The 129056-nt window shown below is 43.8% G+C and overlaps 2 protein-coding genes across 9 annotated transcripts; both read right to left on the bottom strand.

Annotated features, from left to right (window-relative positions):
* Positions 1–15436: 15436 nt before the first annotated feature.
* On the bottom strand, positions 15437–114387 carry vps50 (VPS50 EARP/GARPII complex subunit). 5 transcript variants are annotated; one of them, XM_037092797.1, is made up of 29 exons: positions 114209–114385; positions 113656–113724; positions 105393–105515; positions 104475–104546; positions 96999–97052; positions 91596–91666; positions 91043–91160; positions 89961–89996; positions 89408–89490; positions 83496–83538; positions 81590–81688; positions 77891–78031; positions 69711–69840; positions 59813–59904; positions 59435–59529; positions 59004–59102; positions 57540–57630; positions 55965–56150; positions 54068–54186; positions 52485–52591; positions 51093–51214; positions 47431–47508; positions 46853–46933; positions 30613–30761; positions 24580–24676; positions 23636–23794; positions 20969–21090; positions 17463–17652; positions 15437–17363 (listed from the first exon to the last, which is right to left on the bottom strand). In XM_037092797.1, the coding sequence occupies exons 1-29, from the start codon at positions 114239–114241 to the stop codon at positions 17244–17246; spliced, it is 2979 nt and encodes a 992-aa protein (XP_036948692.1). In that variant the 5' UTR covers positions 114242–114385; the 3' UTR covers positions 15437–17243. The 5 variants fall into 5 exon arrangements, with proteins under 5 accessions (XP_036948692.1, XP_036948688.1, XP_036948691.1 ...); XM_037092793.1 differs by lacking the exon at positions 47431–47508 and having other exon boundaries at positions 114209–114383; XM_037092796.1 differs by lacking the exons at positions 15437–17363; positions 17463–17652; positions 20969–21090; ... (2 more) ...; positions 30613–30761; positions 47431–47508 and adding an exon at positions 36284–36340 and having other exon boundaries at positions 114209–114387.
* A 2548-nt stretch (positions 114388–116935) lies between these two features.
* Positions 116936–127449, bottom strand: hepacam2 (HEPACAM family member 2). Of its 4 annotated transcripts, none has more exons than XM_037094154.1 (9): positions 127060–127449; positions 122955–123311; positions 122580–122867; positions 120499–120798; positions 119324–119449; positions 119011–119032; positions 118872–118906; positions 118638–118711; positions 116936–117978 (listed from the first exon to the last, which is right to left on the bottom strand). In XM_037094154.1, exons 1-9 carry the CDS (start codon positions 127115–127117, stop codon positions 117868–117870), a joined length of 1371 nt encoding a protein of 456 aa, XP_036950049.1. In that variant the 5' UTR covers positions 127118–127449; the 3' UTR covers positions 116936–117867. The 4 variants fall into 4 exon arrangements, with proteins under 4 accessions (XP_036950049.1, XP_036950048.1, XP_036950050.1 ...); XM_037094153.1 differs by having other exon boundaries at positions 122955–123314; positions 127060–127444; XM_037094155.1 differs by lacking the exon at positions 127060–127449 and adding an exon at positions 124049–124984 and having other exon boundaries at positions 122955–123314.
* Positions 127450–129056: the final 1607 nt, after the last annotated feature.

The raw sequence follows: 129056 nt of genomic DNA, 5'->3' as shown, positions 1-129056 counted from the left end.
ATATTTTACAGTCTGGACCAAGATGTCTGACAGAAAACCAGACGGACCGACGTTCAGAAATGTCAGCTGTATCTGTGAGCCCTCCGGTCACATGTGTCCGCAACCCAAAATACTTCACCATAAAATGTGTCTCGAGTTTCTTCCACATGTTATTTGTCTGGTTTCCCACAGAAGGAGGAAAACGTGTCACAAGACTCGGATCAAACTGTGTGAGCATGTGCAGAACAGCCTCATGCTGTGCTGAAATGCCTCTGTTCGCCTGCTCCAGTGTGCCAGCTATAGTATTTTAAGCCAAATCTGAGAGAAAGGAGCCCCTGCTGCGTTCGCTGCGGCTGCCTCAAAGAAAATAAATCATCAGAATCTCTCTTCACTCAGGGACTAATCTGCAGCATCGTCTCCACTCTGCTCGCCACAGATAGGACGTCGAGTCGGGATTTTACAGTTCAGGCATTCAAATTCGCAGCGAGGCTGACAACTGTGTGAAAGAGAGGGCGAGTACAGAGGAGCCATCCTTCATAGTCATTTTGCAGGAGTGAGAATCCGTCTTTACACTCATTAGTTTGTGATTAGAATGACATCCTCAGGAGTATTAACCATCATGTCATCTGTGCCGTTTTCAACATTATCGTTATTATTACGCTCATTATTCTGCATCTCACAGGCCGAGTCAATTTATTCACGAGGCCCAGAACAATCACGATTTTTATTGGATTTTTAAATTGCACATGATGATGTTTGCCTCTAAAGCAAATTATCATCCCCCTGAAGTGTGTGGAGAGGAGCGGAGATTACCAAATAAAATAACTCCTCCTTCAGGATTACAATGCAACGCTCATAAATTATAATCTTAATTGAGCTTTGTATTCTCAAACCCTTTCATGCTTTATTGGAAGACAATGCTCGCCGTATGATAATTATCTGGGCCCTCTTCATTTAAATCCCTTTGATATCAAGAGCTTAAGTGCCAGGAAATGCCCTGAAGCAGACCGCTGATCCGCTCGTGTGACGATGTTCACAGCCACATTCATCTCAGTGTCTCATTTTGTGGTGACGCAGGAGGAAGAGCCCCCGGAGGCATCGTGGAAGTCGTAATTTGTAAAGATGCAGAACTGAGAAAGACTGGACGAATATTTTGAACCTTCCAGCTGTGAGATTTAATACGCAGCTGCTGCACATCACGTCCCAGCTCCTGACGTCACCTAACAGAGTCATGACGTCTCAAATAAATACTTTAAAGGTGATGTTCATCACATTGTTATGTAAACAAGAAGAAGAAGAAGAAGAAGAAGAAGAAGAAGAAGAAGAAGAAGAAGAAGAACAACAACAACAACAACAACAACAACAACAACAACAACAACAACAACAACAACGCTTGAAGACGTGCAGGAGAAAAGTATCTCTTGTAGGAATTCTGATAGCTGGGTCCAGTTTTGAACAATGTGGCATCACCTGGGTTCACTGATCAGAAGTCCTGGTTGTTGCCAGGTTGTGGAAGTTGCCCCAGGCATCCTGCCCTACTGTTAGCAATGCTAACATTTGTTAGCTGAATGTAATCAATAACCTGTGTGTTCCTGCGTAACCCATTGTGACGACCACCTTTGGATCGTGAAATTATCTTTTTTAGTCTTGATTTTGGCCTTACAGCTGCCGCCATCTTGGATTTGAGGACACGTCACAGTAGAAACTAGTCACCAAAGATGCACACAGCGCCTGCTCAGCCCAACCAGGATTACATTCACTGTAAACAAGTACATTGCTTCTGTGTTTACTTCCTTCCTGGTTCTGCCGCCTGGTAGAGTTTCTCCTGCAGACTGTGTTCAGTTCCTGCTCCGTACGCTTCACTTTGTGATGATGTCACAGATTCTTAAATCAGAAAGTTTAACAAACGTGGAAATCATTAAACAGAGAGTCCTTGTTGAGCTAGTTTGCAGCCTGAGGTGTGGACAGTTTAACATACCGTCAGTAGCCACCGGTCCTGATGATACATTTATGATTTGACTCCAGATGAGCCACAACTTACAAAATGAACATCACGCTTCACTGAAGAAGACTTGCAGTCAGTCATGAGACTATAAACTCATTCTGAAACTTTATCAAGGTAATAAATCAAGTGAGAAGTAGATTTATTTTCTCATGAGCTTGTCCATGCAGGTGTTAGGCCCGTCCATGCTGGACTCCCTGTTCGGACCAGAGGGCAGCGTCAGTGTCGAGTGCGATCAGAAAGCTTCACGCCAGCTGATGGAGAGCGTGTGTTTGTCATGAACCACAGCGGTGAGCTCTTCAGTCCGCCCGGGGCCTCCAACACATCTCAGCAGATGAGCGTCCCAGTCATGTCTCACTAATAGCACTTGTTCCCTCATTATACACTAATGGGATTTATGAGGCACATTATTAATTATGGGAGCCCCTTGATAGACTGCATGCTGTGGGGTTGGAAGGCCATCCACCACACAACCACTCATCTCTTTCTGTGTCTGGTGCTTTAACTTACATCTTGTTTTTCTCACCAGAGGACAGATTTCTTTTTTAGCACTTGAAACAGCAAGAATGTGATTATTCAGAGTCAAAATAATCCCTCATACGGTGCCATTTTTAACATCCTAGGGAGGCAGAACACATCAGTACACTTTCTCTCGTTAGTCTGCTCGTGTATCGGCAGCGTTAGACAAATTAACACATTTGCTCCTCGCTGACATTACTCAAGCTCTGATTAATCTGCATATTGTCTCTCTGTCCTTAAATGGTCTTGAGATGCAGAGGCTCTTGCTCAGTGATGTGGAATGCTTCAGTATAAACATTTGTTGTACATTTACACAAACCAGGAGCCGAGCATTCTGACAACTTTTATTAGGAGGAGTCCATTAACAGGGTTTTCTTTAGGTACTGATGTAAAATCAAACTGAGGCACATCACGCCTCCTGCTGAGGGTCTCCACAGAGGTCATCTGGAGCAAATTCTTGCACAACATGGTCAACTGAAGGCCATTTTACAGCAGGGTGTAACATTCAGACTGAATGTCTGTGTGGGAAAACGTTCACTAAGCTGTTGTTTCGGTCTCCTCTAACCTCTAATCCCAAACAGCTAAACTACAAGCATCCATTACCTTTGAGCCACAAGTTTCGACATCGACGGTTGGGAAATACGGATACGAACCAGTGTTGTAAATCTTTGACCCTCAGGGCTTACAGTGACACGGCCGAAAAACCAAAGTGCTTAAAGTTAAAGGACCACGGAGCCTCGTTACACGGCGGGTTAACGGCCAAAGTTTCCCCTCCATCCAAGGCTGTGTGCTCGGATTTTCCACGGTACTCAGAGCATTTTATGAGGAGTCCCGGCACAGCGGGGGAAGCACTAACTTATTTCTTTTCACGATCCCTGCGGAGTGAATTCAGTACAGTTTGAAGAAATACAGCTTTGATAAGTGTCTGGAAATAACCGGCATGTGATTTTCTTTGTAACGTAGTTTTGCTCCGGTGCACATCCATAAGCTGCCCTGAGAGTTGCAGGAGGAATGTAAAGGTGTGCCTCGCAGGTGCAAATAAAAGGTTTTCACAACCTCTGTGTTACATATGAAACGCACTCCTTTGGTCCCACAACAGGATATTGTGATTGTGATTTCAGCAAGAATTCAAATCATTCAGACGATGTTAATATGAGCCTGCAGCCGTCTCAGTCACATGTTGGTTTTATTGCTGGTGTTTCGTCTGGGCACCAAACCTGAACGCAAGTGCCAGAAGTTCCCCCTTAACCGCAACACAACACTTAAACAGTCTTGGTGGGAACACAAAGAGGGAATTTGTTACTTGGCTCGCTCAGACTGCTGAAGCCTCAGTTTAGCTTCCAGCTATAGAGAGGAAGAAACAAATGTGTTTGTGTCTCTCATTTCTTAAACTGCTGGAAAATAAAAAAGGCTCTTAGAGGAATTATTTGATTATGATTATTCACATACGAGTTGAGTGAGAAGAGCCAGACGACCATAATCATGTCTGTGTGCTAAGAGCTAGCACACATTTTGTTAACTTAGCATTAAAACTGAAACAGAGGGAAGCAGCTGGCCTAGCTACGACAAAGCTAACAGAATCCACCAGTTAGTCCTCTAAAACTCAGTAAAGACATATTGATACAATTCAACATGTTAGGTAGCTTAAGAGGTGCTGGTTCAGAAGGGGATAATTATGCTAAACTCATCACCTTCTGGCTTTAGCGTTATATTTCATGCACAGACGTGAGATTGATATTCTTATCAAACTCTTGAGGTGCTGTCAGACGTACTGAGACTTGAGCTGCACATCTCTGTCCAACAACCACATGAACTGACCATGCAGACTGAGAGACAGCAGGGCAACATGGAGCAGAGCAGGTCAGAGGAATGGGTTTCATGGGAGGCAAGATCTGGTATTGTCTTGTTGCTAATGTTCCAAACATGTTTGTTCCATAAACCTAAATATTAAACTATGAAACACTGTAATATGTTCCAGCCAGGACACAAACCCTGAACCCATCCAGCGTCGACAGCTCGCGGTGGAAGTTTCTCGCTCTGTGGAAACACTGTCGATTCTGTTTTCTTATATTTGTGTTTTCTGGGTTTTGTGGTGTTTTGTATGCAGCGCTGCACCTGCACACAATATGTAGAATCACCTCCTCTGCTGGCCGAGCCCGGTGCCCAGAGTTCCTCCTGTAGCCTATCAGCTCCTCTATCAGCTGTGTCCTTACTTCACTCTTTGCCAAGTTGTCTATTGTACTCTCCCATTTGTCAGTGTACCGTTGTGTTTGCCAGCTCCTCGTGTATCTGTGATCCTGAACAAAACACCGTCTCCTGCAGGACACACATACACGAGTGCAGAACTGTGACATGACACTGGCGGGACTGGTCAGCAGCCGCGATGATCCTGGAACATTGTGAAGTCCGAGGAGGCGACACACCGACATCAGATTCACAGTATGAGTGCAGCGGTGCCGTTGTGTTGTGTCTGATCGGGCCTTAATAAACCATTAAAATATACACATACGTCTTCAGCTGCTAGTTAACTATTTACATTATATATCTGCTAACACAGAGACCAACAACTCACTGCAGCACACTGGCGGGGGAGTCTTGTATCAACTCATCCTTTAAATTCCTCTTTAACTTGAACAAGCTCCCCTCCCAACAAATGTATTTAAACCTAGACCACCCCAGCAGCCAGATGTGTGTGTGACAGGCTCTATTAATAAACCTATCTAATAAATAATTGTGCATTTATGCGAGCCCCAATACATCTCATAGCTGCTTCACCATAAACAGCCCACACACTCAGATACTTCAAGGCACTTCATGTGCTCAGGCTGTAAGTCACACACTTAAAAGGAAGTGTGTGTTTCCCCCTCAGGGATGTAAACTGCAGCAGGTTACGAGGGGACAGCGACACACTTTCCATCCCACAGATAAGATGTTGTTTAGCGTCAAAGCTGCCTGTGGCACCCTGAGCACAACACCTATCGGGTTTAAATCAAGCCAAGAGGGCACCGATCCGTCTCACTCCAAAGATCGTCTAATGTGTGCTGGAGTGGAAGATGAACATCAGCGAGCGCCACACAAACAAACAGCTAATGCAACCGTGACAAATGAAGCAGAGGCGAGACGGACGCTGGAGACAGGACTGTGCTCACAGGAAGCGTCTGACACAGACGGAGCTCAGCAGGATTTTCCTCGTATTCATGAAGTCCTTCTCTTGTGTTTTTGTCTAAATAGTGTGATTGGCGGTGTGTGTGCAAGCAATTTACTCACAGCGGCCCCGACAGAATAATAAATTATAATTCTGATGATGAATGACTGGAGGAAGATGCTGAGACAGAGAGAGAGAGAGCAGCAGGCTGAGGAGCAGCACTGAAGGTAAACACTGCTGCTTTGTTCTGGCCCTGTTTCTGCCACCAGCGCTGATATTTTATTAATTGAGGTAAAATTCGAGCACATGCAGAAGATAACTGCATAATGTACCCGCTTCAGAGAGTTCACACCAACCTCAAGTTAATCCTGCAGCTGATATGAATATGTAAATAATGCTGGCTGAGGCCTGAGTGGGATTGGATGGGATGATGAATCAGCTCTGTCTGCACCTCCTATCATCCTCAGGAGGGTAGGGTTTCCAGAGAGGAGAGCCACAAAAAACCTGTCAGAACTCATTTAGCCAGCGCCGAGCTCAGTCCACAGGCACCTCTGCATATAAGCCTCATTCCCTGAGCACGCACCTACACCCTCAGGATTATCAACAGCAAGATCAAAAACGGAAAATCCTGAACGCCACATTAAAGAGGCAATGAAGAGGGCTGATGGTCACCGTGTTCAAAGTGCTCCGAGGCTGCTGTGAAGTCAGAACAGGGCACAAAAGAGTCAGAAAGTAAGATCATCAAGAGCGCTGCTGCGTGGGCGTTTCCTATCATCTGCTCTTCTTCTTGTCTATTATTAAAAGATGATTCTGCTGTGTTCCAGCCGGGATCCTCGACCTCTGAAACAGCATCTAGACCTCAGAGTCAACACAGACAAGAATTTCTAGTGGTGTTCAGATTTAATGGAGACTTTCACCATCTGCACTTAAGAGATCATTTAGATAACTGAAGACTGTTGATGTCGATATGCTTCACCATTTATAGCAAACGTTTGCTGAGAGAAATGTCTGAAAAGGCCTGATTCGTTCTACTGATCCCTTAATCGTAATAAACACACATGAACATTACAGCTTAGTTCAAACAGCCACAGCAGAAACAACACGTGAGGAGGTTTCACGCTCGTATCAGTAACGAGGATCCAGCCGCTGCAGCTCCGGTGCTTCACGTGAACTAATTCTCTGCTAACATCTGTTGATGACGACTGTGTGATTGGTCCAGAGCTCCGGGCCGCTGCTGAACGGAGAAGCAGTAATAACCTCTTACTACCAGTAATAAACACTGGTGGTAAGAGGATCAAACAGGTGAGCCAAGAGAAGGACGAATGGAAGACAATAATATTCTCATTTCATCATCACGCTGCTGCACCACCGCCACTTATTAGAGGTTGTATTATAAGAGTTCAGTGGGATTTACTCGACAACTTTGTGACTCCTCTGGCTGCCTCAGCTGAATTTTAAGCAGAGCCCAGACCTTCGATCTGCATACAAATATCACAACTTCAGAATCGGCCGCAGCACAAACGCCAAAGGCCAATTTTGTACGCAGGTGTTAGCCGATCCTTCCCAATAAAGCATTCTGACAACAGTTGCATCCAAACAAGTTTCAAAAACATGTAGGTGACGTATAGAGAGGGAGAGACAGAGAACCCGTGTGAAACCAGACGACAGCACTGTTGTGTTTTCCACACGTTAACACACGTAACGTAACGGAAGGGTTCTGATCATATCGAATTCACTGCACACAGAACAAGTGTGGACGCCGGCTGCACACAGGTTTATGAGACCAGGTGGGTTTTGAGACGCCCGCTGACCTGTTGGCTGGTTTACAAACTGCTCATTCCTCCAGCAGACTATGAATATGAGGTTGTAGCTCACTGGAACTTCCTTTAACGTCCAGCAACAATAAGACAGGGCAGCTGGAACAGAGCCGACCTCATTAGCATTCATTGTGTGGTGTGTGTGCGCACCACACAGCCTCTATCATCTACGTTACGTAGCTGCACTATAGAATACATTACAGGTCTATAGAGTGTATTTCTGTCTATCCTCTCTAACACACACACTTACATGCTGTCAGTCGGGGGGCAGAGCGAAGACAGTGCGTAATTGCCATTTAGAGAAAAGCTGTCACGGTGTGAGGTTAGCTCAGGTCCTGTTAAACTTTCAGTCGGACTTATTTAACTCTCTGATCCACAGCCCGCAGCTTCCCTCTGGGTAATGAGAAACAGGGACAGGCAGGAGGAGTTGCTGGGCCCTATGATAACCACATGATTGAAATGGAGCGTTCAGTATACAGATGCATTACTAACAGCAGCGCGGAGGAGCCGCCGACAGATTGCTGTGTGAAATATTGGTCTATATGGTGATGGTGGTTGCGAAATGCATTTTCTGCAGAAGACAGAATGTTTCTCCCCGTGTGGTGAGTCGCTCTCATTATTTCACCATCTTTGTCAGGAGAGGGGGCTGGGACGCAGGCGTGGACCCTGGGGTGTCTCAAAGTTACCCCCGAGGGATAACCACAAAATCGCTACAGCGAGAGATGGGAAAGGGGGGAAAAAACAACAAAACTGTTTAGAGCCACTACAGGCTTCCCTAATGAGACAAAGCGCTAAAATGCTTAACTAAACCACTGCTGCCAAGCAGCTGCCCCAAAACCAAAATTGTCCAGGAGACCCAGAAAACACAAGGCTGTTGACACACAACACACAAAGCACTGAGTTTGTATAACCCCAGAGAGAAGCTCTCACTACCTCTGAAGGTGAGATGATGAGTCAGCACAGAGCACTGCACACTCAGGGTCTATGAAGACTCCCCACACCTGAGCCTAATCAAAGTCAATCAGAGACACACACCTGGCTGCAGCGAGTGATACTCTCACCACTCTCACAATCCGGCAACAGTGACGGTTCTGTAATCCCATCCGGGTCACTGTTCGGACCTTCTCCTGTCAGCAGCAACATCACTGCTATTTCATTATGTTTGATTTCCTTTTTAATGAGATCAAAGTTGTGGACGTCCTTTACCAAACAGCTTCTGATGTGGATGACTCATTAATGCAGCGATAAAAAGAAAACAATGTGCTCTAATGACGTTCTGTTCTGTTATTCAAAGAGAGAAAATGATCAAAATCCTTATGATCTGAGGTCAGCGGTCAGTGTCTGCATGAAGTCGGCGGTACAGTTTACACACATCCTCCTCGAGCACGATGAGATGTGTGAGAAACTGTAACTGATGAGAAACAGACTCTCTCATGTGTTATCAGTATCACGACTCAGAAGTCCTCGATCTGCTCTGCAGCGCTGACAAACACAAGACGCAAGAGCCGAAGAAATGAGGAGGAATAATCTCTTCTCAGCCTTTTGGTTTGGTCACCAGAATAAATACGAGCCCGTTGTGTGAGTCTCTCCTCTGCTGTGTGTTTGTAGACATCGTTCACGGCCAAATTATCAGATCTTGTGGATGTAAGTTGTTTGTCAGGAGTGTCAAATTATGCTCATGCGAGAATATTAAATTCCAATAACGACTGTGTTTTGCAAATTGGCCTGGGGTCTCTCTCTGTGGCCATCAGACAGAAAGAAGGATTAACAAGGACACAGACTATCATGATGCAGAGACACAGAAGCATCAGTCGGTGCTGAGTTAGGTGGGAAGGCTGCCAAGCCAGTGACCACTGTCTGAGACTGAGTTTCAACATGTGTAGGTGTCAAACCACTGGGTGTTTCTAAGGAGACCTCAGGAACCTGGAAGAAGATATTTGAGCCAAAAGATGATCTTTTCCAAACTCTAACCAAGTGCCTGTTGAGCCTGAGCGTAACCAGACCACGAGCACAGCACCGCCACAGCATGGAAGAGATGTAAAGCTTTTGTTTTGTCTTGTACAACATTTATTCTGCGAGTGTTTTCCAGACGCAGTTCAGGTCTGCAGCGTCGGACATGCTGATTTCACTGACCATCATGAAAGTAAGACCAACAACTACCAGCCAACACTGAGGTTCAAATGTGCGACTGTACTGCTCAGCGAGGTCGCTGTCGGCCTGTTGGTCGATCAGCTGGTTGGTCCAACACTTTGGCCCTGAAGGAAATTGTTTCAGAAACTACTGGACGAATCGTGAGGATTTTCTGGACGGATAAACTTCCCACAGAAACAAAAGTTCAGGAAACAAATGAACGCTTTTAACACAACACCTGCTTAACACCAGCATCCAGAAGCCCATTGTATTATATTCCCACTACATACAGGGAGCAGTACAGTGTTTACCTGCAGCACCAGCATGTGTCCTGCCCTCTGCCACTGCTCCTGTGGGAGGACAACACATCTGATTCATCCACAGCAAGATGGAAAACATTAAGGTGGTGTTGCTCGTTATGAAGGCTGACCGCTTTATTTCCAAAAAATACAAATAAGTCCTCAGCGAGGTGAAGTCATCTCTCTGAGGGCCTCCACACCGAGGCAGTGTCATTCTTCAGTCTGCCCTCTGAATGAAAATGTCCCGGCAGCCATCACTGCATTAACAGGCCAGCGGCTCAGGACTGAGATTATGAAACACTGATAAGCACTGAATGTTTTTTCTGCCGCCAGCAAACTGGAATGAAACAGTATTTTCATCAAAGTCAAGCTCGAACACTTCTGTGGACAAAAGAAAGCCTTCACCTCTTTGAAACGAGCGTTCAGACACACGAGAAACTGTGAAAACCAGGAGCCGACTCCAGAACACAAGTCCAGAGCAGAAAATCAATATCCACTCCTCAGAGATGGAACAGAGAGTTCTTATTATTACATGAGGTGAACTGGGTGAAAGGTGCAATATGGAAGAACTGAGTACCTGTTAAGTACATACTCAACATATCACCTCAGCAACTGCTAACTGCTGCTAACTGTAGTCTATTTCAGCCAGTTAGCTCAGTTAGCCGTGCAGCTAGAGGTCCAGACTGTGACTGTGGGCACCAGAGGAGTGATGGTGCTCACACTGCTGGCATGGGAGCTGTGGACCGTCATCAAAACTGGCACTTCTACAAGTTCTGTTGATCATTTTCTGGTTCATCTTCGAACACTTTCTTACAAATTGCACTTTTATGACACTTGATTCATCACGTGTCCATGGAAGTCTGTGTTTGACAGAAACGTCTGCTTCAGTGGAAAAAGCAGATTTTAATGTGATAATGTTTGTATTTTGTACAGGTCAGCGAGTTAACTTCTTTATTTACTGCTTCTTCACCCGAAACCAATTTAACTTGCACTTTGCATCGGGGCCGTTGTGCAGAGTACCAGCCTCTAATCCCTCCACTGTGCTGTGCAGCCCTGCTGTTTCTTGAGAGGTTTCCCTGCCCCGCTCATGTTTACGACCACACACAACATTTGTTTTCGGCTCAAGCGCAGCTAGTCAAGCAACAAATTGGCAGCGACGGGTGGAACAAGATTCTCAGACGGCCGTCGTGAAAGTTTATGCGGCGGAGTCTGACATCCAATTAGCCGCTTCAATCTGTAATGCCAGTCAATAAAACAAGGAGAGAATTCTGGCATTATGTTTATTAAATACTGGAAAATAACTGTGCTTATTGAATTACTGCGCGCTTTGAATGAAATGTAAATGATCCTTTTAATGCTTTCTGCAAGACGTCAAACTATTTCCCAACACTAAAGAGCTCATATTTGCAGTTGGCTGATGTCATTTTGTTTCGGTGGCTTCAGTTACGACCTGGCTGAACACTTTTGTTAGCGTTACCAATTTGAGCCGCACACCACGAGCATTAATGAACTCCTTCCTCTGCACGGACACATCTGCTGTCTGCTAATGGAAGCAGACCTCTCCCGCTCCCTCGCAGGTTTGTTTGGTGATAGCACTAAATCAATAAACCCGCTTTAATGAAAAGCTCAGTGAATACCCTCTGCTGTCATTATGAGGGAGGGAATAGGTTTGTCTAAACGGTGCAGTTCCCTGGTTACAGTTTTTGATTTTCTGCTCTTACAGAGTGAGACACGAGGGATTAAAAGGTCTTCGTGTGTGTGTGTGTGTGTGTGTGTGTGTGTGTGTGTGTGTGTGTGTGTGTGTGTGTGTGTGGAAACAATGTGTTTTCTACCCCTGACATCTCTCCAGAGATGAACCCTCCATCTTTTCCTCTCTTCTCTGTCAGAGAGGTGACAGCTGACCTGAGAGGGAGGAGAAGTTAATCAGCCTCTTCCAGCCCGCGGGGTCTTCATCGTCTTTGTACTCTTTGTTGTTGATAGCTGAAACAACTGAGAGGTCCAGTGTGGAGGCCTGAGGATCTGTTAAATACTGACTCAATCATTTGTTAATTGATTGCACGTATGATCACCTGAAGAATAAGAATTGTGCTTTTGCTACTTCAGAATGAGCCTTTAATGTCTCTGTTCAGATCCTATCTGAGAGGGAGGCGTTCATCTCCTTGAGGTGAAGTTCAGTGTGTCCAGCAGTGAGACAGCAGAGTTTCACAATGTCATCGCTCAGAGTTAGACGCGCAAATAGCTCTGCTGTTGGTTGTAAAACTCAACATCATGCCTATATTCTGTCCCAGCTACAGAACAACAGAAGAGACAGTGGTTGCATTTCACATTTTAAGACAACGTGCCGGCTGCGGTTCATGTTAGCTTGTATGTGTGCGCTAATTGCTTCACATCAGACTGCTTCAGTAACGAGGGTCAGTACAAAGCTTTGCCTCGACACTGACCCTCGTAAAAGGATCAGTACCAACCATACCGGACCCAGCAAACTGCACCCGAGCCACTGAAAAGTGTCGCCCCAGTTTTTATAGTATTAACTGTTGCCAACAAGTCTGGTGAAGTCAGCTGGAAACTGGCTAACTAGTTAGCTCCGCTTCGGTCCACTATGTAATGGCGTCTGAAGCGAGTTTGATGATAATAATATTACGATGGAGCTTGGTTGTCACAGGAAAAAGTCTGGAAACGTGCAGACTGGCGACAGAGACGATGCGAACAGTGTCCAAGAGTTTGGAGACTGAGTTGGAGACAAACACAGCTTTCACTAGCTGTTAGCCATTAGCTTCATGGCAGTAACTGTAACAACACATACGAACAAACTAACATTATTCAGACACACTAACCATTCTGAAACGTCCTGCTGCAGCCACAGGGTCTGGACTTCTTCAGGAGCCTCTCCTTCTGGATCCGGTTCTGGGTCAAACTGGTTCAGTTGAACGACAGCGATACATATATACATCCACCATAACATTAGCGCATGCTACTGCTAGCATCTTCTCCCTGAGAGGGGCGTGTAGGAGGTAAGTGGGCATTGACAGACGGAGCTCATTAGCATTTAAAGGTGCAGGCACAGAAACAGCTGCTCTCAGTAGCTGAAGTCCAGGACCACAGATGGGTTTGTGGCGATGCATATTGAATTACAGTGTTGTTGGACCTCTGACAGCTGTGTGAAATTGATGAAAAACAGTATAATATGGGACCTTAAGAATTTGAATGGTGGTTAAAACTTACATTAGCATCAAACTAGCATTATCAGCTTGCAATGATCCTTTTTGCACAGGTAACAAAAGCCAGAACTATGATTCCAAAAGGTCTGTGGCTGCAGCCTGTGGGCATTCAAAAGAAGAGTTGGCAAAACAATGCACCAAATGTTTGAGGTGAATATTGATATTATTTTTTTGATGCTGTTCAATAGAAGAAACAGAAGAAACTGTCTGAGGCCATGAGCCTTATTTCAGCATGTCGCAGTTAAACTCTATAAAAAAGAACAAATGTTTGAGATTCGTGTCCACAGCTGAGACAGCGTGGACGCTTCTGAGCCTCCTGCAGTACGTTGGTCTCAGTGAAGCTTCAGGTAGCTGCAGCTTTAATTCATACAATCTAACATACAAGTCCAAATCAACTTTAGATAAGTTTTACAACATTTGAGGAGAGTTTAATTAGTATCTCAAAGCTCAGGACTTCAGAGAGAAGTGGTTATCAAATCAAACTTTTTCTTGGATGACGCTGATAAAAAGCAGCTTCAACTGATCTACAGACAGTTTTTACTAAATAAATACTGACTGCACTTCGTGTGGGCAGAATCTCTCTGCTAATGTTTGTGTCCACTGTCACAGTTTGCCTTGTCAATCACCCACTGAAGTAAACACTGCTAACAGGCTCTGCCAGCTATTGTTCTCACTTTCAGGTTTATGAATAGACGTGAATTAAGTGTGTGTCAGTGCTTGTCAGCAGACAGGGAGAGAATGGAGGCCATGTAGGTCAGTGATAGTGATTTTAATGGGCTTGGCTCGTAAAGATCTGGCAGAGGGGCAGACATGCGGGAGCAAAGAGCGCCTGGTCTTTTATCTAAAGGGTAACTGGGCCACGGCCTCACAGGAGGGGTCCGATCCAACTGGGCAACCAAATGTGTCATGCGAGGACATGGAGGACAGTGGTGCTGGATCGGGAGTGTCTGAGGAACAGCTCTGCAGGGGAAGGTGACCCCCAGAGACGCCGACCGTTTGAATGCTGCCACGTGAGCCCCTTCAGTGCTGAACCAGGAGGGAGTGGAGCCCACAGCTGGACGCCCTGATGGACCGTCGGATGGTGACACAGCACACGGCAACAGCAGAGACAGAAAAGCATCCGTTTATGTAAAGCAACGAGCAAACGCAGCCGAACTATCATCCAGGACATGACGCCACTCGACCTCTGATCTTCTGGCTGGATGAGCTCATTGTCCTCGCTCCATTTACAAAACACTTGATGTGTTTATCTTCTGCAGCTCAGTCGCAGTGTGTCGAGCAACTGAAGGACTCTAGTAATAAAATGTGTAAAGATAGGAGCAGTTGAATAATAACAAAGAGTGAGACTTTAAAATACGTCAGGACGAGCTGTCTGGCCAAGTGACTCTTTGGAAGCTCTGAGGGCTCTAAGTGTCATGAAACTGTTCCCTCGGCTGGTCACGACCTGAGAACTGCTGAAAAATGGTTTTGAAAGGGTAATATTTATGAATACTGAGGTCCAGAGTGGATCCAGTCTTATATTTAAGCTGTCTTCCATCGATGAAACACACACAAACTAGATGTTGAGGTCGAGGCTGTTCTGTTAAATGGTTCACTTACCCAGACCCAGAAGCAGAACATCGTCGCTCAGGGTCTCTACGGAAGCCCTGAGGGCCCAGAGACAGAATGTATTTCTCCTCTGATCCAACTATTTATTCATTTTTCTCCTGTCAAAACTTTTTTTTTTTCCTAAAAGAAAAGAATTAATAGGTTTCACACATAATTGTTTTTCCCCACTTGGTTTCACACCAGAAAACCATGTTGAATGTGAGACAGAAGCTGAAGAGAAAACACTTTGGACCAGACGAATAAAATGGATCACAAGAGAAGAGAGTTTTGTCTCTGGGCCCTCAGGGCTTCCGTAGGGACCCTGAGTGATAATGTTCTGCTTCTGGGTCTTTCACACATTTGCAATAAAATGCAAGTGAACCATTTAACAGAAAAGCCGCAAACTCAACATCCAGTTCTGGATGACTGGATCCACACTCGACCTCTGAGTTGAACACTGGTGGAGATGTTTGGTGACTCAGTCCAAAAAAAGTTCTAGAAAACAGCGAGTCATCAAAGTTCTGAGTCCGACAGAGCTCTCTCAGCTCGTACTCAGGAGTGCTGAGGCAGAGGCCATGTTAATTACTGACAGCATCCTGCTCCTGCATCGTTAGGATGGACGACATCGCTGCTCAAAGCCAACACTCGTGAACTCTGACGACCTCGGCTGAAAGATTTTAAAGGTTGGATATGATTTCTAGATTATTGTGGCACTGTTAGAAGAACAGAGACAGTGAGAGTCCATTATTAGTGTGTTTATTATGTTAGAATCATTTTGGTTCAATCTACAGTTCCAACACTGATTACTGATTTTCCACTATAGTGCACTTGACCCTTAACATAACTGGACGATGTTTAAATATTTGCATTAGCTTCAGTAGATAAGTTACAAGATACTGAGAGGTGATGAATGACGGCACACATCCTGCAGTTATCATAGAAAAACCCCAAAACGAGACACGAAGCGAGAAATAAATACAGACATTGTTCAAAACATTCACATTTACAGTATTCTTCTTGGAATAGATGCACACAAAATATGAAACTGTATGAAAACTTTTTTCTTCATTGTTTTTTTCCCCTTTAACAGTAAATCAGTCTGCTCTCCTCAGGTCAGGTTACAGTGATGGAGCTGAAGGAGCAGAGTGTTAGAGCTGTGGGGATGAACTCCAGCTGACACAGTTCAACTACCAACTCATGAGACGTCACACCATCAGCGCCCGACCGCACTGAACAGGAAAAATACATTTCCCTCCTCAAGAGAATCACAATGTCGTTCAAAACCTCAGCGCAGTGCAATAAAATCATTTCCTGCTCAGATGTGACAAATGACAACAATCAAATGCAGCTGGTGCAGATATTCTACATTTTAACGCTAACTACAACAATTTATATTATTTTCAGATGATCATTATATTAGATTTATGTCAGTAATGGACAAAACAAACCAAACAAAGGAGCAAAACATCCAGTCAGGCACTGCAAATACCCTGAAGTCAAACAATACACAGAAAGCACACACACGGCTGGAATGATTCATAAAGCTGCGACTCTCTGCATCTCATCAGGGGGCACATTCAATCATGACGCAAAGTTAAACCACCACAGACTGGTCTCGGATCAGTTACCACAAAACTTAACATGACTATCAAACTCAGCAGCTCGTAAATGTTCACGCTTTGTTTTCTTTTTACAATTTCAAGGTGGAAGTCGTATCAGAATCTGAACACGCGTCCACGGCTACACGTTACACTGAGTTCCTGTATTTGAAGTCGGAAAATTATACTCAACATCCTCATGGTGCTGAAGCTGCTGAAACTGCTGAAGCTGCTGAAGCTACTGAGCCTACTGAAGCTGCAGAAGCTGCTAAAGCTACAGAAGCTGCTGAAGCTGCTGAAGCTGCTGAAGCTACAGAAGCTGCTGAAGCTGCTGAAGCTACAGAAGCTACAGAAGCTGCTGAAGCTAATGAAGCTGCTGAAGCTGCTGAAGCTACAGAAGCTGCTGAAGCTACTGAAGCTACAGAAGCTGCTGAAGCTGCTGAAGCTACAGAAGCTGCAGAAGCTGCTGAAGCTACAGAAGCTACAGAAGCTGCTGAAGCTAATGAAGCTGCTGAAGCTGCTGAAGCTACAGAAGCTGCTGAAGCTACTGAAGCTACAGAAGCTGCTGAAGCTGCCGAAGCTGCAGGAAAACGTCATACGCGTCACGTTTGTCCAATGAAAATGTGACACGCGTTACATTTACTGTACGAGTGGAGTAACTGCAGCATGCTCGCGTGAATGTTTTAGTATTTCTGTCCATCAGCACGACACGAGTGCACTTAGAGTTTCTGAGCACATAAGGATCGTAGAATAACAGATAATTAGCATCTGGCTAACATATTAACTGACGTATACAGTTGCTCTACTTCTGTTTGTACTGTACAGCTCTGTGAACACACCACCACATGAATGCTGCAAACTGGAGATGAAGACATTCTAACGCTGAGCTCCTCTGTGGGAGTGTCTCTGTGGCTGGCTGATGCGTTCAGGGTCTGCTCCGGTCATCAGTCTATCTCTTGGGTCTGTCAATGTCGTCGATGGCTGCCAGAAGTTTCTGACGAGCCTTCTTGTTTATATGGGAGCCCAGACAAACGTTCACCAAGTTGGCGAGCTGCTTCATGGAGTACTCCTGCACACAGACATAGCAAGCCGGTCGGTCAAAGAAGATATGCAGACAGAAAAACAAAACGACCGATTAAATAAAAGGTTATTTTCGTCCTCGTCTCACCCTGTGATTCTTGATAAACTGCTCCATGTCGTTCTCCGTCAGGTAGTACGCCTTGATGTACGTCTCAACGAACTCTTTATCAGGGATGGGTCGCAGGTCGGTCAGCTTCTCCAGCTTCATGAGGAACTGCTGGAAGTCCAGCTGCATCAGAGCCCGGCCCTCGTTGCTGCATTTCTTCACGTTAGCGTAGCTGCAGCAGAGGACAGAGGAGGTTAGTGCAAACTGCTGCCACGCCAGAGACTGAAAAGATGGTGAGTTTATATAACATGAAAATATCTTGTAAAAATAATGTAAAAACATGTTGTAGTCTGGAGCTTCAGATCTTCGTGTGTCAATTATTAATCAACATGTGAGTGAAAACAGGAAAAGTGTCAAAACTCCAGCAGAGAAAGTGATCGAGGAAATGAGTGAGAACAAACCAGATGAAGAGAAGCTGTGGATCAATTTGCCTCTAAACACAAGTGATGAATGTTTTTATTGATAAAAATCAAGTGACTCATATTTCAATAAATGTACTATTTGTATTCATGAAACCTGTAACAGTTAAATGTCACAAATATAACATATACTAAAACTGAAAGAAGAAAGTGTAGAAAGTGTGTGTGTGTGTGTGTGTGTGTGTCCTCTATTAAACATGGTGTCACATCGGTCCACACAGCTGTCAGTAAACGTGTGTGTGGGCCAGAGTACACACATATTTCAGTGTGTGTTTGTGTTTGTTATGATTGTGTTTGGCAGGGTCAGTGTCTGTGTGTGTGTGTGTCCCGTACATTAACACACCACACAGGTCTGCTCCTTGTAAACGGTCTCACACTTCAGCTTTTCTCTCCTCTGTTTCCATTTTCTGCCTCTCACTCCCTCTCTCTTTCATCACCTCTGTCATCCTCTCTCCCTCCCTCTCTCGTCGGGCCAGCCCGGTTCTGTTCTGTGTGTGCTTTGCCTCAGAATGCTAACAGAGCCATTTCTGTGACTCTCTAAGGGGAGTCGAGCGCTGGACAGAGAAAGTGAATAAGATGCCGAGCGAGTCGGAGCACAAACAAACAAATATGACCACTCGTCTTGGCTCGGCCGGAGGCGGGAGGAGGAGATCTGTGTGTTTGGAGGGAGAGCAAAGAAGAATTCTGCAACAGCAGCTTGAATTTGCACGGCGCTGCGGTCATAAAGGACCATTTGTGAGCTGGAGAGGGTTCAAAAGTTCTCTTACACAACGGGAAGAAAAGTGCTCTCTCTCTCTCTCCCTCCTCTGCTAAAGGTTCTTAAAACGCAAGAAACAACCACTTAACCAGCTTTTGTTTCTGACATTAATCGTTTCCTGCATCTCAACAACCCCACCAACTCTGACATGGCTTCAACATGGAGACGAGCGTCCAGCCTCTCTGACTGGAGGCCGTCCCCATGGAAACACTTCATGTTTGGCCGATCGTCCACGTGGACACACGTTTATGAAACCTGGTCTCGGGGTGGAAAAATCTGAAAACGCCGCCCTTGCATTCTGGTGTGGACAGTGAGGACGCCATTGCCCAGCCGCTCCACCTCTAGCCTTCAACCTTTTAACCCCACAACGTCTCATGACGACAACAGCAACAATGGCAGACTGCGTGCTGGAGCTGCAGAAGATATTGAGCCTATCAGGGTTACAAGGACAAAATATTCTGCTCATCTGCCACTACGCTGAGCGAAAGGATTATCGTCTTCGTCTTCTTGTGTTCGGTTTCTCTTCTACTGTCTGTTTGTATACAATGCACAAGCTCCGGCTCTTCCGTTTTTGGTGAATTTCAAGCGCCACCTATAGGCTGGAATATGAACTACAGCATGTTGAGTCGTTTACGATGGATCCATTTGGGCGCAAATATTCTTGAAGCGCTGCCGAGGAAGACGGAGGGGAAAAAAGATTGTCTTGGTAGGAGTGGACATGGCCTGAGAGTCGCTGTGCATCCCGTCCATCTGATTGGAGGTTTTTTTTTTATATCACACCTTCCTTCTAAAAACCCATTTCACACATTCACTCAACATACTGAGTGAGGAGACGGCAGGGAGGCACTCTGTGGTTCTGTCACTTATCACGACCCATATCTCCCGCTTTCAAGGGAGAAAGTGGAAAAATGCATTACAGCTGATGTGTCAAGAGCGTTTCACGCTTTGTGCGAGGATTGTGTCATGTGATTCCCTGATGGGCGTTTGGTGAAGCTGGGGAGATGCGACGCCGACCGTTTGCCAGCGTGAGGAGGGATGGAGCTGGCAGGAATTTAGAGTGGTTTTCTCCGGGGATTACTCCAGAACCTGGAAACACAGTGTTCAGATCTCTCATGTACTGCAGGATCGTCGTGCTCAGGAAAGAATCTTTCTTTTGTGAATTTATGATGTGCAGATGTTCACACAGAGGGATAAAGAGGGAAAGAGACCCAAAAGAGGTGAGAAGATTCCACCTGGCCTTGATCAGTGTGTTCTGAGAGGATGCGATGGATGAGATGGCGGCGGGGGGCTCAGATCCCTGTGATGTCATAAGTCAGGCGTGCTTTGGGGACGGCCTTTACAACTCTGAGAGACATTTGTAGCCACAATAACACCGTCCCAGCGGTCGGCACCGTGTTTAGCTCAGTGTTGTTACTGCTGGAAATAATTCATGACTCTGAACTGATTCATTTCAGCAGTCTTTGTGCTCTGTGGACATTTCCTTCCTCCTTGCAGCACAATATCACGCAGCATCATCGTGAGTCGTGTCAAACTGCTTCCTGAGTGGCTGCTGAAAGATATTCTAAATAAATATTTAATACACAAAGCTTCCTGCTGACAGAGGCTCTCACTACACTGGAGACCATCAATAATTTAGAGCTCTATTCGATGGTTTTGGGTCTATATTCAAGAAAAAAAATATGTAATCAGGTAGAAGCTGCCATCCACCACGACTCAGATATATCACAACACAGTACGAATGCATTGAAACAAAGATGGTGACAACACGTTTGACCTTCAGACCTTCTTACTGCTCAACATGAATATGAACATGTATCTGTAGATCTGAAGAGATGGATGTTGTTTGCTTGAGACAGCCTGACGTGACAAAATCAACTGAGGGCAAACTGGACGAGCCAGTCTGACACTTCAACAGCTTTTAGCCCGAACAAGAAGAAATGTACAAAGTCACCTAAACAAGACTGACACAGTGTGCAGTCCGCCTCGCTCAGGTCAAGCTACAGGAACTGACATCAGACATGTTCCGACTCCTTCTGCTTCTAAATCTCACTGAAATCGAAGATCTGAAATCTTTTCATCAAATCTTATAGGTCAGATGTGCTCGACCGTTTGTTTAGTTCACAGATGATGTGGGGCTGAATCAGGACAGACAATGTGTCTGTGCTGAGACTGCTTAGAAATGGCTGCATTAGTAAAGTGATAACGTTTTCTGTGCGTGTGTGTGTGTGTATTCAACATCACATTAAGGCCCTATCACCTGGCCCCAGGCTGCACACGTCCCCTGACGCTGAGGGGTTCATATGACTGCTTACCCCTCTACGAGAGTCCTGTTGGCCAGGCGGATGCAGTGCTCCCACAGGACGTTGGACACGGGCAGAGGGATGCGCACGTGTCTGGAAACGTCTCCCAGCCGCTTGTTAAATTGCTCAAACTCCTGGGAAGGTGGCAGACAAAGCACAGGAGAACCTGTTCATGAGTTATCAGGAGGATAATAAAAAAGTGGCAGAAATAAATGATGTTCAAGAGATGGATTACTTCAAAATGAAAAACTGTGAAGCTGCTGTGAAACTTGTTTTATTAAGACAAATCTGTAATATCTGAAGGTAAACACATTGATCAGGAAACACTGGGACCAGTTCTCAAGCCTTCATGAAACACAACATTCATGTGTTTCCTCTGATGTGCTCTCAGCTGCTCTGTGTTGCTGGATGACGCCCAACATCTTCACACCTACATGGAGAAGCTGAGTTAGGAGATAAAATGCCTCCGACTGTGAGCTGCACAGCCCAGTTCCTGACAGTCTGATCAGGTCTCTGACTGGTCTGTACAGGACACACTCTAACGGTGGTCGAAGTAAATCTGAAGGCTAAATGATTTTTCCTCTGCAGTGAGACATGCTGTTATTGTACTGAAACTCTAAAAGTGAAATGATTTTACAGTCTGGAGTGATGGACACAACATCCTGATGGACTCAACAGACAGAGGAGGGAAATATGAATCCACCAAACCACAAATCACAAGTTACAACAAATCAACTGAACGCTGCTGAATACTTTACTGAGAACATCCAGAACACATTCATTCATTCATTCATTCATTTCTTCAGCTCTCACAGTCGCTCACACAGCCACCACTTCCTTATGACGCCTTCTGTAGGATTAATACACTCACTGTCAACCTTTAAATTAATCAACCACTATTGTAATAACTGATAACTGATCCGTCTAAAAGAAAACAAAATGAGCTGATTCTAGCCTCTCAAATGTCGTAGTAGGAGGAAAGGAGGAGGAGAAGAAGAAGAAGAAGAAGAAGAAGAAGAAGAAGAAGAAGAAGAAGAAGAAGAAGAAGAAGAAGAAGAAGAAGAAGAAGAAGTCGTCAGTCTTTCATGTCATGTTTTGATGCAGGAATGGTTTGAGTTGTGCAGAACATCTGACATGTCCTCGCTGCTCTCTGTTCAATTATGGATGATTTTATACAATTATGGTATCATGTTGCTGTATATAGTGAACAAACTGAAATACATGAGGACTGTACAGAAACATGATGGATGTATCTCAGGAGGTGCACTGGCTGCCATTAACTCTGCAGCCAAGAATGAAATGGCGTTCGTTCACAAACACGTCCCACAATAGTTTCTGATGCCAGCATTTTGTCAATGAAGTCATTCTGAGGCTGCCACATTTCCTTGCCACTTTATATGCAAATCAATGCCATTGTTGAATGCCAGTGATCAACCTGAATTCATGAATAAAATATTCTCCAGACTGCAGCGCAACAATATGTAGCACAGCCTTTTCAATCAATGCACATAACAGGATCCATGTACATTATGAGCATCTGACAGGTTGGCAGGCGACGCCATTAGGGCCTGATGGAGGAAGAACATGCTAGCTGTGATGCATCATGTCCGTCCATCATTCTGACATGGCTCAGCATTTAAACCAGCTGAGATGGACGCTTACAACTCACGGAGCTTAGCTCATAGGCTAAATTAGTTAGAAACAAAGATGGAGTTTCCAGAAGTTCAGAAGGTGAGATGGTTTAACTCTGTTAACTGTGACTGGATGTGTAGAAATGTATCCATGTAATCCAGCAACATCTGTGATTTAAAGTGTGATGTAATTAACAGCTTCCTAAGACATGCTGATGCATACATCATACATGATTTGTTTTGCTTTGCTGCTCGTCTGTTGAGGATTTCACAGCACGTCAGCCCTCTCTGCCTCCGTCCAGTATCAGTGGATCAGTGGCCGCGTGCATGAAGAGGCACATTTACAGGACAACTTCCAAAAATACGTCTGCTCGCAGCGAGCTCACGTCTTTAACTAAGCTGAAACTTCAGGAGAGATCTGCATTCAGCTCTAACAGCTCAACTACTAAATTATTCAGCTCATCCCGAATAATTGATATCGAATCATGAATTTAAACTCAAGACAGGCAACAAAGAACTCTAAGTGGGCTGAAGGGTAATGTTTTATGTAGATGGCACCGATGTTAAAACAGTGTACAACAAAAAGATTAAAGATTAAATGAAATCTATTTCAGCTGCCTTCTGTGTTTACTCCTTCTTAATATTGTGGATGTTACATGACACGGAGAGGCTGCAGGTGACAGGATGGTTCATATTTGACTGGGACAGTTCTGAACTTATCCTCCATGTATAATACACTGAATTATACCAGTCGTCTTGGGATCATCATTTATATTCAACTAAGAAGAGTTTTAGTGCCATAAATGAAGCAACAGTCTAAATGAGGAGATGTTTTCATATTATCTCTACGAAATGTGAGAAGTGAAGCTTCCCTCTGTGTCTTAATGCAGCACTGCACACTAATTACAACCCTTGTTAACACATTAGTGCTTAACAGATGAGAACTAGACAATATTTCACTGCTATGTTTACAGTTTTCCCCAGAGATGGAAAAAATGCAATTAATGTTAAGTCTAATTATTACCAGTGTGTTTCTACGCAGCGTTACCTTCAACAGGACGTCCACATAAACGTTGTGCTGTGACATTATCTCCCTAATGTCCCACTTGACTCCAGCCATCAGGAGCAACATCTGTTCGTAGTCGATGGCCTTGGCTGCAACAATCCAATATATTGGTTTTCGCAGTTCACTGGCTGTGGACACCGTCTGAGAGAAGAAAGTGAGAATAAGAGTTTGTATGTTCTGGAACGTTACATGAGCAGAAAACAGAAGTCGGGTAAATAAACATGCTGTGCAGGTGACATGACATCATCGCTTGCACGATGTTTCCTGGAGTGAAATTATAGGACGTGACATTCATCTGATGTTTTGAGAAAACAGAGCTGTCTGTGTCGCTAACATTTCAAATGTCAAGTTGACCAACGCAGAAGAAAAACAAAATAAATAAGAATGAAAGAAAAGAAAACACTGTGAGAGAGCCTGAGCAGTTATGTTGTTAAGTTTCTGAGCAGGGCTGAATACTGTGCGGATAAATGGTCATTATGTCTTAGAGAGATTTTAATAGGAAAGTAAACTGCAGAGTGAGATCACCGAGTCACCGAGTCACCAAGTCCAGAGTCAGCAGAGTGTTTTTTCAGAGCACATCAGATAAAAGATACTGTGATCGTCTCTCTGGATGTTTTATTTAATGCACGGTGACGTTATGAGTGTTAGAATCGTAGGATTAAGTCTTAATCTTGATATTCAATTAAAATCAAGATTCAGAATCACATAACAAGTAATCGACTCGTACGCTGGTGATTAAACTCAACTGGGCAACAACAGTAGAAGTTCCACAGAGATTATTAACAGAGATCCGTCCAAACATTTTGACCGTACGACACGCTGACCATCGTCAGGTGTTTGGTACAATCCTGCCTCCAGCTGACAGTGATGACATGATTATCAGATCCTGTAATTACAAAGACTTCAGGGAGAAGGTGTGAGTATACCTGGGAGTAAAACTGCTGCAGGAAAGGCTTCTTGGCTGCCGGCATCATGGTGTCCAGGTGAGACTGGAGGGATTCAAACTGCTCAGCCAGAAACACGCTGAAAAAAACAGCAGAAACAGCCTTTAAACAGAGAACGGAGGGAGCATGAGTCTGCTGCTGCACATGACGATTAACATAACATCAGCTGTAGGTAATAAATCACTACAGAAACATGACGTGGTCATTCTGTCTCCGAGTTCGTGTGTGAGGTTGGTTAGAGAAGAACACCTCACATCTTCATGCCAGACAGAACGTTTGATCCGTTCAGCTTCTATTATTCCAGTTTACAGATTACAGCAACATACGTGACAGGACAGAGAAACTACAAGCTGCAGTCTCTGATTCCTTCAGATGTTGCCTGTGTTAACGTGATCCTGTGACTGGGGACACGTCTGTACACACATCACCCTCTGGGCATTTTCTGTTGTACTTGTCAGCTCTCCTCAGTCTAATTTCTCCCTCGTGTCCATTTCAGTTTAATGAAATAAATAATTAATATAAACCGACTGCAGTGCTGTGACAGCATAAATGATCCCTCGACTCTCTGGACACGCTGCACTTTGTCCAAACTAGTACGACATCTTCAATTATCACATCTCAAGGCAAATTATCATTCATGTCCAACGGCTCAGGGAGCAGTTTTCAAAATAAATGGATTTCAATCATGTTTGAATAACAGAGAGGCCGAGTCCAAACTGCAGAAACATAAATACAACACAAAAAAAGGAAAAAAATCAAAGCTGACCGAAGTAAAACCCTGATTCCTCTGAGCATCCAGCTCTGACTAAATACTGACCTTCTGACGGGAGCTGATGGCTCTCACGTGTTGCACTAAATAACTAAATAAAGGGAGCGAGTCTGGTCGGACTGAAGTTCAGAATTGTGTCCGGAGTTTAACAAGCATGACCGCTGCAGCACAGCACGGCTCACACACCGACGTCTCCACTGGTCCAGGTCCAAAACAGCACCCGATGACACCTGATAGGACCAAACCTGGAGCTCCGTGAGTTCCCACCACATTCTGCACAGCCCCTTCAAACATGATTACATCTGAGGTCAACAATAATAATGTCAGCGGGAGTGAAAACGACCCCGTCACTCTGAGCATCAGTCCTCCTGGTCCTGGATCAGCACCAACACCCTGACAGTCATGATGGTTTGATCACACTCATGATGTGTTTGTCTACTTTAACATGTAGAAAGAAACCGTGAACTGTACATTTTTACAGAAGTGATTGACCTTTTCTACAGATCAATATTCAGCAGAATCAGATGTGATCAGCTTTTCTTTCACATGTAGAAAACAGAACATGAGATCAGACCATATTTGCTCCTCCACATGTGATTCTACATTTTCACATCAAAACAGTATTTTTACCTGTGAACTGAAACTGTAACCTGTGAAAATAAAGACGTTTATGTATCTAAATGAAAACACACAGTTTCACATGTGAATAACGTGTTCATGAGCAACATCGTATAATAACCAGCATTAATAAATGTTAACTTTTAGTTAAACTCTAGTTAATAGTTCATAATGTTTTATGGATAATTTATTAAGCAACGTTTATAATAAATGTTTATAATAAATGTAGATGTATGTGAACATTATTGGGACAGTTATACCTGATGTTTATAAGCCTTTACAAATGATGTATAGATGCTTTATAAAGATTTTTCTGGTCAACTTAGAAAAAAATCTGAAAATTGTAAGCTGCAGGTAAAGTGTGTGTATATATAATATATATATATAATATATATAATATCCAATCCCAGCATGGCTGATTTACCTGATACCAGTAATTAAGATAATTAAGTTCAGGAGCTGGACACACTGCTGCTCCACAAACAGACGTGTGTGATGATGCTGCATGGCAGAGAAACTCCAGCAGAAATGTTTCTATTAACAGCAGGACTGAATATTAATAAGAGCCGTCTGGTTAAAAAGAAAGTGAGAGCGCTGCACTAAACACAGCCGGCAGCCGAGCGTCCGTGAGCCCAGTGGACATTTGCTCTTTTCGCGGAGCAGAGAGAATCACATTAAGGTTTGCTGGAACAGCTTGTGTTTACCTCGGCAACATGCTGCAGTACGAGGGACACGAGCACATCCTGCAGTTCACACTTATCTGATCACACTTCTATAAATAAGAGCTGAACAACAGCGAGGGGAAAACAACAGCGAGGGGCACGTTAAACTGCTCCCATCCATCCTTTCTGATAGGATGATGCTTAAACCAATATGTGCTGTAGATGTCAGAAGTCCTCAGCATCCACACTGAGGTGAGCTCCCTCTTCTGATAACACCTTTCCAACAGGAACTCTTCTCATGCTATTCTGCCCAGAATAAAGTCTCCTTCCACCCCGGGGAATCTTTCCTTTCAAACTTTACATAAGAAAAATTTTCCCCTTCGCACTTTGGCTCTTTCTCTTTCATTATTCTTGGGAGCTCGTCCTCGCCCGTGATACATGAAAAACTTTGTGTGAGAATTCTCAGCATCTTTGCAGCAGTGTCATCTTTACAGACCTTAATCATAAAGTTGATGCACACTGCAGACTTTACAGGGATCGAGAGTTGTCAATAGTAGTCTGGCTTCATTATGTAATTATGGATGTTTGACCCAGACAAAGATAGAGTGAAGAATAACCACAGACGGAGCAAGAAATTCTATTTAGGGCTGAAAGTCTCACTTTCTATTTCAACAATCTTTTTTTAAATCTTCTTTAATTCAAGCTTTATTGATGTGAACATTAAAAAAAAAGAAATGAAGCCACACATACACATGCTGCACGTAGCACAAATCTTTGATGGCCAGACTGCGTTTCAGTGGCTGATGAGATTATGAGCACCTTGAGGCGAGGCAGCGAGCCAGAACCACGTCCTTAACTCGATCAGAGCAAACGCTTTGATGATCATAACTGCCAAGTTACATCCCGCTGCCCGGACACACGAGTGACGACATGAAACAAGCCGCGCTGTCACAATCTTTCCTCCACATCACACTGTTAAACACCAACACCACCGTCTAACTTCTGCTGGGATCGCACGCTTTATGATTAAAGCAACAAAGGACGGAGACACACACAGGAGACAATTAACTCAGGAAAAGTAACCTAAAAATGTAACCTAAACTAATCATGGCGTGTGGAGTCAGTGGAGTCAGTGGTGTGGGTGAGTGCATGAGTGGACAAGTGTGTGTGATGTGGTAAGAAGGAGTACAGAAACAAACAGAAGCTGAACCAGGTGTCTCTGTGAGCAGAGCACACAGCTTCTCTCCAGCACCGGACTCTCAGAGTCCAGGTGGTGCCAGTTCTGCTGACGACCCGGCTGATGTCAGAACAGGGAGAGTCATCGCCACCTTAACACGAGGGTCCTCACAGGATCTCCGTCACGACAACATAATACCGACCCAAGTGAGAACAACACAATCAACAAAATACTACAATTATTACAGTATCCTTACAATCTGCCAGTTCCAACATCCATTCCCCAAAACAGCAACATCCTAACCAATTTCAATGAATACAGGGAGGAAGGGCGAACAGGAGAACAGGTTTCTGCTCCATCACTGGAGCCTGAGACATCTGCAACCACATTATCACGGCCTTTAATGTGTCGATGTCCAGAGTACAAGACTGCAGGAACAGCGACCACCTGATCAGCCTCTGATTGGGGCACTGCAAAGAATGTAAAAGGTTAGTGGATTGTGGTCTGTGTAGACCACAACAGGTGCCACACCAGACTCCACATAAACTGCCAAGTGCTGCAGGACCCAGACCAAAGCAAGAGCCTCCGTCTGCACCACCGAGTAGTTAACCTGGGGTCGGTTAAACTTCTTAGAAAAGAAACTGACTGGTCTGTCAACTCCCTGCTCATCTGCCTGCATCAACACCGCTCCTGCTCCTACATGGCTTACATCCACCCGTCAAACAAAAGAACAGTCAAACGGGGTGCAGCCAGCACTGGTGCAGAACACACAAGACACCTGACATCACTGAAAGCCTCCTGGCACTCTGTTGACCAAACAAACTGTATCCAACCATCCCCAGAAATCTCATGAGCTCTTTCTTTGTAATGGGCTGTGGAGATGTCTCAATTGCCAACAGCTTGACACACACAGCAGCCACCTGCCCCACCACCCGACCCAGGTAAGTCACAGCAGCATGAGCCAACTCACACATAGACAGATTTACTGTGAGCTTCACCTCAGCTGGTCGATCAAACAGCACTCTAACTGAGTCACTGTAGACCACCACATCATCTAAATAAACACACCCAGCCAGCCCAGCCACCACATTCTGGAACATGGCTGGTGCGTTCCTCAACCCAGATGGCATCACCTGATAAGAATACAGCTCAGAAGGAGTGATAAAAGCTGCCACTTCCTGTGCTCAGAACAAGAACGACTCCCTTGTCCCTTTCTTGGACGAGGGAAAGACCAAATTGCACAAACCCTCAAAGTTACCAACACTAGAGGCTTCACACCAACAACTGAGCTCCCTTACAAACTCCATATGTGACTGATTAGCCCTCTTTTCCTAAAACGCTGGCGATACGCCTCTGGAACCACCTCATACGCCTTCAGTACAGCAGCCTTCACTGATTTATATGTGAGGTCTCAAGCTTTTCCATCTCCATCTTTTGGCTTTCTGCTTCCCACTGCTGTTTGTCCTCCTGAGCTAGCTGTAACAACATCATTTCTTTTTGCTGCTCAAAAGTTAAATTAGCTGATGCAACTGTGCTGCATGTAGCTCACCAGACTCTCCTTGTTTACCCACCAGCACCCCTTTACCAATCAACTGCATCTTAACCAGAGCCTTCACATTACCTTTACGTTTACCACTAAGGCCACTCATCTCAACGTCAGACTTCTCAGCAACCTTCAACAGCTGGTCTTTAGTACAACCGTCCAAAAACTCCTCACATGGTGAAGCAACACAATCCCATATACCTGCAATACTGAGCTTCAAATACAGCAGGCCCAGAAGACGAAACAAGTGACATTACAAATGTCCTCCACACTGATGTGAAGTCCCCCTCTAACTGAACTGCCCATCCAAAAACTAATCAAACTCACTATGCCTAGTCTTCATGCAGATTAGCTGTGAGTTAATTAAACACTGCACCCAGCAACCCAGTTAAGCCCCCAGCATGCTGCTTACTCACCTGCTGGCTGTGGCTGTGTCCCCGAGACCACTGCTCCCACTGCACACCACACAAAATAACAAACTGCAACAAAAAACCCCAATGAGCCCAAATGGACCACATTACTCAACCTAACCAGGGCAACTCCACAAAAGCCAAGACTTATTACACTAGAAGACAATGCAATCACAGCTGACAGTTCACAGCTGCCCACTCAGCCAACACGAGAGGCTGCAGGACAAAAAGACCCCAAACTGAAACAACAATCAAACCAAACAACCAAATCAGCTATCTCAAAAATGCATCTCCCAAACGCAAAAACTAAACAAAACCCTGCCTCAGAGGGCCACCACACACCACACACACACACACAACACACACCACACAACACACACACAGGCCTCAAACAAAGCAGTAGAACAGGAGCAGCCCCCACTTGTCACAAACCGGGCTGCACGGCCATGACAAAGGAAGGAGCTGCACACAGGAGACAGTTAACTAAGTATTTATTGAAGGAAAAGACACCTAAACTAATCATGGTGTGTGTAGTCAGTGGGATCAGTGGTGTGGGTGAATGCATGTGTGTGTGTGTGTGTGTGTGTGTGTGTGTGTGTGTGTGTGTGTGTGTGTGATGTTGTAAGAAGGAGTACAGAAACACAGATGCCAAACAGAAGCTGAACCAGGTGTGTCTGTGACGAGAGCTCCAGGAGAGTGTTACCAGCACCGGACTCTCAGAGTCCAGGTGGTGCCAGTTCTGCTGACGACCCGGCTGATGTCAGAACAGGGAGCGAGAACAGGGAGGGTCGTCACAGTGATTATCTGTGTTCATCCAGTTCTGTGCAGAGACTCACAGAGACTCAGTGGCCACCACTCTCTGTGCCAGCCCATACAGAGTCCCACTGTTGGTGAGGACCACCATTTGGCTGAGATGGGGGCTGGGCACCTTCTCCTTCCTGTCCTCTGCTGGGCCGTGGACCCCGGCGTTCTCCCCCAACGCCTCCTGGAAGACAGAGAGGAGGACGGGTATGTTATCATCAGCTTCATACACTCAGTGCATTCTTACCTTGTCAGTTTTCAGAGACAGTGACTTTACCTTTGACACCTCAGACTGTATCCAGGTTTAGTTATTATTATCATCAGAAGCAACAGAGACGTGTTTGATAACCAGGGATCAGAGGCAGCAGTTCTATATATCACAAATATTAAATATAAAACTAAATGTTAATCATGAAACTGTGCTGCTGCTGTGACTCACGCTGTCCTTCTGCTTCTGTAGCAGTCTACCTCACGTAACAAACATTTCACTTGCAAAATGGAGACAAATGTAGATGTATGCTGGAAGGTAAGCATGATCTAAAATTCAATCAACCTCGAGGAACTCGGGTCACATCCAAAGCACACACACTCTCAGATTCTGCTGACCCGACACTCCTCAGCACCAAGCATTTATCTTCCCTTTTATATTTTCCACCACACCTCTCCATCCCTTTTATCCCTTCATCTGAAAAACAATTGAAACAGAAAAGAAAGATTTCAACCTAAACCCCGTCGCATCAATCACAGTAATCTGTATCATATACATACAGAGCCATTGAGATTCCAAACAGGAGGGCAGATCATATTAGTTTCTGTAAGGTGTGTCTCCATGACATGATGAATCACACTGGCATGTAGAGCTCTGTGGCTGTAAAGCCTCCTGAAACAGCCTCAGGCAGATCAATAGCAATCACACAGGTAATGAACGAATGGGAGCTGCTAATGCTGTACCACATCATCCACTTACACACTGCACTCCTGTGCACTCTGTGTCTAATATCACGTACAAGCGCCATTATTCCACACGCCAGCAGAGCGCTTTCAGCACCGGGACTGCACCAAGTACAGAGGAGCTCTTTCAGAGTGAGAAAGTATGTAAATCAAAGCAAACGGTTACATCACTTCTAATTAATCTGTAGAACCGACAAGAACATTCATACAACATGAAACCTGGTGTGATAAAGGCCTTCATGTCATCAGTTTATCTTCACAGAAAACGAGAGAGCAGGCTAAAAAGTGCCTGCTGCAGTGAGAAGAAGACTTCTGACGCTCCTCTAACACCAATCTTTCCACCAAAATAAGAAATATAAACAGCATACAGAACAAAAATGCACAGTTTGCAGCCCAGCTGACAATTTATGGGTCGGACCTGCTCGACTGATGGCGCCTCCTCCCATGTGAAAACTGCAACCTTTCCAAATCCGCCAAGTTATCTCCCTGCATTCGATCAAACCTTCACTGTAGCAGAAACCATTATCAGTCTGAAATAAAATGTTATCACATCCAGAAGATTAACGCTTGAATTATGTTACACTCACTGAGCAGCAGAGGGAATCTAACGGCTTCCCTATGCAGGCTGCAATTAATCTCTCCTGGGAGTGTAAATATAAACCCTGTTACTATTTAAATGATGATCATGAATACAATAACCTATTGAGTGAAATGAAACTCCTGAGAGCAGAAAGTAAAATCAAATGTCACAAGCTTTAACTAATAAGCGTTTTTTGTTTGTCCGCTGCAGACACGAGGCTGCAGAGCCTCTAATCGGCACTGAAACATCTACAGACAGCTGAACCTCCTGGAGGAGACTCAGGGAAACAACTGCAGCTCCAGATAAAATAAAAGCACTTTGTTGCTTTAATAAACGTATTTATGTGATGATTCAAATGATAAACAAGGACAGTCCTCAACACTTCTCCGCACATAAACGTGACAAACATGCAGCGGTTGTGGACTCGATCCAGAGAGGCCATTAGTGCCCACATGGTGACAAATCACGCAAAATTTGGATCATGATTAAAAAAAAAAAAAAAAAAGCAGCTGGTAGAAGAACAGAAACAGACGTGAAAAGCACAGTGTAAGCAGAAAATGATGGTGTTTTTCTTGTCTGTGTTTTTCTAACACAGTTTAGTTCACCATGTGAGAGGAGCGGTGCTACACGATGGTCAAACATTAAACCTGCAAATCTATCATTCTGCTAACTTTGTGCTCGGGGACGATGCGTGAGGACGAGTTTTAATGTTCCATCTGAGTTCTGATTACAGGTTATGAGAGAATCATCTTCACCAGCACTGCTGCCGAGCGCTCGTTGACATGTCAGCTCTGTCGCTTCTCTCTCTAACATCACACGCGTCGGCTTTAATCCTGCTGTATCACACGGACTTATCGTGTCTGCTTTATGAAAGTCGTGCTTGTAGCTGTAAATTCTGCTTTGACATAATCAGAACAATTAAACTTTGGTTGTGTCGGTCTGACACTAAGCAAAGTCGGGTCGGGTCTATTTTTAATGGCTCCACATGAGGCGTGACCTTTCAGTGACTGCAGGCCTGCAGCATAAACACTATGCAAAAAAAACTAAAGAAAGGGAAAGAAGGCTTCTGAGAGACTGTCAGGAGGGAAGTCGTGTTTCTTTTCCAACTGTGTACCACTCTGCAGGGATTCTTCAGGTAGAGGCAACGGAAAAAAAACATCCATGACATTTAGGAGTTTACGTCATCTCGTTTCCAGCTCCGTGGTGTTGAGGTGAGCAGAACAATCTTAGACGAGCGACAAGCTTCAGCAGTTTGTAACAAGCTGGACGGGATTCAGTTCATCTTTCAGTCTGTTCATCGCTTGGTTGTTCTAAACGTGTCAGAAACCAAGATGAACCCAGATGATGTCATACACCGTCCTCAACCCAAACACATTCAGTTTATTACCAAAGCAGAACAATGTTCATGCTTATGAAGCTGAATATGAACATTTGTCTTCTACTCAAAACTGTTTCCAGTATCAAAGCAGTGGGCCATTAATCTAAAATGACTAATCGATGAGTCGACTAATTGTTGCAGCTCTGATGTGATGCAGCCTTGAGCCATCACCTCGTGTTTATTGGTTTATTAGATGCTTGATCTACTTACACACTCAAAATGGAGAACACGATTTTTGATGGAATCACATTAGCATAATTTCCTGTTGTTGTTGCCCTTTGGTGCCCCTGAATATTTAAATGTTGTTTGGAGATAGGCATGCAAATCACATCTGATACAGCAGGCGTCCAACATGTTAATATAATGGATACAAACAGAGTCTGAATGTTTGTCTGTTCTAATCTGCAAATAAACCTACAAAAGGCTCAAATTAGAAATGAATTCATTCCCACAAATGAGAGACTGAACTCAGCTCAGTGACACAAGCAGATTCATCAGAGACATGAAGAGGACAGCTTCTCCATCATCAGCACACTATCAGCCCACTGTTATCAGCTGCATTGTAACATGTTGCTTATTTGACATCCTCAAAGATACATCTGCAGAAACAGTTATGATTTCACTTTTTATGACGACACTCAATCAAGATGAGGAACGACTCCGGGGAGATAAAAGAAAACTGCCTCCACGCGGTTGCTGCGGCGCCAAGTACGTGCAGAAGAACGCCGTATTGGACAAATTAAGCATCAGTGATAGATTCTTCAAAGTCATACGAGAACCTGAAAAACGTTCCATATAGAATGATTTATAGCGAAGAGGTCATACATCTTCTGATTTACATCCTGCAGCTGCTGAAGATATTCAGAGGAGGCTCAAACCTCAGCAGCAGTTCCTCTGCTGTCCCACTGAGACAAAGAGTCAAACAGCTTTTCCAGGGTGGAGTTCAGTAGATCTGTCATATAGACTGATGATTATTGTTCCGTGGTGATCACGATACGACAACTGTGAGAGCCACTGCTGACTAATCTCTGGCCTGCTGAGGCAAGCAATATTAATAATATAATAAGTGCCTCTATGTTTGTACATGCAGTATCAATCTGTTATTATACTGTGTAATGTCGTAGCACATATTATAGTAAATTAAAGAATATAATTCACAGAAGTTTTGGAATTAGGAATATTGGAGCTAAAACTCAATTTCCAGTTCACCTTTTTAAAAGAGAGTTTCCTGCTCTTCTATTACATCTTTGGTTGAAGTAACAAAGATTTGTGAAAACATCCTGAGGTCTTTTTACATTTCACAAACAAAAAATAAAGAAAATAAAAGATAATCAATAACAGAAATAACCGCTTGTTGCAGTCCAAGAAAAATATCTGCCGACTGCTTTAACGGCACTAAATCGTTGTCACACCTGCAGTCGTGCTCCAGTAAATAACTTGTTGGCTTCAGATTGACACGCTGACATCAGCTGTGACATTCATTGTTAATGGTTCCTGTTCACAACATAGAAAAAGAAAATAGAGCAAAAGAAATGGAATATTTGGCAATCGCAAGATAAACATGAATCGTGTATCATCAGCTGTGAGACTCTGCAAACACCAAAACATTCCAGCGTGGTCGAACAGGATCAGTCTCACAGTCGCTCAGCACTCGTTCATAACACAGCCGGTCCTTTCTCTACACCTGACAACAATTTGGCAGGTTATGGGTCGGAAAATATTCTGTATACATTATAATATTTCAGAAAATATATTTCTATTTCTGACCGTGAAGAGATTCACCTCAGAGTACTTTCTGTAAATGATCATCAGCTTCTGAGAGTTGAACACATGGAGAAGCTGAGACGAGGAGTGACCTCTGCACCGTCACGTGTTGGAGGAGCTGCTGCTAACAGTGAGAGGAAACCACTGTATGGACAGTAAGAGGACTCCATTTTGGCTCTACAGCCTCATTAAGCATGTCATCTACTATCAGGGGAACTGATCACTCAATAACTCACGACTCACAAACAGTGTGACTGCATGTTGCTGTATGAAAACCACATGACAGACAAAAGTTTAAGGTTATTACAACAAACTCAAATTAAACTTGTAACCAGGTATGATGAAACATTTTAGCTAAACAAAGTAATGACTTCAGAATATGATACAGTGAGCTCACACTACTACAATTAAATCCAAACATTCTGGAAACTGTTTTAGTTTTCAGTCTCTGTGTGGAGGCTGGGACGCGTCCAGGACTGTGAGGCAGCCGCTTCAATTTGTTTTATTGTTCGTAACTCGACACTTTAAGAAACTACAACTAGTAATGAAACACATTACAGCTGAACTGCAACTGAACCTTATAAATAAATGAATAACAACTTAACTGAAACGAGCCATCGCACTGCTGAAACTGAATAAAACATAAAAACCTAATTACAAACTAATGAAAGGTACAAAACTGCAATAGATCTGGCCTCACTTACAAGAACTGAACATGCTATTACCTTTATTTAGAAATGTGATCAGCCTACTGAGACACAGCAGCACCAGCTGATGAAGCTGTTTCCATTCTGTGGTTTCAGAAGCACAATTTAAATCTATTCAGTTAATAAATAACCAAAAATATGAACTAAGTGTTTGGTTTTGGAAAAAGGCTGATTATTCTACAGAAGACAGGACAGTTAGCAAGAGAGGCCAGAAGTTGAATCTGAGCCCTGCAGGTAATAAACACGGCTGGCATCCTGTGAGGAGGATTCACTGCAGGGAACACATTTGTTGAACACCGGCAGCGAGGAACAGAAAGAGTCCACTGATGAAAGATCCCAAATCAAGTTACTGACTGGAGAGAAGCCAGCAGGCCGCCTGAAACCTGTGAAACATCAGTGGTTCTTAAAACATGACCCTGAATCACACAACTGTGGCTGCTCAGCCACATTCTCTTCTAATGGCTTTATAAGAGAATAATTCAAGAGGTTTTATTCAAACGAGCTCTATTAAAGGTACAGGAGCAGATTGACGTTTAATTAGTGAATGGGAGGTATTTTCATCAAACAGTTTGGAAGTAATCTGCACAGTTATGTAAATTATTTTAATCGGGATGGAGGCAGGAGGAGGTCGCAGTGATAACACCATAATTAAGATTTACATTGCATCGTTAGTTGAAGCCAATCTAGTCTGAGACCAAAGTAATGAAATATGAATATGTTACGTGTTTTAATATAATATCAACACCACTCTAACCTCTAACCACACAGCAGAGACAACTACAGCTTATATACATTGTATTTTGTCTCCCATTTACTTTCTGAGCCTTGTGTGTGGATCATGTTGTTATCTAGTAATGTGAAGAGATTTGGGGCGTTTTCTACACACAGTTCTCAAAATGAATGTAGTAACTGGAAAACAGCATTAGTTATGCGTTATGAGGGACGATGAGAGAGAATATTTTTTACAGATATGAATGTGCGGATATCTTCAAAGATTATCATCAAAACTCTCCTTGCAGAAGAAGTGGATATCATTTGTAGCCAGTAAAACTGCTCATGGCCCTTTAGCCTGTCTGAATGTTAATTTTATTTATTGATTTGTCTTTCATTTAAAATGTAATTTGAACAAACAATCGGTGTTGTGCTGGAAGCTGGTGGTTAGCTTGTGTTAGCAGACTCATTATATCTAACATTAGCTACTGTTGCTGTCTGTGAGCAGAGCAGAGAGGCACTGGGATGTGCTAAGCTAAGCTAAGCTAAGCTAAGCTAAGCTAACCACATCTTGACTCCAGCCCCATACTAACACAGAGAACATGAGCTCGTTAACCGCCTGGTGTTTTCCAGCCTGGCTGCTATGCTAACCATTAGCCCTTTAATAGCGTGGTCAAGTAGCAGCTAATACGCAGCGCATGCTAAAGACTGTGAGGAAGTCCAAATCAAAGCATTTCACCTGCCAGTGTCCTCCATCTCATTACACTTTGACTGCCTGATGTGAAAATGATCTTCAACAACAAACTTCACTCAGCAGGTTTAAACAACACTGCTGCCCATTGTGTTAGAAGAAGGAACATCTGTGTGGGCGTCTTACATGCCCAGTATAATCTCATCTGAATCACAAAACGTGGGCCAAAAAGCACGACCAGAGGAAGAGAACAATCCTTTCCTTTGTGAGCTCGCTGTGTTTTAATTATCTGTCTGCTGCCGGCGCTCACAGTGAAGTGGCCCCCGAGTTAATGAACCTCTCTGAGACCTTCGTACTAAATGATGAGTCAAATGGAGAATAAAACTTCCTGGTGACGGACAGTTTTAGCGTTTTGTTATTCTTTGGAGAAATCTCTTCTTACACTTAAAGTAATTCAGACGTTGACACACACGATGTGTATACACATCTGTAAGGGCACGTTAATGACTGCAGTTACACTTCAGAGAAGAAGAAGAAGAAGAAGACACCTACTCATGCATTAGTCTCTTTCTACACTGACATATGACCAGTGATGCCCTGAAACTCCAGCGCTGGCATTATGCTGTGAGAAGATTCGGCACTCATTAAAGACATTTAGTGTGACTCTCACTTTTGTTCCTGAACTCGCTTTCTCTTGCTGTGAGTGACAGCAGAAGTTAAACCATCAACAAAGAAAAGCAGTTAGGATTTACACCAAGTTTAAAATATGCTTCTCTGAGGCAACTATATCACAGGAAAAGGAAACAAATGGATGGAAAAGCGATGAATCACATCAACAGGTCACATCATTTCTTGCTTTATTACCTTTTTGGACTTCAGCTTAAGCTCATATTATTTAAGCATAATACACTGATACATACTTAAGGCTCTGGACCAAAGTTTGGCCTGTGTTGTTATTGATAGTGGCAACAGGCCATCATTACAAACCCAAAGCCTCCGTCCTCATACTTCAACATATCTGAGAAGTTTACTTGTGCTTCTGGTTCTGCTTTTCATTTCTGACCCAAAACATCTTTCTCTCTGTCAGCTGAGGTCAAACTATTCTCCTCCAGTCTTTGTTCTCTTGTCATCACTTTTGGCACTTGTAGTCCAGATACATCAGACTTCATCAGTGATCAATAATTCATTTGAATGGTACAAGAGAGAAGAGTGAGTCAGAATGTGGGAGTAACGGCGCCTTTCAGCCAGAGCTACATACATTTATATATATTAATCGCTCCATAAAAAGATGTTGCTGGTGTTCATCTGAAATAAAAACCTTCTGCCAAGAGACAAACACGGCTTTAAGGGAACTGAAATGGGAATGCCAGTTCAGGAGACATTTCCTCACAACTGCAAGTGTCTGAAGCCAAACTATAATTTGATTAGGTATTCTGGAGAGCAGCATCATCCCAAAGCCTTTACTAAGGGTTTCTGTACTTGACTCTGTCAGCTCGACTACCAGGCAGTCGTTGAGAGAGAGCAGCTTGCCTATCAGTGCAAACATCCACTGCAGTGTCTTTGTGGACGGCTGCATTGGGAAAACAAGCTCTGTTTCTGTGTGTGAGGTATTAAATCCAAAATGGTTTCCAGCGTTGTTAAGTATGAAGACATCAAGCATCAAAGCCAGGCAGCTTACTGACCCTGGTGTAATGATTAGAAATTAAGCCCTGGAACTCCCAATGAAAAGAAAACATATAAAAATCAGCATCCAGGGAGGGATTTGATATCAGCTGAGAGCAAAGCTTTGAATAAGACTGAACAACAGAGACAGTAGAAGCTGGATGATCAAAGACGAGATGCTGCGATATAAACTGTTCTGCTTTAATGAGGACATACAGATGTAAGTTCTATATGTACAATCATTGTGTGTGTTCAGACTCTATAATGAGATCATGCTGTGCTTCACAGTATTCAGATGGGACCTGCAGTCTCCATCCCAGCCTTAAGGACACAGTGGCACTCGGGTTCAGTATCAATCAGAATGAAGAATGCATGATTCAGGGTCCACAGAGACCAGGTCTCATCTCTCTGTGGTGCATTATACATCTCGTGTACTTGCTTGTCCAACTTAACATCACTTCCTTCCTATTTAGACCAACACAAACCCCCCAGCAGCTCAGTCCCAGCATTCCCTGCACCACACTCCTGCACAAGCAGAGTAAACTAGACTTTCTCCTCCCACTTCAGTGGCCAGGGTCTGCACTGCGGGCCATCCGCTGCAATGCCTCGGATAAACTCTGTTTTTCTAAAGTGCTGAGTCAGGGCCACATCTGCTGGAGAATCTATTGTATCATTGGGTTTTCCCCACACGTCCGCTGGGTGATTTGTTGTGTGCAGCTCAGATTTAAGAAAGAGCCTGAGGTAGTTCTGAGGTGGTGGTGGTGGGAGGCCCTGTCAGCAGCAGCAGACACCTGAGGAGAGACGGGAGCGCCCCCTTTGTATCATCTCTGCTCGATCCATCATCTGAGCTGTGGGAAGTAAGGTGATATGCACCTGGGGGGCAGCAGGAAGTAGTGCTCATCACAAGTGGATTGCATTAAAAAAAGGATGATCAAGAACGGCTTTAATGTGAGAGTGTCTGTTCACCAAACAGGATTCAGCATTATTGGAATCAACAAGTTAATGCAGACATGGTGATTCTGTTTGTCACGATGGTCACTGTGTTAGATTAGGCAGCTGTACACTCATTAATCACTGCTGTGACTCGGCAGAGAGACCACAGTGTCAGCACAAAAGACGCCTTTCCTGGGTCACTGTTGGATCAATCCATGGTCCATGTTGAAAATCATTAGTTTGGTTTTCTGGGGATGAGTCAGACTGCATGTTACATCAGCTCTGGTTTTATAAAAATGGTGGTCATCAGCTAGTAGTTGGTCCTTGGTCACAATAATCCCACCTGGTGTAACCAGTGTAGCCACCGACTTTAGCAAAGTAGTTCTCTGTTCTAGACCAGCAAAGTGAAGCAGTTTTCCTGTTGAGTAGTTTGGTTGTTGTAACACAAAGAACAGGTTTGAGAAAACATGTTGGCTCTGAACCAGCTCTCGAATGGACGAAAAGCTCCGAAATGACAGAAGGGCAGCAGTGACCTTTTGTCTGTTGTCCCTGACAGAACCTGCTCCACTCTTTGTCTTTAGTTTGCAACTTTCCAGTTGTGCATGGAGAACTCTGTGCTCCTGTTTCACTGTAGAGGACACAACATATCCAACATGATCGTCTCTCTGTCTCTTTCAGTTGTCCACTGCAATGCTCCAGATAAAACGATCAATCGTCTTCCCCCCATCTGCTTTTATTCCTGATGTAATACAGCTGCTGCACATATTGTGAAGCATGAACACAGTCTTTATGTTGTTGGGTGTCACACTGGTCCAAACCACATCAAACTTTAACTGTAATGAACATCTTATATTGGAGAGAAGCATTTTTATTAAATGATTTCTTGAGCTTCAAACAACAAAAGTGTTTAAGAGCTGAAATACTAAGCTGATTGATCGATCAGCAGATAATTAGTCTGCATCACTTTTGATAATAGATCATTTAAGGAGAAGGAAACAAATGGTTTTAGTTTAGCAAATTCTTCCTCCTTTTCTCCTTGAGGAGTAAATCGAGTGCTGGCTAAAGTAAAACTCTCAACAAACCAATTGGGTTCACGACCTCCAAATAACAGCATGAGAGCTTCAACCTCTGAATCAGAGTCTGTTTAAAAGCCAGAACATGCAGGAAAAACTAAAAAAGCTTTCAAACATTATTAACACAGATCTACAGTCACCCCTCATGGTCGCGAGCCTCCGTGCACCAGCCATGTAGCTGCTCCTGAGCTGTGGTGATGAATAATGACCCCAGAATATGATGATGTCATGGTGAACTCGTAACTTCATCGTTTCATCCTATTGGACATTTCTGTGAAATGTCATTATTAGATATGAAGTGAATTCTTGAGTTCACATTGACCCTGACTTTGACTACTACAATCTAATCAGTTCATCTTTGAGTCCAATTCAATCCTAAAATTTAAGAAATCCCCTCAAGGCGTTCCTGAGATATCACACTGACAAGAACGGGATGCCAAACTTAAATCAGATCATCCTTGAGACCAATCGGACTTCTCAATTCTTCAGATAATCCCATCACAAGAAGTGGGCGGACAGACAGAGCGACCTGAAACGATCGCTGGTGGGGAGGCATACAAATAAAGACCCTTAATTTGAAATCTTCAGTAAACTCTGAGAGCTGGGTAATTCTGTAATCACCCTTGTCGTGAAGCGAGCGTCCAGCTGGGGGAGTTGAAAAGTGATCTCTCAGTTGAAGTGTCTCAATCTGCCGTGATTGACTGCTTACTCCTCTCCAGTCCATTCCACAGAGATTTACGGCCAAGTTGAGTGGACTGGCTGCCAGGCAATTACCAGCAAGTGGATCCTATTGCACCTCTTTGTCACTTTAATACTAGAAATTTGGTTCTCATTAGATAAATGTCAGACGGAATTAGGGCCGTCATTTATTTTGTGTGACACCACCTGACACCTCTGTCTATCTCTGGCAACTTCTTTTCCCCAGGAGTGCTTGTCTGCTCACCTGCTCTGGCTTGACAAAGCATGCCGAGACACACGGAGGAGAAGAGAGTTAGGAAAGCCGAACACGAAGAAACCAATCTCCAGTGCACAGAGGAGAATGCAGAATGCCAAATGAAAGGATTTCAATTAAAAGCTCATAATTTTGCTCGTGGCCACGTTCTGCTCGTCACACTGGGAGGTGTGATGACTCATCGGCAGGAATTGATGAGAAGCTGCAGACAGGAAGCAGAAGTTACTGTGTCCACAGGGATCGACGGTCTCCTCGTCACAGCCGAGGAGCACGACCTGCAGCTGGGCCTATCGATGAAAGTTTGAGCGCGTGTTCACCGACACCCCGAGAAAACGTCAATACATGTGATACCCTGACGACGCAGCATCAACAGTCACACGATGGAGCTTAATTATGATCTATAATCGCTGTCAAACAGCTGAGAGCAGCATCCACAGAGAGGCCACAACACAGAGCCCAGTCTGGACAGTGATGTGCCCTCCTGAGACATGCAGAGCTGATGACTTGGTTCAGTGTGGAAGAAAATGTAGTGTGTGTGTGACACTGTGTGTGTGTGTGTGTGTGTGTGTGTGTGTGTGTGTGTGTGTGTGTGCGTGTGTGTGAGATAGCCAAGCCAGTGTAGCAGACCACAACCACAACACATGCTGAGGGATTATCACTCTGCTACTGGGAGGGAGACAGGAAGAGAGCATGAAGAGTGTGTCGGAGAGCAAGTGTTCGATGTGACGGTGACAGAGTGGGAGTTCTGCATGTGTGTTGATTTGAGTAAGTATGTGTGCTGTCCCGTCCGTCAGTGTGTGCAGTTGTGTAAGCGCCGTCCTCTTCCAGATTACTGGTGCCAACACAGAAAATACCTTCTCATTCTTGTTTCAATGGCAGGTCTGAGAACAGCACACGGAGTCCTTCTCTACACTACAGCAGACACATGGTCTACACACACACACACACACACACTTCTTATCAGCTCACAACACAATTGTCGGGTGATTTCAGGATTGTAAGGCTCAATTCAAGAATCAGAATCATGCCTGGACAAATGGTGAACACTGGAGACAATACACACAGAGGCAGGCCGCTGTGAGCACTGTAGGACGGGCCAATAAACTGGGAGGAACGACACAAGCGGCTGTTTGTGCCGGCAGTCGAGAGGCATGTAATCACTGGCACACAGCTGCTAAAGAGAGGGAGGCGATAGGACAAACAGATAAAACAGAAGGAGGGAACAAATGTGAGGAATGAGAGAGAAAGTGTCAGAAAAACAAGTGAGAAAAATGTGCCGACCAACTGAAAGAGTAAATACTGCTGGTCTGAGTACCGAGAGCAGTAAAAGGACCGTGAAGCAGAGGTGGCCTTGCAAAGGCTTCGCTTCTCAATGCTGAGCAGCAAAGACTCACAACAGTTGTCACAGCTGAACCCTCTGCCAGCCACAGGCGAGGCGAGGTTCACGGCATTATTTTGATACGCCGCTGTCGTCCAACCTGCCCCAAGCAGGTATATACCACCAGAGGACCAGAACTTTATCTAGCAAAGGACTGTAAGCCAGTCATTATTCAACATGACAGCAGATTCCTTTTAATAAAACAATTCAGTTCAGAGCCTCAAATTCACCGTCGCATTTGAACTTGTGAGCTGGTGCTGATGAGAGAGCGTGTGATTAAACATGATGTCAGTGTTTTGTGGAAAAATGTTGAAGACAATTACATCTCTGCCACTGTCAGAAGTTCATCCCCAACCTCACCACCTTCCAAACAGTCCAGATGAAAAATTCAAAGTCATAAGTGAGTGAACTCAGAATGGAGGCCGTCAAACCCAGACGAGCATCGGGGGTTTCGGAGAGGTAATCAAGAATTACGGAGGCAGAGAAACAGAAAATCAACGGGCGGATGATCTTTTACTTTTATTCCCCAGTGGAGCTCCCAATCTGAGCTGAAGCCACTCAGCACCTGAGACGAGATGAGATGGAATCTCGCCGCCGTTCATATGGGACTCGGAGTCATTAGCAGCACATTGGTTTCAGGATCAAACAGTTGTGACGGCAAATCAGGGGAACAAAACCGCCAGGATTCGGCAGCTCAATTGAAATGCAGTGTGCAATTAACTTTATAATCTGTTTACAAATGAGGTCTACCCTGCTACTATCTCTGGAGAGTGTGGGTGTGCATATTTGTATGCAGGTGGGGGGAGTCCGTTTGTGTACTCGACATGACTGCATGCACATTCTCGCTTCGGCGTGAAGTCACCTATATATATATATAAAAAAAAAAAGAACGGGGTTCATAAGCCACATGCCTCCACATCTAATCAAACCCTGGAAACTGCATAGAAACTGTTCTAAATATCCAAACAGCAAATTCCTCCTCTACATATTCAATATGTATCAACACTTTCAATGGAAGAGTGCGTTCTGGTGAGATGTCATGATGTGAAACAGAGGAGCAGAAAGAGAGCGAGACAGAGACAGAGACTGAGAGAGGAAAGAGGTGGGAGTGCTGTATTCGTTTGGAAAAGAGGGCATTTTTCCAACATTGAATGATTTATCGAGATGAGCTAAAATAGTTTTGCATATGAGAAAGGGCAGACTGAAAGCATTTGCCACTACATTAGAGACAGGATGAGTGTAGCTACGAAGCCGGAGTGTGAGGAACCAGCCTGCGATGGCCACCAAGTGATATAATTATGCTCGTGTGTGTGTGTGAGCGTGCACGTGTTAAAGGTTTCACACACACCGCAGAGCGCTGCACTCCTCTGCTCGCCGGCTCCGTCCATGTGCCCATCAGAACAGTTCAGAGGATATAATTCTCCTCAGACGGCAGCCGAGCACCGAGCGTCTCTGACAGCTGAAAACAGCCAGAAAATCACTGAGGTGTAAAAAGTTTCTATATTTCCCCCTGAGGGAGGAAAACGTGTCGCTGTATCACACTGCTCGAGACAAATTAAAGTTTGGATCGTTGTTTTTCTTTTATCGGTTTTAAAACTTCTGTTTTCGTCTCTCTGCCTTCCTGCTGCAGTTTTCTCCTTCTCCTCAGTCCGACCCAAAAACATGACATCCAGGCAGCGAGCGATGTCATCACAGTGGGAACGCCATCATGCTGTCAGGTGAAGGTTTGTTTTTAAAAGGTGCTTCAGATTCTGTGGGCAAAGGTGAACAATTCCCTCCATTCACATTCTGATGAGATGCACATTAAAGGTGAAACTGGTGCTGATGGCTGAAATGGACACTTGTCATTGGATGATTAGCCTTGACAGACATATAATACTCATTTCCACCTCAGTATTCTTATGTTAGAACTCCACTACAAAAGTTCTGTAGGATTCGAACTATTAAAAACAATCCTGGTCTCTCTGACCGTTCATGCAGCCCCTCAGTTCTGAGAAGTCAACCTTCCAGAACCCTGCTGAGGGGCAGCAAACAGAGCTTGTGAGCAGAAGGAAAACCAGGAAATACTTTCTCTCGTACATATGATCCAGATCAGAGTCTGAGCTGCTGTAAATCACCTCAGTCTGAAGAGATGGACTGAGCAGGTGGACAGCTGCGGCGTGATGTGCCTGGAGCAGATGAGCTAGAAAGGAAGGTTTTGTGGTTCACAGAGCTTCCTTAATAGGTCCAATACACAAATCTAAGATTGTAAACTTGAATATATACGACAGAGAATAAGGGAAAGTATAGTAAGTCCCCTTTAACACACATCAGTCATCAAGTTTAGAAACATTTCAGAGCCAAAGAGAAAAACACATGTAATATTTGTGGCCTGGTCTGTGGTGTTCTGTGAGCGTACAGATGAAATGATGAATGATATCTGACTGTGACATACAGAAAGCCCCACAGATTCTCAGAAAATGAAAAATGGAATACATTAATCTGGATGTCAGTGTAGGAAACCATTTTCTTTTTCATTTTCACAGCTGGTGGATTATTGAGAGTCACAACTTGTGACATAAAAATCAAATTTATCTATTCATCGGCTATATTTGCCTTGTTATTTTCCAATACAGGGCTTAACATCAGTCTGGAACCAGAGCTGAGCCACTGCTGTTTGGTTTATGGATCTTCAGGACCAGACACGTCTGAATAATACTGTACACAGCAGGGATACAGTGTAGTATGTAAGGCACATTTTTAAATGAGTAAAAGTTGAGCTTCCATGTTTGAAGTCCAGGCAGAATGACTCAAATTCAGCAAGCATTCACTCACACATCTACTATAATTAGACTCGAGAGACACCACTCACTTTTTTGTTTTTTTGTCTGACTAAACAAGCCAAAAACATCAACAGAATTTCACATTCGCCTGCAGGGAGGCCAAACTTCTGTGACACTGCAGATTACGGCTGCATTAAAGTCCAAGCATGGCTTCTTTGAGCACAGGCCAGAGACAGGCTGTCTGATAGGGAGACAAATGAAAGGCAGAAGCGAGATATGGCACTTGTATTACCACACAGCACACTGGGGACAGATACACTATCTGACAGAGGAGCAGAGTGTGTGGCCTGCGCCGGACTAATTGTCACTATGTAGTATTACAGCAGAGAGTCGTGATTGAGGCTAATGGAATAACACACATCCAGCCTGGTGTGGCCACTTAAACAGAGGGAGGTGTGTGTACGTGTGAGTGAACACTGGCCGGATAATGATGACCCATAATGCATTTTGTGGTGACACGGGCTGCGGGCACACATGTGGTGCGGACGGATAAAGTGGCCGGACGAAAAAATACAGAGGCATAAAGAGGAGAGAGGATGGAGGGGCCGCAGGAGAGAGAGCATGTTTGTGTCAGGGAATGAGACGGGCGATGAGGTAACGAGGGATGGTTAAAGAGAGAGAGAGAGAAGGGAGACAGATGAGGAGAGAGAGAGAGACAGAGGTCCAGTCTTACCATGTCAATGAGACTCTCCTGGATCCGGTTCAGCGTGGTTCTCAGTCTGCTGCTGATAAGGCCCAGACCCGATGACTCATACTGTAGAAGACACACACACACACACACACACACACACACACACACACAGAGTTAAGTGTCTGCACCGTGCACAAAACGTTTCCTCTATAAGAACACACACACACACACACACACACGGCAATCATCTGCTCTCGTCTCACGTAGTCGGAGACGGCAGGATTTTTACTTTACTGCTTTTAGTCAGCTGCTCTAATCCAAAAAAGGAGGAGGAACTGGGAGGAACAGACATCGGATATCTAACAATCAGGCCGGCTACAGCTGATGACAGATGAGAGGTAAACGAGGAGGGCGGGGAGGTGAGAGCACAGCAAACTCAACATCCAAATGATTCTGAAATCACTTTCAGATGCGCTTGATGTCACTTGAAAGAGCACATCACACACACCTTGAAGGCTTCAAATCAACCACACCACGACAAGCGCTGACTATGTTTCGCTCTCACAAGGTGGGGACAACCTTGCATGTTAGTCATATTCATTCCAGGGATCTACTCTTACCAGGCAAGCAGGGCCAACCACCCTGGTGGTGCCCGCCTCTCTGCCACCATGAGCTGGCAAAGACGGGCTTGGGACGGGCTATGGATGACAGATGGACAGCAGAAAGGAAAAACAGGAAGCAAAAGTGAAAAAAAGACAGCACAAAGAAAGAAGCACACAAACAGGCTCAGATTTAATGGAGGTAGTGGGCAGAATTACTCTCGTAGGCGTCAACACTACGACTGATCATATTCAAATGGGCTTTAATTTGGGACATCAGCCAGGTGAAGAGAGGAAACATCTGATTACTGTCGATGGCTGTAAGCAGGATACGTTAAAGCTTCCTTCTTTGTGTCCACATGAAAACTTTACATCCGTCACATGTGATACTTATCTGGAGATGTCTGAGAATGAAGTGTCATTAGTGCGTTTGTCCTTAATGCCTGTGTTTCAGACACTCAGGCAGTAAAAAGCAAAGAGTTCAAAGCTCCTCAACATTCAGCTTCAAACATGTTCCCAAGCTTTCAAGTTGGACTGATTATTTTTAGAAACTTCCAAATTAGCTCTTGGAACCTTTGATATAAATGAGGTCACACTCGGCTCAGTGAGGCATCTCATGCAGTGAAGGCCATTCAAACTGACATCAGTATATAAAGAAGGAAACAATACATGCTGTTGGTCTACCACAGTAGTACAGTTGCCATGGAGAAGTTCACTTATGTGCACCGTACAGATGTGCACATGGTCAAAGAACATTGTTAACAGATAAACACATTAAATCCAATCCCATAGATTCTGAACATGGAGTTCAGATCAATCATCACCATCAGTACTCGACAGCCTTTGAAATAAGTGTGTGTAAGAAGGGAGGCCAACGATGTCGTCAGGTTAATCTGAGCGAGGCCGTAAAGCAACACGACTGCTGATGTCCTGTCTCATCTCCAGGTCATCACATACTGATCTCTGAGCTGGTGCCCGACCGGATCTGCCGACCCAAAGTGTCGCTATCTGATGACCTGGGGGAGGAGACGTTAAACAACAGGCAGCATGTGAGATGTGCCTCGTATGAGTTCATGCTAGCTGAACTGAAGGAGTCGAAATCTGCTGATGTGTGGTAGCTTCATCAGATTCAGTATTGGTGTGAACCATTAGAGAGCATTATTTAGTAGAAAGTCTTAAATCTGTGGATGTCACGTGTTGTGGTGTGATGAGAGGACTGGAGATGCTTTGTGTTGTGTTTACTTTCAGTTTTCGTTCTCACTGATACTGTACAGAATAAAACCTCAGAAGTGAGTTTATACTGTCATGCCACAGGGTGTCTGGAAAGAAAAGTCTGGACATGTTGGAGGAAGGAAACGTCTACTGAAAGATGCCGCTGAGCTGCATTATGGGAGATGTAGGATTTAGCATTTTTGAGGTATTTTGTAAAACATCTCCACCTCTGCTGCTTCAATTCTGACTGTTCAACTTTAAATCAGTTTCTTTTGTGTTTGCAAACTTTTGGGATGTGTGATACTAAATACTAAATGCTGCAGCATCCCTTTAATTACCTTCATCCTAAAGTGCATTTAAATTAGAATCTCTTTCTGACTTGCTCTCTATTTCTTACAAAATCTTTTTACTGTCTATTTATCACTTTTCCCCAAAACAGTCAGTAAACCTGCCTCTGTCAGTCTGAGGAGCATAACAGCCTGGTTATAAATGCTGATAGAGAATCCGTTAGCACGGCACATAATACGTCTCTAGCACGAGCGTGACAGAGTCAATAGTGCAGCTTGACTTGACAGGGCCAATATACACAGATAATGGGGTATTTATCCTTTTGAATATTAATGTCACCCATTACTGTTCAAGCGTATAAGTTGCAGCTCTATCTTGATTCCAGCGGTGTAAAGAGAGCAGATCCCAGGTCAGAATACCAGCATATGTGCATAGCAATTACCATCAGCTATTTAAAGATTCATGGGGACATTAGCATTTTTTTTTTCTGTAGGTGCCTCTTTGAGCGAGACTGTTCCATGAAACGGGCGGGTTCATGAAAGTAGACTTAATGAGGACTGGTGGAAAAAAGAGAGAGTGAGAGTTTAACAGCGACGCAGACGGACAGACAAAGAGTGGCAGGGGAGTAATGAGAGGAGGAAGCAGGAGGGATGAGAGACCTGCAGCGCTGCATGAACAGAGCAGTCAGATGAGGGAAACTGTACGGCACAAAAGATGAGCAAAAAGAGGGATTAAGAGCAGGCTTGACTGAGAAAGATGACACACAGTCGACGTGTGATGTAGAGCAACATGAATAATGTGACAGAAACTCTCTCATACTGTACATGGACCCACCTGGAAGACTGAGAGGAGAAAGTGAACACTTGACAAGTTGTCAGCGCATCAGAGTGTCACCTTCTCACATCTCCCCATGACACACACACACACACACACACACACACACACACACACACACACACACACACACACACACACACACACACACACACACACAGAGCATTCAACCTCTCTATCTCTTCCACCTTGATGGGACAGAAGTCATTCTGCTGCCATCATTACCACTTCCCTGAGGGCGATGCTGACACAAATGCTGTTTTTTCCTCCCTGGGCGAGGCGCAGTATAAATGACATGATAGTCTTCAGGTGGAGTGGGGGCGACTGGGCTCGCTCACTGTAACCTATCGTTCAGCTGAAATCTTTACTGAGGCAGACAGCAATGAGGAAAGATGGAGGCAGCGGTGATTCCCCGTCTCACTGTATATCATCTAATAAACATAAATAATTCAGAACTCCGGAGTCAGAAATAAACGCAGGCAGTTTGAAAGCACCAGAAGTAAAATATTATGTAACTGCAGCACAGCAATGAAAATAACTAAAACAAGGACGAAGCTGAAGATGACTTGTGGGGTACGGCTGACTCACTTCTTTATTTTTAGTAAGTAAACACACTGTGACTTTTATTTCTGTTTTGTTTATGGCATTTTTTAGTTTATGGCTTTACTTAAAAAAGGACAGCACAGATATGATCCATAACGAACAGGCAGGCAGAAAGAGAGCTGGATCCTTAAACCTGGAGGTTTCCTGTGTCAGCCTGCAGGAAGCAGTATCTTAACGTCTGAGGACACTTCAGGATGTGTCCGTGTCCTGTTTCCAGTAACAATTCTGTCACCTTGGTTCACATTTATCAAGCAACTGTTCAGGTTTATAAACTTGAGTTGCAACTTAATAATAAAGAAATGATTAATAATAATTTGTATTTTACAGGTGTGTGTGAAATAACCTGACACTGATGTATTTATGCCCTGATTCACAGTTAAGAGTTCTGTTGGTTTTACAGTTTGATGACAGTGCAGCCAGTCATGAATGTAAAAACTGTCAATAACATTTGAACAGCTGCAACAGAAACAGCAGAAACTGATTCGGTCACATCGAGTGAATTTGTCTGTAAAGTTATTTGTTTTACAATCTCTAAATTTGGCGTAACTTACACTAACCCCGCCTTCTGATCCAGCGTGATTTTGATGTGTATTTCTTTTATTTAGGAGGATTAAAGACTAATGAGGATCCTATTAAACAACAAAAAGTAATGCTAGAATTGACGATATGCTTTTGGACAGCAGCCATGTACCACGGCACGACAGCACAATATCAAACGGAAGCGTAGCGATTCTAAAATACTGTACCATGTCATTGCGTCCAAAGAAGGTGTAGACGGCGTACAGGTAGTAGTCGAAGAGCTGCGACACACAGTGGATGACGTCGAAGGCGATGGGCTTCAAAATGTTCATCATCTGCATGTACTTCCCTGTGTGGAGAGGTTGAGAGCTGTTAGTATGAAATACGGCACAATGAAGTGTTTTAGAATGAGCAATAAAGAGCAAATATGTGCATTCTAATAAACAACAATTAATGGTTAATATGTGAACCCTGATATAAAGTGTTGGCAGCTACATTGATACAATATTAATAATCGTAATATGATGTAAAGACAGACAGTCAGTGTTTGAGAGACGAGGGAATCCGGTCCTGTCTGAAGTATTTCTGCGACACAGATAGGGAGATGAGGAAAAGAGATTCTTCTCCCCTTTTTAATCACATCACATCTGTTCTTAAGTACATCTGCTCGGAGATTAAAAGAGTTAAACTACAGTTGGGTCATCGCGGCGGAACCACATGCTTTAGGGAAGAACTTTTGCAGGAACACATTGCATTTGCATACACTTGAGGGCAAGGATTTAATTCAGCAGCAAGGTAATAAAAGCAATGAGGAGAGAGTACAGGGCTGTAATAAGGTTATCATTGACTCAGAACTGATGAATGGAGGCAAGAAAAGGAGAAATAAACTCAATCTAGCTGGCTTTGCCACTGAGACAGCACTATTTCTCTCACACTCTCATTTTTCACGCCCCTTCGCTTGAATTCTGCACCGTGAACTTGGGGAGCAATCTAATTTCATCAAAGGGCTGCAGAGAGTGAATTAGAAGTGATTGCTTGGAATCAAACTTCTGGCTTTTCACACAGTTTTGCCACATGGCTTTAAATCTATATTACCAATGGTGTGAAGAAAAAGACCAAGGCTCCGACGTCATCCTGTTTGAGCAGGAACATTTTAAAGAATGACTAAAAACTGGCGGGACCAAGTTTCTCCTGTATTGTTTGAAATCTTAAGAACAGTAACAGATCTATATTAGCCTGACGTATGCATTAGATTTATTCAGCCATACAACCCACACAGGAGAGATTACTCGTCTAATTACTTTTCACACATGAAAATCACATCATAAGAGCCACATCGCCAAAGGACACGGCGTGCGAGGGAAGGGCCACGACACTTTCATAGACACGTCAAAGAGACGTGTAAGCACCTCTCGGGAAGCGAAAGGTCAGAGCTCAGGGCGAGAGGCTAATCGTCATGAGTGTGGCTCAGTCACACAGGTAGCTGCGGACACCTGTGCTGATCGTGACGACCTGCTTGCTTCATGTGTGCATAAATTGTATTCTTAGCAGGCTAAAGAGCCTCCCCGCTGAGGCCGCCACCCAAGGAGAGCTTAGTGATGGAGGTGTGCAGGACTCACCGACAAGCCGGATGACGTTGAGGGTGGTGTTGGTGAGGATTGGTGCGTTGGTCTTATTTAAGTTGTAGTCAGACTTTTTCTTGCTTCTTATGGTCTCACGGGACACGCTGGGGAGAGAAAGTGGGGCAGAGCCATGAGAGACGAAGCGACTCAGTAATATATGTTAACATCACTAATCCTCAGCAACGATTCGCCAGGTTCAGAACCTTAGTGCGGGTCAGAGGCTTGTAATTGATCAATCAGAACCCATTACACAATGCAGGAGACAGAGAAGGACCCAGGTGGTGATGTCTCTGAACTGGTGATCCTGGAGCGCCAGACCGCCTGACTCTGATCGTCGAGCCATATTAGCCAGCAATCATTACACGGGCCTTCCTGATTCCTGGATGTGACCATGAGACCCATTCAGCAATTATCCATGAGTGATAGCTGCTTATAAGAATGGGAAATTAGCATTTAAGGGACTATAGGCTAATGTCAGGTTAATACACATGGCGAGCAGGAAGGTGAACGTGAGAGTAAGAACAAAAGCTTCACGTTTGTCAGACCGATGATCATAGTACCAGTGATAAGACACGATGACAGGAAGTGATTATTTAACAGCACCTCTGTAATGAAACAGTAACATTACTGTTTGTGTTGTTTTCACATGCAGTGATACAAGCACACACACAATCCTGGAAAAAAAAAACCACAAAACTGAACAAGGAGGGTTAGAAAATTCAAAAATCTATCACGCTGCATCAAATGCATTCATGTTTATAGTTTATTTGTAATGCACAATGTCTCTAACAGAGCATTTAACTGCTGATAAGTCACTTAATGAACTGAGTGACCTGATTCAGAAAGGCAGCGGCACAATGAAACAGAAGGTTCCAGAGGCCTCGTGTCATTCATCTGGATGATTCTCATGTCTCAGTGGTGTTTCAAGAAAAATGTGTAAACCACATATTTCTTTGACAAATGTTAGTTGGTTTATTTATTCATTTTCACTTTTGTCCTTTTGTTGATTTACTCTGTATCTGTTCATTAATCTGCCAAGCTCAGGCCTGTAACAAAAGATTGAAAAAATGATTAAAATGGTAAAAACATAATCATAAAAAACCTTAAAACCAAATTACAGCTACAACATGTTAATGTTAGTATCAATTATTGGATTTAATTCTAACTAAAAATACAACGCTTTCCCCAACTGTATTACAATTTCTGTTTCAGTTGAAATGAATCCTTTTACACGCGGTGCAGAGGAGCATCGCCTTTATTAAACTGCAGCTAACCTTCATTAGTGAGCCATTATGTAGGCGGAGGCGAGAAGAAAGAGAATTTTTCATTGATAGACAAAACGCCTGTACGAGCTTCAGGAGGTGAGCCAGAGGTGAGTTAAATGATCAAAGCTGAATGAAACAATAAAAATGTGGGCAGATCACATTATGTTGTGTCTGTTTACATGAGCTGCGTCTCTTCTGTGTCTTTTCATGTTGTGTTTTTATAAAAGAGTGAAGGTGCAGTGATCAGGGACACTTGGACAAACTACGCAGCCGTGTGTCTTCTGCATGTTGTAAAACGACTGGACTCGTACTGACCTCTTGAGGGGAACGTCGCCCGTCTGCTCGTCAACAAAGTCCTGCTTGAGCTCCTCGGGGACGTCGCTGTCGCTGTCGTAGTCTTGATACACGCTCTTCTCCAGCTCGTCTGACTCGTACTGCAGAAACGGGCGAGAGAAACATCAGGCCGAAGTCACAGGACAGAGAAGCCAGTGACTGATACAGCACAGATGGGTCAAGTAAAAGTGATAAAACTGAGTCAAAATCTCCACAGTTCTGGAGGACAAGAGTGGGAAGTTGATGCTGTGGGGAAACCGTGTACCTGTTGTTGATCAGATAACAAGTTTCACTGAAAAATCCATGAAGGTTTTAAAATAACAGGAAGTACAAACCGGAAAAACACATTTTTTGTTGGAGAGCTGTGATTGAATCCTCTGACATTTATTGAAAAGAAAGTCTTCCAGCACCAGTGGGCACATTAACCACGAAGCCACTCGCTTCAGGAGGAAAATCAGAGTTTGGTTAAAGCTCCTCTGGAAGACAATATTGTCTTTGTCCTTAACTTCAAGCTCAGGCAACACAGCAGCCATATAGAGAGGATTACAAGCTTAAGAGCGACCCAGGCTCGGGCTCCTGCATGCCTAATAGGTTAGATATGTTAGATGCAATATTGCGTTTCATGTTGAGCCTGAAAGGAAAGTAAACTGACAGAAGAGAAGAGAGAGCGGTGTGTTGAGCCTCCTTTGTTATCTCTTCTCTGTTCTTGAAGAGAAATACTGTTAAACCTAAATAAACCTTGACGGAAAAACAGATTTGGGACTTTTCATAGTCGGAGGAGGAGCACATGAGTACAGCACCCACAATATAACACAATACTGAGTGGATCACTGCATCCAGACTGTAGCCTGATGAACCCTGCAGAAGCTGTGTTGGTTTTCATCTGTCTTTTATCTGTGGTGTGACAATATGTCAGAGACTTACAAGTATTTATTATACAGAAGTTATTTCATTTCGACCCTCGACTCAAGACGTGAAGTTGGAGTAGTTGGTGCAACAGTTTCCTGTTAACGAGGCAAAACAGGACCAAGAGGACCCTGGTCCTGACCGGGACGTTTCTAATCCTCCTCGAGACACGATCCACTGTTGGTGTGTTGTTCAGTATCACGGTTCCCACAGTGCCCATCATGTTTTCACATACAGATTTTGTCAGGCAAGCATAAGTGCTATTTTTCAGGTGGACAAGACAAGAGGCTTACACTGCCTCCCAAAATCCAGCTCGCCTCGTCTCTTCTTGGTCTGAAGATGAAGTTGCACCAAGTATACTGATTAATGTGCAGTGAAACCAGCTCTCAGAGATGGAGAATAGCCAATTCTCCCCTCTGTCAATTATATATGGTGCTAAAGTGGCAGGCTGAGCTGTTTTACTGGACGACACAGACTGGATGGAAAAGCAAACGGCAGTAAACGTTTCTTTTAAGGTCAGCTGCTGCCTTTTATATTTGACTCGTAACAGAGCAGAAAATGTGCCTCTAAGAAATAAAAAAAATCTTACAACACTGGAGCGATGGTTATAAATACTCACAGAAACAGCATACTGAGAAAAATGACTACATGAATATGATGCTGTGTATCACACACAGCTGTCCTCTTAAGTTAATATTCACCCTGTTGTGTGATCTACACACAGGCTACATTTGTTATTAGTTTGATAATGCACGATTGACAACAGGTAACATGTGGCCGTGTTCACTAGAAGTACTTGTGTATGATGACGTGATGTGTACACAGTCCACATGACATTACACTGTAGGTGATGAACACCAGTAAATCAGCATGAATCCCTCTGTGCTTGTTTCTGCAGCTGTCTGAGTGACTGTGTAACACACACCTGCACATCTCACACTAACACCAGTAGAAACTGTTTTTTGTCTCCTACCCCGTTAGACGCCAGCACATCCTCCGTCTCCTCCTCTCTGTGCTCGGCGGGCATCTCAAAGGGGTTTCCCTCCTGAAGGTACTGCTGGAACAGAGACAGCTGCTCTGGAGCCGGGCCGGTGGAGGACGCCGCCTGACGGCTCGGGGAGACGGACGGAGAACGACACTGACCCATGAACTTGAACTCCTGGATCGGAGAAGATGGGGAAAAAACGTTGCAAATTATTATTGGCTGCACTTGCAAATTATCGTTCGATCGTGAATGAGGCAGAAAACATTTTTTGATTTTTGGCTAAAAGGCAACGAACAAGCAAACTGTCTGCTGCAATGCCAACTGCTTGGTGTTGCATAATTTTTCTGTTTGTTCCCTTTCATGTCGGTGACCTTCAACAACGAGCAGTCCATGAGGCTGTCTATATGACGCTGTAGTAAACCACCCTGCATACTGTATCATTTATTGGAAAATGTTCATTAACTGAAAACACTTGAGATGGATCGCTGGAGACACTGACAGACAGCGAGGCTGACAGGAGACAGACTCAGCAGTCAACATGTGGACACGACTAACGATTCAGAACATAACAACTTAATTACACTATCAAAGCTGTAAGAACTGTGTTGCTCTGATATCAGCACATTTTAACCCATTTCAGTTCTATGTTTCTACTCGGTAAATGTCATTTTCAAGTGAGGCCATTTCTTTTTAAACTGAAGACAGCAAATGAAAAGATGCGTCCAATCTATTGACACATGTACTGCGTATCTATGCACAGCGTGTCTCACAGTAGCACCAGCATGTTAAGATCCTGCACTGTTTCAGTGCCCAGTGGGATCTAATGGGTTAAAGACCCAAATAAGCGATGTCTCAGCTGGATATCTGAGTAAGCTTTACTGTGTTGTTTTTCTATCAGCCAGGCCTTTGTGTGCAGCGCCTATTTACCATCGAGTAATGCAGACCTACAACCCTCTGATGGCGGCAGGTTTTATCATGGAGAGTCTCTGGTGTGTGTGTGTTTGCTGCAAAATGTTTCCAAGCATGAAGGGAAAAACAAGACGTGTTTGTCTTTTCTCCATTTATCTTTCTGACATCTCTTTCTTTCCATTTATCATTTCTGCATCTAGGTGAACTGAGCATGAACATGTGGTGAGCACATTGATCTTCTTCTGAGCTGTTGAAGTGCATATCCAAGGGATACCTACAATAATTTGGCTTGGATGTGCTGTATATTATCTATTTTAGGTTGTAATGTTCAGGGTTTTATTTTTAACTGCTGCTCATCCGTGTGTGAAATACAATCCTCAAACATACACGCCACACGGGAAAAGAGCCGTTTTATCTTCTTCTGTGTTATATAACTTTCTTTGAGCTTCCCTCCTCCTATGTTGATATGCAGGCTTGCACACAGACACACACACACACACACACACACACACACAAATCATTGATCAGGATTGCCTGCGCTTCATATCCTTATGCAAATTTCAAAGTGGCGGGGGTGGGTGATGAGTGACAGTGTAGAATAAATGAATGCTGGGTGCTTCAGTCTCTCGCCTCAGTGATATGGCTCTTACTCACATGGAGCTGGGCGATGTTAAAGTTAGACTTAACCGGGCACAGCTCCCATGTCTCGTTTTCCAGAAACATCCTCAGCTCTTCCAGTCGGGCCCTGAGAGGTTGAGAAGAGATGAAAGGGAATGGGGGATGACGGAGAAGAGCAAAGAGTTAGAACCAAGAACATCAGTCCATTCCTGACCCGGTGCCATTTCATATATTCAGCATCTCCTGTGTTCTGAGAGCCCTGATGAAATGAGCTGCAAAGGTCACTGATGCGCAGCGAAAAGGAAGAAGTGTGTGTGTGGTGTGAGCGTGAGATGGATCACAGCTCCAGACAGCCACCCTGGTCACAAACTGGGCCTTTCTGTGTGAAACGTCCGGGATGTGTTGACGTCAAGCGCTGTGCTTCTTCTTCCTACTTGTCTTAAAAGGTGCTTGAAAAATGAGGAGTGACAGAATGTGAAACAACGCTGAGAGACAGAGCAGTCCTGAGGTGCAGACAGGAAGACCGACTTCACTGTTGTACATTAGGCTCACTGAACTTTATTCACAGTCCATTCTGCATCCGTTCTCTGGAGTTATGTTGCTCCACTGTGGTGCATCAACAATCAAAGGGACATTAAAACTTTGAAAACATTTCAATCACTCAGAGACAATGAGCACTGCTGGCACAGCTCTTAGATATTTATCATATCTGAACCCTGACAATGTCATTATGTCCTTCACACCCGCAGGCCAACAATACACCCACTGTGATGACTGAGTGTGTAACTGCTGGCAGATGACAGACAAAGTTCACTGATGGGTAATCTCTCTGGGAGTGACACCCGGGCAGGAAATGAATCAAACGTAATGTAAAGATAATGCAGGCTGGAAGCCTCCTGGCCAACAGTGTGGATGTGTAAGTGTGTGCCCCCTCCTCCCCTCCTCGTCTGTCACCTCCTCCCCTCTCTTTCACTTCTGATATCAATCTCACAGAGATCACCTTTAATCTCAGTATGAATCCCATCATGCCTCTGTGTCCCCCTCCTTTGCCACTTTGTGTCACAGGCACAAAGCCTGTCAGAACTGGGATATTTAAGAACCTTATCAAAGATTTTTGACAGGCAATCACAACAGTGATCAAGTGCAAAATACCTCAGATGATGTGTCTGTGTGAAAGCACATGAATACATATTCATGTGCTTGGCAGGGGGTTATGTAATCAAGAAGGAATGTGCTCCCAGTTCACTGAGGGTTACAGCATAATTACATGTCTTCTCAAAGAGGGTTACACTGTGATCAGGGAACAATCAAGACAGCCGCTGGTTGTGACTGTGTGCTAAAGTGAACATCAAGTGATGACAACCTGCTGTCCAGGACTCAGCTTCACTAGCACATGTCAGATCCATGTCTCCTACCTGTCAGCCCAGTGAGTGAACAGTAGTGACATGTAATGGTCACATGACCTGGGTAATGATCCAGGAGGCAACAGAAACATTTTACCTGTGATAGTTTTTAAAGTAGTTGACACTCTGGCGTTTGATGGACTCCTGCAGGACCTCCGACTTACTGCCACAGAACTCCTCGCCCACCTGCATTAACCTGGAAGAACAGCATCATGACAGAGACACGCTGAATCAGAACTACTGTCATCAGCCAGTTACACAACTGTACAAAGAATGTGTCGTGGCATTTGCTGCACAACATGGAAAAATAAACATAAATAAATATCAATATTTAACAGCAAATATATAAAAACTGCATGTACCGAAAACAAAATCAGTGTGTGTGTGTGTGTGTGTGTGTGTGTGTGTGTGTGTGTGTGTGTGTGTGTGGTAGCTCCACCTGAACATGAGAGCAAAGAAAAGACAAGAAGGAAAGAGATGATGAAGACTAATTGACGGGATGAGGGTGAGCTGGGTCCTGCTGCGTACCTGCTGATGACATCCAGCACCACTATGAAATCATCGTACTTGAAGTTAGACATGTCGGTGCCCAGGATGTAGGCCTTCACTTTCAACTGGACATCCTGAAGAGAGAACGGTGAAGTAGACGAGGATTCAGGAGGAGAAATTGTGACTGAGCAACTGTTAAACAGGAAACTAAAAAAAGAAAAACTGGCAGAGGCGGAAGAGACATGCTCGGACTGGAGAAGCCAGTGATTAGCTGACTGGTCGATTTATAGATTACACTGTGCTCAGGTTTGACTGTGTTCTGACTTTAAGCTTACGTTTAAACAGCAGGACAGTTACATGATAGGAACATCTCTGGCTCAGACGGACCACAGACAGACACACAGAACTCTCTCTGACCTGCCAGATCCGCGTCAGTCCGTGCTCAAGCTTCTTTTTCACGTAGCTGCGGTCCACCACCGACTCGTCAGACTCAGCAGCTGCTGCTTCATCTAGAGACACAGACGGATTAAAAGCCATGTGTTAGTATGAGATATGCTCATCCTCTGTAACATAGAAAGTCAAATCTATTTGTGACAAAGAAAATCCTTTTCTTTAATAAAATGATCATCACAAAAGCAGGAAGTGATTAGCAAATTAAAATTATCATTATATATTTTTTAAATCATGCATGGAAATGTACACAAAAAAACTGTTGCACTGAGATGCATCAATAATCAGTTTAGAATCGAATCGTTGACTTCTGAATCAGAATCGAATCATGAGGTTCCGAGAGATTCCAACCCCCAATCAGCCCCAAACATCCAGATCAGTCAGGCAGTAAACAAGACCTGATGAAATCATCCATTTAATTCCTCTATTGTTTGACAGTTAGATTTCAGCAGTAAAGAAATTATTCAAGTACCCATTTCAATGGATATAAATCAATACACTGATGCATGAGCCCACTGGATCCACATATGTTCTGAGGTCAAAATAGACCATTATTATGTTTGATGAGGGAGAAAATGAAAAATATCTGTTTGACAATGTAACGTGTGATTCCTCAGGTGTACTTTAATACGAACAGGGAGTTGTGGTATAACTGACATGCAGATTTAAAACACTCGGACGAGTCAGAGACCAGCGCTGTTGATCTGACCGTGTGCAGCCGGAGACTCTCTGAGACTTTCTGCTCAGCCAGCGTCTGACAGGAGTGCAGGTCCAAGACTGACAGCGACCGGGAACACAAGACAACACTGGAAGCCACTTAAAAAGGTATTACTGTCCTGTTCACGGTCAGGCAGCCAGAGATGAAACCAAAATCTCCAAGTGAGCGCGATTCCTCCTCTAACATCAACTCACCGTCCTCTCCTCTGTTAGATTTGTTTCTTGTCACCGGACAGATAGAAAACCTCACAGCACAGAGGCTGCAGAGGCTGCAGAGGCTGTAATGTCAGAGCAGCTGCAATACTTTCCCTCGGCCCAAAATTGCTTCAATCAGTCTCAGGCTGCTCGCTCTGTTTGAAGTGAATCTCGAGGAAAGCCGGCAGCAGTGAGCCTGCAACTAAACTAGCAGGTGGCTTTCAACCCAGTAATACATTCCTTCAAGGTATAGAGAGGAAAGATACGGTGACTCAGCTCGGTCACGTATTACCTCACTGCTTAATCTCGGTTTGTCTTTTGTTATTTTGTTTAATACATCGAGAAAAAATCATTTTTTAAACGTGCCACAATTTCTTCATTAACAGCAGCACCATGTAACTTTCTGCAGGAAGATGAGTTTCTTTCACCATCTGTAACCATTTATTCTTGGAGGGTCGCAGGAGGCCTGTGGGTGGCGGGGTACACCAGTCCTGTGCCCAGGTCGCCAAGCAATCATATTTAAATACCAAATTGGGTCGTTGGCATAAGACCTGAAGCATTAACCCAAAGCATTGGCATTCAGATCTGGAAATTAGACTCAATAACTAACTAACATTCTCCAGAATTACTTTTAAAGTTACAGTGTTGCTTTAAGTACATGCTTTATAACATCTGTATACTTTCTCCTTGTTTATTTTCCTACAGGACATCAAGAACATCTCGCATATAAAAATTAAATTACTCGTTCCATGAAAAAAACACTGACTCTTGTATAACGTGATGTTGATTTTGTTGTTTGAGTTCAGGAAATTCAATTATTTTGAATTTCTCTGCTCTACAAGGAGGCAAGCTGCCAGGGTCGGCTGCAGGGCAACTGTCCTCCGAGAGGTCGAGCGTCTCCAGGAGCGTCAGGAGGCTCGATGCTCGCAGAGAGAACTGAATCCTGCTCTGTCTGGAGGAAGAAAGGCCTTCCTGCCAAATGCAGCACACTGATGACCACCTCAGTCTTTACTCAACGACATTCACTGCAGCTACCTGCCTAATACCCCGAATGTCAAGTCAAAGTTAGGGCTAAATATTAAAAACAAATCATTTACATTGATTATTTTGACAGATTTTGCTAAATGAGTCACAATCTTAGTGAGTCATGATCATTTCCACTGAGACAATATGTAGAAATGATGGCAATGTTACTTATCCTGAGTTCTACATCAAACCAGCACGTTTTCTTACATCTGGAGAATCTCTGCAGCATTTCTAATGATATACTGCGACACACTGTACCTTCATCAAAGCACTGCAGCTGCTGCCATTTGGTTATTGCAATTTCGATAATATTCACGATAAACTGCCGTGATCACAATACATAACAAACAAATAACTCTGGTTGAGTCTGTGTCGACAGACGCCAGAGCAACAAAATGCCTCACTTCTGCTGCAGCATCTGTTATTCCAGTTCCCCTTCACTTCGGGTGAAGAGACATTCTCTTCAAGGATTGGAAAAGAATGTATATTTTCAGGCAAACGACTATGTCGAATTCATCAAATCACAGACAGGAGCACAGGCTATTGATGAGAAAGACATTCGAGAGGCAAAAATTTCCAGGATTCAGTCTTCAGCACAAAACATAAATGTGTCACTGACAGAATCCGTGTGGATGTCGTTGTGTTTGAGATCACACACGCTGCCCGTCATTAACCAGCAAACCAGACGATGGTTCGACACATTAGTCAGAGAAAACAAGAGAGACGGGCATGAATCACGGGCAGTGTTTTTCTTATTTTGAAGCAGCAGGAGGGTTGAAGACCAAAAGTCTTAAACACACAAACACATAATTTATCTGGGCTCGTCTCAGACGTCCCCGAGCTGCAGTCAAAACAGAGTCACTGTACACAGAACCTGCTGGGCCAGACGTCTGTTTTATGAGCATTAGATATTTTGTCTGTTTAAAAGCACGTAAACTATTCAAATATGCCACGTTTTCAGAAAAATAGAATGATATTCGATCACAAGCCTGCATGTCAAATATTTAAAATTCTCACAGTCTCACACCACGGAGCAAAAACACACCCATTAAAAAAAGTACAAACATAAATTGTGCTACTCCCACACGCTGTGTACTGTATATCTAATTACATAAATAGATGAGAGAGACAAATGAGAGCGAGCAGGACCAGCTGGTGAAAGTTTCCAAAACCAAGACGCTGTGAGTGAGTGAGGAGTAAGTGATCCATGATACATGAACACAAATGATGTATAGAGACCTTAAATAAAAAAAAAAACTAAGAAATAAGAAAAGAAACATCCACAACCCAAGACTGCTGTGCTCGTGTTCAGTGGGGATCAGTGACCCTGGATCAATCAAAGCTCCTCCGGAAGCGTTGAGTCTGCGCAGGATTACTTCATGGTGATGCAGACAAAAAAGGACAAAAAGAGAAGCTGTGAGAAGCAGCGGGGCGTTCAGGTGTGACACAAATATACAGGAGGGTAATCCCGGGATCACACAAGGAGATGTTTGAGTCATTATATCTGGAGGAACGTCAGCCTGGATTCCCATAAAGTTGTGACGCTGTGTAAGACGTTAATAAAACAGAACCAACCTGAACCTGAGTCCAATTAGCAGGATCCTTTATACGATCATGGAGGTAAATCTCAACCGATCCTCACTTGCCAATGACTGAACCATTCGAGGATGCTGCGTTCAGACCCAGCCATGCTTCTGTCAGCTGTTACCAATGAGCCTGTTTATCTGCAGAATGTTCCAAACAAGGTTTTTGAGCATTTTATAACTTTCCGGTCTTTTGTTGCCTCTTTAAAACATTCGATAAATTGTTTTTGTTCCTCTCTCCAGCTTTTTGGAATCAGGATTGCACACGATGCTCTTGACATATGAATCATCTTTTACTGCATGCTCACAATCACAGTGCAGTTATATGTCAACTGTGTTCAACACAGGTGAAAGTTGGAACACACAGAAGTGTCCATGGGTTGCTACCTCAAATCTGTGTTCAACGGCTTTCTCAAAGGGCTATTACACCCATTTATATGGATCCAACAAATATTAAAGGAATGCAACAATAACTTTGACAGAACACTGTTTATTGACTCCAGCTCAACATTAAAGATAATCTCATCCATTAAGTGAGAGATCTGCACAGGCAACACCAGGACCCCCAGGAAACCCAGGACCACCAGGACCTCCGGGACCACCAGTACCACCGGGACCCCCGGGACCCCCAGTACCACCGGGACCCTCAGGACCCCCGGGACCCCCGGGACCCCCAGGACCCCCGGGACCACCAGGACCATGGAGCAGCTTCTTTCCGGGCTAGCGCAACATTTGCTGCTAGTGGCACTTGCATTGTGGGTAATGTAGCTGCCTGGTTTTTACAAGGACAAAGAGTGTGAGGAAGAAAACAAAGACTGTATCTCTGGTTCTGTTTCACTGATTTTTTTGTTCATTTTGTTTTTAAATGTCCGTTCTTTGTCCAGCAATGTTAGGCGAGGGTGGTACTAACTTGCTGGAACACTTTTAGCCGTGGTTCATCAATCATCATTACAACATTTAGATCACTCACAGCTGATCATCTCTGAGACAAAGTCCTCTGCAGCAGAGAACATTTCACTAGGTTGAACCGACTCTGCTGTTCTTTTCTAAAGCGTCTGCATGTAGTCCAGCACTTTACCCACAGGGTTTGTGCTAATCATACTGTGAGACAGACAATTAGCAGCAGAGAGGATCTGCTCAGCCTTACCACGAATCCTGACAGATGGCTCAATACACAGAAGAACAGAAAAATTCTCAAGAGGAACTCGTGTCAACTTGTATTTACTGCAACAGCTCGGAACAACGGATTTCCCTCCTACATCATTAGTGGGCAACCCCACGCTTCAGACTGTCCCTCTGAACAATAAGTTTAGCTTAGCATAAGTTCACACAATGCCTTCTATTAAAAGTGAAAAGAAAACTGCTGACTGTGTCATTAAATCATCTGTTTCAAGTCAACAAGTCAAGTTGCTGAAGATGTTTTCTAGAATCACTCAGCAGTACGTGTCTGCTGGTGTCGAACAGTTTCACGCCAACCTCAACTGCACAGATTCATCCATCAGTAATGAGACGGTCAGGTGTGTCTCATCCCAGGGAGAGAGCGGCTCCTCCTGCCCAGGAAGGTTACTGGTCGTTTTGAGCACCAGACCAGAGAGATTCTACAGCAGACAAAGAGATCCTACTTTCACAACGGTAGACCCAATTTCAGTTCTGGCCAGCAAGAATATCTCTGAACCCGCCTTGTCAAGGACGTTTCTGTTCTCCTCCTACCGACTGATTGTTACCATCACACTCAGACATGGACGCGACAGTGAATGATCCACCTCTGACTTTCTCTTGGTGTTTGAAATATTTGGCGCTGTGATTTATCTCAGATTCCTCTCTTCACTGGGATCATCTGCATTACACAGTTTAAATCCTAACTCTTCCCAGCTTTGCAATTATACCTCCACAGCCACTTATGTCATATTATAGTCATTACTAGCCATGAGCAATAATAACATGGTAGAAGGGTTTAATCAAACACGCGTGGGAAATTCACTCAATGTTTTAAACTGGTGTATTTCAAAACCCTGTCCTTGAACCCCCAATAACGCTGGTTGTAATTTGAATCATTAATAGGGACAGAACTGGTGCATAGAATTGCATCATTTGCTAAAAGACAAAAGAACAGAGGGTTTGGGAAACATTGTGAAATGGTAACTTGACATATCTTTGTTCTATTTAATGAGCACAAGGGTGGCGAGACTGAGGGGGCGGGTGGACGAGAGAGCGAATACATTTAGCAAAGTCCAAGTAAAAATGAGCCTGTGAAGCCTGGGAGCCCTGACGCAGGTGAGACATCCCTCCACTACCTCACAACACTTGCACGACTATTTTCTCTCTCATGGCAGCTCTCTGCCTCTTTCTTCTCCTTACACATTCTTCATCACCTGGCCTGTGTGGTAGTAGAAGCCGTCAGAGTTCTGTTTGCGTTCCCCGAGCAGACAGGACCGCCTTCTTTATGGAGTTCTCTGTCCTGATTGGATAAAGTGAGCACAGACACCAGAGACTGTCTGTTTCACTGTGTTCTGGTGTTAGAAGGCACATTCTTAAAACTCATTTTTCTAAATGATGGACACACAAACTACTGGTTTCTTCAGAAAGCAAGTCAGACTAAATGTACAGAGAACAGTTCAGACTGGATGTAAAAAGTTATTGTGACGACTGAGCCACTAGGAACACTCGAACAGTACCGTGTCTACTGATGCTTTACATGATGCTGCTGAGTTTCTTTTCACCATTTGTTTCTTTACCACCACATTTTTAAACATTGTCATTAATTCCTTCATCCTCTGCAGCTGCTGTCAGTGCTCCAGTGTTGGACCGGGTGCAGACAGCCTCCTCAGGTTAAATACTTAGAAATCCTCCATAATGGTTATTCAAAAAGTGGTATAACAGAGAGGGAGGAAAAGAAAAATGATAGGGGAAGTCACCCTCTGCCATCCGTAGGTGGTAACCAGCGCTGACCTTTGGTAGCATTGTATTCAACAGCCGCCTCAGTGACTCACCGGACAGACACACACAGAGGCCTTACTCCCCTGCTGGTTTCAAATCAGGACTAATAAAAGAGCAGCATGCGCATGACTTTGAATAAATCTGTAAAGGGTTGGAACAGAAAAGCCAAAACACAGCTTGTACATTCAGGATGTTATAACTGAAACTTAACAGGAGCAAACAGTTACAGCCGATTTTAGGAGGTTTGAAGTCTCATGTAAGTATACAACCCAACAAAACACAGGTTTAGGCTTTATTAGACATGTTATTGCAGATATGTGACATATAATGTCTTTAAGCTGTTCCTATTCCTCAGTCACAGTCGTTCCTATCACAGTTTAGTCCAAAGCATATTCAAACCAGTTGGAGTCGATGGTTTTTCTCTGCAAGTGCGTCTGGTATCCTAAGGAGATTTAAATTCCCTCAGCTAAATTTTACAATGCAGAAAGAGCCTGCAGATGACCTGTAGCTGCAGAACACAATGAGTCCACGTCATAAAGTCTTACATGGTCCAAGTTAGATAACACTGATGATCGACTTGGAGCATATATCCAGGAACATGGCTGCTGCCATTTCATCCCCTCAGAATACCCGTCTGAGAGTAACAGGAGTAAAAACTCATTAAAGCTCTTTATTTCCTTTTATACACTAACTTTGCACAAATAAAATAAATCAAGGGTTTGTATATTACCGTATTTGATATCTCATCGCTCCATAATACATCAATCTTCATCGACAAATTCTGTTTTGTTGTCATTCACATGCTTACCTTAATGTGCTGAAGGGCTTGCAAATAAATCAAATTACAGTTTACACGTTTTATGTAAGCGGACTGAAAATAATGAGAACAAACCTGGATGAGATTGGTGCTCGCACAGACGCGGGGGGAGGAGGTGCGCGTGTATAAAAAGTAAGATTAAATGGGTCAATCAGAAAGGAAAAACTGCAGTATGTACTCGGAGAAGGGTTATTTCACAGCTTGCTCTGCAGGTTACTTTATATGCTGTGTTACTGCTGAACATCAATGAGGTGTGAAGGCCAATTCTCACCGCTGAAAACGGATTCTTTTCTTTATCGCAGCAGAGCAGGCAGCCTCCATACAAGCTCAATAATAGCCTCTGTGGTTCATGTCCGTGTTCTGTATGAGCATGTTCCAGATACACAAACTGGCTGTGGTTATTTACCCCTGCGCCTGTCAGCGATGATCAAACAGGGTGTGTGCTACAGTACAGCAGCAGATCTGCTCTGTCAGAGGGGTGTATGACTCTGGCCCATATCACTTCCTGAAGCAACACATCTTTTCATCAAGTGGCGAGATTAATGACTGAAACAACACGCTGACCAGCTCAGTGTATGAAGCGGTCACAAGCTTAAATTCAAAGTGATGCTCTCTTTCTGCTGACTGGATGAGGGGGAGGTGAGACTGTGTGACAGAGAGAGAGGTGATCTTCATCGGGTGTCACCAGACCTCTGAAGTGAGATGGGGGTCACGGCGAGACACCGCTCGACAAATGAGACTAAGCCTGTGCAGTAAATCACCACTCTGAAGGACTCACGCCACACACACACACACACACATTAAGATTAAGACAAAAAGGTGAGAGGCAGGACAAAGCCGGGGTCAGGGACACCTTTCCACAGAGGACAGAGGTGACAGCCAATCAAATAGTGGGATGACAGATGGGCATAATGAAAGAGAATGTGGTGTGTGTCCTTTCCCCTGCGAGGAGGATGGTGTCTGATGAAGGATCCTGAGGATTTAACATGTCACCAACCATTCGGGACACACTTGTGTCCTCATCCATTCCCCTAATGAATTCTCTACAGAGAGGGAAATGGAAATGAGCTATCTTTCAGTACGCAGCAGGATGGTAGCACTTCATTTGACAGTTCTGTATTTGCAGTTAATATCTAACAAAGCCTTTGGCAAGATACATGATACAAACAGTGATGAGGTGAGAAGTGCTACAGACCAAATCCAGTATGGTTTCTCTTTCTAACACCAGTAAGACTTTCTAGTGGAGCTTACTGCTAAAACCACAAAGTATGTATCGCCTTGACAACTGAGCTTTCCGAGGCTGATGTTTTCACATCTGGTCGAGTGAAGGCAGGATGGAGAGACGCAGCGACACAGGCAAGATGTTTCTTTGCTGATGCAGACTTAAGCTTTGGGTTTGGACAGATGTGGTGTTCAGTCAGCTCACTGTTCTTAATGGGCTGTAACTTAAGTGCAGCTATACTGAGTTTCCAGTGGAGAGTCGGTGCACTCTAAACTGTTATCGTCACAAAATGTACCAAATGTAAAAAAAAAAGGATGAATTTGAACATCTGCTCCTTTTCTTAAATAATCAAACAGGTTTGGGACCAAATTATTTCAGAAGGTCAAAAGTGTGACTGAAGACAAGATAAAGACATCATACATGTCATCATTTCTTTAGTTATATCAAAGATTATCAAACACAGAACATAATGCAGAAATCACAGCTGGATTTGAAAGTCTTGTCTGTATCAGGATGAAAACAGAAACAGAGCTCAAAGTCATGGATGACACATTTCCATAAGAAAGAAATGCATCAGTCATGGTTCACCACCGCTGCATTCATTTATCCTTCAGACGAACCACTGGCTCATATTAATTCAACAGTGTAATCTCAACAATGTGTACATGTATTTTATAATCATGCAATTATGGCAGACTGTCAATCCAATGAAACACAATTTAACACAATACCCTCCTTCATTACTGCACCACAGGGCTGCAGTATTTCTATTGTTGCACTGAGTTTTTTTATTTCTTTCTAATGACAGTAATTATTTTTCTGTTGACTCATCCAATGGCCCCTCAACCAAAGGGGACTCAGTAAATGCTGAAAAAAATATTTGCCACTTCAGAACCACTTCAGTGAGCGCCACACATTCAATACTCTCATCTCTTTTCAGACTCTGAGATTTAATCATTCCTTTCTGTGAGCTACAAAGCTGATAAACCTCCTGTAGGTTGAAATAAAAGAGCCAGGAGAGAGAGGAGAAAGCCAGCCTGCTCTCACAAAGTCTTTGGAAACTGAATATGTGACTCACTTTTTCATCTGCGGGTATCTGGAGCAGATTTGGTGTTTTATGAGTAAATCTAAATGAGGAACTTGACTGAGGCAGCAAGTGACAAAGAGAGATTTTTCACAGTTTAAGTAAAAGTAGGTCGAAGAGTTTGAGGCACCAACTAGGAGTTCATGACTGTAAGAACGTATGTGTTCGTACAGGAAACTGCTCGTTTGGCTGCATTTGTCAAGTCAGAACAAAAAGCAGATCGTGGCTGAATATAAATAGATTCTGGGAAAAGGTCATACAGTCACACAGGTATAATCTCTTACCTGTGGGTGAGGCGTCCTGCTTGTCATGCTCCTCATGCCACTGCATGGTGCGGTGATAGCTCAGCATCACCTCCCACAATGCCTTGCACAGGTCTGTCAGGCAGGGAATGTAGCTGTCCAGCGTGATATGCTGCAAACGGAGAGCGATGAAAACAAGGTCACTGGTGCTGTTTTCCACAGCGTATGAATTCTTTGTCATCTTGTATTTTTTGTATCTGTGTGTTTGTATTGCATCGTGTTTACCTGGAAGAAAAAAGGAATACTTCCAGAGTTACGGAACACAGTTCTGGACTACTTGAAATAAATCACAACATTCAGTAAGAGAAAGAAAAAAAAAAATCAGCTGTCCTCTGTGATACATCCAATTAAAAACTGCTTATACTTATCATTCAAGGACACCATGCTGGAGAAAAAATCCTTTTCTGTGTCGAAAGAGACGCTTTCATCTTATATAAGAGCTCATTAATGTGAGTGCTGATGAAAAACGGATGTCATTAAGATGATGTCTTACTAATACACAGGATATAAATGTAAAAATATCTCTGCCGTGCACATTAGGATGCTATTATACCCTATTTTAGCATTGCAACTTCAGTTAGAATAGAGGCCCGACAGTTAAGGATGATTTTCAGTTGTTAGAACAGCAGTTAAGTGACATTAGCCTCAGTTTTTAGGTTATCTGTGAGGAAACTGTCCTTTGTGTAAAAAGCAAATGGATCTCTGGGCTTTTAGCTCTCAGGACATTAATGTACTGCATGGCTGCCGTGGTGACAGCAGCTGTGTCAAGCTCATATTGTTAATGTACATTTTCTCATATGAGATTTTTCATAAAATAAAAGGTCACAACACCTGTTGGAAAAGTTCCATAAAGTAGCTATAACATGTATATTCAGGTGATTCATCAGTCGATGTCTGTGCAGCATCAGCTGGGATGATTTAATGTTCATATACTCAAGACTTCAAGTGTCTTATTGTTTTCATAAAATGGCAACTGTATTATCTCTGCACATTATGAAACACTAACATAAAAAGAACGAGTGAAGAGAAGAAATCAATGATAATTCTGCCACTAACACGTAACGATGTCTTCTGCAGTTGACCTTTGTCTTTGTTTAAGATAAACAATAATCACAGTTGTGCCGAATCCAGAGACGGGCAGCTGAAGGTAGATGATATAAAGAACTGTGAAGATACTCTGCACATGCATCCATCAGATGAACACATCTGATTCTGAGCTCTGAGGAGTCCAGACAGCCTGGAAAAATCTGTGTGTCAAATTAAAACTTGGCTCGTCTGTGAAAGGTGCATCTGGCACAATCGCAGCCCCAACACAGTTCAAGGCTCCCCGTCTCAGCTCGCCTGTCAACATGTTCAGATACAAATTCATCTCTGCCAGATGAAACAGTGCTGTGGACAGCAGCCGCACTTTACTTTGGTTAAACCACTAAAATGAATAAGTGTTTTGTAGAACCCAGCTATCTTTCATGAAAGCATTGTAAATTACACACCACAGGCCTCACACACTGATGGCTGCTGAGGAAGAAAACAGCGTGTTGGAATAAAGACCCCAACATAAGTGAAGTTACTCACTTTCTTCTGAGTCTCTGAGTGACAAACCACCAGGACAATCTCTCATCACAACGTTTCTCACTGAGACATCTGAAGTAGGATCGTAAGCCATCACTAAAAGATGTTAATGACCGCGCTGCTGGCAGAAGCAGCTCCACTGCACCGCAGGCATGAACACACTGCCGTCAGAGCCATGTTATGGACAGTGTGTCATTAATTCAGGCCATTATTCAGATATATATCACAGTCAACATAATCAAAATATCAAAGTTGTTGATACATTATGTTGTATAAAGGAGCAGTATAATGAAGGTAACGTGATACTTTCACACACTTTCACTTTTAAACACATCATCTGCTCGACGGCCTGCAAAACCTCCAAAGATGACAATTATCCTCTGACTGAAGTAACAGATGGTCATTCAAATTAGTCTGAACTGTACTCGAACGTGAGAGGTTTATAATAACTTAGTCACAGCGGACATTAATCTGCGTCTTCTCACTGAGGATGTTTCTGCACACACTGTCAACTCAGCTGTAAATCAGCATCGCTACAAGAACAGAACGATCATCTTCACCACTGTGACACAGCTAACTGCTCACAGTGGGGAAATTAGTGGAGTTATTTATTGGCTCCAGTGGTGAAAGGAGGAGTCAGGTACAAACAATGAGGAGAAGTAGACATCCTCTAAATGACACAGTGATCGTGTCCGTCTCTTCAGAGCTGCTACAATAATAACAGTGCATTACCTGTTACTGGTATCAACCAGCCATAAGGTGAGACAGGGAACCATTCTGCATCTCATCTGTACAGTGTTTTGCCCTCTGCTGGTTCAGCATCGAGCCGAACAGTTTGACTTCATGTAGTAACTCTATGCATCCTGATGCCTGAACAACATTATCAGTCATAACACTGGCTGCTAGATAATCACACCGAGACAACCCGCATGTTTTAAAAGCACTTACAGAGAATAAATCTGTTTCCATCTGTTGTGGATCTCACATCATTATCCAGACTTTAACATGTGTACAAGGCACGTATGACCTCCTATTGTATGGAGACATACAACACCAACACCATCTGCATTTACTTACTTTGCCTGTATCCACTAGTGAATATGACAGTAAATACTTGCACACAGACCATGAGATGTGTATCTGTTAGGATAAAGTGAATTTTTATAAAAAAGGCACATGGAAGGTGGGGGCAGTGTAGGGTCAGTCTGGGATAATACAGGGTCAAAGGTCAGTGACCAGCAGCAGCCAAGCACAAGAAGAAGAACTACTTCTGTACAGTACGCTGTCTACAGCTGGTGTTCATACAAGAATTCTAATTTTCATGTACAGACACAGAAGCTAACAGTGTTTATGAGACCAACCTGAGATAAATAAACAGAAATAAATATAGCTGCAGCTGCAGACAGGCTTCAGCAGCAGCGGTCACACAGGACAGCTAATGAACCGGCACAAACAAAACAAGGCTTACACTTGACATTCCATGTTCTCCACCAGCCAACTGATGTTGCCAGGCGACCGGGGTGAGGCGAGGCGATGGGGGTTAGGTGTGTGTGTGTGTGTGTGTGTGTGTGTGTGTGCGACAACATGTTCAATGGGTCTGATGAGAAGGAGTAACCTCTGCTACCTTTATTACCTAAATATAAATCTTTTGCTGAAACCATCATTGCTAAAATGAAAAACTCACTGGAGGCTCGGGATCAATTCTGGAACAGCTATTTGGTTTTCTCCACACAGATCCCAATCTTTATGCACATAACGTATGACAAGTTGTGTCTACGTTGTGTCCACTGTGTGTGTGTGTGTGTGTGTGTGTGTGTGTATGGAGGAGAGTGCAGGTATGCTTCATTCAGCTGTTAACATTCTAGGAGGAGACAATCACATCACCCCCTCTTCTTTTTAAAAAGAAACAGATTAACCTGCAAGAGATCAGAGGTGCATCAGCAGTCTGTGGACCTGCTGTGCCAGCAGAGCGCAGGGAACTCTGGGAAAGAAGACCTCATACCTCATTTTGTTAAAAACAACTTAGTGCACAAACAAGTGTGTAAAAAGATTCGTGTTTAACTGTGAGCCAATGAAAATGACACTTTTTACAGCACATGTAGACAGGCATGTAGTCTACTGAAAGCAATATGTGATTTATACGTTGTTTATATCGGCATCATGTTTAATGAAACACGCAGAGGACGAACACAGGACCCTGTGGAACATCCTCCCCTTCTGCTGAGTTCAGACCACTAACTGATGCTACCAGATAAACTACAGTACTTACAATACAGTAGAAGAATAATTACTGATACTATTAAATAAAAGCAATACTGCTTTTCATCATCATCATCATCATCATCATCATCATCATATGCATATACTATGTCAAAGTGCTTTACAGGTGCAGTGTGCAGTTCTGTTTTTTTTTTATGCCTCAACGAACTAAATAAACGAACATTCTTCCTTTTCAATAAGCTTTCATACTGTCTGTATGTGGCGGACCCTGCCGCCTGCTCTTCCTCTGAGAACAGCTTGTTTATTCAGGAAAAAAAATACATATTTCTGAGTTGCTTTTAGTGTTGGTTTTATTCAGTGAGTTTGTATAAATCACCTTATTAATATTGTAAATGTAAAATCTCTTATTCAAAACTACATAGCGCCCCTTTCATTAGCACTCACACCGTGCCGGGCCTGAGCACTGCTGACACTAAAGTCCAGTTTGTTGACTAGTGTGAGCTTGAGCACGGTACACTTTCTTGGTTCTGGCACAGTTGGAAGAGGTTTGCTCATGCACAAGCACAAGCACAGGTGTTCAACGTGGACATGAAGGATAATCATGCATATTACACAGGCTTGCATCATCAATAAATCCAGGAATGCAAGAGGGCCGTCCACAGCCAACACATCTGGACTGAAGGAGACTGAAGAGGAGCGAGTGCGCCCTAAAATCCACTTCACACAATAAAGAGCCAGATTGACATTTCACACAGGAACATGTGATCAATCATTTGTTCTCTTTATGATCTCTTTTGTTCATGTTGGACTTCATATGCATCAGCACAAAAACCTGCCATATTCAACCACAAGTTTCTCTGCACATGTACACTGAATAAGACAGTGACTAAGGCTCTGTGGGACTCAGAGGGAGGCTTTTTGTTGCTGTTTAAACCAGAGGCACAGAAGCATGATCCAAGAAACTAAAGGGACATTTTTAATGAACAACAAAACCTTTCTTTGGGGATAAGAAGCCAACACTTGTCATGAGAAACAGCTGCAGTCTTCAGATGTCTCGCACTACAGTGGCAGAGCAATAACTACAAACTACACAAGACCAATTTCCATCCATAAGAGCTCGGACGATAAGACGCACACTGTTCGGCAGCAAATTAGTTTCATTTTGTAATGAAGCTATCTCCAACCACAGTGAACAGCCTTGGATGAGGGACCTGTTTAACATGAAGTGGCAGCAGTGACTGCATCCACTCCACAGCCTTACAAAATGTCCTATCCTCCAGATATACAATTGAACTAAAGGTCAATCTATTTCAAAATGATGGGGCGCTGCACAAAGCCGGCTGGGATGGATCTCTGTGGGTTACTGATGAGCACTTGTTTCATATTGTCGGGGTGAGTTTTGTGTCATCAGTGGAGCTGATGGCTTCACATAACACAAATAAAAGCCTAGAGCCTCACCGGCAGCAAAACAATATTTCTATACGCGCATTCCATAAACATAATAACTGTAACCACAGTGGGACATACAGTATGAACTAGGAGTTAATCAAATGTGTTGGCATGTACAGTTTATCATCCAGCCTTCACCGTCACCTCCTCTTCTGTGAGAACTGGATTCTGGGAGTGAACCATCCTATTTCCTTCAGGAGAGAAGTCAGACAGACCAGAGGATGGATAAGGAGGGAGGCCAGCCAATAATGATGAGATGCTGATGTAAAATTAATAAGACCCTTTCACAATCAGAACTGACCTTTCCGAGTGCTCCCGTTTCCTCTGAATTTTAAGTTTCATGACTAACAGCCGAGGTCACAGGGTCCTTAAACTTTATTTATCAGGGGAACAGCAGCTGAATACGTTTCTCTTCTCCACAAACACCAACTCTGCCACTGACGCATCCGCCAACAGGAACATATTCTCAGCAGTGTACTGTGAGGGTTTGATGCCCTGCTCAAGGGCAAATCAACCGGATTTGTTCAAAGAGGAGAAAGTAGTGTTCAGCTCAGTTGGTCTTATGGTTTGAACCAGGACGTGTCACTAGTTTATCTTTTATACCGATCAGAAACAGTCTGCGAGCGCCCCGTGCTGCACAATCACAAGTGACCTCAGAGAGGGACACAAAAGGACATTTTGAAAGGACATCTAAGAAAAAACACATTAAGTGCAACTTGAGCTTTTTAGCTCTTCAAAACATCCTCACTCCAGCGAGAGTGCTCCACATAAAGCAAGTCATTTATTTCAAATGATTAGTTTGGTTAGTTCCCCTTTTTGATATTTTGATACGAGCACATGCCACAGCTATCTACCATATGGTGTAAAGAGCAGGAAAATACACTTGATCTCCCCATAAAAGTGTCTGCACACAGCCACATGAATTAACTGGGTGTTCACATACCTCTTCATCTGCGTGAGCATCTGTGTGTGTGCTGCCCTATCAATCATGATCACACAGCTGAAAGTCTAACAACGTGATGCATCAATCTCAAGCTGGTAAGAGTGTGTGTACAGTCTCTGTGTGTGTTTGTGGGATCATCCAGGCAACACGTCGTGCTGAGCGTGAATCTATCAGACACAAGTCAACATGAGGATGTGTGTGTGACACCGTGCAGCTCCATGCACAGGACTTCAGCCTAATAAAAGTCAGGTCAACAGGAGAAAATCTAAAAAAGTGAGTAGATAAGCATGTTACTTCAGCCTAAGTGAAGAATGTTATCTTATTTCTTGAATTGCACTGAGGATGAAAGAGGTACAAGTATGAGTTCTATATGGAACAAAACTTTATTCTATATTAGATTTTTTTTCACCATAACTCCATCTCAAGTTTTGATTGAGGAGGATTATTCCCTCACACTCTGACATTACAGTCTATAATAAAGAAATCCCAATTTATTCAACACGAAAGGTCAGAAGATCTTTTTTAATAATACATCCACAGAGATGTAGGAAGGTGGTGAAGAGAAGCATCTCTTTCCCCTCAGAACATTATTATGACTGCATCAATAATCTAAAATGTTTTCTCAGGTCAAAAAATCATTGATTTGTTTATCTGTGTAAAAAATCTTCTAACAAGGTCTCTGAGCCAAAAGTATAAAGTACGTGTTCATATCTCGTGGTGCCAGTGACGTGTCGGCAGCAACAGTCTTGGTTGTTGCCAGTTTGTAGAGAAAAACACAAAAAGGCTGATTGTCGCACTTTGCTTCCATTTCTGCCCTAACGTTGGCAAAGAAAGCTCCTCTTACTGCAGCTAAGTAATAATTAACATTCAATTGGCATCATTCAATCACATCCACAATCTAGTTGTATTTCCTGTTCCTACACATCGTACCCTGCGAGTGTTACCACCTACGTACCAGCTTATCTTGGCTGGAAATCAAATTGAAACTTTTAGAAGTCCCAACCTAATGTTTGATTCAGCTCTTGCAGTAAAAAGAGTCGATTAGCATTAAACCCTCTGGATCTAAACCTAGGTCCACATAAAAGTAATCCTGACATGGAAATTCCAACTTCATGAATTGAATATTGCTCCTTCCAGGCCACTTACCAGCTGGGTTATGTAGGAGGAGAGGTAGCACCAAGGTAAGAGGTAAAGGGCAGGGCTTTGTGGATATGAGCACAGAGGGAAATGCCTCTGGGAAAAACTGTGCAGTCAATCAGCAAGAACCAAACATGGAGGCAAAGGTCTGGGAGGAAAGAACTGTGACAGCTGACATATCGGGAGTGACTGCAGGGAAACGAAGTGCCCCCTCTGTTCAGCCAGGGGTAACCTTCACCTATACCTCTGTACACCTGCCACACTGTAGGTCGCACCGTCACACAGCCCCTCTCACCCGCACCAAGCTCATGATGAATTGACTATGTGAAGGCTTGCTGGCTATGCAAATGTGATTTATTTTGATGTGAAGGGGAGAGAATGAGACGGAGAGACCCGGGGCGTGTGGACCGGTCCGAAAGTGCTGCTGCTGCACTGCACTGGTTCTGTTTGGTGAGCAAGATTAATTAACTCATAGTGAGGGGGCTACACTACACGTTCTCTTCCCCCTTCTCTCAATCACTTTCTCCACGCTTGACTCACCTCCTTCATTTCACCCTATTATGGAGAATCTGTAGAATCCCTTGTCATGAAATAAGGCGTTTCTCACTTGGCTACAAGGCAATAAGAAACCTAGAGGGGTAACGAAGTGAGAGAGTGTGGGCACAGCAGTCCTCCCAACACACTGCAGGTGGTGTTTTTATTAAGATTTCCACTGGACTGATGAAAGAAGTCTTCACACTGGCTTCTAACAGAGGACTGAACCTCTCCTGGTCAGAAAGACGTTCTATGACAGACCTGATGTGAGAATACTGGTGGAATAAGCAGACCACGCTCTTCTCCTTACCGTGCACAAATCCTTGTACTGCATCTTCTGGAACTTGGTATCAGCGTTGCCAGCACACAGCTCCACATACCCCAGCACCACCTGGAACACTGTGTTGTGGATGGCCTGGGTGAAGTGCATGTGCAGCTGGTCCATCGCAGTCTGTGGAGAGAGCCAAGCACATTGTTATTAAAACTCACGTCAGGATGTCGGTGACGTCTGCCAGCGTGGACCTGTGAAAAGGAAAACCACAGGGAATTGTTAAATTTAACTTTTTGGACGACACATGCTGTTCCTGATATTTTGAATTATTTGCATGTTATAGTAGTTACACAGGGTGGCAGGATGGAAACAGTGGGTCACTGTCTGTGCTGGGAAGAGCAGAATTCAAGTCCAAGTGAAAAATGGCGGTTTGTATGATTCACACCTCCGAGCAGGTTCAGTTTGCTGTGGATCATCCATTAATAAAGCAATAAGGGCACCAAACAAACAGGAACACTGTGGCAGAGACGTATTAGTGACATGTGTGGTTATGTAGCGCAGCTAATTACCTTCTGCTCGGTTTACCTACAGCACCATTTATCTCACAAGGAACACCCTAAAGTCATTAATTAAAATGAGTCATTGTCAGGGCACCATGACTTAAAGCAAAATTCCCCCAATTACTCTCACACTGCTGGACGTGGCATTCTGAACATGGTATAATAATTACCCAGCCAGCTTCTTCCATTTCTACTTTGGCTTTATTTCATTTCAACTGTTAACACTGAATTTCCTTCCTTAGTTTTTGGCAGCTTGAGGCATCACAACCAGCTGTAATCACCACACTGACACATTATCACCTTATAAAGTGTCTGTAGTTAAATTCTCTGAAACATCACATTTAAATAAAAAGAAAAAATAAACTCTTAACTAGAGCAGCTTTTTAAAAAAATCAAACATTACAAATAGCACCGGGTTTCTTTCTGACTTCATGTATGATGCAAAAAACACACAAAAATGATGATGAAACAAGGATTTCACAAAACACACCTGCAGTACGACCCTGCGGTTTGTGCCTTTGCCATTCTGAGTCTTTTCTCTCTTATTCTTTCAAAGTCCACTTACATTTCCCATCATTTTCTGTTTTGCAGCTCCCACCCACAGCCTCGCTATGGGACCCTGGAGAGTTGGGGACACGTGGGCGCAGCTTTGAGCAAAGCCCGATATGTAGGTAATGCATGTTGCAATGCAATTAGATTCTGTTACCGCTAGCTCATGGCTACACATGCTGCCTCCATCCATCCTGACAGCCTGCTGCCACAAAACTAATTCAAACATTTTCTTCCCTCCATTCTGAGCGAGAGTCCTGAAAACAGCAAGAAAATTGCCGGCTGTACAAAGTACGGGCAAGAAAAAGGGATCAACAATCACAGCTGACATCACATTAACCGTCCTGCTCTCCAGCCACGAGTCTCAACACATGATTGTTGATCAAAAGCAAACAGATCCACACTTCTGCAGCTACGGAATTCAAACAAACAGATGTTTCACACAGACAACTGCTGGAAAAGCAAACTTGATGTTAGGCTCATTAGGTTGCGAGCTACCAGCGCATCTGAGACCAGAAACAAGAGCCAGAACCAGGAGATCAATGTGGGGAGGAAGAAAACACAAACGGTCTCTGAGGTGCTCTGCCTACAGTGAAACCTCCTGGATTAAAAGTGGAAAGTGTGACGGATGCCGTGACAAAGAATGATGGGAAAAAAACAATAAGCACAAGAATCCGTCAACAGCAACACAACCTGTAACTGCTCGTTATCTCAGCTGTAAGAGAAGCCGTGTTCGTCCCACGGTGGTCACACGTCTCAACTAAAAAGGGCACAGCAGCAAATCCTTTCCTGCAGCTTGATAACTGCTGAGAATTCATTTTGACAATCTAGAAGAAGGAAGTTTATAAAATTACCATTATTACTTTTCATCTTTTGTGTTCATTATTTGCCTTTATCCATTTATACTACCCATGGAGCAGAAGGAGGAAGAACGCGTGTCTTAATTGTGTTTATTTAGTGTTTTGTGTTTCTGTGTGTTGGATACTGTGTTCTCCGTCTGATCACGTGGAGCGTATTCTCATGCCCTACGTACGTCCTGAAAACTTTCTTTAATCAAACACACTTGACAAACACCGGCTCAGGTGAACGACGTGCTTTGGGATGAGGACGAGGCTCGTTTGGTTGCTATGGTGATATGGTGATTAACGACTACACTTCCAGTTTCTACTGGAACTTACAAACGCCCTTCACACATCAGCACTGCCAGGTAATGCGGAGACGTAATCTTATTCTTTAATGTCTATCCCTTTAATTAGCAGGGTCTCACTGGCGCTGTAACAGCTGTATGGTTAAAATGCCATGCTTGCAGAACATTAATTCACCCAATGTAAATCAATTTAAAAATGGCAAGTATCCACACAGCGCTGAGTACAGTCTGGCCAGAGTCCAACATCCACCGTAAGCCTGGATCCTCACAGACTTTAATTACCGTCAGCAGGAGGCTCAGTGAAAAGCAGCAGAGCAGCAGTTGTGGAATCACAAAGGCCAAAGAAACTTGGCCGAAAGGTGTTAAGATCCATTTTTCACCACAGCAGCCTCTTCACTGTTCATCATGATGCTGTGCAGCTAGAAGGCTTCTCACTTCAGCATTGTTCCTATTTGTTGAAGTACTGTAGGAATGTAACAAATATTTCAAGGATGACAATGATAACTTGAACACAAAGAATATAATTCTCTCTTACAACTCAAGCATTGACTGATGGTTATCTTTACCAGGGAGCCCTGGTACAGAGGAGTGGAAGGGAGGAAAAGGAAAAATGTAGTTTTGCTCCCAGGCAGTGAGCATAAAGTCAGGAGGAAGAGAGGAAGGGATGTCAGTCAAGATGTGACAAGAGATCAGGGATGGTGATGATGGAGTGCGGGGGTTATGAAAGAGAGAGGCCGTAGCATCACGGATCAACGTTTTTTCACAACAAATAAGATGGAAGGAGCGGAACATGTGGAGGAAAGAGTGAGACAGGAAGAAATAACAGGCTTAAAATAAAATAAACTGGGGTTACAGTCTATTATTTTTATCTCCAGGTACTCACAGAAAAGAAATTACACAATCTTACTGTTGCTTCAAATGAACTGCGAAGAAATGTCACATAGAAACATGTTGTTGTGACAGAATCGTCTCGGCTCTTCTGATGCGCTGACAGCTTGTTTCTTATTATCCAGGGATTTATTTTAGAGAACTCTTTTTTGTTGGCACACATGTTGGCATCAGTTGACTGACAGTAAGCAGAGAATAATCACAAATGATGGCGTGCACGCCTTGTAGCCTCAAGTATATTCTACTGCCAAAGACCCTGAATTCACTCGCTGGAGTGAAACAATCGGCTGAAGCAAGAAGGAAGGAATACTCATGACAGAGAGAAACTCCAATAAACTGAAATACGCTCTCATGTTTTCTGCGATGGTTTAACCAGCCTGTCTGTGGAGGAACTATTAAAAATGTTCTAATGAACACAGTGAGCTAACAGAGTCTGGAAACAACACTGCAGACTGAGAGCACACAGCACTGAAATACTGTTCAGGAGAGGAACAAATAAAAGGACATTTGCAATGAGAACAAGCAACAAGCAGATTGTAACAAGCAGCAACATTTAGCCAAACCCCGACCCTGCAGACGAGACAAACCACTGACCTGTGTCTTTCCCAGGAGCGTGTAGGCCAGCTGGACCTTGGTGTAGTGCGAAACATCAAAGTGCTTACAAGTCTTTGACAGGGCGACATCAAGCTGCTCCTGGAGCCAGAAATAGATGGATGACAAAAGAAAAAGTGAAGGGGGAGAAAAGAAAGGGATTATCAACGTTAAGACCAGGGATTTAGATATAGATGTGCAGATGCACAGCTTCCACAGGGCCAAGGGCAGGTAATTAGATCTGGATGTGGGTGTATAAATGGGAGAGTGTGTGTGTGTGAGGCTTTGAAAGAGATTAAAAAAAGACAAGTAAGAAAGTAAGACAAAGTTAGCAGGAACTAAGGATGTGTAACCCTGACACAGAAGCCGACCTCAGAGAATAAAGCTCTGGTGAAGGCTAAGTGATGAAACAGCTGGCTTCACCAGGGTCTTTATACACTAAAGCTACTCGGGAACATAACTACGACTACCACTGACGACACAACTTGCTCTACTACTGAGGGAAGACAAAGAAAATCCTATGGTCTGATTGTATTCTCTGTTGTGGAATTGTAACAGTACTATGTGCCGGACTGATCGGTCACATGATAATCAAATCCAGCGCAGTGTGATATTCACCCAAGGACACGAGAATGAATGAGCAACGCAGCGACTGTGCTGCTTCTTAGTGGGACAGACTTTCATTCATTCATGCAACATTCCTACAGAAATCCTACATAGGTGTACATTCTGTTTAAACAGCTATTTTACCTTCAAATAACAGCTTCAGTAGTGAGTAATATCAGCTGACTTGTAATATCAGCTGACTTATATACATCTACATATACACGTCTTGTATATATGGATTTATGTCGGTGAAGTCGTCAACTCGCTAGTTCCTGATCATGAGCCAAGTCAGCCCATTCCAGCAGAGGTGCAGCCAGCAGCAGCTACAGGTGTGCCAGGTGTCATCGTCTCCAGACAGGTAAGTTCAGCTCAGCATTACAGCTCTGAGCTGTGCATGAATGTTTTCCACACAGAAAACAGTTATGGAGTGCCAAGTTTTAACATATTGTTATATTACAACTGACAAACTGGGATTTGTATTTTATGAATGTGTGCTGCACTCAGAAACAATGATGGGCCCTAAATCACCCAAAATACAAATTACTACATAATGTTGCTTTAATCTAGTTGCCCAGTAGCAACTGCATCTTACCACAGTGAACAATGTGCAACAGCAGCAGCATCACTGACAACACGTCCTCTGGATTTCTACTTTGACTTGCATTTCAGGAACAGCTTGACTCTGTTGTCTGGCTGGTTGCTTCTCTACAGACCGTGCTGACAGTGGGGGATGGTAATGTTTATATCTCTGGCACGGGTAAATTTATAGTGTGTTATTGGCTCTTAAGATGAAGGTGTTAGATTCAAAAATCCTTTGTGCAAGTGTTTACCTTTATGATTTTGGAGGGTTTTGCTCTGCTTAACGACAAACTCATGCTGACAGGAAAACAAACAGGCTGCGTGTGTGTGTGTGTGTGTGTGTGCACGCACGCCTGTTTCTTGTGTACAGACAAAACTGTAAGTAATTAATCAGCTGAGGCGCAGCAGCGGTGGTGCAGAGAAAATTGCTTTGCATACCATTTATCACACACAAGTATCACGACTCAGCGAGAGATGAAACAGATATAATTTACTTTGCTTGTACGCTCACAGTGATGACTTTCTGAGAGTGTCAATATTTGTCAGACCAAGAATGAGAACGGCAAACTATCAAAATGTCAAAATGAAGTTTAAATTGCTTCTTTCAGATGGGGACTTCTGGAAAATTACAAGGTTAGAACAAAATATAATTCACTGCTGAAGGTCTTTTGGCTGATATTGGTCTCCAACAATGGAATCAGAGATAAAGCAGGGAAGCACATACCTCTATTTGCTCCAGAGTGTCTTGTAGTTTGGAATTTAATTCACTGTGGGGGACAGAGGAAGATGTCCAGGTTAGTTTTATCCATTTTAAAGCAGAAAATGAAACACACATGCTTTTAATATCAGTTAAGTGAGTTTGTTTGTTTAAGAAGACAAAAGTCTTGTAAACAATAATCTCAAAATTGACTCGGATGTTTAATGTCAAAAGTTCGAGCAAATTCCTGAAGTTCATTGTTTGACTAAGAGACAAAATTCTAAAAACGCCTCAGAGAAACAAAGAAAAACTGGCAAATCATCACATTTAACAATTTGTGACTAGCAGATAATTTGTGTTTTTGGCAAAAGAAAAACATGCCCAAGTTTTTCTGTGAACCATTTGAGTAACTTTATTATGAATCACAATATGACAGATTATATTTCCACATTACTACAGTGATCGCCATGTGTCTTACAATTCTCTGACTTCTTATCAACAGGACAAAAAGGGAGGAAGGATTTATTTCCAGCAAATATTCTTGGAGGGTAATTTTTCTTTTGTATGATTCAAATGTTTCAGTTTCTTAAAGTTGGACAGTGGAGTCAGCTGCATAACTTGTGAGAAGCAGACTGTCACAGATACAAAACGCCTCCACATCCTTGGAGCGTTTGCTTGGATTTCTTCCTCATCCTGGAAAATGCTTTCAACTGAAGAGCTGCAGAGGTAGCAACTGAAATCACAACTGCTGTGCCCATCCCAAGACACCACCAAATCCCTTGTGACTGCCGCTGCACTGCACCCATTCATAATCAGCCTCTGTTCCACCGCTTCCCTTCCCTCTGCCCCTGCTCTGCTCGGGGTCTTTTTCAGGTCAGTCCCGCTCTTATGTTGTGCCTTGTGAGACCACAGTCGCCGAAGGGAGAGAGTGTCCTTAACAAATTGCTAATTAAGCATCTCAGCTTCAGTTGTGGATGGAGTGGGGAGGAGGGAGCAGAGACACAGAGAGGAGACTGCAGATGGAGTCCCACAGGTCGTTTGCAAAACAGGTAACTAAATGAGCGTGCCGTTTCAAAACTCGATGCACTACGACCCTTTTTTATCTGCCTGTGTTCCAGCGAATGGCAAATAATATGGACGAGTCATAGACAGAAAGCCACACTGATGGAAAAAAGACAATTAAGAAAAAAGATGAAGAAAACGTAATGGAGTACAACCAAACTGTAACTGAATCCAGTGAGCTGGTACGCACCACAGCAATGATAACACCATAAATTCACAAGCTTAGTGAGACAAGTCACAGCCAGTATCCTCCATGGAAACCACAATCGGATGCCAATATAAAGAGAACACAAAGAAGCAGACGAGCTGGCTCAACTACAGACGGGTGGGCAGATCAATGTCAGGTCCTGGATACTGAAGAAATACATCTAAGGGTCCATATGCAGCACCCAGGACAGTGCTAACAAAGGCATACAACTCTGGCAGCCATACTGAGGAGATGCACCAGAGGAGCAGAGGCCAACAGGATAAATGCCCTGTTCACCGCAGACTGTTCTCATATACGCCCCCGCTGCAGTGTCATCGAGCAACAGAAGCTAAACCAAAAGACTGAGCAGTGCTGGGAGAGCGTACGAGACGAGACACATCCCACAAGAATAACGCTCAGGGGAAACACACCTGAGAGGACTGCATTAGTTTAGCTTAGCAGGCTAAGTGAGACCACCAATAGTTGTTTTAACCTTTTTATTTGTATTAAACAACAAACATAAACCATATTAAGTAAGGAAAGCTGCTGAGCTGATGAGCTGCTGAGCTGCTGAGCTAGGCTAACTAAAGCTAACTAAAGCTCACACCTAAAGTTTCTGGACCTCATGCTGACACAACACAGGTCAATGAAGAACCACCCAGCTGCCGAGCCACAGCCTCTTCTTCATATCATCAAAATTGCCTTTGCCCAGCATAACAACTGAGCTACACTGATTTACAACTGTGCACTAGTGAAGTCTAAAATGGGACCGGAAAGCCAACCAGAGCAATCAATGCTTGGCGTATTATAAGATGAAGAACCACAAAGACTTTCGATCTGCCCCAAGACTTCCAGGCTCCTGAAGAACACCACAAGAAGTCAACTCAAGTTAATAACGCAGGAGACTAATTCAGGCCTCCTGTCATTGTGTCTATATTACTATAAATGTCCACTGAGTGTTGATGCACGTGCTCCCTCCCACACAGTGCCACCCCCTCGATGATCAGATAGAATGCATAAATAACAGATGAGGAGAAAAAGCTAATTAACGATCTGTTCCCTGCAGGGAACATAAGGATTTAAATAGAGTCACGTGAAAATCAGGGTTTTCAATTACCACTGGCATTCAGTGTCCACAGGGCCTTGAGGCTAGTTCCTCCACAGTGATTGCTGACTTGCTAAAAAGGCAATGTGTGGACTCGTGCTTTCAGGGTTTTGCCGGATGCTCAGATTTTGTGAGAATGTCGTTTTTGCTTTCGTCACGTTAGCCACTGGTGCATGGGAGCAACTAAGTGCCGGGAGAAGGGCTTTCAAGAGTGAAGCATGGCTGGCTGGGGGGAGCAAGAAGACCAGAGTTTAGATGCATGAGCACTGACTGTTCTTGTGTCGGGCAAGTGAAAGGTTTGAGGTAACACTCAGATATTTGGTCATTCATTTCAAGATTACATGAGCCTTTTCACAAAAGGTTGATCTGAAGCTGGCTCAGGAAGGACACTTTAATACAAATCCGTTCCCATGTCCCTCTGGCTTTTGTTTGGACCGTGTAAAACTTTAGATTTACTGTAGATATGAAAACATTCAGCTCAACAGTCAAGAAATGGAATATTTACGCCTATTTCTAAAGGTAGGTATGCACCAAATATCTTGCAATGCTTTAGGTTGAGGCAGATTCTGTCAGTGTTTTTCGGTCCTAATAATAGAATAAGCAGGGTAATTACTCTGTCTGCTATACTGAGTATTAAGTCCAGCAGCTTATGTGAACATCCAATTAAATCCACACATTCAGAAAGAAGCAGATAACATGTCTGACTAAGGCCGGTTTGTTGGAGAATTAAATGCATGCAGGCACAACTGGAGCTCATCATGAAAAGGACTGTAGTTGCAAATAAACAAATATAAAACATTCCTGCATACAAGCAAACAAGCAGGGCAGAAAAAGCCATGCTGACAAACAGAGAGACAGATACATTCACTCCAACTGATTTTCTATGTGTGAAACCAGAGAGGAAAAAACAACCTTGAAACATTCTTGTTGGGATCAAAGTAAGTGACCAGAGAGCTGAGGCGCCTCTTAAAGATAGCAAGTAAATACAAGTGACACACTACGGCAGCTTACACACATGGAGATCCTCTTAAAAATTTGCACTTCCAGGCAATCACACAGCCTCCAAAGAAACACACAACAACCACAGAGGAGGTGCTGACATTCTGAATAAATCAGTGCAGTGCTTGTTGTGTCATTAGAGGCAGCCGGCACACGATTATCCTCGTATCTCAGACACAGGAATTAACGTGGGAGCCCTCCGACCTTCCTGCACTCTGCTCCTCTGGAACATGCAGCTGAAGCGCCCTGTCCTCGGCCTACATTAGCACCCCTAAACAAACCGTCTCCCTCAATGCCAACATGGCAATTAGCTGAAGTAGAGATTTGGAGGGGCTTCACCTAGAATGACCCGCTGGTCATTTGTATGACAACTGGTGTGGGAGACCCAAAAGTGTTTTGAAAATAAGTTATTTACACCATTTTTGATACGGTTGTACACACAGCCCATCAGGAGTTAGTGCACAAGCTCAATTTCATACTTTTTACATCGATGCGTGGCCTCGGGGCCTCTGGAGACTTGGATCACGCCCAACTAGCTGAGTTCAGTTGCTTTTGTTTCAGTCCCCGTCCTCTTCAGCTGCTTCAGAGAACGCTGCAACGCCATTTTGCTGTGAAGCTCCAGAAACGTTTTGTTGACTACGAAACTTCACGTGACTTTCCATCAGTATCTGGCTGACTAGATAATGACTGAGTTTCATTTTTGGGTGACCTGTTCCTTTAAGGCCTCTAATCAGGATTCCCACTCGAAGCGATGTAGATGATGGAGTAAATGCATGTTTGGGTAGACGTCTCAAGTGTTCTGCAACAATACACTCACACTAGATAGCTCATTGCCCCCAGATCAGCTCTAACCACAGAGTATAACATCGAAAATTAACTTCTATCAAGAAAAAGCTCCTCCTGCTGTAAACTCTGGCACTTCATTCTGCGAGCCATGAGTCGTTTCTGTCTGACTTCTCACTGAAGGTCTAGTTTTCTTATGTAGATCATATAGAGGTGTTGGTATTAAATTGAGACGGTTTCATAACCAGTTACATTCTGGTTTGCCATATGATACAAAAATGTACTTATGTTCTGATTCTCTTGTAGTTCAGAGGCTACAAATACCACAGAGACCGTCCAGGCGTCAGTAAATCTCTGTTTGTCTGAAGTCACCGTAGAGTCCACACTTTATGAACACTGTGCTGTCATAAAGGCCACAGCTATATATACAGCTGCCCACGTGGACCGCCTGATGAAAACGGACTGAGGCAGAGCGTGAGGCTGATTAAGTGCCTTCTTGGGAAAACAGCATCAGCTTTGAATAACGGACTGGGGACGGGGACGGGGACAAAGACAGGTCAGGCATGAGGCGGTGCTTCATGTAGGACATCCAGCCGGGCATGGAAAAGCATAGCTACAAGGTTGAATCAAAGAGCAGCGGACCGGCAACTGGCTGCTCAGGGAGGGTGATGCTGCAGTCAAGGTTTCAGCAAAAGTACAAAGTGCATGCTGATGCAATGTGTGACAGGTGCACCATCATTGCACCAGTGTTAAAAACTACGACATTCAGGCAGCGGTATTTGCATATTGCAAAGGAAAGCACAGGTGAAGAGGGCAATCGGATTTCTCTCCAGCTGCCACGGACACATTTGGTTACACATCCAGTCTGCGTGAGTACAGTGATGCTGACTGGTTTCAATATGCGGCATCACTGCAAACCACCAACCCAGCACATTCAAATGTCTGCAGCAACAGTGCGCCACATGCTGGTGTACGCTGGTGTGGGTTGGAAGCAGCAAAACACGTTCATTCCCACACTCGTTTTCATGAAATACTCTTGAGTCTGTGCACGTCACAGGAAGAGAGAGAGCCAGCAATGGTCTCTGATCAATCCTTAATCAATACACAGAAAGGAGCACTTTGGCGCCCACCTACCTCCACAAATTGAGCACAATTACATGGGAAATCAAAGGGACAGAGATGATTGCCCCGCTGGTACACAATCTTCAACATGTCCTATACTTTACATGTCCTATACTACTCAATCTTTAATAGGAGAAGAGAGAGAAGAGAGAGAAGAGGGTTCATCGTGACGGTCATGTCAAAACATCCGCGGATGCTCTCGTGTGTCTCATCGAGTTTGTCTGCGTGTCTGTTGGATGAGGTGCACGACTGCCCAGGTCGCCTCTCTTCATCCTGTAGCTGGATGCCTTCCCATCCAAAAACAACTAACAACATCCATACCTGCCTTTTAAAGATGACAGTAAACACAGCGAGATTACACTCGCTGCAAATGTCCATCGACCTGATGTCACACGTCAAACACACTGAGCAAAACAAGACGAAGTAAAAAGCCTCTTTATACGACTGATCACACTCCAACATTCACGATTTTAAGGGAGATCAATTTCCTAGTTCCATTTATCGAAGCAGGGTCGACTTCAGATTATTATTATTACTATTATTATTATATTATCATGTGTGTATCTTGTTTTATTCTACCGTGATGACAAAACTTTCCATCCAATCTTAGAAAATAAAGTTCACGCCTGGTTCCATTTGGATACAACTAGACATCACTTAATCAACCTGTTGGTACTGTACCTGATGCAGCTGTAGTGTTTGAAGGTGCTGGCAGCCTTTTGGCACTCCAGACAGAGCTGGATTGCACCTGGATAGTCTTCCTCCTACAGGAACAGAGCAGTGACCACATGTAAAAAATCATATTGATAGGCTGGAGCTGTATGTGCAGCACAGGCTGTGTCATTTAATACAAGAAAACCCTTACAAAGGTAACACAAGAGCTGAAATCATTCTGAATGATGATGTTTCAGGTGACTTCCTCTCTGCATCAGTTGTATCGCCTCCATTCTGATCTCATTAAAAATGGCTGTAACAGCAGATACTCTGCAGAAACCAAGGATTACACTCAGTGGCAGTCAAATCTATTCAGTGTGCCACAGCTGACCTTCACAACAGATAGGCACTTGTCTCATGTTTAGGTGGGTTTGGTGGTCAAGGCAGAATCCCTACTGATGTTTGACCTTTTGAGTCAATTATAAACATATCTGTGTGTGTGTGTGTGTGTGTGTGTGTGTGTGTGTGTGTGTGTGTGTGTGTGTGTGTGTGTGTGTGTGTGTGCAGTGGATAACAATACCTCGAGCATCTCGCTGAGTCTTACATCTGTTCTTTGCTGTGAGGGTAAGAATGCCAAGAGGAAGAAATGAATACAGCGTCAGTCAGTAACAGGACACAATGTGAAGTGATAAGCAGCTCAGCAGTCATTACATGCTCTCCTGCTGTGACCACGGCACTGAAATCTTTTAATGATCATGGTTAGAGCCAACAATCAAAGCACATTATTACAACAGAGCATGTTTGATTAACTGTAATCTTAATTTTAAATCATGTTCTATACGCAGGCTACATAGATCCATGTCTCCACAGTGGCATGATTGGTTTGTTTAGCACTGTGTGGCAGCTCACTGCTTATTAGAAATGGCCAAGTTGTACACAAGTAATCCAACAGATTCCCAGCACAACTGTCGGAGTTCTCATTAATTCAAACTGACATCTCGCTGGATGGTGCGAGGGGCATGGCACTCATGCTGGCAGGTACTAATTTGGTCCTGAAAGTGAACTAAATCGGAATGACAATCCATGTAGGGGTCCAGCAAGGACCCGGTACAAAAACATGCAATTACTTGGGAGAAGGGAGAATCTTTGATGGAAGGTCAGAGGCGGGACTTCAATTGTGGACCAGATGGAGCGTGCTCAGGGTGGTAAGGCTGCAAGCGTCCCTGCTGGACCCTACACAGATTTTACCTGTGTACATTTCAGCTGTTGGTAGCTTTTCTGGTCTTTTTAGGGGGAATCATGAGACAGCTCCTGACTGGACTCCATCCAGAGGGCTGAACCAACATCTCTGATCTGATTTTTCAAACTGTGTGACTAATTTCTACTTTTAAGACTAAGCATACGTGAACTGATCATAATTAAAACAAACAGATGAATCCACTTCCATTATCTTTGCTCACACTCAGCCATAGACCCCGAAAAGGTACAATCGTCTTCTAATCAATGGGCTGATGAGCCTACAACACAATGACCTGAGGGCTGGAGAGAGGTTGTTAAAGGGCCACACTCGGCCCAGGGACGCCTGCTGCATGGGGAATGTTTTACATTATATCTTGATCCAGTCTAGGAGAGAAATACTGTGTATTGTGGGTAAAACTTCACCAGCGTCTTGATGGTCCTCAGCGATTTAAGCAGGCCTGTCAGCAGTTGTCGTCTCCTCTGATTGGCCAATAGACCGAGGCTGGCTTCTGTGAATCCCTCCTTTGCCACGCTCAGTTGCCTTCACACAAGACACAGGCGCAGTAAAGAGACAACACAACATCAGTAACGTACTATATGTGGTCCTGGATGTTTCTGACTTCAGTAATTATTGAAATTAATGAAGAAGTGGCAGCACTAGGAGCCTGTTTATTCCAAACTAATCACCAGGACAAATAATCTTGCTTTTGATATTCCAGCACTAAGAGAGAGTTACTGCAGAATCATGTATGGCAGCATAGTTCTGACTTTATTTCAAGGTCAAACAAGACAGAATGATTATTGTAATACTAGTCATTTGTGACCATATTAACAGGCTGAGAATATATGAAGGGAAGGAATGTTATCATATCTCAAGTTATGAGAAGAGCACTTAGTATGCAGATGAAATTTGAATGGGCTATTTCAGGAGCTCCTTCAGCCAGTGAAATGACAGCGTGCAGCAGAACACCATTACCTCCTTGCATTCGTGCAAATGACGGCTGCCAGCTGCAGGTTAGTCTGTAACGCTGTCACTCGCTCCAGTTCCTGTGAATAAGAAGCATGTTGAGATGACAGTATATAGAAAGCATCTACAGACACTGGAGCACTTCATCCAAGGAATTATCAACCATGCTGGGAAACATCCCTGAGACCTTATTCTAGAATGTTTAGGGCTTTTCTGACACAAAGATGTTGTTAGACTGGATCATTTATGCTGCTGCCTGAAATAATGTCATTTATCAAGCCAATCACTTCCCCCATTAAGCACTGTGCTGACTTGAACAGCACACACACACACACACACACACACACACACACACACACACACACACACACAGTGTATGTGGTGCTCATCAGTAAGAAGTGTCCTGCTGTGAGCCTTTTATGAAGACAGATCTTATAGATTATGCTATTTTGGCTTGAATCCTCCGTGCCGATGTGAGAGGCAGTTCAAGATACACAGATTTCAGAATATACAGAACATGACAGAAGCCCGTTCTTTCTTCAGAGCTTTGATATTTAGACAGGGATCAATGAGCACCCTGCTGTGAGGGATCAGTTATTAGGCCACCTCAACGACTTCTGTGAGCACAAACACTCCCCGAGCCAAAGTTCACCTCCTTTATATTTTCGACTTTTCTCTCTTTCACTCTTTGTTTTTGATTTTCTGGATCTGCCAGATGTCATGCCTGAGGTGGGAGATGCTTGTTCTTTGATCTGATGTTTTTTAACGTTGAATCTTCCGCTGCAAAAGAGGTCCAGTGTTCACAAAAATGCCCTCGTAGCACTGTCAAATGACCTCTCACCAGCAGAATATAGTCTGGAGAAATCAATTTTCAATGGTAATAAAAAAACAACAACACTATCAAAGTGGCACTTCAGCTGTGGTTACATGATCAATGAGGCTATTCAAACTAATCTGCCCTCATGATCTTGAGTGCTGAAGAAGCCCTTGAGAAGTCCTTCAAACAGTTTGCAAGAGTCGATTCAGGTTTTCTGCGAAGGGACGTGCACCATGCGACTGATCCGCTTTTCTGCTCAGGGCCTGGGAAAGAATGTTCCTGTTAATGTTAACACTTTATTGGCAGAGTGATCAATATTCTGCTTACAGCTTCAGTTCATTTATCTTTGATTTTATCATTAATCATTCACTTTCAATTTTGTTTTAGTACAAAGATATGAGATTATTATAAATGTTTCCTCCATCTCTTGACAAGAAAGCAAATAACGGACTCTCCCAAAATGAAAGGAGCCGATGTTTATAATATTCATTAGCACTGGTCAGAACAGTGTCCTAACATATGAAAGCGTCACGATGGCCTTGCTACATTAAAATGTGTCCTCAGAAAAAACACCCTCTCACTCTAAGCAGCAGGAACTGGATCACACTGGACCGACTCACCAGGTCCTGCTGAAGAATCATTTAGCGTCCAGCAGATTGATTCACATAGTGGGAGAACACAGCAGCAACTGTAACTCTGCTGTGTTCAGTCTGAGTAAAAGAACTAATGCACCAAAGCCAGACTCTTCAAAATGTTCACAGTGAAGAGGATCGAGCTGTACCGGCACATACAAATCTCCTGATTTCACCTATACTGTGAAAGTGAAATCGCGAAGGAAAGTCATAAAATGAATTAAAGACTAAACAGGTGCAGAATATCAGGACTTAGTTAGTATTAGTCTTCACGTGGCAAACAGGGGGAGCAGCTTTTATTTCCTCTGTCCAACAAAGACGGATCTTTTGCTTCACAAGTTGAACACACACACCGGCTGGCTCACACTCTTTACCCCTCGAAAAGACGAACATCATCGACACACAGGCAGAACTGCACACAGCAGAGGTACAGATCCACACACACCCACTTACACTCTTGACAGAAAAGGACAAAAACCAGCTTAAAATACACTCGTTCAGCTTCAAACTGATTTTCTACATCTCTCTCTCTCTCACACACACACACACACACACACACACACACACACACACACACACACACACACACACACACACACACACACACACACACACACACACACACACACACACACACACACACACACACACACACACACACACAGGTGGTCAGTGCTCAGTATGTAGCCCGAGGCTCCAATTTGTTGTTCTCCCACTGCTCGGAGCATCTATCCTGCCTGTGAGCCACAGTTAACCTGACAGACTGAGGGCTCGATCAGCTTAGCAGGATTTACTGGAGGGAGGTTAGAAAGCTGCTATGCATGGTGGAGATAACAAAAAAAAAAAAAAAACAATAACTGGAATAAGTTCAAATACAGAGCGTCTGAATTCCTCCATATATGCAGATCTACAGTGTACACACAGAAAGGTAAGCCCACACAAGCCCACTGCACTCTCCACAGCGACTCCTACAACGTCCACACAAACAGGCTCTGTTGTGGGAAGTGAAGGTCGAGGAGGAGAAGACGTTTAGTTGGAGGGGAGATTTTATTCCAAGCTGCTTTATTCATATATTCATAAGAGGTCCTTCATGTGACCCTGAGCACATTGACTATGCACCAGCTCCACGTTCCCGTCCTGCCTACACACTGTAATGATGCTCCTGATTCGGCCCAGCCCAGTCGCCTCTTTTGTAGGAGTGAATGAAAAACAAAGTTGAGTGAATATTTACACTCCAGTGAAGAGATTCACAGCGAAGACATGCCGGCTCTTTTTTTTCTTCGCCCATAATAACAACCATGCTTCCCCTCAATCTCTAGCTTCCCCGATGAAACCACCTGGAGACTCTCGTGTAATTGGCAGGTAGGAACACAAAAGGCAGCACAGATTACCAGGCTCGTGCAAAGGAGCCGACTGGGGAACACAAACAAAGGCACGAGCAGTAGCTGTGATGAATAAGTGTTTCCAGTGGAAAATAATTGAATACCAGTCCCAGACCATTCCTGTACGTTGGTGCTGAGTGACCCATTCAGGGCTACCTGCTGCAAATTCATTACCACTCAAACTCCCACAAGGCAATCCTTCTTCCCTGACAAGTAAGGGCTGTGCAGCTGGCCACTCAATTTCTAAACTGGCAGTTACTCAGTTATTTTAAATGGTCACACTACCTTACCCACTGACTGATCCAGCGATTTAACTGGGTCGCACTTTGAACTAATGGAAAATATGTCACATCTGTCAACAGATTCAAATTTAGAGGTAGACAAATAAAGTAAAATATAATAACATGAGCAGATGTAAATCAATCAATGATGAATCCTCCACACGATAAAACGCGATCACACTTTTGACCCTTTCTAAAGCGGAGGCCACGTGTCAGCCGAGGGCAGCCACAGTGATCAGATACAGCTCCCAGCAGACGAGAGGTTAGTCACTACGCTGCTATGAATCACACCAAACGCTTAGCGGGCCGTCCTTTCAAGCTCGGAGCCATGAGTGTACGTGTCTGCACAATTTATGTGTTCACCGATGTGTTATACACAGCACGCGAGCACTCGGGGAGAAGTGGCGTTTGCCCCGAGGCTGTGTTTGTGCAGCAGGATGTGTTTCTGCGTACGTGTTTGATGCAGCAACACTCAGTGGAGATAACGAAAGTGGGGGAGAAAAGAACTGAGAGGAAAACCGATGAAACGCAGGAACACAGCAGTCAACACAGAACAGAGACAAGAGCCACAAAGATGTTCCCATCTCTCAACCGCCTCTCACGGTCGACGGGAGTCGTATTTACTGGGCTGTACGTGATGAACGAATGTGCGAATGAAGACAGAAGTAGGGAAGAGCATTTCCAATATGTGAGTACTCGCATTAAATTTTATTAAAAAATAGAGATACTGCCTCTTGGTTGTGTGTCTGACTCATAATATGAGGCACTGTCAAAGATCACAGTGACTTCTGACCACCATTTCTAACCAGTTCATCCTCGAGTCTGAGTGGACATTTATCCTGAGACATCATGTTCACAACAGTGGCAGAGATGGACGGGCACACACGGACAGACAACCCAAAAACATCTGGACGGCCATCACCGACGGGGAGGCATACAAATCTGATGAAGAACAGCCACATCCCAAAATATAAACTTTTAATACAGAACCGGATCATTTACATTCATATTGACTATATAATGTGAACGTTTTTTTTCTCAAGCACCTCGTTCGTCACTGGTATCAGTTTCTTCAGGTCTCAAAGTCTTTCAGAATACGAGGAAACGATGCAGTCAAACTCTGCCCTCCTGCTCACAGTAACATTAATGCAGCAGATGTAGAAACTGAAGAGCCCTCTGAACCCCACGGGGCATCTGTGGACCCAGTGCATGTGGGCTGGGAGGGGTCAGTCAAAGTGCCCTGAAATTCCCAGCAATGCCTACTAATAAGCCCTGCTGTCATTTTGACTCTGCAGAGTCACACGGAGGGTCACGGAATAATGATCAATTTACTATTCATAGACCGACCTTCAGATGGTTTAACAGTGATGGTAATCTTACTGCAATTTCACTTCACAGCAAATTTGCTAAAGCTGTCAGTCATCTTCTGATGATGAAGCTCCACTGACGAAACACAACCGTGACATCCTCTTCTGTGACTTCAGAGGTGAATCTGATGGGACGGTGACGTTTGCTCCCTAAATAAAGTATGTCGAGAGAGACTTCCGGCCAAAATGTGCTTTTATCTTGAAACCCACTGGATGCAGCCAGCGACCACATAACCACACACACACATGTTCACAGTGGTTATCTGAGCTGCTGCTGCACCAGCATCTGCAGAATTAGACTAACTCACAAGCGCTGATATCCAAGATGCTTTCTATGTTGTAGTGTGTTCAGCCAACTGCTCCACACTCACAGTTAGGATGTGAAGGGTCGTGAGTGTTGCTCAGGCAGAAGGTGCATGTTAAAACAAAGTGAGATGAATGGGACCTCAGTACTGTCGAATGTGTAGAATCAGTTAAGAGAGTCATTCTGACTCATTACTATGGTGAATGGGATCTGTTGTAATCTCCAGTCGCTCCTGGATCTGATCAGAAACAGACTGAATGTCTTCTGGCTCGATATGAAGACATCGTCACTGATGTTGGTTCATTTCAGGTCTCTGCAGCATCACCAGGATGGGATTTCAAAGAAGGGATTTCAGGGACTGATGTTCTGAATGAAAACCAGATTATTGCCTCCCTTTCCTTATCCATGGATGGAGTCAAAATTCCCATTGCCATGGATACAGAAATTCCATTTTATCACGCTGCCTCCAATCATAAGAGAAATCATGCCGAGAAAAAAGAAAAAAAAGCACCAAATATGATTCACATGTTTCGGTGCTAAATCTTAGCAGCTGAAATGTTTCCTGGCCGGGCCGCGGCGACACGGACACAGATGTTTCATGTGGTGGAGAGGCGACACTGGAAGCTTACCTTCACATAGGAGGGCTGTTTCTCCAGAATGAGATCTGCAACCTTTTTAGAAACCTACAGAGAAGGAGAGGGAGAGAGAGAGAGAGAGAGAGAGAGAGAGAGAGAGAGAGAGAGAGAGAGAGAGAGAGAGAGAGAGAGAGAGAGAGAGAGAGAGAGAGAGAGAGAGAGAGAGAGAGAGAGATTGTTTTTTATAAAAGAGTGAAACGACACTTTGATGTTCTTCCTAAATGTCACAGCACAGTTTGGGCAGCGTCATCTTTCTATCTCGGATGGAGCAAGAATAACAATCACTGATGTCTGCGTCTGAAGTGCAGTTTGTAAAAGCCTCTCTCAGTTTCATCCATGTCTGTTTCAGCAGCTTCACGCTGAAGCTTCTGTTCTCTCTTTTAATATTCCTTGTCCCTTTTATCAGTTTGACTCACAGCTGAGGTAAAATTGTAATTTTCAAAAGAGTATGTCCTGATGGCATGAAGCACCGTCAGCATGATCATGAGATCAGAATGACCCCCGGCTCTGAGCGCTGTCCGCTGCTGCTGCTGCGACTGGAGAGAGAAGCAGCTGAAGAACACTGAGGGTTAATGGAAACTGAAGGAATCGTAGCCACGCTGAAGGACAACACAATCAAGGTTGGACAGGGTTGAGGTTGACTCCTACTCATGAGTCTCATTCAGTACCTAAAACACATTTTCCAGGAGGTCTGTGAGGACTGTAAGCTGTGTGGAGGACTGCTTTGTTTTTTTTTAACATAAACGTCATTTTTCCTGAACACAGTTGAGCTGACAATCACTTTCCAGTTTACCTCCTATGGAGACATCTGTGTTATTTTTGCCATAATGATTTTAACACTCACAGACATATGAGGAGTTCTCCAGTGATCAGGACTGGAATTTATTTGGGTGGGAAATTGTGAGAGACAGATGAAGACAAATGAATGGCAGAATTTAAGTGAAACTTTTAGCAAGGATTCTCTATTTTTAAAACAGTAAGAAGGCTCAACACAACATGAAACTTTGCTGGTAGTATCACCAGAGTCTCTACACATGAACACCAGCACTGAGAACATCGTTTGTGTAAAAGCCTTGGCTGCATTTTGGTGAGAGTTTCACTTTAAGGCAGCATAAACTATCATGGATCTATACAGAGTCAGAGGCGCATTCGTTCCTATGACAGCAGCTCAGCAGTGCATGAAGCCAAAGAGTTGGTATGGAATCACCCAGGTCTTCTACATCGCTTACACACTTACACAATCAGGCAGCTTTGCTAGACTTAGCGAAAGTCACTGGTCCAAAGGGATCAAATTCTGAAGTGAAAAGATTATTTCAAAGATTGTGGCGCTCAGAAACATTTCCTACCGTCCTGCAGATGCTTCTCTCGTTCCCCTTTAGCTTCAGAGAAAAAAGCAACACTTTTCTCATGATGCTGTTGCTTCAGTCTGTCTGCACTGTCATCTGTTCTAGTTTTTTGTAGGTGCTCATCTTTTTCCTGGTTCTACTAATTCTGACACGCCAACATCATCATCGTTGTTGTTTTAAACTTGTTTCTGGATTTAAGGTTGTCAACTTTACCTGGTCAGGCACCACAGATGAAAACCAGCCTGGCATATTTACAGTGATATTAATGTGATGGTCCATGTGAGTCAAGCTCCAAAATGGCTGGAGCTCCAACTGTCATTAGACTCTACCTTCCTGGTAAAGAACACATCTTTCAACCTCAACGCCTCCAGTTTGTAATGGACACTTTCTGTCATGAATTAACATAAACATGAAATTAACCCTGATGACATCATGTGACATCATCATTTTCTTATTTTGCCCCTTTAAAACTGGATTCCCGGTGTGAGAGGAAGAGCTATTTCATAAAAAATATACAGACTCTTGTTATTGCTAATTTCTAGAACTCAAGGGTTTTATGACTTGGAACAAACAACTAGTAATTTAAACTTTAAAGACAAGAGTCTTCTCCATTTCATTTACTGTTTAATGCACAGCAACACATAGAAACAAGTAGAGTTGTTGAAGTATCCGTGTTTATTCAGAACAGTGAGGAGGAGTTCATGTCTGCTAGTATGCAGCAGACCAGGCTCGGGGCGGGGATGACATTTCAACATGTGTTAAGTATGCACGGTGGCAGACTGGAGACCTGCACAGATGGCAAACGCAGCTCGGCTGAAACTGCTAAGATTCAAATGTATGAGTTAGATGGCTACAGAGAAAACATATGCAGTGTTTGGAAGGAGGACAGCAAATTAGAAACCACTCACAACGATGCTGCAAAATTAGTCCATAATGCCACCTATTGGCAACTCGCTGGCTGTAACACAGAACATTTAGAAGGAGTGAAAGATTCAAAACACAGAGGGGAAACCCAGCAGCGAGAAGCTAAACCCTCCTACTGGAGCCAAAAGGCCAAAGTCATTAGCTCTCAGCTCGCCCTCACATAAAAACGTTGGGGCTGATTGTGCAGTAGCTGGGTTGTAAAAGCAGCGCAGTGCGTGTCATACTTAGCAGAGTAACTGTTTTGAAAAATGCAACAGAGAGTCATCAGCTCAGACACACAGTAAGACAGTAAGACGAGTTCTTTCTCAGGGATGGTAACGTGCCATGAGGGGGATAAACGTGGGGAAAATTAGGAGTCACGAGAGAAGACAGACGCCAACATCAGCTCACAGACATCAGCTATCTGATTTAAAACAGATACGAGCATCGATCACAGATACTGAACATGTCGGGACGGCTTATCAAACACTCGCTCCTCAGCAAGAAGGCTGTACACTACAGATATACTGTATATATGGTCTGATTATAAATGTGTATGAGTAGGAGCATGTTTGCGACTTCTGGCAAGTGTTCACTGAGACGTACGAGGCAATTAAAGCTAAATTAACTAGCACTAATTAGGGCTGGTAGCAGCAGAGCAGCCAAGTAATAGTGAAGGTCAGTGTTCCTGATAAAAGAGCTCAGAGGCGAGACAGTAAACTCAACAGCGAGTGTGTTACTGCGACTGCACTTGAAACAAGCGGTCTTGTTTGTGATGCAGAAAAAAAGTCAAGAGACAACAGAATGAACATTTACTCTAAAGGCTCAGCCTCTCTCGTGTCGACCTGACGTGTTGCGTTTTGAAGCCGTGTGCGTTTGTCAGGCAGCGCTGTGATCTCCACTGGAACATTTCCACTCACTCACACTCTACTGGAAGCTTCCTCTGCACAGCAGGACGACGTTTCAGCCTGATTTAAACACAGGGAGAATTTCAGCAGCCAGGGAGGCAAAGGTTGCGTAAGCTTTACTAACTTTATATAAAAAAAGAGCCGAGGGAGAGAATTCATTACTGCTGCAGGAGGGGTAGCCATCTCTAGCTTTCAAGTTTCATTAAATATTGAATATGTTCATCCACATTATTATCGCTGCCTCCCACGACATCTCAGCAGCCAGCGTTCCTGTAAAGAAAGTCACTTTGCAGTAGACAAGTTTTTGGAACTAAAAGGCCAAATGTTGTGATACTGATCTTCTGTTGTCCCTACAAAGACATCAAGCACCAAGCATGCATGCAGAAAGTACCGCTGGTGAGAGCAGTCCAGGTTTTGGAAGAGATGAGAGCTTAGATGACAAACTTTGTCATTTTGTCCAAATTAATAAAAGCATCTTTACATTGTGTGTGCATTAGAATCAAGGCAACAACAACAACAGGTAGATGAGCTGTCCCAGGTGCAGGTCAGAGGTGCTGATTAAGCTTGGATACTGTGGCGGAGACATGAGGCAGATGGTCTCTCCTCTTATATCAGAGAACATCTGTTCTATTCTAAAGCAAATGACTGAGGCGACGGGAAGAAAGGGAAGTGGAGGGTTATTCATGTCAACATGTGTCGGCACAGCAGGAGTGAAGACGGAGTGGAAGGAGCACACAAGCTACAGTGCTGGACCTTTTCTCGCTGTTCTGTCATGCACACACACCCCCCGCCAGTACACACATACCTGCTGTACATCGACCTGCTTTACAGCTTTACTAACGGCATCACAAACTGAGTGTGTGAGACCTTCTACATCTTCTGCTGGGAGGAAAACAGACGCACCGCAGCCGCATGGTGAGAAACTGGATGCATCTATTATCATTTCTTCAGAGGGCTCTGCTCTATTTCACACACTGACGACTGTGTGTGTTTGTGTGTGTGTGTGTGTGTGTGTGTGTGTGTGTGTGTGTGTGTGTGTGTGTGTGTGTGTGTGTCCAGTATGAATGCACACTTATAAATGACCTGTACAGACGGTTGTTCCATCAGTGCAGCAGGAATCTGGCATTAGTCATACTGCACACATGTGGTCTCACAATAAAATATCTGATTTTTAAAAATGTGTGAATTGTCAAATTAATTCCGACTTAACATCTACACCTACTGTAAAAATTCAGTAGCCCTTGAGACTCTGCTAGCGTATTTTAAATGTACTGGTATCTCATTTGTGCTGCCAAAGAAAACATTGATTTTGACCAGAGAGGAAGCTGTAGAACTCTGCATATTGATCCAAATCAAAGCATGAAATCAATCACACAGGCTCCCTGTTAAGGAAACACTGCTTTACTAAAATACTTCTTTTCTTTAATAATACATTGACAGAACTTGTAGTAACATTTAGAATAAGTATCTCTTTTCTGTAAAAACATTATTATGATTGTAAATTAATCATTTTTAAATGTCGAGTCCTATATCACTGTTTTGTTTATCTCTGTGTAAGAATTCTGACAGTTGGTTCCAGCTTCTAACAAGGTTTGTGAGCCGATCCTGTAGCAGCGCTGGCAGAACCTGGTATCTGTGTGTCGGTCCTGACAGACGCCAGTTTGTAGATGAGAATATAAAAAAGGTCGTGCCTGGACACTGTACTGCCCCAACCTTAGCTAACTAGTGTTAGTAGTAACGTTAATGCAAGCTAGCATTAGCAATGTCAACATTATTAGCTTGAACATAACATGAACAGCAACACAAACATTCAGTGGCTGAATTAACAATAATACGTTTAAACATATTAACTGTGAAATAAAATAAGGTTGTTGTTCATTAATGAGACAGGGGTAACAGTGCCACAGTGACAGATCTGCAGTGCAGTGCAGATCTGAGCTCACATCACGTTAGAGACAGGATGATGATTGGCAGACAGAAGGCCAGCTTTAAATAAAATGTATGTAAACAAATCAAACATGGTTCTGTCAATATCACAGCACATGTTCCGAAGCCTCTGGGCACTGAGGCAGACACACAGACGGACGGTTGCTTTGTGGACGCACGATTGCAGGTTTGCACTGATGATCTTCCTGAGAAACGTAGCTGTGGATGTTCTGGTCTACAACACACTGGACCAATTATCAGCTATTCTAATGAGCCAGAGAGAGATATGTGTGAGCGAACCTTTGTGTACTAACAGGCTTTAATAACTTGTAGGTCTCACTGTGCTAGAGGCCACAAAGTCCTCTCAAATAAACAGACAGCTCAGTCGGCAACCTGCCACAAACGTCGGCAGAAGGGATGTGTGGCAGGTGTGAAAAGATAAACTGTGGAGGGAGTAGATGTAGCAAAGCACAAAGAAAAACAGAAGTAGAGCTGAGGAATGGACGGAGACAAACCGCTGCACGAAACTACAGAAGCTTGTCAGGAGAAAGTGTGAGATATCAGCGGTGGACCGGGGGGATTGAGGGATCAGGAAAGAGCCGCTTTCTCTCCCTGCGTGTTTCTAAAAATACAATCTGTTGACAGACCAGCTCTCCAGCCTGAAGCTGTGGGTACCTGACTAACCTCAGAACGACGGCCTTGCTGTAGCAGGAGTCTGATATCAGGGTTCAGGCGCAAACTATGGCCAAGGGGTGCAGGTCAGAGCCAGTCATCTCCCATATCTCCATCTCCAAAGTTATACTGGAGGAGAAATGTGGTCCGCACATCGCAACATTCAAACACATTCAACACTTCATACGAAATCTAATAAATATGGAACTACGTAGGCTTTCTGTTGCCACCAAGAAGCTTCCAGCACATCAGAATTAGAGCAGTTTTATGTATTATTGTAAAATATGACAAGCTGTGGCTCAGGAGGCTCAGTGGATTTGCACTGGCGACATTTTTCATTCTCTACAACGAGCAACTAAGAGCATCATTTTCTAGCTGGACTTGATGAAGACACCATCAAAATCTTCAAATAGGCTGTGAAAAAAACAGCTTTGACGTCTTTACACTGGTGACCATGGAGAAATTTCTCCCTGGGCACACTCAACACGCTGCTGCTGACTGAGCTCAGACATCACCTGCATCACCTGGAAGGCAGACAGGATTGCTGAGGGTCGCCGAGCAAATTGTGATGCTTCAACGAAATAACGGAAGCAAAGCAGACATTCAGAGCTCTTATCTTAATGAAAACAGGCTTTTAAGTATTATTTTCCAGATATATTAGTGTTTCATACTGTCTGTCTGCAGTGTGTTTTCAATGCACTTTTTATTACTTTCATTTTCCGTAGAAGCCACTAAATGGTCCTTGAAGTTTTCAAGCATAAGAATTAACTTTGAGGTTCAGTTTTTAACAGTATAAAGTTTTTAAAGGAATCCATCAATGTCAAACTGGAACGATCGTCTTTGAACAGAGGAGGTGCACCACGACATCACTTATCACCCACCTACGATGCAGCCCTGAGGCCATGTCCATCTTTTCTCCTCCCTCTTCCTCGACATCGTTTCAAGAATCTCTGCATCCAAACGGATCCATTGTAAATGACTCAACACGCTGTAGTTCATATTCCAGCCTATAGGTGGCACTTGAAATTGAAATCTGATAGGCTCAATATCTTCTGCAGCACCAACACAAGCATGTAGTCCGCCATTTTTGCTGTTGTTGTTATGAGACGTAGCAGTGTTAGAGGTGGAGGGGCGGGGCCATGGCATCATCGATACCCAAAGTATGCCGATTCGCTGTCCACACGAGAACGCAAGGGCAGTGTTTTCAAATTTCCCCACCCTGAGAACAGGTTTAAAAAAGGTGCGTGTAAAGGATCCATGTGGACGATCGTCCAAAACGATGCAGAACACGTGTGTTTACACACAGAAGCATTTCCGTGTGGACGGGCCCTGAAACTCAGAGCTCACGCATGACCTTAACGACTGTCAGGACACTTAACATGCTGACTTGTTTGTGTCCATGTACAACTACTCTACGTGCCTTTAACTGCCCCCCGGGGACAAATAACGTTTTTCTAATTGAATTGAACAGAATTCCCACACACAGTTTAAAAGCCTGCAACTCCTCCACCCAGTCAGAAATGAAGAAGACTGAAACAGCTACTTCACCCAAGCTAATGATACAAGATTATCAAATCAATTAAGATGTTTATCATGAGGATGTAAAATATCATCACACGTCATCAGCACCAGTATTACTGAGGTCAGGACTGAACTTAATGACTCAAATAATGTCTCTTGATTTTTACATCCATGTAAAACACACATCGACTTACTGCTGCCTGCTGTCTCTTCAGCTTGTCTCTGTACTCCTCCAGCTCCTGCAGGTTCAGCTCAGGTGGGAGTTTCTACAATCACACACACAAAAACACACACACACACACACACACACACACACACACACACACAGAAACACACAGCCTTATTGGTTGTTTACAATAAATCATACATCAGACGTTTGCAGACACATCCACAAAGACATAGTAAAGGTCAGTGCTGAGTGTGTCAGGCAGGAAAATAACCAAACCAGAACCAGACTGTGTGCTCAGGGCCACAGCAGAGTTCATTAATCCTGAGAGAGCTAATCTTCACTCCTGAGCATCTTAATTTTACAAAGATGTCTCACCAGGTATTCCAAAGCGCTTAAGCTGGTTTAACTGGTGTGACTGAAGATAGCTGCAGCTCTTCCTCCACTCAAAGAAGCGAAAAGACTTTGCTGAATAAATACACTTTGCCAGATCATAAGTCAGATTAGTCAAGAAGGTGGGGGACGTTATTTAGCAAACAGCAAACAAACTCTGCGAGGGAAAGAAGATATTACAAATCCATGGCCCAAAGGATGATAGGTAATTACTTTCCCCTTGACTGAGAGTCTCATTTCAGATGGTGTAGCAATACCAAGATAAATCTAATGAGATTTCACACCCTCTCTCTGTTGAGCGGATGCAATCCATCAATCGGGACGTCAGCGGCACGCATGCTGCTCAGCAGAAGTGTACGAGACAGCAGCTCAGGTGAGAGAGAGCTTTAAGTCCGCCAGTCAGACGCGGCTCCACGCGTAGGACGCCACATTAGTCCATTTTAAAAATGCTTAATTACTGAAATGTGGTGGGTGTGTTTAAATAATTATTTTTACAGAGAGGAGCGTGGGAACTCATTCAGCCAAAACTGCATTCATACAGAGAGAATCTGACCTCCAGCTCGTGCTGCACCATGTCGAAGGAGTCGGTGGAGAAGTAAACCTCCTCGATGCTGTCGATGATCTCCTGCTCCGCCTGCGGGTCGATGGGCTGTTCCCTCAGCTCCCGCAACTCCTCCTGAGAGACACAGACAGCGACCGAGAAGAGGGAGAGCATTAAAAGATGTCCTTGAAGTAAGCACTTCAGAAAGTTCCAGACACACTGGGACACAAACAGAAAAGGTCCAAAACACAGAATTACATCATTTCAGAATGAAATCAACAAACAAAATCTGTTTTATAAATGTCAAGGAGGACACATTAAAACTGAGGAAGACAGAAAAAAAGCTAATACAGGAGAAAAAAAGAGGAAAGACGCCAGGGACGGAACAATAAAGGCAGAGATAGGATTAGAGGAACAGGAGGTGCAGAGAGTTTAAGGAAAGGGTAAGGGTGAAGGACACAGTGAAGACAGACAAGAATACAAATGAGGTCGTGAACAAGCGGCAAGCGAAAGAGGAGGTGTGCAGCGGGAAAACACAGAGGGAAGAGAGAACGTTTATGGTAGAATCTGGGAGAAGATTGCAGCGTGTTTCATTGGACGGACGTCAGGCAGCCCTGAGAGGAAAAGACCACAAGAAAGGAACGACCCAAGAAATGAAAAGGAGATTCCCTTCAGAGGAACATCAGAGCATTATTGATTAACATGCGCTGCATCCGTCCAGGCTTTCTGCTGGAACGAGTCTTTCTGATGAAGGGTGTTTAACCCAGAGTCCTAATGAGCCCAGATATCGTCAACGCTCAGTAACTGAGCGGTCGGATGACTCTGTTAGCAGTCTCAAAGCTAAACCATACGAAGGAGACTGCAGATGTGTCCGTAATCTCTGTTTATTACTATTTACATTGAGAGTAATCATGTGGTGTGGAAGAATGTACAGAAACGCTCCATGCAACATTTGTCACACCAGCGTGTTCATGTATTTTATAGAGTTTATAGAATATTTTAAATACTACTAATGTGGTAGAATTCTACATATAATCAAATATAGATATATATGTAAGTAAGATAGCCATCACATGGCCATGTCCATATGATTGTCCCTGGTGACAAATTAAAACCTCATGAACTCAAGAAAGTCAACAGAACATCTTCCCAGCATGCCGAGGGACTCATCAAAGAGCACAATACGACGTCCAGTGTATAGAAAACGCTTCATGCTAAATGGCCTCACCTTTAATTCCTGAGAGGAAATCCTTTATCTAAAGCGATCGCTGAGGCCAACAACTTCTCTGTGAGGAATCAATACATTCAGGCATTAGCACTAAAAATAGACAGCAGGCTTGGGAACGAGTCGAACCACAATAGATGTGGAATTAGTGACCATATATAATCCCTATATGCACCCACACCCTATTAGTAAGATGTATATACTCCTCTATTAAAGGTCTGCACACATCGCCTCATACAGACTTCACGGGAGAGCAGACGCTGATGAAGAAAACCTTGTTACACACCTGCCTAACCACCAATATTTCCCCCTCCTATCAGCCAGAAGCGTGCAGCAGAGTGTGTCATCCACCCATGTAACTGAATCTGCTGCTGTGGGTGAGAGTGTGTCACATCAGGCACCATTCACAGTCAAATACAGCCCCGTTTAATTCAATTACACAAAAAGAATCACTTTTATAAACCATATACAAATTGAAACGAGGCAAATAAAGAATCCAAATGTGCACACGGGTCCTTCTGGCGAGTGTTTGAATCAGGTGAAGAAGTGAGCAGGAGCCTTGTGGGGGAGCGTGTGGGCGAGTGCGTGACTTTGCAAAGGAGGGGAGGAGGTAGGAGATCACGCTCTGCCATCACAAGGGTGGGTGGGAAAATCAGCTCAAATGAGAGGGAAAGCGAAGAGGGGAGGGAGGGAGGAGGGAGGAGGGAGGCTGGATGACTCACTGATAGCAAAAGTTAGAGCAGAAAGAAGAAGACAATGATATGGTCTCTCCAGTCCGGTGTGAGCGATTCACCTCCCCTGTGTCTTTCTCTCTCCCCTCCATTTTCCTCAGTCTCCCACCTGCAGCGCTGTGAAAAACCTCTGAACGCCTCTAAGTGAACACTTGAATGGAGAGGCTACCTGGGGTTAAATAATCCCTTCCTCTCCCGTCGCTGTGTGGGCACACAGCTCAGCAGACGCCCCCACGTGCTGATCCAACATCAGCCGCTGTGATGCTTTGATCAGATTCCACTTTGCAGGACGACGGACACACAAAGCAAACTATAATTAATCAAATTCTCGCCCTTGTTGCGGAAATTAGAAATCTATTTGCGTCCGATGTGCGCTTTGGACGTTAAACAAGCCTTATCAAAAAAAATAATCAAAGTGGATATTTCTCTGTGGTGATGATTGAATTGAAAATCAGGCGCAGAACAAAAGAGTGCTCGACAACATGGAGGCCCTCGATGCAAGGAGAGACGGGATAAACAACAGGAGCTTCGTGGAAACCCTGCGAGACGCTAGGAGAGGGAGACGGCTGAGAGGACAGACAATTATTTCCGCTATGGAATCATTCATCAGATGAACAAATCAAAACCCTCTCACTGTAATCAGTGTTGAATATTTATGTGAGCCTAACTGGGTGTGTGGCCTCATGTGCTCCTAAACAAGGGTTTAACACAGTTGTCTTGTGGGACATTAGGACATAATCACAATCTCAGGCTGCGACGCTGCTGTCAGCTGCTGGGTTAACAGCTAATAATACTACTGAAGCTTTTTCACTTGGAAGTATGTGATTATTTTTGTCCTCCACGGTCATTCTGCTCTGAATATCAATGAGCCGACAGCGAGCGCTCTCTGTATCTGTGTTGTCGTGCAGTTGTTTTATGATGCGAGTGCGTTATCGAGCTCTTGGAAGATTAATTAGACAAAAGCTTATCTGTGATGGGTCACCTCAGGCCACAGCACCTCTGAACTGACAAGATGAGCTGTGTTCCCCCTCCAGATAGCCTGCGTGAGCCAGTGGCAGGTTATCAAACATGCCATCTTCAGAAAATACATATTGCACAGGAGGCACTCGGCCTGTCACAGTCGTCCTGAGACTTTAAAAGAAGTGATGCAAGACCGAGCAGGTGAAGCACTCAGCCTGAATGAACGAACAGCTTTTAAAGAGCAGAGTTCTCAGTCAGAAGACAGAAACGGGTCTACAGTAAACTGAGGGTGACCCCTGCTGGTGGAACATGGTGACTGCATGTATTACTGGACCTGATGAACTCAAGGTGACTTCTACACATCTACAATATGCTAGAAACTAGAAATTCAATTTACAGCGAAGTCAAAAAGAAAAGCAATACATCTTCACACATTAGAGGCTGCAACAAGCAAATGATTCACCACAGACAGTAACAAGAAATTACATATATTCAATTATATTATTGGCTACTTAATGGTACCAGTGAATTACAGCCAAATAAAACAGACAAAAACACAAAGAAATATTGCTTTCATCGACCCGGACAAGCACAGAGGGGGTGGAGGAGGAGAAGGAGGAGGAGGAGGAGCAGGAGGAGCAGGAGGGGGGTGAGGAGGAGGAGAAGGAGGGGGAGGAGGAGCAGGAGGGGGGTGAGGAGGAGGAGAAGGAGGGGGAGGAGGAGCAGGAGGAGAAGGAGGGGGAGGAGGAGCAGGAGGAGGAGGAGGAGGAAGAGGAAGAGGAAGAGGAGGAGCAAGAGGAGGAGGAGGAAGAGGAAGAGAAGGAGGAGACTACTGGATTAATTAAGTGACTGCTCTGCTTGTATCTGTGAAACAATCAGGTCTGTTTCATTACCACAGCTTGAAAATATGGGCAGGATATCCTCACTGCAAGTCAATCCTGGAGTTGATATCAATATGTTGAATTTAAAGATCTGATGATTGATCACAGCTTTACCACACAATGCCAGGCTGTAACTGATGTGGTTAAGAGACATATCGAACCACAACACCTGCTGAGAAAATCGTTAAAGTGCCGAGGAGCTGAGAACAGAGAGGACTGAAGAGGAGAGGTGTGTCTGTTCTGAGCATGAACCCACAAAGCACTTTAAACCACGTCAGCACCTCGGAGATCAACACGAGCATCAAAGTGAGCTAAAATACCTCAGAGCCATTCGGAGGAATTCGAACAGAGAATACACTTCTCAAGAATCTGCTGGGATTGTGATTTATTTAAAGGTCGGGGTGCACATTGGCTTTTGTTAGACACGTGGATTGATAACACTTTCAATCTATTTCTATCAATTCCCCACAGGTTTCACTGCCTCAGTTTCATCATCATCTCTGAGACTGTGTCACTGATTAAAGTCACACTTTTATCAAATCTAGCTCTTTGACTCATCTCCAGATTTACATGTGCATTTGTAGAGGGCGTCAGGTGAACAGCAGCAGCAGGAGGAACACGGGGATTCAGATTTACTTAGAAAGAAAAGTTTCACCTGAGGCTGAACTGCCGAGTCTGACCTCTGCACGTACACATGACCAGCCCGACATCCGTGGAAGGAAACTGATCAAATGCTCCACTTCACCACAGAAACACGACATCACACAAACCGTATCACACGTTTGCAGTCATATGAAGTTCATTAGCTGCAGCAGTCACCCGACAGGAGTTTTAAAATGACTACTTCAATGAGACGGCAGCTCTATTACACTACGGACATGATGTGGAACAAAACAGCTTGATGTCAGTCACCACTTCCTGTTGCTGACTACAGTGAACCAAGGGAGGTGTCTCTGGTGATGTCACATGTAGAGCAGAAAAAAGGCTCACACATTAATCAATAAAGCCATGATCAGTCCACTGATGAGTCATGTACTGATGGGCGATCAATCACTGAATGATAATTCAAGACAAAACAGCAGAAATAAACTGATTCCACCCTCCTTTGTCTAATATGATGCTAAACTGAATATTCACAAGTTATTGACAGTTTGCATAGAAAGACATTTTGTCCCCTTGAGCTCCGAGTGATTGTGATAACTTACAGTCCAAAGAATCAATTCAGATCAGTTGTCAGAGAAACTTTGTCAGATGAATTCATAATGAAACAAAATCATTAGTTGCGGTCCAAGTCGAAAAACCTTCACATAACTAAAGATTTTCTGAGCAAATCAGTAATTTTCCTTCTTTTTCTAGAAGGATTTTGACAAAAACACAGCAGAGATCTCCAACACACAGTTTGACTGTTAATGGAAGCTGTGTGCTTTACTCAGCTGAACCGTGTTATGGACAATAATTAGATAAAGTACTTCGGCTTTAACTGTAGGACTGCAACTGACAATGATTTTCTTATTGATTAATATCTTGATAATTGTTCAGTTTATGTCAAATAAAGCACAGAAAAAAGCTTCTTCACAGCGTCCAGAGGCTCCGCAGTTCTGTGATGTTCAAACATGCACCCAGTGCACCGGAAATATAACAGCTCTTTTTGAGGTAATGGCCATTTTTTTTTCCTGTACTGTGATTTAGAAAACATGAAGAACGATGTGTATTTGCACCTAAATGCTGTTTAACAATTATTCTCATAATGTGTTGAGAAATTAAACAAAAATGTGTTATTAGGCACCTAAATGATGTAACTTAGACGCACCACCGCAGCCAGTGTAAAGATGCGTGACATTGGGAGAAAGATTTTTTTTTGTCAGACAATCCGTCCAAGAAGCGAAAGAACCATTAAAAATCTAATTAAAGAGAGCAGAGCAGCCCATCCTGACATCTGGGATACTTAGAGCAGCAAGTATCTGGCTTGATAACTTTGATAAATGAACTCAATGAAGACGTGTTTTCAGGGTGACAGTTTGGTCTATTACAGTCACTGCTCCTGGTCAGAAAGTTAGATTGTGGTCTCCAGGTCTCTTATATTTCATCTGGAGGAAAAGCTTTGCACCAGAGCAGCATTCAAACACTGCTTTGTGACACGTTTTACCTTTAACAATAATTGCAGTTCTTTGTGATTTGGATATTGCACTTAGTCATAATGCGATTTAGATCATCTTGCCACTAATTGAGCAGCCCGACTGTGAATGTGAACAAAAAAAAAAGTCAAGTGTTTTAAATAAAAGCAGAATATAAATGCAGCCGTCCCACTCACTAAATTCTCCTCTGCTCTTACAGGCTCAGTAGCATATGGTTATGTATTCCCTGCTTATCACTCAAACTCCATCAAACCTTCAGGTCATGTCCAGATAATGTCTTGACGGCATCATTTGTCAATCACCCCCCTCATCAGTCCCGCCCCCCCACAGTGAGCCAGATGTTGCTGTCAGTTCCTGCATGATGATAAATGATGTGAGTCACAGCTGTAAACACAGCGATGGTTCATCCAGTCAGCATCAGATGAAGTCACAATAACACACATGTAGTCAAGCACATTGGTCTCACTGTCCTCCACAGAGCAGCGTGTTAAGTGGTGCAGCGTCGTGGCATATTGAGAGGATTATTCAGAAAGGACCGGAGGTTTCGGTGCATATAAGGCCGGGCCGGAGCGGCTCTCATTTCATTTCCCTGAAAGCTGAAAGGCCCCGCAGCACGGTAAATAAAGACAGAGCATAATATCAGTAAATAATACAAATAATAAGCCCTGTGTTTTGGTTGAGCGCACACAGAGCAGGTGTTTGCAGTACACACAGGAAACACAATTCATGGCTGACTGTCAGCCGGCTGAGGTGCATCTGATCAACACGACCTGGACGGTGCTGCCTCACGTCACATCAGCTGAATGCAGCAGGTGTAATAAGATTTACAGCAGCTCCTGGGGATTCAGTTCCAGTCTGAACAAAGTCAAATACTTCAGGCCACGGTGTTTGATGTCTGCATTCATCCTGTGAAAAGAATCTTTCTAGAAACACTTCCTCTGCTTTCGTTCAGGCTCTAATTACACCCGGCTGCTTATCTGATCTGACCCGTGTCATCGGCCTGGTTTCTGCAATAACAGGTCTGACAACAGAAGTGTGAAAAGTAAAGTATTGAGAAAATATGTTACAATGATCTCAGATCATTAGATTATTAAATAAGATGTTTGTTGTCAATCATGAGTCCATGTTTGCATTTCAGTGTGACAATAACCAAAAGCACAAGTCATATCTGACAACATTATACTTGTTGTGTTAGAGCATTTCAAAAGAGACGGCCTGTGTTTATCAGACACGGCTCCATCTTTATCTTCTCTCACAACGACAGGACATGAAATAAACAGATCAAAAGATATTTTTCAAAATTCTGTCTGCTTTCGCAAACCCTCGGGGATGAGCTGACAGAAAGTCACTTCCTTTTAGTCTTATATTTTGTTTTTCAACCTGGGCACCAGCCACACCAGGAAGAGAATCCTCTCCCATGAAGGCCGAACAAGGGCGACAATCCCAACAACATCAGCCGTTAAAAGCCAAGTCGTCCGAGGAAGAGAAATTAAACGTCTGGTCGAATCGACCTGGCTGATATCACCAAGCACTGCCGAGAAATAGAGTTGGTCACCCTCCAAATTGTAGTCAGCTCCCTTAATGGAAGGTCATGACGACAAGGCAAAGTCAAAGCAAAGGTGGCAACTAGCAGCGCACTGAGGCTTAAGCAAGTAAGTGGCTTCACATGATGAAGTGCCACGCTGCGACTTCACCCGTCCGCTCCTGACAAATTGAACTTGTACAAGCAGATGATGATAAATGCTTCCTGTGATCGAGTTTGACGGATTGCATTTTCAAACGCTGCCATGCCAAAATGCTAAAACACTGAGAGAGCAGACGGAAACTCACACTGCTGGAGTAAAGAGAGACCCTTAAGTGAAATGAATGGGAGACTTCAGTTGTTATAATTTAGTCACTACAGCGTAGAACAGCCGGTTGGTGTGATTTAACTACAGTCATTTACAGGAAGAGGTTCAAAATGTAATACAGTGCAGACTGGGTCTGATTCAAACTGCCTTTAATCATTCAACCAGCACCACGACTGACAAACCTGTGACTCAATGTGACTGAACTTCACTTCTTCGAGTCTTATTCACGCCCCAAAACTTCACACACGAGAAGAGTACACACACACACACACGCACACAGGTGCAGACTTTGATGACTTTCCCTTTGTTGTAAGAGGAATAAATGAAAAGCTGTCACTCAAAGCTGTTACAGGAAGCATTCACCTCCTCAGACAGCAGCACCACAAGATAAAACTCAATGAAATTAAATGAACTGTAGTGAAGGTTAGCCGACCATCATCACAGAGAGGGTGATTCTGTGGAATATGTGACATCAGCCACAGTCACAGGTTACCTTGCTCGGGATCCTCAGGTTCTCCACTGGACTCAGGTCTGCCATGCTCTCCTGCGGGCTCTTCAGACCCTGTCAGAATAAGACTGAGCGTCAGACCCACAGCTCGCCTCAGCTCACAGTAAAAAGAAGAAGCGACGGGCAGATGTGTGAGAGCGATATGTTGTGTCGTGTCCATTGGTGGGTCTAACATTACTGCAGAGCACGCTGAGAACTTCCCTAACCGCCCAGTTCTCTCTGTGTGGTTTCTGTTGTTGTGCTGGTCTGGTGCTGAACTCTGACAGTCAGTACAGAGGTGAACCTGCCCTACACCTGTGTTACAGCTGTGTTACACCTGTACTACACCTGGACTACATCTGGACTACACCTGGACTGTCTGCCATTCGTTACTGTGATACAGTCTTATAAAAGCTGCCGTTACTCGGGCTGAATGTGTCCTTTAACGAGCCAACACGATGAGCTGTCAAATTAGCCAGTTAGCTTAGCAGGCTAGCTACCAGCAGCTGTCAGGGACACCGGCCCCGCAGCTCAGTCTCCGCCGGCCTGCCGTGCTCACCTGCCGGGCCATCAGAGACTTGATCTTCTGCATCCTGAGTCCGACTCGGGTCAGCAGACCGACGACTGGGCGAAGTTACAGTTGTGTTTGTTGTCAACGGTGCGCCTCCATCACTACGAGAAGGAAGCCATAGTTAACCGTCACGTGACTGGCACGGCGAGAACCGGAAGAGTGCAAAGCATCCTGGGAAATGCGGTTCTAATCAAAGGCTGGCGTGTTTGTTGTTGTGACAGGTGTAAAAACTGGAAATAATATGATTAGATTACATTTAAAAACATACAGTTTGTTTTGAATTAGAAAATATATTAATTTTGAAAAGCATTCACATTGTGTAACGTGTATTTCTGTCTCACACCACTAGATGGTGGTAATTCACCATCACATCACAGAGAGTAAAACCGGTTATTTTACCTCCCTGAGAACTGTTATTCTATTGTTCCAGATCACAGGTGTAACTAATCTGAAGATTTGCTGCTGTGACGTCAGGGTCCTGATATGGTGCACACTGGCCTGGCGTGCTGTCATGGCTTACACTTGAATAGAATGGATAATCAATATTATTAGCAACAAGTGTCCTGCTGTGAGAAAGGTCCATGATTACCGATAGTTATAGTAGAATTAACTTGACTTATTTCATTACAGAGCTGTACATAATTTGTGTTGAAAAGATTTGACCATCTTAGAAAACGTGATGCATTATTATAAGTTAAAGGTGGAAGGTGGAAGAATTTGTCATCTGTTGAACTCACACTTTAAACAAAAAGCTGCAACATGTCAGGAGAGTAGCTGACTGCTGCTAACTGTATTCTGTTTATGGTTGTAGCGCCTGTTAGCTTGATAGCTCAGTTAGCCATGCAGCTACCTGGAGAGTTGGCACGGGTTTTATTTATTTATAATTTTATATATATATATATATATATATATATATATATATATATATATATATATATATATATATATATATATATATATATATATATATATAACTTCAGTTGATACCTCTACAACATTCTGTTGTTATTTTAGATTTTTTTTTAATTTTGGAACTAAAATTCTTAGATATTGCTCCTTTAAATAGTATATAAAGTATATTCCTACAGCACTGAAATGTTCCTTACATTTTGATTCAATGATATAATGTAATGTAGTCTATGTAATAGTATAACACTGACAGGGGCCTAGTTAACCACAGAGCAGCCTGCTTCTTCCATTGTCTGCATCTTACTGTGTATTTATAGCATGTATGATATTTTTGTTTACATACTGTTATTAAGTACATATAACCTGGTGTGAAACAGGTCCTACAGCTGTGTGGAATCGTTTGTGTGGCCTCATTATTTACCATCCTGTGCTTCTTTTTGTGAGCGGGAGTGATCATGTCATCACGTCGTGCCACTCATGACTCGGTGCCATGTAGCTCCATCTCTGCCAAGCAATCAGACCTGGCTCTGCATCGTAAACTGTTCACAAAACCGGTGCATGCAGACCCATTCAGCCTGCCATGTAACTGCCCCCTCGGGTGTTATTTGGAGCAACCCTTGGTTAAAGGCACGCAGCGTGGACCAGACAGCAGGCGCTGTGAGCCCTAGTTCCTGGTTAATGATGCCTCGGGCTATTTCCCAGTCAAATGAAGGTGAGGTCGATCTCCTTCGGTGAAGTTGCTCTGCTGTTGTTTGTTAGGCAGTCATCCACAGTGCGGCGCCTCCCTTAAAGCATACACTGAGACGGAACAGATGGCAACCCCTACCCGGAGGTGCCACCACAAAGACACAGCACACTGAGCTGGTCAGTTCAGACGCTATAATTAGAGGTGGATTCAATAAACTGCTTGTTGTTATGCAGGGGAGCATCGTGATGAGCTTCTTATAAGGTTCAGATCATCATTTAAAACCATGTATGAGTGGAATGATTATTTTTTTATGTCATACATCAGCAATATTGTAAAGTAACACTTCCACCACAGTATAGTCTGTAGTTTTCAATGGAAACAAGTGCCAAATGATTTCAAATATTTACATTGTGAACTTTTATATTAGATGAACTCTTCTCCTGACTGGACGTGGTCAGCACAGGCGTGACGATGAGGACGGCTCCGTGTTTGAATGCTGACTGACTCACAGCAGAAAGCAGACTGCTGCTTCCTTCAGGGTTGGAGAACACAATAACACAAGTCTAATGAATCTGTGTTCACTGCAAATACATTTTGACCTCTATTTTGGAGACAAAGCATACTTGTGTGATTCTCTCTGTGCTGTTTTCTTCTCCCTCCTCCTCTCTCACACACACACACACACAGAGAAGCAAGCACACACACATTTGTATCTGCTCGTGACAAGGTGTCAGCAGGAGCAGGTGGAGGACACGCTGCCTCATGCTGAACCATCCGTCTGTTGCTGCCCGTCTCCGCACCACGCCAGGTACACGGCATACCAACACCACAACAAAGCCGGGACAAACAAGCACTCTGAGGAGATCTCAAGACGACGAGTCCAACTCAGACACTTTGTGAGAAGAGAGATCGCAGCCAAGGCATCAGACAAAGACTGGCTGTGAAGCAGCAGAACAACTGACATCTTTGCTGGCTTCAGCTTTTCACTTTTACAGAACCTGTGATTAATAGAGAGCTCATTTCAAGCCCAGGCTGCTGTTACCATTCCAAGGAAAAGACATAGAGAAAGAAAAGGCAGAGTGAACGCAGTCCTTGTCTTGATAAATGACCCAGAATAGTAAACAGATATATCTTTAATAAAATACAAAACAAACATGTGAATGCAAACTGTACAATAAATTATGAATCATTTTCCTTGTTTCAGCATTTCACTTTATCCATGTTGAGCAGAAGAAATGCTACATTTGAGGGGACAGGTGCGTCTACAGGAATAAATATATTTAAGCAAAACAACAAAAAAGTATAAACAATCTGCAGTATCATCCATGTACAATATTTACAGTTATATATATACAATTCATTCAAGAAAATGCATTCAGTATAACACTTGTTTTCATACAACACAGACTCTCCTGGGTGGGAATGTTAGATATCAATCAAACAGCAAATAAACCCCCAGAATTTTAAATTCAACATGTTTTGAATAGTAATCCAGGTGTGGCTGCAGCTGATGGTTATTTCCAAAGGTTGATTAATCTATGGCTTATTTTCTTGATGAATTAATCCGCTGTTCACATTTTAGATTCAAATCATTTTGACATTTAATTTTCTGAAGGAACTCAGTTTAATCACTGACAGTTGACAACTAATTTATCAATCATTGCAGCTCTTAATGAGAATGAGGGCGCCTTGTAGGTTCCTTATAAAACTACTAACTCGCATGGTTTCATGTGATCGCTGTGATTAGTTGGACCAAAACAGGAAAAACAGACTCAACCTCAGTTTTACTTTCACATAAAAAAATAATAATCCAAACCACACATACACTTTCATCTCACAATAACATCAGCAAGACATTTAACATGTGTCCCAAACTGTGGACATCAACAGTGCATGATCAGCCTGTGTGCTCACACAAACCTCCTTCATCCCCTGTGCAAAAAAAAACGTGCAACCAGAGCCAGCGAGTCGCGGCTCAGAGAGAATAAAGCTACACAAGAGTCTTCAAGTGGAATGGCTGTAAGTTTTATGGCAACTGTCCGACCGGAGGTCACTGCAGCAAACTGTGAGTCGGAGTTTCAGGGACGTGTCTGATCACATCGTAGATGGTGGTGTGCATGTCCTGAACCGACTCCAGGCGAGCCAGAGACCTGCACGATGCCTGCAGGACGGTCGCAGAGGAAACTTAGATAAACACTCAACTGTTCAACAGTATCTTCAAATCATTCTGAGTTATCATAGTAAATATTCACACGACGGCCATTTTATGATTGATCAGCAACTGAAAAGATGATGGACAGTGAGAATCCTTTCTACCATCACTGTTTGTACAATATCTGCGTTGTTCTTTCAGAGTGAATTCTGCCCGTTCCTACCGTATTGTACCTGTAGTATGATACTACATGTTAGCTAGGAGGGGGCTGAATGTGTTAGCTAAAGAGTCGCCTTTGATCGATCAGAGAAAGATAACAAGATGAGAGTCGTAAATCTGACTTTGAAATAACAACACATATCTTGTACACATTTATCTAAGTCTGACAGTGAGAAGCACTGAATGTAATCAGTCATGTTAGCTTGGAAGTGGTTGAATGCTAATGTTAGCTAATGGGTGATCAAATATGTCATTTTACCTAATTAAGTTAATGTGACCAGATTTCCCCTCAACTTTACATTAACCATCAGCGTTTCAGTTCAGTTGGGTGGTTCAGTGATCACAATCTGTCACATTACATGTTTACAGGACAGAGAGTACATTTAGAGCGTGATGTCAGAGGAAGATGGCCGCCGTGTGAATATGGTGCCTGTACAACACAACAGTACCTGTGCAGACTCCATTTTCCCAGGTATGGAGATAAACTCATAGATGCCGAAGTCTTCTGTTGCATCCTCGTGACCTGTTGGTGCAACATTTAGGTTATAAACATGAATTCTGTGTCAAACTTTATGTTGAATAAAATGAACAGGAGCAGCCAGAACCACAAGACCTGCTTTTTAGAGTGTGTGTGTGTGTGTGAGTGTGTGTGTGTGTCCTTGATGGCTGCAGTGTTAACTTACCTGAACGATGTGGTCGTTTCTGCTCTGTCAGCGGTCTGCCCAAAAACAGACCATTAAAGCTGTTAGTTGCAGTATTAGACACACAATAATTCTACAGTAAAGTTAATGACAGTATTGATTTCATATAAAAGGCTCTTACCTGTTGTAAATGCTCATAAGCACTGTTGATAACAGAGAGAGAGAGAAATACAGGTTAATAATCACTGTGAGATTAGAAATTACACATATTTAAATATTACCTTCTCTTAACTTATTCACATGCTGTCATCACGTTGCCCTGGTTATTCTGTGTGACTGACATTTGCAGGTTATTTACATATATGACTAACTGCAACAGTGTAGTGACATGTTATCTACACAGTGTACCAATCACACACCTGGGTTTCAAACATGGAAGCTGATAAACAGGTCGCAGGACAGACTGTGAGGGCTAAGATTAATCATTAGCTAACCTCTCTTAGGATGGCAGGTTCTCCTGATGAAGACCAGCAGCATGCAGCCGATGATGAACAAAGAAGAGACAGTAATGGCGGCCAGAGGGGACAGAGAGCTGCCCTCCTGGGTGTGCTTCTCCTTCCCTGTCAACAAACACGCTCATGTTAACGGTTGTTGGTCCTCTAGTGTGATCCACTGAGTACAGACTGTCATTGTCCCCAGAGGATTCATCCTAATGACTTTGAAACTGACAGATGTAATACTGGATCTCTACCACAGAGAATACATCATGTCAACTTTGGTGATGACTTAATCTGACAAATCGTAGATGCTATGTGTCCTGACCAAATACCTTAAAGGTCCACGTACTGGAGAAAGTGAGATTTCATGTCTTTAATTATCATAAAGTCAGACTGCATGCTAATTAATACTGTGCACACAGCCTGTATCTTGAAACTATGACTTCAAACGAGCCGTCTGGACCGCCGTAAGCTTGTGATGTCACAACTATACAGTCACCGCCCTCAGCCCCGCCCCCAGCACAGAGGTGACACCTGCAGAGGTGACACAGCTGTTCAGACTGAGGGTGAATACCAGTGAATTCCAGCCTCCTCATGTTGGCATTTAGCTTAAAGCCCTGGTGTGTGTGAGTGCAGCAGCTAGCCTTGATGAGAGGTCGGTCATCAAGAGGTTTCGATGTCAATAAAATGGATGCTGCCATGACTTGTGTTGACTCATTAAACAGTATCAGCAGAAGCATCAGCGAGTCTCTCTCAGTATCACCAGGACAACATATCAACGCTGCATTCAGCACACAGAAACTCCACATGCAATAAAACTTAGTCAACACACACAACAGCCGTTATCCACTGTTTACTTTCCCAGTCACTGAACCTTAATACAGGCTGCAGGCGCTGAAGCCTAGCAACAGAGATAAAACATAATGACATGTATATTATCATATTATATCCATAACCTGGTTTCACTTTTCACCTGTCGTATACTCCCTCCTTCAACCGCCCTGTTCTGCCCACTCACATGTTCCCAAAGCTGCCATAGTGAAGATATATCTCTCGCAGCTCATAAACCTGTTCTGTGCTGGCACCACTCTGTTTACAGAGTGTTTATCTCAGAGGATTCCCAAAATCTACCCACGCTCTCCCCCTCCTGTCACGTTCCACCCTCTACCCACCTGTTCCTAAGCTGGCCACCACCAGAGTGAACTGGGCCTCGTCCTGCTTCTGCGTGACGTTGTTGAAGGCGCGACACAGGTACTCTTCGGCCTGAGCCAGTCTGTAGGAGCGCACCTCCAGCCGCGGGCCCTCAGTGATGACTTGGGTGACGTTGCGGCTCTTGGAGATCCAGACGTAGCTGTTGGGAGGGTTGGAATCCGCCTGGCATTCGAAGAAGACCAGCTCTCCAGGGTTGATGGTGAACACTTCTCCTGTCCGCAGGCCCTGGCCTGAGTTCACCTCCAGGTTGTAAGGGCCATCTGCAAGGAAGCGTGACGGTTTGCTGCTCATTATACAGAGAAGTTACTTTTTTAAATCTAGATGCATCAGCTAAAAGACTCCAGGGTCAGTGGTTCAGTTCACAGTCCAGCAGGATAATTCCTGTATCATATGATGTTCAGATTATGTATAACCACACACTCTCATCAGGAGGAGGGTTGGTGGTGATGTGACAGCTCAGATGATGGGTGCTGAGCTAAACCGCCGTTCACTTCCTGTTGTAACTGACAAAACTGGGTAATCACACAGACGGTTGAGACGTGTTGCAGCTGTCTTTCCAGGAACAGAACCGGGTATTTTTAGTGAGACATTCAGACATTTTCCAGCCAAGAACTCAGTATTTAAGGGCCAAAACATGATCCTGTCCTTTCCTCTCCTGACCCTCACCTGGTGGCTTTAGTGCCTAAACCAGAGCAGACATCAGTGTTTTCACAGCATAGCAATAAAAATGTAAACATATACCATATACCATACCAGATTACATCTGCTCAAATTACTATAATTAAGTCATTATTTGGATTTTTTCCAGTCTGTAATTTTGCTGATACGTACGTAATGCATCACACCAAATGATCTACTTTTAAAATCATAACTGTAACTAATAACTAACTAATACTCTGAGTAGTGTTAGGTAGGAATACTTATTTCACTAATGCCACTGTACTCATACTTTAGCACAGATTTTTATTAGTCTTCCACCACTGATAACAAGACATGAAACTTTTCTTATGAATCAAAATGTTTCATGTTTCAGGTGGATCAGCTCATGTGTGCTATAAAGCCAAAATTAATGAATAAAGAAAAGCAAAAGATTTTATTATAACCACAAAATAGTGGATGTGTTTTTAAATGTGTTGCTCTGTGAGAACAAGCCTGACAGCCTGAAACAGAAGGTAAAACTGAAGTTCACCTGATGTCTGCAGACAGACATGATGACGCTGCTGTCTGAGCCACCGACTGACGTGACGGGAGGAGAAGAGGAGAGTCCCAGACACATTACACCGAGGTTCTATCGATGCATTTATGTAAGTTTTGTAGACATCCAACACATTCAGATGGATTCACAGACAGATCATATGTAGGTTCAGATGAAAGCCGGCAGGTTTATCAGTGCATCTACACATGTTACGGTAGAACAGAGGAGCTCTGTGAGAAAGGTCTGCTCCCATGCAAATATCATCAGCCACATGTTGTCGGTCGTCAGAAAGAAGTCTGATCTCATGGATATTTACATACGGCCTCACCTGCAGGAGACCAGCGCAAAAAGAGAGAGCACAGAACTAAACGTAGTGTATGAATTGGTATTAACTGAGGATCTTTGTGGCAAATACATCCTTCAACCAAATGTCTGAGAATCTGAACATCACAGGCTGTTCTGACCAGAACCGGTGCCCACGTGTGCCAAATGAATAACACGTGAAAGGAATCACAGCGGGAGCTGAGTTTTGGCTGCACTGTCGACTAGATACCATCGTGTGCTCGGGTCATTGGGGGTAAACAACAGCTTGGACATGAAGGTCACATTATTCTGCCATGTTAGATTTCCAGGCAACCCAGGAAGTTATCTGATCCAAGACCGCGTAATACGAGCCAGGCATTATGTTGTCGTTTCTCATCTACTTTGAATAAAAGAGATCAAATCAAGCCGTATTTGTCGTCCCAGGAAATGAACCACACTTCAATGAACTAGTGGGAAGAGACTCGACTTGTGATCTGAGGTGGGAAAGAGGAGATAAAGAAAGAGGAGAACAGATCTACTCACAGTAGACGTTGAGGTCCACAGCCCGGCTGGGTCGACCCCGGCTGACAGGGTTGCTGGCCAGGCAGCTATAGGTTCCCTTGTCCTCCTTTCTCACAGGACTGATGAACAGTGTGGAGTTGTCTTGGGAGAAGTGGTATCTGTCACTGGGAGCGAGTGCCATGTTGTCCCTCAGCCACTGGAACACAACTCTCGTTCCATTCTCGACAGAACAGCGCCAGGTTACGTTTGCCTTGTCCTCAACGACTGCAGATGTCGGGCTCTTCTCGATGACGGGAGAGGACACAGGGACTGAGGAGGAAACAGGACAGTCTGAGTGATTTAAGGCTGATTTCAGAGACGACATCAGACTGGTCACCATGTTAGGAAAACACTCACCGTCCACTGTTACATGCACTGTTCTCTCCTCCTTGATGACCCGTCCTGTCCTGTTATGAAACTCTATGTTGAGCTTCAGGTGGTAATCCCCCTCGTCGTCCGGGGTTAGTTCCCGGATTTGTAAAGACACATTGGGTTCTCTAAAGACGAGGTGGTTGCGGTACATCATGTCGGTGATCGTGGCCGCTTTGGTAAACGTCACCAACGTGGACCTGGAGCCGCTCGGCCTGGTGAGGGACCACGTTCCCTGGATCTCAACCTCATCCAACGGGAAGCGGGTCTCAACCGACAGGAGCAGGGGCTTCCCTTCAACACCATGGTGGACTAATGAAGGGATGTGGATGAACTCAGAGCTGGCTTCTGACACGGCAGGAGGAGAGGAGGAGGACAAGGAAGGTAAGAGAGTGAGAGAGTTACTTCACAGTCGCTGGAGGATTTCTCCCGTCAGCTTTCATACATTTGATAAGATTGATTACCAATATCCAGTACTCCATATCTGTAATGGTCCCATGTTTTGCTCAATGCTTTAATGTTCAAAAAACACACTATTTCTCTCTTTCGGGACCCCCTCCCAGAAAAACCTTGTCTGCTGTGATTGGTTGGTTCTCACACGCCTGTGCAGGCACCGCCCATGTGTTTTCCCAGGCGGTGACTGTGTCGTTGTGACATCACAACCTCACAGAAGTTCTGGAGGGCCCAGTTTCTGAATGCAGGCCGTGTGTCTGTCTTTGTTCTGATGCCTTCACAGTATTTAAACGACCTCCCTGACATGAAACTCTCACTTGAAGATAATGTCTTCGGTGTTTTCATTAAACCAACACTAAATAATCTTTTTGTGTGAGCTGGCAGCTCATTTAGGCAAAGTGACCCACCTACACTTTCAGTGGTCCTGGATACTAATAAAATGCGCAAAGACAAGCTGACATCTTCAGGAGAACTTCAGGATGGTGATAAAACACTTCCAGACTTTTAAAACTTGCAGTTATTGTGTTTGGACTCTGGTGGCTCAACAAGCTGTGAACTCAACACTGATTCATGTTGAAATGGCTAACGTGTTAGCAAACAAATTCATCCGGAGTCATTCTTCTGCCCACCTCACACATGTTGCTCCAACATTCACTCCCCTTTTGCTCTGTTTTGGTCTCCACCAGCTTCTGAGGGTCTAATCACATAATCTGTATCCTCGTCTTCACGCTGTGCAGGTCCTGAAACTGCACTGAGTTAATATTGACCCAGCTCACTACAGAGAGTCATTGTTGTCAGACAAGGACGAGGCCTGTCTGTCTGATCCTGACGTGTCCCAGAACAAACACCTGAGCTGTCTGAAGTTACTAGAAGACTGTTCATCTGTTTGTTCTCTGCTGTCCGTCACCGCACCGGCTGGTTGCCACGGCAGTTTGTTCCCTGGTGACCAACTGAAAACATCGAGGACGGAGGAGCTGTGGATGTTTCCAGCAGCTCGAGGTGCAACATGTGAGAATTATACACCTCTCAAATACCTTCTCAAAAACAAACAGGGCACAGTATGCTATTAGTGTAGCTGCTAACTGCTGCTAACTGTAGCTCCAATTAGCCAGTTAGCTTGGTTAGCCTTGTAGCTAGCAGCATGGACTGGGAGCTCGAGGACCATGTGGACCAGGAGCTTTGGACTGGGAGTGGTGGGCTAGCTTGTTAGCATGCTAACATTAGCAGATACAATACACCAATACACAGACATAATGTCAAACTGCTATTTATTAACATTCTGTTGATAATCAAATGTATATTTTTACATTCTGCCCCTTTGAGTGTGGATTAATTTACAGTAATAGTTCCTCTCATATGCTGCTCAGTTGAAATGCGCCGCTCTGTCTCCTCCACACCTCATCTACTTCACATCCCTCAGTTCAGGGGTCATTAGTAATACATCAGAGATTTGACCTGACGGTGTCATTTCACACATATTTTTTTGACCGCTTCAAACTTGGTTGGCTGCGTGTTTCTGACAGTTTGAAGTTAAGAGTGAGAGTGGGCCTGTGTCTGGGTGCCAGGTGGAGTGAAGCAGCAGCCTGTGAGTAGGCAGAGCTACTGTGAAACAAACTCACTACAGCCTCTCACTTTTCTTTTACTTGCGTCCTTTTGTCTCTCTTCTGAGCTCTCCGAGTCGTCTCTTTTTCCGTTCAGAGAGAATGCAAAATATTTAATCTGAAGGCTGTTACTTGTAAAACAATAAAACCTTCATATGAAAATAGAGGAAATATGAGTTTAGCGATCTGTCCCTCCCTCTGTGTCCCACTCCTCCGCCCTCCCCTCTGACCGCTCCACACTTCCTCCGTGGGGACGTCCAGCTGGTGTCAGACGGGTCTCTGCTGACTGCTGCTCATGTCGCTCAGCACAATAGATCCTCTGTCTGTCTGGTGTCAAGTCCTAAATAATAAATGCAGCACAGACGTCCACTTTGACATGCTTACAAGCCTGCAGGCTAGTGTGTGTGTGTGTGCGTGTGTGTGTGTGTGTGTTGTCAGTAGCAGGAGTGTGCCTGTGTTTACACCAGCTGAGAGGCAGAGTGAGGAGGAGTGTGCCGAGCCCGCTTCTCCACTGTTGTCCCCAAACAACTCACGTCTTGTTGTGGTGATACGGAGGAGATTAAACTGACAATCGCCTCGGTGGTGAGAGGATATCTTCACGTAGTGGTCATGCACACACACACACACACACACACACACAAACAACCATGTGTGGAGAGCCACAAGCACCTGCCTCTTATCACCCTCACACACACACACACACACAGTTGTTTGGACACCAAATAAAAGCTTGTGGTGCGTGTCCAGACGCCACCATCGCCTGTCCACTGTCAGATAAGACAAATAGCGCTCCTTAAGACAGGTTGATGATACAAACACCACAGCAGGCAGGAGGGCAGGAGGGTGTTTCAGGGACTTCTTGCTGTCAGACGTATCGTCCATGTGAGGTCTGCTGGTACGTGTGTGTTATCAGTGAGTCACACAGCTGTGGCCGAGGTCACTTCTCCTTTCCACCGACCTCTTCCTCCTGACTTTATTCACCCTCAGTCGACAACATGAACTCCACATCCATCTCACATACTGACTGTCTGGAGCTGGTTTCAATGTTGTCACACATTACATTGATATTCAGTTAAAACAGACGAATGTTTGTGTGAAGTTTCAGGGAAGAAGTTTTAATCAGGAGAGAAAAAGATCTTCAGCGACTGAACAAACTGACAATAAAGGTCGACGCAGTTTATACTGTTTTACTTTGTTTACATGTGGCGGACCCTGCCACCTGTCTAGCCTCAAACACTGTATCTGGATTAATATTGCACAGTAACATTTCTTCCTAAAACTACACAGATCCCCTTTAATAAAGTGCTTAAGATGTATTATTGAATACATCCGATGACAACCAAACTCTCCCCAACTATCAGATCAGCGTTTAGATAATGTCATATTTCTCTTGAATTCCCTAATTTTACTGCATTGTATTTAGTTTCATTTCTCTATGATTTGCCTTCTTTGCACCTAAATATTGTGTGCTATTGTATTTTTGTGAAGCAACTTGTAACTAGGTTTTTTAGAAACTGTAAATGAAGTTTATAACAATTATATTACAAAGTCTTTTTAATTTATGAAATTATATTTACAGTATATGTCGATATTTTTTCTTGCTCCATAAGCCGACGGTGGTAGAAAATCTGATGTTGTCACATGAAGTCACCGATAGCGATGATGACTATGGAAAGGACATGCAAAACAAACCAAGACGACTCTAAAAGGATCATTTTGTGACTGAAGAGGTGAAGCTAACGTATTGAACAACTTGTCATGTGACACGATTACAGCATTAAGAAGCCACATTCAACTTGTTTTAAATGTAAAACATGCAGTGTTCATTTTAAACCCGGTTTCATGACTGCTTCAGAACTCTTCACAGACAAAAGATTTCACAGTGAACATTTTGTTACAGCTCACCTCAGACAACAAACTTCCTCAGCTCAGGCTCAGTTGTACCCTGACAACCAGGCACACAGCAACCACAGTCACTGTGGAGCTGCACCAACACAACACTGACAAGTCAAGCAACGCAGCCCGCGGACGACACTCACCTGTGAGGATGAAGAGAAGTGAGCAGACGTACAGAGCTGATCCTCCTGTGGCCCCCATGGCATCTTATCCTCTCGGGATGTGTGGGACTTGTGACAGGCAGGCAGGGAGTGAGGGATGAAGGAGGGAGGAGAGGAGTGGACGAGATCAAGGTGGAGGAGGAGGAGAGAAATGTGACTGGTTGTGGTGACAACATTTGCCAGGGAAATAAGAGGAGCTAGCTTTAGCCTGCACGCAGCCAGGCCCCTCCCAGGTGACACCAGGAGGAAGAAGAGGTCCACCTGGCAGAGAGTCTGGTCCTCAGAGCTGCCCTGAGGCTGGGGGTTTCACTCCGTCACAGAGAAACTGAGCCGGCAGACTGTAAAAGGATAGTGGAGAGCGGGATAGAAACTGTGTCTTTACATTATAATCCACCAGCTGGCTGCTGCTTCAGTCCCTCAGGCTGTGAGATAAAGAAAAAGCAGGCGGACGGAGAGCTTTTAACGGCCAGCGTCACACAGATTGGTTAAGTTACAGAGCTCTCAGTAACGGTCAGCTGTCAGCTGCTCTGTGTGGAATGATTTTGTGGTCTGGAAATGAAAGAACTAAATGTCAGAGAGTCGAGAGTAAAACTCAGAAACATGGTTCTGACACTGATACATGTATCACTGACCTTTCTAACTCCTTCAGGACACAGACGCTCACCCACAGACAGACTTTTTTTGATAACATTTTGTATGTTTTTCAGCCTCCAGGGAGGAACTGTGGGGGGTGAAATGATTCCATGACAGACACAGAGAGGAAAATCTGTTAGTAATTCATGTCTGGACAAACATCCCAACAAAGACCTGTTTGTGCCACAACCAATGTGTGTTTTACTCTCAGGCAAAAGTCTGTATAGCAGACGTTTCAATTCATTTTCCTATGAGGAAGCTGGATTGTTTATTTCTGTTTCGACTGCCACAAAGTCCTGACAGTTCCTGAAATGATTGCGGTCTCTCACATTTTCATAATTATTTTAAAGTGCAATTTGTAAGAATTGGCCACCTGTCAGATTCATACTTGAAACAAATAGGAGGCAGTATATCATCAGACATACCGCTAACTGTTGCTAACTGTAGCGGGCCTTAGCTAGTTTGCTCAGTTAGCCATGCAGCTAGAAATGGTGTTTACAATTAGCACAGGAACTTTGGACCGGACTGGAGGGGCTAGCTGGTTAGCATGCTAACATCCGTAGATACCTCTGCAATACAAAACAAAGACATGATATGTTCAGTCCAGTCACAAGAATACAATTTAGCCATTTTACATTTGATACCACAGATACACAACATGTGTCATATCATTTTCACATTACATGTATATGAACTTCCCTCCGGAGGGGAAGTAGATCACGGTGAGGGCTCAGTGAGAGAGCCGTGTTTGAGCTGGTGTTTCAACATGCCCACTACATGCTGCTGCATCCATTTGCATCGGAAAAAGCAACCATGTTCCCGACCGACACATCTGAAATAAGTCGACTGTCAGCGTCTCACAAAACCACATCAGCGACACACTTACTGGACCTTCATCGTACGGTCACAGTGTGGTTAGGTTTAGGAAAACACTGTGGTTTAGGTTGAAATCACTACGTTACCCAACTTACTCACATTATGTACAAACTGTAACTTCACTACATCATTAAGTTAAAAGAACTGAGTGTGAGGAGACAAACAGCTGCCAAGCCACAGACCACTCTGTCAGCAGAAACATGATCCTTTTCTAATGCTAACCAAACTATCAGCACAGAGCTTATCAAAACATAAAACATAAAACAATTAAAGCTAAAGAACTTTCCAAGAGAGTTTCCACATCTCTGTGTTTTCCGTTGCCAACACTCATTCTGCCGTCTGGCTCAGTCACAGGCTCCCGTGCGTGGTCATCCTCGGTCAGGACACTGAGCTGAGCTGCACACTGAATGAATTAGACCATTGTCAGTCATGTAAATGAGTGCCAAGTTTGGTGATGGCACCATTAAATA

This window comes from Acanthopagrus latus, chromosome 3, assembly GCF_904848185.1.
Source record: "Acanthopagrus latus isolate v.2019 chromosome 3, fAcaLat1.1, whole genome shotgun sequence".
Taxonomy (NCBI): Eukaryota; Metazoa; Chordata; class Actinopteri; order Spariformes; family Sparidae; genus Acanthopagrus; species Acanthopagrus latus.
The sequence above is the reverse complement of the archived record's forward strand: the minus strand, read 5'-3'. Positions and strand labels throughout refer to the sequence as shown.

Coding starts and splice junctions, on each gene's coding strand:
- vps50 (XM_037092797.1), bottom strand. CDS start 114,241: ATGCAGAAGATCAAGTCTCTGATGGCCCGGCAG. Junction 91,667..96,998: donor AACAGCCCTCCTATGTGAAG/GTAAGCTTCCAG, acceptor TCTTATTCACAG/GAACTGGAGCGAGTGACAGC. Junction 21,091..23,635: donor ATGTGGACGTCCTGTTGAAG/GTAACGCTGCGT, acceptor CCACCTTCCCAG/GAGTTTGAGCAATTTAACAA.
- hepacam2 (XM_037094153.1), bottom strand. CDS start 127,117: ATGGGGGCCACAGGAGGATCAGCTCTGTACGTCTGCTCACTTCTCTTC. Junction 123,315..127,059: donor ACTTCTCTTCATCCTCACAG/GTGAGTGTCGTC, acceptor CTGCCGTGTCAG/AAGCCAGCTCTGAGTTCATC. Junction 118,907..119,010: donor CTTATGAGCATTTACAACAG/GTAAGAGCCTTT, acceptor GTTTTTGGGCAG/ACCGCTGACAGAGCAGAAAC.